The 109,722-nt window shown below is 41.7% G+C and overlaps 1 protein-coding gene across 1 annotated transcript; it reads right to left on the bottom strand.

The window, feature by feature from the left end:
• Positions 1–22,728: 22,728 nt before the first annotated feature.
• Positions 22,729–90,067, bottom strand: fam171a1 (family with sequence similarity 171 member A1). Its single transcript, XM_002939022.5, has 8 exons — positions 89,747–90,067; positions 51,454–51,681; positions 49,792–49,884; positions 45,230–45,388; positions 43,378–43,554; positions 28,214–28,330; positions 26,372–26,486; positions 22,729–25,460 (listed from the first exon to the last, which is right to left on the bottom strand). The coding sequence occupies exons 1-8, from the start codon at positions 89,847–89,849 to the stop codon at positions 23,873–23,875; spliced, it is 2,580 nt and encodes an 859-aa protein (XP_002939068.1). The 5' UTR covers positions 89,850–90,067; the 3' UTR covers positions 22,729–23,872.
• Between the last annotated feature and the right edge of the window lie 19,655 nt (positions 90,068–109,722).

The raw sequence follows: 109,722 nt of genomic DNA, 5'->3' as shown, positions 1-109,722 counted from the left end.
GATTTGATTCATCCCAAATTGTAGCCACAAGCCACAAGGAAAGCCACAGACTGTGCCCAGTCTTGTAACTCGGACCTCCAGCTGCTTCATTCACAGTGAATCACCATCCTTATAAATGACATACCTGACTGCCGCCTTAGTGGAGCCAATGAGATTACAGAATACACTAAATTAGCTGCTGCAATGAGCGGGTGTAATTCCGTAATACATGCATTATGAACTTGCAGAAACAGTTGAATTTAAAGGGCATGTATTGCCACCAAGAGGATTTGATCACCGGAGCTACAGACTGATACAGCCTGCAATTCAGGTGCAACAGACCATATTTGTACTGACAGTCGTGCAACCACTTTATCTTGTGGCCTGTTGTGAGCTGCCATAGCTCCCTTTGCACATGTGCATTGCCCCCCCCATAGGATAGGAGGACTAAGCTATTTGCTATAACTGTGCACACTGGATATATAACTGTGCAAACTGGATATATCAATGGCAACTCACTGTGGGTCTTTCATTGCTGGCAATAAGTAAACTCTTGGAGACCCTCATAAGACAGACTGTGGCATTGATGATTGTGTCCTGGGACATCAAAGTTCCTTTGGAAGGTGGCATTAAACTTAATGACAAGAGAATCAGCTCACTCTCAGAGAGGAGAGGCCCAGGCGAGAGCCTTCCCAAAAAGTAAAGCAATGACATAAGCAACCACCGGGGGCGTTTCTGCCCCTAGTGCCACCATGAGGCAGCGTAGAGCACATAGCAACCGGTCCTTGGTGCTAAAAAGGTTGGGGACCCCTGGCCTAGAGTATGCTGTCCCACTTTTTTTGCATTGGACGGGGTCGGGGGGAGGGGCGCATCACTAGTGCATAGAGCACAGCAACAATTTAAAAAAAGAAAATTTAAGCATTTGCAGTTACAAGAAGTGGCTTTTTGCCACAACCTGGACACACACTGGGGCTAGGCACTAATGCACCCAAACTCTGCTCTCCAATCTGCCCAAATCCTGTCTCTTTCATGGATAACCCTGTCCCTTCCGTGGCTATGGGCGCCTTGTACCATCAGGTCCCCTGACAGCAGTCCTGCCTGTCCCCCTCCATGTCAGTGCTGGGGCTAGGTATCCTGCTTAGAGGTGGCTGTAAGATTTCAGTAGGGACATTAATTTCTAATTATGTACATTATCTGTAGAAGACCATTGCTGACGACATTTTCTTATTGTTACTGTTTTCCTGTTTGAAATTCAGAAAAAAGAATGTCCCATGATAAACTCACATCTCCCTCTTTAGATCATATCTGTTTCCTGAGTAACATCCCAAATCATTTCTAGTAAAATTGTCTAATTATTTATTGTTTTTGCTCCAAAACAAACAGCCCTACAGGGCCAGACAGAACCCGGGAGTATGAGGCTTCGGAGGGCTGTTGACTTTAGACAGGGGTGGTATCTGGGCGCGTTGGTCACATCCCGGCAATATTTGGATACTGAGTAAATTCTTGTTGCTGAATGTGCCACATATGAGAGACCAAGGTGATCCCTTCTCAATGGGGGGATGAAACTCTGCAATTTATCTCAACTTTCCCAGAACTTTCAAAGAAGGAGTCACACATGTTTACAGAAGATTCTGTTTTCTTAGTAAACCTTACTGGTAAATGCTTTATATGGTTTTGCTTTCTTTTAATTGTGTTTATTTAATCTCTTCTGTGAAAACAGGGACAGATCTATGCAGATTGGTGACTTAAATGCATCAGGCTTTACATTTCTTTTGAAGGTGTTTTCACTGGCCACCCACTACACACAGGCTACACACAGGCTTCATGGGGAATATTCCTTGTACAGTGTATTCCCGGTAAAAGGTCAGTGTAATAAACTTAGGGAGCTTTACAGAAGCTTAGCATACACAGCACTTTATAGCATTACAAGGCATTTAGACTGACAGAGTAGAAATAATATCTATGAGAGAATTAGGCCTTTGAGTAGTAGGCACCCATGGAACACAGTAGGGCACAGGCGGAACCAGCACAGGTGCTTCTGTGTCTTCTCAAACATCTAGGGGCACATTCATGAAATCACAAGTTCAAATCCCAAATGGGAAAAATTCGCATTGGATAAGATAATTTCTTAAGATCGCAAATATCACGACAATCATATTAGTCACAATAATATCGTATTGGCGATCCGAAATTTTCATCCCAAATGATTGTAAACAGCGGGAAAACCTTTCCGACTTTGATCTTTCAGTCCATGATTTTGGAAGCCTCCCATAGGAATCAATGGGAAAGTCACGATACCGAAGCTTGAATGAATCTGAAACTTTCGTACTCGGCGCGACAAATTTTGATGCAAAGTACGAAAAGGTCGCACAAGTGACAAAAAAGTAAGAAAAGCAGAATTTACGCACGGAGCGTTCAAGGATTAGTAAATGTCCCCCCTAGTGTAGAAGCTGTGTTGCATCTAGAATTTCTATTTCTATCCTTCTTACAATAGAATTGTTGTAGCTCCCACCCTTTCCAGCCACAGTCAGGTGATCCCATTGGGCCAATAAAAGTGCAACCATTTGAGGGTTTTACCCTTGAAAACAAACAAGTTGCAGGTAAAACGTAGTCTCTTTGTTAAATGCATATTGAAGCAGTAGAATTCTTAATGAATCAGATGAAAGTCAGTGTAGGACTGGCCAGAAGGGATGACTTTGATGTAGTTGGCCAGCTTGAATATATTGCAATATATGGACAAACAATCCCTGTTTTGCTTAAAAAGGGAGGGCAATTCTTAGTAGCTTAATGCACAGAATGTCTTAATGTCCTATATATATTGGTAATGGGTGAGTGGAGAGGACCTTTTGTCTTTGTATGAATTTTGTGGTCACAGCCTCATTGCAGCCCCGCCTAAAGGTTTAAAATTTAGTTGTAAGCATAACTTTCCCTTTTTTTTGCTATAGTATCTATCTATCTAGCTATCATCTATCTATCTCTTACTCTATCTATCTATCTATCTATCTATCATCTATCTATCTATCTATCATCTATCTATATATCTATCTATTATCTATCTATCTATCATCTATCTCTTACTCTATCTATCTATCTATTTATCTATCTATCTATCATCTATCTATCTCTTACTCTATCTATCTATCTATCTATCTATCTATCTATCTATCTATCATCTATCTATCTATCTATCATCTATCTATATATCTATCTATTATCTATCTATCTATCTATCTATCTATCTATCTATCTATCTATCATCTATCTCTTACTCTATCTATCTATCTATTTATCTATCTATCTATCTTCTATCTATCTCTTACTCTATCTATCTATCTATCATCTATCTATCTATCTATCTATCTATCTATCTATCTATCATCTATCTATATATCTATCTATTATCTATCTATCTATCTATCTATCTATCTATCTATCTATCTATCTATCTATCATCTATCTCTTACTCTATCTATCTATCTATCTTCTATCTATCTCTTACTCTATCTATCTATCTATCATCTATCTATCTATCTATCTATCTATCTATCTATCTATCTATCTATCATCTATCTATCTATCTATCATCTATCTATCTCTTACTCTATCTATCTATCTAGCTGTATATATTTTTTTTGTTTTGTTTTTTAGGGTTCATTTACAGATGAGTTGCAAAAAACACATCTTTACCCAAAACACATCCAAACACTAAACACCAGAACGGGCTCTCCATGAGTGAATCACATTGTCGGGTTGCCTTGTGCCTTATATAATATATTGTATAATATTCTAGGCCAGGGAGAATAAGAAAATAAGCATGAATACCTAATGGTTCAGAACCATGCAAATGGGTTACTAACTGTAAATCGGCAGTGGGATGGCATACACGGCTCCGTGATTTGCCGAAGTCACCGAAGTTTCCGTTCAAGGCAACTTCGGCAAATTGCGGCGCTGCATATGCCATCCCACAGGCGATTTACATTCTAGTGTCACTGCACTAAGGTTAAAATAATGCAGTGTGTGTTCCCCTAAAGTGTGCCCAGTGCCGCTCTTTGGAACAACACATGTGATTTTACTTTGCGTTTAGGCATGCAGAATTGCAGATGGTTCTTCAAGATGAGGGCAGTGAGGTTGCGGCATGCCCTGCCGGGTGGTGTTGCATTACTAAGCACTCCCAATGGAAACTGGCAGAGAGAATAGAATGTTATTCTATTAACCAGAGCTAACGTTTATATAAAAAAAAAAGTTGGAAAGAGGCCTGAGTGGGACAGGAGAGGCAGAAAGGAAGGTCCGGTAATGTCCATGATCTGGCAAATACTCCTTAGAATATTTATACAATTTTTCTGCAATAAATTCCAAAGCGCTTCAGATACCTCGGTTCATTACTAATAACTGCTACACTGTATGATGTTTTAGCAACATAGAAAAGGATTATTTTAAAAACAGACAGTTATGTAAATCTTGTTTCCTTTAGCACATGACAGCACTAAATCACCCCTAATGATACAGTACAACGACCCACAGGGTCTGATTTATTATAATACATGACGGCTGCCATCGTTACATTAATCACCAAGACATGACGTTATTTCCATAGCATTCCTGCAGGCAGAAGTCTTCTGGAAATTGTCTCATAATTCCCAAAGCTTACAGTGAGAGGAACCTTTTGGTAGTGGCACGTGAAGTTAAGAATGCTAATGGATCAGGCTTGCACTCCAAACAAGAACATGAGCCGCAACAGGGATTATGTAGCAGTAACACTGGCCAACTTTGCCTTACTTGCAACCAATGGATCCCTGCAGTATCACACAGCCCTATAAAGAGTGAATCCCATGGGCTGTTTGCTGGTTTGCTTTTATATTGTAACATCGGGTTCAAGGGCCAGGAAGGTAGAAACTGTATTATTTGGGTAAGGGGAAGAGAGACTGTACTTGGCACACAATACACTTCTTGACTCACTGCTTAAAGCCTTGGGGTTTTCCATGGCCAGCCTTAGGTCAACTGGGCCAAATTGGGCCCTGCATAGTGGCATTACAGTTACATCTCACTGGGTCCCACTCCACATTTGTCCAGTGCTTGGGGTGGGAGCTGTCACTGTGTCATAAAATGCTTGGGGGCCACAGTGTGTTATGAAATGCTTGGAGGCCACAATGTGTTATGAAATGATTGGGGGCCACAGTGTGTCATAAAATGCTTGGAGGCCACAGTGTCTTAAGAAATACTTGGGGCCACAGTGTCTTATGAAATACTTGGGGCTAATGGAACAAGGAAGAGAGCTGCATTACAATGGCATCCAGCAGGAGAGAAGGACAAGCAGACACCATTTATCCATCCAATCCAAGAGTCGCTATGGTCTGCTCAGTCTAGTGGGCCCCATCAAAATAGTCCAAATTGGGCCCTGCCAATTCCGCACACTGGAATTGTTGCCCTCTAATATCTGCTTATTGACCCTACATTGGCCCACGGAATGAGAAACGGATACCGGAGGGGAAGAGCTTTATGATAACAATCAGGCATGCTTGGCACCATACAAATAAATAGAGACAAGAAGCCCAGCACAAACATGGCACACAGTTATTCTGTTTATTGTGCTTACTCCGGCAAAGTCTTTCTTCTTGCACAAGTCCCTAATACGATTACCAGCTGATAAAAATCTGCTATTATTTATGGAGTCTCTGTGCTCCTAAGCTGAGCATTTCTCTCTCGTTTCTAATTTCCTGCCTGTTGGAATGAATAATGCTGAATGCACGATCAGGGCAAAGGAACAAAGATGGGAATGGGAGAGAGGGAGCCTGTGGCAAGCTCATGACAATCCTCATGTCTTTAGTTAACAGCACAAAGCCGCACTCATTACGCACTGGGATAGTTGCCCTGTGAGTATTTGCATTAAACGTGCTAAAGCATTCCAGGCAGTATAGTGTTAGTGGCCACAGTACTAGCCAACAGCAATTCAAATATTCTTTGAAAACAATAATAAAAGGATTTTCTACAATGGCATATAACAGTTATCATATAATGAGCAGTTGCTCCAAAATATTCCAAAAACAGGTCCATACATGTTAGCACTCACATTGTACCTTTACCCTTACAGAGATGAAATAAGTGGGATTCTCGGCCATGTCACCTGTCTAGTCTTGGGCTACTCATGGCATACCTATAACATACTTGCCCCCATACTTAAATATAAAATGCACTAGCAACCAATAAGATGTTTGCTTTTAAACAGGTGACCAGTAAATGCTACCTGCTAATTGGTTGCTATGGGTTACTGCTCCTGGGCAAATTTAGTGCCTTTCATTACATAACCCCTCTCAACAAAATGTTTTTAGGGCCAGACCTTACCATCTTTAAGCAAGATGATCTGTTTTACATATTGAAACTGCCAAATGCCAAACCCAATAGGTGCCTCTATTTTCCTGAGCCTCCCAGTAGCCATGTCTGCTGTTTCTATTGGTTTTCCCTAGCTGGCTCACAGTTGCATATCCACCTGTTATTAGGCACTAAGGAATGCCCCCACCAAGATGATCTGGTGGCCCTCAACCCTCGGTAGCCCAAGAATTCTTCTCTGTTAGGGCCTTCTATATAGCCTTCTATATAGCCTCCATGGGCCTTATTAACTATTAGCAGGAGCAGCACCCTGTACAAGTTGCCAAAGCGCAAAACATAGGGGCATATTTATTAAGCTGTGTAAAACAAATTCGCTGAAAAAATGTTGTTAAAAGCTGTGTAAAATACGGAGAAGATTGCTGTCCGAACGCCAGATTTTACACCCCATAGAGTACTTGTGCCTATGTTTTGCTTGGGCCAAATGCCAATGAGTCCATTGTGTCCACTGAAACTGAGGTGTAGGGATGCTGGGTACTTTACAGCTGCTATTGTGCATAGAAATTAGTACAATTAAGAGGGTATAATGTATATACTGCTGTATATACTGCCTTGTTGGGGTTGCACTACACTGATGGGCCCCCAAAAAAAGAACTCATCAGAAATGGTGGGAGGAGAAGACCAGCATGGCCGTGTTGGGTCTAAGGTTCCAGCTAGGGTTTCTAGTTCTATGGGTTAGATTAGAAATGATTTACCCTGTTACAGTACTTAGTGGCACATTCTGGACAGGGCAGAGAGTACAGTACTATGGTATATTTACTATATATTTAATTGATATGTGCATGGGAGTTTCCCTTAATTTATTTCATTAATGGTGTTCTCTGAATACAGGGAGCGACTAATCTATAATGAGGCAAAAAAGGAAGATACTAAAAACTCAGAGAGCAATGTAATCCTATTAGCACAATTAGCTCCAGGTGGCTTCACTTGCCTTCCAACTAGGGTCAAGGAAATCTGAAGATAAAACTGAACTTGGCCAGCTGGATGGATTTGTTATGGGAAATGAAATGTGCTCTGAAGATTCATTTGTCTTAGAGTCACTAAACAGAGAAATGCAGTGAAACTAATGAAAAAAAGGGTCTCTACTAACATCCTTGGAAAATGGCATTGCTGTAAAGGCTCAAAACAACAACAAAGTCCTCGTACAAGCATCAGTTTTTTTAGAAAAAAAACACTATATTTTGGAGCAGTTTTTGGGCAATGATCTATAGGGCAATTTTGTGCCCTTTTGAATCAAATTGCCAAAAATTGATCCCTCAGTTACCAGCTGAAATAATCTGTAGAAAGAGCTAAAGGAGAAGGAAAGTCATTTTGGCATTTTACTGCCAATAGATTAGTCATTAGTGCCACCTAGAACACTATATTTATTCTGCAGAAAGCTTTACTATACCTGAGTAAAGAGCCCTAGAAGCTCCCTCTGTTTGTTTAAGACAGCAGCTGCCATTTTAGCTTAGTCTCTGTAGCTTCCTGCTGCAGCTCTAGCTGTTACACAGCACAGTTGGGAGGGGGAGCAAATTCTGATGGGAGGTGGAACAGGATAAGGGAGTGAGGAGCAAACTGAGCAGGCTTGTGTAGATGCCCTGAAGGATTTTTCTGAGAGTAGAAAGTCTGACACTGAAGAACATGTGTACGCAAAAGAAGACAAGAAATCCTGTGTTTCTTTTGATCCATTAGGGTGAGGGCTATATTGACTCCTTAGGTTGGCAATCAAGCAGGCCTTTCCCCAATATGCCCAGTTATGGGGGCTGAAAAAAAGAGAACCTACACATTGTGTCCACAGATAGGGGGGTAGGTAGGTTACAGCCTAGAGTTTAGAAGTTTTGCCTTTGAGTTAAAAAAAACACTTTTCCACCAGCGGTGAAGAGAAGAGTCAAAGAGCATAGGGCAGACCTTCAAACAGCAATTGGGGGCGAGCCAGGGCAGAACAACAGCTGATCACTTTACCAGCTATTGGCAACCCAGTATGCAGGAGGGGCAAGTAAACTGTCAAATTCTTGAACTATTGCATGACTTGTCCTTTACATTTCAATACGTAGAAGACAGTAGTATTCGGAAGCCATTTTCCATTAGACAGGTATGGGACCTATTATCCAGAATGTTCGGGACCTGGGGCTTTCCGGATAAGGGATCTTTCCATAATTTGGATCTCCATAACTTAAGTCTGCTAAAAATCATTTAAATATTGAATAAACCCAATAGGATTGTTTTGCCCCAATAAGGATTAATTATATCTTGGTTGGGATCAAGAACAAGGTACTGTTTTATTATTACAGAGAAAAAAGAAATCATTTTTACAAATCAAAATTATTTGCTTATAATGGAGTCTATGGGAGATGGCTATTCCGTAATTTGGATCCCATACCTGTACTGACTAATATTTTTTTACTTTCATTATTCATTTGTCTTGCTCTGACTGCACTATTTTGGCATTTCAATTGCTAAATGGATCAGGTATAGTGATGGGCGAAATGTTTTGGCAGGCATGGATTTGCGGCAAACTTCCACGTTTCGCCAATGGCGGATTGTTTCGCGAAATGAATGAAAAAATTTGGCGCGCATCCAAAAATTGTCACGGGCAACAAAACAATAGCCACGGGCGACAAAACAATAGTTCGCGAATTTTTCACCGTTTCGCGTATCTTTTGAAAGATTCGCGAATTTTTCGGCGAAGTGAAACAGGACAGATTCGCTCATCACTAATCAGGTAGCTTCTGCAGTCAGAACCAACAGTGCCAGTAGAGAAAGTAAACAGACTTTAATTACATGTATTAATAACTTTAAAACCATTGGGCATTTTTAATTTGTGTATGTTGGAAAGCAGAGGCGTTTAGCAGCATGCGTTGTGCATCAGTACTGCGCTCCCTCCGCGGCTGACAGCATGACAGGAGCAGCGTTACACATACCAGGCGCATGGATTCAGAGTACACTGACATGCTGTAACCATGGGATTCTCACTGTAGGAGTAAAGGCCGCTGCATCTGGAAAAGAATCTCTGCCTGACACACAAAGGGATGATGGAAATGCACTTGGGCCCCTGCTTGGCAATGGCTTACTTACACTTACAGCCACAGAGATGGCAGGATTTCTCCTAAAGCAGTTAAATGAAGGCTGAAGCGGCCTCTCTTTGGTTTCACCTTTGGATGCAGTTCTGCGAATGCGACGTTTTATTGCGCTCCCCCCTGACAGAAAGACACCGAGCTGTTTATATTCTAATTGAGTGTTACTGAGGCCTTTTTGGAAATCAGACCTTGCATGGGATTTTCCTGTTTGGCGGCACCACGCTAACAAGTTCAAGATGTCGCCATCGCACTGGGCCCAAACAGGACACTGTATCAGGAAAAGAGCCTGGAAATTTTACAGGGAAGTAGTACTAATATGAAAAATGAATTAAAGCTTCAGCTCATAAAAATACAAGGAATTTTCTGTAACAATTCTTCAGTAGCCAAGTTACTCTTCCCTCTCCCCCTTTCAGTGATCTCTCTACATGCAGCTTTGGGTCAGAGTCAGTTATTGCAAAGGACAGTTAGCTGTAATACATTTCATGTTATTTACCAAATGCAGGGCAGGGTGCAAAGTACAAAATATGGGTGCAATCAGCACTTAACTTTCTTCTCTCCAATACATTGCTAATAGTCACTGGCTGCATTCAGCAATTCTGTATTCATGAGAGGCGGGTATCTGGAAGCCTGGATTACATACCAACTGGCAATGCAATTGTTCTGCCACTAGCCTGCCCACTTAAGACCTAATCTGCCCTACTCCCATTTTAGGAATTTTACCCATTCTCTGCCCATGTCTTCCTAATCTCCTCCCAATAGCCCACCCATCCATGCCACCATGTCCTTATATCATCGCCACCCCCTCCCATGCCATCACCATGCCCTCTTACATCACTGCCCTCATCCCATTGTGTCACTACCCTGCCCCATTGCTTCTGGGTGGTATTTTTTAACAGGTGGCAGACATATAGTAGCCATAGAGATTCTACTGTGCACTTAGTCATATATAAAAAACAGTAACATTTCCAGGGACAGTAAAAACCAGGGACAGTCCCTTAAAATTAGCCAGCAACAATGTTTTCACATATTTATATATATATATATATATATATATATATGCAAAAAATAGAAGCCGCACTCGCAGGTCTTAGTGTGAAACAAAATAAAGTAAATTTATTATAGCATACAGTTACTTCTATATATATATATATATATATATATATATATAAATATATATAAATAAAATATAAATATAACCCCTTCCATATCTTACATGTTTTCCATCCCAGTATTTCCAGCCTTTGTTTTTACATTGTGGCCGAGGGCTGAACGCTTCCCCTAATCCCCTCTTGTCTGTTCAGTCTAATAAATGTATAATGGGGTGCGAATCCTAATCTGATGGCATCAGTATGACAGCTCCCGCTACTCAGCTGCCGGACACATCCCAGGGATGGCCATAGCCACAAGCTTGGTTCCACGCACCGCCTGCAAGCAATCATGCCGCACGTTCTGCTTTAAATAAATATCTGTTCCACCGGATTAGGTTTCCTCGGGTATTTTGGTACAAAAAACCAAAGGTCACAAAACTAGTTAAAAGTATGACATTTCCTGATAAATTCATTGCAGGGCCTTGTAAAAATAGAACTTAAAAAAAAAACATTGTGAATTGAAAACACTGGAATCGTGGAGGTTATTGTTCTGCGTATGTGAACTTTCAACAAGAATATTAACATTTCAAAGAAAAAAAAGGTGTCACTGAGCTCATGTAATAAAAGTCATTTGTTAGATTTTGTTTTCTTAGATCTCACACTGCACTCTAGTGTTTCCTACGGGCATTGCAGCCTGGGATGGAGCTTCTGTTATTATTATTATCTTCATGTAAAAGGTGGAAGGTGCAGCCTAGACTGGCAATCTGTGGATTTGGGCAAATGCCAGAGGGGCTTCTGTAAAGTGCCATAGAGCAGGGACCCCAAACCTTTTTTACTCGTGAGCCACACTCAGATGTAAAACGTGTTAGTGAGCCACACAAGCATGAAAAAGTGCTTTGGAGATGGCAAATAAAGACTGGGATTGGCTATTTGGTAGCCCAATATGAATTTCTGGCCTGCAGGCAGTGCCAGATTTCTTATCCGGGCACCCCGAGGCCACCCCCATTCGCTGCCCCCCCTCCCAGCACATGCACATGCACATTCGCGGCCCCAAAATTTTGGTGCGATGGGGCCCCTAAGTTTTTGCCTCCAAGCCAGAAATGTAAGAATGGGCACCTACTTTGAGGTCACTGGTTGGGGATCACTGACAGAATTTGATTATCACATCTATATACATAAATATAAAAAAGGTGGGATTTTTCTTTATGCATTCAGACACAATACGAGCAAATATAATGAAACTTTTTAGGGCCTTTCCTTTCATGCACTGGGATAGCCTGCCACCATGTCAAGGTAGACTCTTTAAGAAGATCTTTGATTTTTCTATATTCCTTTTTTTTTAATTGTTTATTGATTTTTCAACTTACATTATCCATGTAACATAGCTTTGCATTAGTAATGAGTGATATAGAGGATCATATTTCTCTCATTTCACAATGAAAATGGAACAATGAACATTTGGGCCTCCACAGTATGTTTAAATATACAGCCTGAGCATCCTCTCTTCCATGTACGTCTGCTGTATAGGGTTAACCACTCAAGTGGATTGTGGAGAAGGTTATGGCTAACGCGTATTAAAAAAAGAAAAACTGTGCAAGTGTTAGGGCGGGGAAGGTGGGGAAGGATTGGAGGGGGGATAAATCATCTGGCTCCCAACCCCCTTTGGGAGAGAGTCCATGAGGGTCCCAACTTTCTCTCTAACTCCATCCAGGGGAGCCACAGCAACTCATAATTGTAGCTTTTCCCTTGATTTTTCTGCATTTCTAATGTACAAATAAGAGCCATTTGGTTTAACCCCTTGGTCAAAAAATAACCAGGGCAAAGGAAGATGGAAATTTGTCTTATGCTGAAAATCTGGACTACTGGTGGGCAGCAAACCTACTTGGGCAGGGCCTCCTACAATTAATTAAAAAAAAAAAAAAGACATTGGTGGCCAGGGACCCCTATAAGTTAAAATTACAAACCCAATGGTGGCCAGGAGATACATAATGGGAACATTGATGGCCAGGGGTTTAAGTACATTGGTGCTCAGTGGAATCTACCTTTAAAGTTCACTGGGGGGTTTATTCCTCCTGAGCATGTGTTCTTCATTATCCTCCGGTGGTGTTGTCCAAGTCCACAGTGAAGTTCTTTTCCAATGCCTCCTCACTTCCATCTGCATGTGGCAGTCCACTCTTATAAGGTTGCACCCCGCATTGACATCATTCAAAGCCCTTCACTCCTCTGCTCCTCACTACATTTGTTCACTGGTCTCCCTGCATGTTCCTGGTCGTCTCCTCCGCTCCTCTCAGAGCCTCCGTCTTTTTACACCATCCACACCCACTGCGCTCTCTCGTCTTAAACCTTTCTATCTCGCTGCTCCTTCCCTCTGGAACTCTATCCCTGAATCCCTCTGTAGGGAACACTCACTAACTCTGGAGCACTAAAACACTATTTTGCCCAGTCCTGCGCTTAAGGGCAAATGCCCATACCTGGTGCACTCTTACCTTCCAATTTGTGCCTGTATGTTACCCAACCACTTAGATTGTAAGCTCTACGGGGCAGGGACCTCCTTCCTACTGTGTCTCATACCACATGGCACTTCCTCCCTGTGTATTTATACTTATTTATTGTATTTATTATAACACTTGTCCTCCCTGTGTGTAATTGTGTATTCTGTAAGACTGTACAGCGCTGCGTACTCTTGTGGCACTTTATAAATAAAGTTATACATACATACATATTCATGGGATGCAACCAACTGGATTAGCCACTGTCCACCAATGAATTTCAAACTGGCAAGGAGAGAAGGACAGGGCCCCTATTGGATTAGGTAAAATAGGGCCCGGCTAATCAGGAAAGTGCAGTACAACTAGGCCCCTTTAAAACTATAAATCCTCCAGACCCAGGACCACTGTCCTCCCTATGCCCCCCTGATGGAGACCCTGGTGACCCCCGTTTGAAAGCTGGAAAGAGTCAGAAGTAGAAGGCAAAGTCAAGTAGTAAAAAATTCTATAGAAAAAAGTTGTGTTTTAACTCATTTCACTTATTTCTGTTTGCATACACCCACAATATGGAGTGCTGTTATCTTTTGTCTTAGATTCTAATAGGCACTCTGATAACACATTGTTTTTTTGCTGTTTTGACAGTAGATGGCGCCGTTTTCTTGCTTCATTTTTTTGACAAGCAGAACAAATACCCATCTCTTGTCACTGTGGATGGCACGAGGATCCACATCTTTAATTATTATTATTAACATTTATTTATAAAGCGCCAACATATCCCGCAGCGCTGTACAATAAGTGGGTTTCATACATTGGACATACAGAGTAACATATAAAGCAATCAATAACCGATACAAGAGGTGAAGAGAGCCCTGCCCAAAAGAGCTTACAATCTACAATTATAACATTTTGCTTACATTGTACCACACATATCCATGAATACCAATCTATATTTGGATCAGGTTGCAGTTTCTCTTAGCAGGGAAGATCTGTGCCCCCAAAGATGCCCCAGTAGCCCCCCATCTGCTTTTCTGCTGATTCCCTGCACATACTCTGTGCTGCTGTCACTTACCTGAGCTTAGGGACCCACTCACAATATACTGTATATACAGAATATAAATGTCACAATATAAGGCTGATTAGTAATAATACAGATAGTTATACATACAGTAAATTATACTGATAATACTACATGGCAACACTGACACCAGTGCAATTAACATCAGAAATTATTAAGCAGCCCTTTAGGATATGACAGACAAACCTCATTTTCTGCTTGATAATTAGTGACAACCCCTAAGCTCAGCTTCCCAACAGCTGCCCAGAGCACACTGAGCCCACTGAGCACGTGTCACTACAAAATCCAAGATGGTCCAAATGGATGGCAGCCCAAGCACCTAGAGTACCTACTAGAATATCATTGGCCAATAACGTTTATTCCTTGAATAAGCTTACTTTTGAAGCCCAAGGATGCCCAGGTAAATTTGATTTTTTGCCACTCAGCTTTGGGCTGCCCTGACAAAGCGAGAGAGTAGAACAGTGGGTTTGGTTGGCTGCCATGTCTTTCTTCCTTACACATGCCCTCCAGTGTTGCACAACATGCCAACTAGAAATCAGGGCCTGTGTTGCACAAGATGCCAACAGCCGTGATGTTGCTAGACATGGTGGCCGCCAACCCTGCTGCCCTACTAATTTTGCTGGCAAGACATGGAACAAGAGAACAACACTTGCAGAAATGTTAAATACTTTCGAGAGGGAACCCTATGCAGAGGGGCTAATTTTTAAAAAAAAGGATTGTTGGGGGTTTCATTCGCTTTAAGATGTATAAGATCTCAGCTATATTTATTCCTTGTCTCCATCAATCCACCATCCTGTACAGCCTGCAATCCTTCTGCCTGATAGTGCAACTAAAACGTGAATGGAATGGATACCCCTTGTCGGAGGACATTCAATTATGCCTTTTATGCTCAAGGCTCCATCAACAAAATGCAGATAATTTTCATTACAAGGGACTCTGGAGAAGGTAACATGCTTAATCAGTTCTTTTTTTGTGCCTACGGCAGAGAAGTCAGAGTTTCAGCCCCCGCTATATACATGGCTCACCTCAAGCAAGCTGTCTGACACAGGACATGGTACTTATCCGTGCAAACACAGTTATTGTGAGCAGTGCCCTGAGGCCTGATGGGATACACCCTCAAGTACTTCAAGTTACTTAGTTCAGTGTAAGCCAGGCCACTTTTTCTTATTTGTTCAGACCCCCTTTCCCGTACCAAAGGATTTGAGGAAAAATTATTTCTTTTCAATATTTATAAGGGGATTATGTTCTCAACCAGACAATTATAGAACTGTAGCAAAGGACTCAAGAAAAATATATACCATTCCAATATTTATAAAGGGATTATGTTCTCAGCCAGTTATAGAGCTGTAAGTTTGACATCTGTGAGTTTTGTTGGAGGATGGTACGGTATTTTGCATAACTTTCTGTGCTCCATGTTCCTGTATATACAGTGGAGGAAATAATTATTTGACCCCTCACTGATTTTGTAAGTTTGTCGAATGACAAAGAAATGAAAAGTCTCAGAACAGTATCATTTCAATGGTAGGTTTATTTTAACAGTGGCAGATAGCACATCAAAAGGAAAATCGAAAAAATAACTTTAAATAAAAGATAGCAACTGATTTGCATTTCATTGAGTGAAATAAGTTTTTGAACCCTCTAACAAAAAAAGACTTAATACTTAGTGGAAAAACCCTTGTTTGCAAGCACAGAGGTCAAACGTTTCTTGTAATTGATGACCAAGTTTGCGCACATTTTAGGAGGAATGTTGGTCCCACTCCTCTTTGCAGATCATCTCTAAATCCCTAAGGTTTCGAGGCTGTCTCTGTGCAACTCTGAGCTTGAGCTCCCTCCATAGGTTTTCTATTGGATTAAGGTCCGGAGACTGACTAGGCCACTCCATGACCTTAATGTGCTTCTTCTTGAGTCACTCCTTTGTTGCCTTTGCTGTATGTTTTGGGTCATTGTCGTGCTGGAACACCCATCCACGACCCATTTTCAGTTTCCTGGCAGAGGGAAGGAGGTTGTCGTTCAGGATTTCACGATACATGGCTCCGTCCATTTTCCCGTTAATGCGAATAAGTTGTCCTGTGCCCTTAGCAGAAAAACACCCCCAAAGCAAAATGTTTCCACCCCCATGCTTGACGGTGGGGACGGTGTTTTGGGGGTCATAGGCAGCATTTTTCTTCCTCCAAACACAGCGAGTTGAGTTAATGCCAAAGAGCTCTATTTTGGTCTCATCAGACCACAGCACCTTCTCCCAGTCACTCACAGAATCTTATTTCACTCAATGAAATGCAAATCAGTTGCTATCTTTTATTTAAAGTAATTTTTTCGATTTTCCTTTTGATGTGCTATCTGCCACTGTTAAAATAAACCTACCATTGAAATGATACTGTTCTGAGACTTTTCATTTCTTTGTCATTGGACAAACTTACAAAATCAGTGAGGGGTCAAATAATTATTTCCTCCACTGTATAGGTTTTAAACCCCCTCCCCTAATGTACCATTTCTACTTTCCCCCATTGAGGGCTTACACCAGGGATCCCCAACCTTTCATACCTGTGAGCCACATTCAAATGGAAAAGAATTTGGTGAGCAACACAAGTATGAAAAAAGGTTCTGGGGGTGCAAATAAGAGCTATAATTGGCTATTTGGTAGCACCTATGTGGACTGGCAGCCTATAGAAGGCTCTCTTTGGCAATTACACTGGGTTTTATGCAACCAAAACTTGCCTCCAAGCCAGGAATTCAAAAATAAGCACCTGCTTTAAGGCCCCTGGGAGCAACATCCAAGGGGTTGGTGAGCAACATGTTGCTCACGATCCACTGGTTGGGGATCACTGGCTTACACTAAGCACACTCCGTACATTCAGTATGTGAGACTTTGCAATTGTTGGGGTATATTGGCTGCGAGTGCCTGCGCCGGGGCAGATTCAAAGCTTCTGGGTACAGGCACATGTAGAAGATTTTTCAAGAGTAGCGGCGGATTCTCACCAATTGTTTTTCCACTTGCCGGGAATACACTACATGTGGCATCAGCCTAAATGCAGGAGCTCAAGGACCACCAAATGTGGTTTAATTCAGAAGTAAAGCAGTTAATAAGCATTTAAAAATCAGGGGGGACAGAAGCTGCATTAGATAAATATAAACACTATAACAAATGTTCTAAAACATTAACAAATGTTGTAAACTGCAAAGGCAAAGACAGAAAATAAGGAACGCATTGCAGCACACACTAAAGGGGAAATTTATTAAAACACGAACGCTCCAAGCGTATTTTCGTGATTATTTCACACTTTTTCATACGCCCGTGTGACCTTTTCGTACACTTGCGCGAAAAATTCATAAAGGTTTTGCCGCTGTTTACAATTGTTCAGGACAAAAATTTTGTGACTTTCGGGTCACCAATACGATATTATCGTGACTAATACGATTTTTTCGTAAGCATTTCCGTGATATTTGCGATCTTCAGAAATGATCGTATCCAATCGTGATTTTTAATTATATATCAAAAGTAAAAAAAATGCAGGTTGAGAGTATGGCTCCATCAAATAATGGAAATAATGTGGATATAACAGATACAAAGAAAGGCAAATGTGCTAAATCTGTTCTTTTCTTAAGTGTATACAGGTGTCAGAGTTTCCAGGCCCACCTTATAGGGGTACAGATTGGTCAACCCAATCTAGTCAGTGGCTGACAGGATATGTTGCATAAAGGTTTATACAAGATCAATGTGACGAAGGCACCAGGGCCACATGGAATACACCCTCGGGTACTGAGAGAGCTAGGGTCAGTTTTAGCCAAACCCTATTTCTGATTTTGTCAGATTCAGTTTCATTAGGTATGGTACCAATGGATTTGGAGAAAGTTGAGGAAATTCCAATATTTAAAAAGGATAACAATATTAGAATGGCAGTAGAATTCTTAATAAATCGTCAGTGTAGGACTGGCCATAAGGGATGACTTTGACGTAGTTGGCTAGCTTGAAGTATATTACAATATATGGACAAACAATCCCTGTTTTACCTAAAGCGGAGGGCATTTCTTAGTAGCTTAATGCACAGAATGTCTTAATGTTCTATATATCTATCCCCTCCCATATAGATTGTAAGCTCTACGGGGGCAGGGACCTCCTTCATCTTGTGTTTCTGACTCTTATTGCAACTGCACCTTGTATTTATTGTATTTATTGTTGTACTTTGTATTTATCCATTATCTTTTGTATTTATCCATTATCTTTAACCCCCTGTCTGTATTAATGAATTCTACTGTACAGCGTTGCGTACATAAGTAGCGCTTTATAAATAAAGATATACATACATACATACATATATATTGATAATGGGTGAGTGCTGAGGATCTCTTGTTGTTTTCTATATGTATTTTGTGGTCACAACCTCATTGCACCTAATAGTTTAAAATGTAGTGGTTGAGCACAACTTTCCCTTTTTAGGCCAGTAAGTTTGACATCTTTGATGAGAGAGTTATCACAAAATGATGTTCTGGAGAATGGCATTATGAACAGTAACGCAGCATAGGTCACGCCAGACAAATTTGATTGTGTTTTGGGGTTCAGTTTCACCATTTGCACGAACCCATCAATCTGACAGTGAGTGCTCCTACAACTTCAGTCTATTAAATCTAAAATGAGCTGCATAGACAGAGAATAAAAACTTTATATTTACTTTATATATATATTCATATATACAGTAATTTGAAATTCTCCAATGGAAAGATTTACAATCTAGTGCTGCAGCTCTTGCAGAAAGGTTGCGGTATAATCATCTGATCACTGTGTGGCTAAATCATTCAGCCCAACTGCTCCCACTCTTCATGCAGCCATGCCTTTCCTAATACTGACCACCAGATGGCAGATTAGGCCAAAGAAAACTCAATTTCAGCTTTTTCTTTTCTGCACATTTGCTCCATTTCAATTCAAGTGCAGTAGAACCAGGTGTTGCCGAGTGCCAAACTGCCTTTAAACAAGTACATATTTCAGTTGGGGGGCACAACATGGCAACTTGAGTTCCCTGAGCCACCTACCACAAACACACAGGCGTCCCTGCACTAGTGACCCAATTACATGTGTGTGGGGGAGAACAGAATGAGGGATTAAAGGATACAATTAGTAGTAGGAAGTAAGTTCCAAATACCAAGTTTTTGTAGGTCCCTTGTCCACTGGGTCTGCCCCATACAACAGAGTCACTGTAGTGTACACACCAGAGCCCACTCCCAAAGTGTGTGTTGTGTACAACATTGAACTAACATTTCCCTGCACGTAACTAAGCTGCTGCCCAATCCTTATAATACCAATAGTCAGTAAAAATTAATGGCGATGAAAGCTAAACATATACGATGGCCGGTGTATTTATTTTTTATCAGAGAAAGTAGCAACCCTACTCTTAGAGCCAGATACTCACAGCACTGAAAACAATTTTCTACCGGATTCTGCTCCACTTAAAGATGTAGAAGGCCTGGGCCAATGCAGTTTTTTGCTAAACACCAACACGAGGCATCAGGTAAGTAGATCTTGTCACTGGGGGGTGCCTAACATTTAGCAATCCCTGTGATTTTAACTTTCCTTCACCTTTATAAGTAGCTCCATTCTCTTTTTGTTTTGGGAACACGAAGGAAATCAAAAAATGATACCACTGATTTGTTTTCAGCCAAAAAATGCAGATTCTCTATGCAGGTAACCTCTCCTCATGTCTGGCTCCCCAGGACAAATAGGATATTCCAGACTGTGATCTAGGAAAATCCAGAAAGCCGTAAGCAAACGCCTGGAAGCAGGCATGCAATACGATAGGAAACTAGAACCCTGGGGACAAAGAAAGTTCTGACAATGCTAAGATAAACACTCTGCCTTCTTGCCCAGTCGACTTTTCCCTTTACTGTATAATACTAAACTGATATGATTAAATAACCCAACACTAATATACACTGATATTATCTGGAAAACCCCCATCCCTGACATTCTCTCTAACAGATCCCGTAACAGTATAATCCTAGTATAATCATACATCATTGAGAAATTACCCAAATACCTAATTTTTGTATAAAAATGGAAGAGAATATGGGCAGGTTTAGGTTTCTCCGTGCAAAAGATTTTGAGGTATAAGAATAGAATTTCTATTGTCACTACTTCTGTAGCTTTTGAATTTTATCCCATGGTTCAGGTGCCTGGAATCTGCACCTCTGTCTACCAGCTTTTTTTTTTCCTCTTTTTACCCAGCATGACTGAAACCTTGGGAAATACAAACCACATTTTTGCGCTGCTTTCTTTGCTTCCAATGCCCTATGGGGTGCAGGTGTTGATAGAAATTACAAGCAGAAAAGTGTTTACACCTGTTGTAGCAGGCCGGCCCAGGTATATAAGTAACAGCACGCAGGGCCTGACGGGGAATGGGTTGGAATAAGACCAGTTTGGGTCCGTTGTGGGTTGACTTTTTATTGATGCGCCCGTCACTACTGTGCAGCCCCAGTGTGTCCTATGCAAGTGAACGGAAACTGCCAGAGGTGATTACAGACCGGATATAATATGTGATGCTGGAAAACAACATGTGTTCCATCCCTCTACGGCAGTGACTTCCAAATGTGGCCCTGGTCCCCCCCCCCTAGGAGAGCTCAGAGTCTTGGTTGCTGACCCGACTTGAAGGCCCATTAAAGGAAATTATGCCCCCAGAATACTTAATGAATAGATATCATATTAAGTGGCTCATTAAAAAGGTCTGGGGTAAACGCCTCCTTGATGTGCTAGATATTCATGAAACTATTGCTGAATGCCCAGTTTAATGATGATTTCATATGTTTACATATGGCCAGATGCTGGGCCTCAGTTTGACCCATATAAGCCTAGCACACACTTTCAATAACATTAGGTAATCAATACCAGGGGAGCACAGGAAATTCTTCTATGCAGTTGGTCAGTTTTAAAAACCAGGGCTAGAGAGTACAACCTAGTGACTGTCCCAGGACGTTAGAGACAATTGGTAACTATGCTGCCTAAGGCTGGCCATATACTGAAAAATCTGCTTGTTTGGAGAGGTCACTAAATGCACGGATCTTTTTCTGATATTCCAACAATATCAGATTGATCCGAGCGTTTGGCCCAAGGGTCAAATGATCTGACCACATTGATTGGATCAGGGCCATCGGGGCAAGAACCTGCTGCTAGCGGGCCAATAAACTGGCAAGGTGGCCTGTCTGCAGCTTTTATCGGCCCATATAAACGGGTTGTTCACCTTCAATATCCAAATCTTATTGAACTACCTATGCGCTCAGCTTGTCAGAAAATCAATTTTCCATAAAAAAGTAAAAAGGCCACTGTAAAAGCTTTTTTTTTTTTATACAGGTATGAGACCCGTTATCCAGAATGCTTGGGCCCTGGGGTTTTCTGTATAAGGGGTCTTTCAGTAATTTCGGATCTCCTACCTTAAGTCTACTAAATAAATATGTCTATGAAGATTCTCATTCATCCAGGTCATGATATACAGTATCTAGTAGAATTAAGTCTAAAACAACTGGACTTTTTCTGAGTTTTTCTTGAAAACGTTTCACCACTCATCCGAGTGGCTTCTTCAGTTCAAATGACTGGTAGGGAATTCCCCGGTATTTAAACTCTTGATGGTAGTAGAGTCACAGACATCCAATCACAATGGTTCCATTGAACTTGTTCAGTTAGGTGTTAGCTGAAACTGACAGGTGTAAGAAGGTATGATCCAAACGTTTTCAAGAAAAACTCAGAAAAAGTCCAGTTGTTTTAGACTTAATTCTACTAGATACTAAATAAATAATTTAAACAGTAATTAAACCCAATAGAATTGTTTTGGCCCCACTAAGGATTAATCATATCTTAGTTGGGATATAATTACAGAGTAAAAGGAAACCATTTTTAAAAATGTGAATTATTTGATTACAGTGGAGTCTATGGGAGATGGCCTTTCTGTAATTTGGAACTTTATGGTTAATGGGTTTCCATATAAGGGGTCTGATACCTGATCAGTATTCTGTAGGGATGGGAGTGGCCTATTTTGAACCTGACACACTGAGAAATTCCTATATGCTGACATCATCATGTCCAGACTTTGCCCTTTCTTTTTTCCTATTGGACCAATTCATTGGTTTCTTGTGCACCCTATCCAGCTGCATAAATTAACAGGTCATTGGTTAATTTCTCCCTTGAAATGGCACAGGCAAACAGACTCGGCATATAACAATTATAACATACTGTTATGTGTGCAGCATTACAACTGTAGTGTTTATAGGGGTCACCGACCCCCCCCCCCCCCCAAGCAGAGGGTCTGTGCAGAAGTGAAGGATCAGCAGAGGGATAATTCTGTTAACTATGTATTTGGCAAAGATTGTCTATTAATGTAAACTGTTAGATTTGTGAATGTTGTAGGTGAACCTTAAAATTAACTTTTAGTTTGTTACATGACGTCCTGTACTTAGCAACCTTTAAATCTGTCTTTTTTTCAATTATTGATTTATTTGCCTTCCTTTTCTCCCATTACCCAACATTCCTATGAGAATCACTGACCCCGGCAGTGACAAATCTGTTGTTCTGTTAGGCTACAATTTGACTGTTTCTTTTTATTACTTCTCATTCTATTCGGGTCACAGAATGCTGCTGCAAATCCTTTATTTGTTATTTAAACGATGTCAAAAAAGAAAAGCAATATTTTTTAAAGATTTTATTTCAATTATATTTCTTGTATAACCAAGCAGTTCTTTAAATAGAATGCACAGAAAAGTCATTCTAGCAATTTAGAATGGTATATAATGTTAAGGTTTTCACTTACTCCGACCACCTGGTCAGTCTGCCGTGGATAAAGCGAGCAGTTTAATCGAGTCCCGAAGCAATAGAAACCGTATTTACATCGCAGAGGCTTATATTACATAGCGGCCTGTATTCAAGATTCTCACCTAAACAGAATGTGCAGTACACAAGGAAAGAAATGCCATAGGGAAGCGAGAGCTGCAAAGCCAAAATGGAGCCCCCCTCCGAGTGCATGCACGCAACAAACTGAAATGGAAACTAGTAAAACCGAGTTTAATGCATTAGCAAAAAGAGAGCTATTAAAACAGTAAAAAAAAGGCACTTGAAGGATAGGGACCAGATTCTGTCGACAAAAAAAAAAAAAAAAGCAGACGTTAAAAGTTTGGCTTTTAGAAATATGGAAATCAAACCCTTCTAAACAAAAAGATTTGCTACTCACAGCTTTCTTGTAGAAATACATTAGAAAAACTGGGAATAAAGCAAAAAAAAAAAAAATAAAACCAATAAAAGCAGATTACAATAAAAAAGGTAAGTTTGTACAGCCACATAATTAAAAAAAAAAAAAGAAATTCTAACCTATAAAGCAATGCCTAGGCAGAATGCCACTTCGGGTGAAAGCAGCAATGCATAGCCTTTCTGTTATGTGTACTTCATGACACATGGTGTGAGCTCCTCGTATATAGCATTATGTCACTTACAGTAAACATTACCATCGTACAATCAGTTCCCGTAACTAAGTCTCACATGCTCCCAACACTGGGAGGGTAGTGGTCAGGACCCTGCAGGAATTGTCCTATAGGGCATAAAATCACTTGGTGGCATGTCCCTTTACTGGTAAAAACAAAACAAGAGAAAAAAAAACACAGTCCAGAAGATTCCTTGCAGGTTTCCTTCCTATGCTCCAAAACATTCGCTGACGAAAAGGGTCCAAATTGAATGCAGATTAATTTCTTGGCAGAAATGTGGATCCTAAAGGTAAGCGTTTCCAAGAAAAGAATATTTGGCAAATTTTTTTCCGCTCCATTGCGAGGTGAGAGTACAACTCATTCCATGTTGAAGGCCAAAAGCGGCCTCTCTTCTCTTTTTTGCCAAGGGCTTTTTTTGTTTTCTCCTTGGTCTTCGCCACTGTCATCGTTTATGCTAAACTCATGCTCCGGGCTACTTAATGGCACTGGTGAGGATTCCGCGGTTAGCTTAATAGTCTCTTCCTGAAGGCTGGGTAGTTGGCTACCGCTCTTTTTTGCAGGTGCCTCAATGAATGGTCTACTGTCCTCAGGGCTACAGACAGCTGTACCACATTCACTGGGACTTTGGTCCATGTCGTCCAGGTAAACAAGCTGCGTGTAAGCGGTACTGTCTGAAACATTCACTTGGTTCAGCTGCTGGTGCTCCTGTAAAGTTGGATGCTGCACAGATGGGTGATGCTGCAGCAGGGAAAATTTTTCTCCTCTCCCTTTTCTTCCAGATTTTGGTTCATTCATGTCCACGCCTGAATCTAAGCTGGCATCATTACTTCCATTTTTACCAGCTCTTTGAAGATCAATGTATGAATGACGAATGTGCGCATTTGATCGGCCGTCCAAAGACACAAACCAGGCTCGAGGATGGGGCATAGGCCTTCCTCCACCGAGCTCCAACAAGGCTTTCTCTGTCAGGAGCTGCACCTCACCATTCATCTGGGCAATAGCGGCATCATTTAGCGAAGCTGGAATAGAGACAGATTCGGACATCATTGTGTTTTGTGCAGTCCATTCAACACCCTCTCCATCTTGCAGGTGTTGTTGTGATATCGCTTGAGCACTTAATGGTGGCTGCTGCATCTGCTGGGCGTGGGAAAGTTCTGCCTGAAGTCTTTCTATTTCAAACTGTTGCTCAGCAGAGACAATCAACTGCTGGCTGACAAAGGGATGTTCTCCAGGCAAATTCACATAGTGAGCTGGAATAACTAAGGTGGGCAGAACATTTCTGTAAACGCTATCATTAACCTGGTCAACGGAATTGTAACAAATGAGCTGACCAGGTCTAGAAAAAGAGGTTGGCCTTTCAAGGTGATCTACTGACCTTGACATCATACATTCATTAGACCGTCGGTCTATCAACTGCTCTGGTTCAGGAGCAGAAGGCACTGGGTGCATTTGTTCCTGAATATTTGGCTTACTTCCTGCTGTAATGTGGTTGGTAGATGACAAAAGGTCTTTGTCCTTGCTTTCGAATAAAGGCTGACAGATGACTGAATTGTAACTCCTCCGGTACTCATCTTTCATGGTAGACGTATATTCATCTGATATTTCTGCTGACTTCCTTGATTTCATGAGGATATGGTCCAAAGATTTATTGTACACCTGTCTCAACGTTCCTCTTGGAGTCAGATTATCCAAAGACGTTCTGCTCTTGTCTTCTTGATGAGAAAGCAGCTCTTCTCTTGAGCCAAAATCCTGTGAGGTATTGTATGAAGGCTTTAGCATTGGGGTATGAATATCGACTTCACCACTAGAAGACATCATCTCCAAATGGATGGGACTAATTAAATTAATGTGGGACATAGACGTGGCCTGATCCTTTTTGGAACAATCCAGTGCTGTGGACAGCTGAAGCTTCCTGTGATGCTGACGTGGCTTCAGACATTTCCTCCTAATAAAATAAAACAGGGGTCATTAGATATGGTGAACGCCCTAAAAAAATCAATGAAAACACCACCTGTTATTTGTACAACCTTATGTTTCGAAAACATGTTGTTCTATGTATACCCAAAACACCTGCTTTCAACAGCACTGAATTCATGAGGGCCAGTCTGGGGTGGCACATTCAAATACACAACCTAGGGAGTGCCAATGTGTTCATGAGGGCCAGTCTGGGGTGGCACATTCAGACACACAACCTAGGGAGTGCCAATGTGTTCATGAGGGCCAGTCTGGGGTGGCACATTCAGACACACAACCTAGGGAGTGCCAATGTGTTCATGAAGGCCAGTCTGGGGTGGCACATTCAGACACACAACCTAGGGAGTGCCAATTTATTCAAGAGGACCAGGTTGTGGATGACACATTCAGACATGTGACCTAGAAAGTGCCAAAAGGTGCAAGATGCAGTGGGGCCTTGTACTTATCATCTGCCTACAGCACGTGTGTTGCACCCACACCTTGTGATTTGCACAATGCTCCAGATTCAGCAAAAAGTTTCAAAGAGCAGAGATACAGAAATCCCATGGGTGAAAATGCTCCAAGGATGGGCCTTAAGTGGTGCAATTTTGTACCACTAAGGGCTGTGACACACGGGGAGATTAGTCGCCCGCGACAAATCTCCCTTGTCGTGGCGACTAATCTCCCCTCTCAAGGCAACTTCCGCGATTTCGGGCAGGGCACATGTCTTGCCTGGTCTTTTCCTCAAGTTGGCCAGGCTATAAAGTTGCATGGATTTGGTTTGGATTGAATTCTAAGGATTCAGATGCAAGTGCTTGGTGATCCCACTCTTCCTGTCTAGAGAGGCATAATGTACAAAATGCAGTGGTCAAATAAAAGAAAAAGGAAGAACATGGGGCTTACCTGCAGTAATAGAGCAAGAGGCACAGGAGGACCAGCAGTATAAAGGCAATGCCTCCTAATATTGCCAAAAGGAACATAGTGTGATAGCTAGTGATGTCCTGCGTCACCACTGGATCTGCAAATGGGAACAGTAGAACAAGCATTACTGTATGTATTCAGGATATTTCTTCCAGCAATGTGAGGATTTGATTACACTCGTTATTATACTTTATTAAATTATTAGGTTATATTATACACTTTATTTCCTCACCACAGACAGACCCACAAGTCAATAACATCACAAGCCACTAAAAGGCATACCTCATGATGGTAACAACTGTTTTGCGGTGTAACATAGCGAACTTTGGGAAAATAAAAGTTCTGCACAATTTCTGAAAAGTTACTGCCACTTTCCTGGCTACTGCTTTCTGGCAAACAACAACAATGCTGCCTTGCTTTATGGCAGGGATTCCACATACATAATGCATAATGATAAGGGTGTGTCCAAAAGCAGCTGGGAGGGAGAGGGGTATCAGCTGCAGTTGACAGCAGTGTAAGTGCATATCTGAAGGGCTACGTAGAACAATGCTTCTGCAGAAGTAGGTTAGAAAGTGGTGATGGAAGGAGACCAGCAAATGGACTATAGTAATGCATTCCAGAGCTGTGAGACAATCAGGGAGAAAGCAAGCAGAGCAGAGAGGTCTCTCCCTGTGAGTGGAGAAATGTGACAGCACCACAGCTGTTGTAGAACTGCATCTCAGCACAGGCTGTGGTTTGACTGGACACTAAGGAAAAATAAGCAATGAATAGTGACACAGGGCTGCACCCATTAAACAATGATAATTGGATAGATGGGTCAAACTCACCATAAACATAATCGCAGCAAAATATTATTATACTATAACTGATCCCAAGAGTGATCTCACTAAACCAAGGGCCTTATTTATAAAGTTCACTTTCCACAAAGGGCGAGGTGTTTGCACTCCAGAATGGGAAAAATAATAGGGTAGCCTTGAAATCAGTGCAAGGGGCAGAACGCTGAAATGCCCTGAATGCCTGTGCTTATTACATAAGCCCCAGGGGGTGCAATTTTGCACTGTAATCAATGACCGCTCAAGTCTAAACCAAAGTCTGACCAAACTAGATTAAGGTCATACCCAAAATGCTAATTTACAAAACGTAATTGCATACCACCCCTAAAAGACAGTATACCCCCTTTTTAAATATTTGAGTCATGAACTTGCACTGAACACACATACCTTCTGCCCCACATAAAGAAATATGTGTTATTTATTGCACTAAACAGGACTGAAAAGGACTGAATCTGAAAGCAAAATCCCATTCTACTTTATGTTCTTAAAAGCACAACAAACACAAATCAGCAGCCCTCTATAATAAGCTGTTCCTTATCCTACAACCTAACAGGCTACAGCTGGGGAAAGGAGGGGGTTGTTTTTATAGAGGTGACTTGTTTTTTGTTTTGAGTGTGCTTAGAAGAACCAGAAAGTAGAATGTTACTTTGTATTAATTTGAGGGAAAAAAAAAAACTTTCAGAAACATAGATCTTTCCTAATTAAGCAATAGGCAAAAACAGTGGTGTACTGTTCGGGAGCTGGGAACCTGCCAAAAGTATTTATGAGCCCTCTGCAAGCCACTACTGGGCCCACAACCCACTCCACTGCATTAGGTGGGCAGGCTTGAGGTCAGTGGCAGCAGTGGATAGGCTTGCACTCCACAGTAGCAGTGGGTGGGCAGGTAGACCATATAGCAGACCCCACTACCACCCGGGGCTCCTGTGGCCACTGGGTCTGCTGCATGGTAGTTACATCCTGGACAAATAAAACAAAACTGTACATGGCTTACCTGGGTTCGACGGAGACATGGCTGCAACCCAGTAGCCCATCTGTGGTGCAATGTATGTCCAGGTAAGCTGGCTGCCCTCTTGCTGGATGATGCCAATACTGCTCTTCAGCCAGGTTCCTGTTGAGTAATCAATGGGAGTTTAATCAGTATAAAGGCACATCAAAATTCAAATAAAATTTACAATTTAATATGCAAGTTCCTAATCTTTCCATTTGTACATCTCTCTCTGAGAGGGAATCAATTATATGACACATGACCTCAGTTATGTATAACCAGGAATAATAAATATTTAAAATATAAAAGACTCATGCATTCTGCCAGGTGTTGAACTACAGCTCCCAGCATCCTCTTACAGCTAATCACTGCTCAAGTATGGCATTACTCTTGTATCTCATAGTGTATGAACCCCCCACTTACTATTACTAAGGAATTAAAAAATGAATATCCTGTACCCACTGTTAAAGTGCATCTTACAGCTTTTTAAGAAGGTAAAAGGCTGCAAGAGACTGTAGGCTAAACATCCCCTAAATGGAGTCACCAATTAGGAGCATGGGCAGCTTAACTATAAATCATATAGGCTTCAAGTGCGCAGTCAGAAAGCCAGAGATGGCATTTAAATGGTTATTAATTGCAGTAAAATGATTGTAATACAACACAGTACAACACATACATATCTTACGGTATCTTATCTATTATATATGGTATGGCTAAATATGAAAAGTACAGAGGAACTCTACATTAAAGAGACAGAGAGAGCTTATTGCTAAGGGGAGGGGGAGCCATTAGCATTGAGAATTACTAGTCAGGATCGTTTGTACCAACTGTAAGGGATCAAGCTGTAAGCAGCTGCCCCTGCAGTGCGTTATTTTATACAACCCATTATCTGAGAGTGAGTCCCAGTTACTCATTACACTTATGTGTTTTATAAACAGGTTTAATAAGAGCTTATACAGTTGAATACACATAAAGTCGCTTCTCGTTATAATCCACATTAAGTACATCATGAAAAACTAGGAGAATGACATTATTTAAGACATCATGGTGCTTCCCAGGAATGACTCCCAGGCAGGAGTAACTGATGTGCATCGCTGTTTATAGTCTGCAGAAACCACTATAAAGACATGTCTGCAAGTCAAGCATGGGGGACCCAGGTTACACATAAATAATCTTTAATGGTGTCCTAAGCAGCTAGCCATATTTTAAGTAAACTATCCGTGGAAACAGATTCTCTTCAATGGAGAAGAAAAGTACTGCTGATTAAATACATTAATACATAACTAGCCATGCTGCTTCTGAGCACCATCCTGGACCTGCTTCACCATAAAAAAACAAGATACTTGGCTTTCTATTAGCAGATAATATTCTAGTGATGCTGGGCAGGACAGTGTCATCAATGCACATAAATCCTTTGACTGCTACACTGACTTCTCAGTTAATGATGCCTCCAACTCCAAGTACCCAAAATTGCTTCTGAATCAAACTCCACAACTTTGACTCCACAGCTCTGGGCTGTGGAGTTGGTATATAAATCCTTTGGCTCTTGACTACCCGGTTTATAATAGCTCTGACTCCATGTACCCAAAATCGCTTCCACGGTTCTGTATTTAAGGCACTGCATTTTACACATGCACACACTCTGCTCCAAGCCCATGGAAGGGAAGGATGGGCAAGAGGATTAATAGGGTGGGGGAAAACATCACCCATGTAAGGAAAATAGCATTGGTGGAGTTTATATTTGGTGACACATTTTAGTGTCATCAAGAAATAGTATTTTGCTATTAAGCTGGCCAGAATCTTAACCATAAAGCATGGCAGAACTGCTGCTTTGTGAGGAAGTGAAAAAAGATCTTTCTATAATGCCCCTTTATTTACAGTTTTCAGTGTACGGCTAGTTCATTAAACTTAACCTAATTGGCCAACGAGAGCACAGGGACTGTGCTCTTAAAAACAAGGCTGGAAAAGGATTGTTTTGGGGGTCTGAAGTCATCCTCTACTGATGGGATTTTTTGGCCTCCCTCATCATGTATTTGCAATTGCCTTGGCGCCATACATGGGCGAATAAGCTGCCAAATCATTCAAGAGTAGCAGGGGTGGCAGCCAAAAGTGGTCTGTCTATGGTCAGCTTTAGTCTATGTATTTATAATGCCAACATATTCCGCAGAACAAAATAATACAAGAGGTAAAGAGGGCCCCACGCAAACAATCAGAAAATTATCATTTGTCTGAGCTTTTGTTGGGCTTATAGGACTATATAGGAGAGAAAATATTTTTTTCAACTCTCACCTTAACTATACAGGACCCCCAGCCAGTAAGGGCAACTGTGCTATACTAATGCTACCTGCTCACAATGCCATTCAAAAATGACATTTAGTTCTAATTCTAACCATTAGGGGGAGCTGTTACACTTCAGAATAGTGGCGTTTTGTTCAATAAGTTAACTGAATAAGCTGAATAATAACTTATTAGATTCAACTTTACTGTAATAACATCACAAATAAACCAACTCCATACATTTTTGAAGGCCAAAGACCAAACATATAAATTCTGCAATCTCTAATTAGCACATGAAGGTCTGGCCCATTGTCAGCCAATGTTTTTTTTTTCATTTTGACTGATCAGAATGGTAATAGCGCCTGGCTTTGCCCAGTTTATAGAGATGTACATACACAGACACACACACAGACACACAATCCGCCCTCTCCCAGTAAATCACAATTTGCTTTGAAATCAACCAAACCGAGTTACTCTGAAATGTCTGTGTTAAGTCGCTGCCTTTGTTTAGCAGGACCGAAGTCGACAGAATATTTATTTAAGGAATAGTTCACCTTTACATTAAATGTTAGGATGTAGGTAATTACATTACATTAAATGTTAGGGTGTGAGTAAGAATAGGACATTCTATAACATATTTAAGTAAAAGTTGACCTACCCCTTAAAGCACCAACAGATATTTTGCTTTATTTATGTTATAAACAGACTGCATGTTGCTCCACATTTGATCAAGGGATGGGGAGATTAGCAGGCCTAGGGAATAAATATTTCAGGCCTTGAGGCGCATCTGCTGAGGTATACATACTTTGTTAGGACTCTCCTAGGGCAGCATTAATATTAGAGCCTAAAAGGCCCATTCCCTATAAGCGCATGGTTGAGTGACCTGCCCTGGAGCAGCCGCAGCACTTACATGTAGCAAACAATAGAGATTTGGGCAATTCTAATGAGGAGGAGCACAATGGCAGCAGCGGAAGCCTTTATACAGCACCTGCTCCTGACCAATTCAGACAGGCCCCATGCTTCTGTATCTGCATTGCATTGTGGGTATGACCCGTGCAGAACAACCCTACCCAGGAATGTGCTCTTCTCATCACACTGATCTCATCTGGGGATTCTCTGCCCAACAATGTTTCAAAATTGCTAATACCCCAAGGCTTATGTGCCGAGGCAAGTGTTTGTTGGTAGGGGTGGCGTGCTGCGCTTTGCCATCTGACAGCCCCTACATTATTCTTCTGATCTCCGTTTAGCAAGTGTCAGATGGGATAAATGGTGGATTCCATGCCATGGAGTGTCACTTGCACGTCTCCACACACACAAATGGCAGGGACCCTAATTAGAAGGAGACGGTGCAGAAGCGCGCACGCCACATGTCTGCAGGTTTCCCAGGGAGCTGAGCGCTTTATTGTGTAAATGCAGAAACAGTCAAGGAAAATGACATCTCCCAGCATTCTTCCACATATAAGTAAGCAGGGTGTAGCAGTGTGGCAACAAGGGCTTCATAATTAACCATGGGCCTAAGCTTCTGGGTTAGCAAGGCTCTCACGCTTAGGGGCCCTCCAATCATTAGCTCATCAGTCGCCTGGCCCCCTGGCCAATAGGCCCTGCCAACAAGTAAGATGCTAACCCTTCAAAAATAGTAATCACAACTACGATCAACAACTTCCCTGCAAGCCCCAGTCACTGTATACCATGGAAGCCAAGCAACGCTCAGTGAATACAATTCAATAACTGTGTGCCCAGGGTACTTTTGCTGAGGGTGGGGAGGGGGGCGCCAATTAAACAGGCAGCATATGAAGTGTAAACAGGGCCAGGGTAAGCTGTATTGTTTGCAAAAAGAAAGACATTTAAAAAATACAACAACAAAAAGGAAATTATCAAACAGAAAGAACAGTCAACATATTCTGGGTCACAAACAACTGTTCCATTTACATTACATTGTCATATATCCCTTAAGGCTCGTATACAGACAGGGTATATACAGTACCAGCCTCTTTCCCAAGGAGGGGGTTCACAGTAGGTTTTTTCTAGTATCTACATTAGTGATCTATACTAGGACAGATCATCCAGATCGCACAATGGACCCAAACCTTGTTGAATTTAGTTAGTTAGCACAAAGGTACCAATCTGCTAATGAATTGTTTACTGTGGGTGGTGTTGTGCTCATCCAGTGCATAGCTATCGTTTTCTTAGCTTAGAAAAGTAATACATTGTAGTTAAGAGTGTTTTCAATGTCATCCAACACACCCAAATAGGGCCACCATCAGAGGGAGACAGCGAGGATAGTTGTCCCAGGCCCAGTGGGTTTTGGGTTGTAAGGGGGGTCCGGCCATGCTGTACTCACACAGATTCCCTGACCATATTAAGGTGCTCTAGAATGAGAAAGGTAAGCAGAGAGGAGAGCTTGGAATGCATGTCTCAACTGTAAGTACTTATTAAAGGGGGAATTATTGTTTCTGGGTCTTCCCCCAGATATGTGAATATGTTGGGAATGCTGAAGCAGTATGGTTACGTTCTCCAAAAATGTGCCATTAATTTTAATGGAGCATAACTCTGACCAGGCAAGCCATATGGCAGTGCCCACTTAAGGATAAATGCAAATATGCAGTAAAGGGATTTTCTGTACTTACAATGAGCATTGCTTCTATAGCTTATTTTATTCTCTACCTATGGAAAATAAGAAAAGGGAATCCCGGAATCCCTTTTAATTGGAGAGTTCTCCACTCAGAATTAATATCACCATGTGTTAAATATGACCAAATATATTATATATACAAAGAATCTGAACATTATGTTAGGTGTCTGCATTATAGATGGAAAAAGTAAGGCAGCCACCAGTCACTGCTTGTCGTCTCCTCATTTAAACATACCCCCCAGGAATGAAAGCATATGGCAAGCCTGGAGAGGAGGCTTCCAGGGCTCTTTGTGATCAGTGCAAAACAGGCAGAGGTGCCAGCTCTGTATAGGGACACATCATAGGTGTCACCTCTTGTATTTGTTTCCCCAAAACACCTACTTTGCTCTGCCTCTGGTATAGTAGGGAAAGGTGGTGCCTATAGTAGCAGTGGGATAATAGCCTCTGGGAAGGGACTGTGGCTGTGGGATAGCAGGTATAGTAGGGAGTGACGGTGCCTATAGTAGCAGTGGGATAATAGCCTCTGGGAAGGGACTGTGGCTGTGGGATAGCAGGTATAGTAGGGAGAGATGGTGCCTATAGTAGCAGTGGGGGGATAATAGCCTCTGGGAAGGGACTGTGGCTGTGGGATAGCAGGTATAGTAGGGAGAGATGGTGCCTATAGTAGCAGTGGGGGATAATAGCCCCTGGGAAGGGACTGTGGCTGTGGGATAGCAGGTATAGTAGGGAGAGATGGTGCCTATAGTAGCAGTGGGGGATAATAGCCCCTGGGAAGGGACTGTGGCTGTGGGATAGCAGGTATAGTAGGGAGAGATGGTGCCTATAGTAGCAGTGGGGGGATAATAGCCCCTGGGAAAGGACTGTGGCTGTGGGATAGCAGGTATAGTAGGGAGAGATGGTGCCTATAGTAGCAGTGGGATAATAGCCTCTGGGAAGGGACTGGGGCTGTGGGATAGCAGGTATAGTAGGGAGAGATGGTGCCTATAGTAGCAGTGGGGGGATAATAGCCTGTAGGAAGGAGCTGGTGACTGTGGGATAACAGGTATAGTAGGGAGATTAGGGCTGGAGGATAGCAGGTACAGCAGGGCAGTATGGCACCACTAAATTTATATCAGTTTTAAACACACTGGCTCTACTTGGCTGGCCATATACATTGAGCACTGTGAGGGTCCATTGGAAGCCCATGTTGACTGTCTATGTTCCTGTGCTTCATTTAACTGATTGTTTTAATTATATTAACCCAGTGCATGTATGAATAGCAAGCCCAGTGATGCCCCTGAAAGCACTTATGCCTAAGGGTATATTGGCCAGAAGAATCAGCTGAAACCCAGTGGGAAGGTCGGCTCTGATGCTGATAAAACATTCTTTGTACTCACTAGAGAAAGAACTAAAAGTTTCCGTGCTTTTCATGCTGAATGGGGGAAAAGGTCAGCTAAGACAGATCTATAGAAAACAAAAAGATCTGTTAAGGGACAGTGTGATACCTTGAAAATACTGGTAACAATATTTTAAATAACAAGACAGTATTACTATCAAAAGGGGAGGCAACAGAACAGCTGGCCATACAGGAGCCGATATTAGCTGCCGATGTAGCATCTCCACACCAGGTTTGTTGGCCTTAATTTGATGCCCACCCAAACAATATCTATCCAGAAAAAGCCAGACGCCTGTCAGGAAGGTTAATAGATCACATTGGGTGAGGCCTGCCTTAGCGCACTGACACAGCACTCTCCTTATGTTCCCCAAGGGAACTGAACTGGTCACTTGCAGCTCAAGGTACCTCAGAGGGTGATTAACTGTGCAGTGAGCAAGTGTATAAATGACATTTTGTAATGAAATGTAGAACACTTCCACACAACTGTGTTTTAGGATTTTCATGGACTACGATACCTATACTAATACTGCCATGATGCCCTATGCCAGCAGGGCATAAAAAAAGTTTGAATTCTGTTACAAATGTATAGAATATTTTTGCTCCCTTGTTGTCTTCAAGAATTTGCAATTAATTTATAGTCGTTGTGGTCGGGATTTGCTGGACCATGCAAACCTTCTCCCTTCTATTCAGGTCCAATATTGCCATGTCTGCTGATGTTTCCATTGCCTGAGTGCAAAGCAGAATTTGTGTGGCAAAAATGCAGGGAACGCATAAGAAACAGGACAAATGCTCTTTTTATGCTGTTCTGTACCCTTTGGGCAAACTGCATTCTGCTCTATTGGGACCTTAATAGCTCAGTCACAGGACTAAATCTAATATACGTTGCCTGGTAACTTGCACACACAAGTGGCATTTGTAGGGCAGTGGGCCCTCTGTCTGAAGCTCTTAGCTTGTTTATCTCTGAAATACACATGACCTAACATCAATCAGCAAGAACCGGTGCTGCTAGCTTTCTTCTGCCAGATGCACAGCTCTATATATGCTGGGCATCACTGGCATTTACTACCTGCATTGCTGGCCAATATTTAATTATCAGGGGTAGTTCACCCTTAATTTAACTTTTAGTATGATATAGACAATTATATTCTAAAACAAATTGCAACTGGTTTCATTTTTTATTATTTCTAGTTTTTCAGTTTAACTTTTTGCTCAGCAGCTCTCCTGTTTGGAACTTTAGCAGCTATCTGGTTGCTAGGGTCTTAGCAACCAGGCAGTGGTTTGAATTACAGACTAGAATATCAACAGGAGGGGTCCTGGATAGAAATATAAGGAATAAAAAGGAACAATAATAATACTATTCAAAGCTCACAGAGCAATATGTCTATGAAGATTTTCAACCATCCAGGTCATGGTATATCTAGTATAAATAAATTTAAAGCAACTGGACTTGTTTGGTAATGACAGTCACAGAGCAATAGTTTTTTAGCGGAAGAGCCAGTGACCCCCATTTGAAAGCTGAAAAGATGTTGAAGAGGACGGCAAATAATTCAAAAACATAATAGGGCTGTTACACACGGGGAGATTAGTCGCGAGCTACAAATCTCCCCGAAATGCCATCCCACCGGCGATTTACATCCCGGTTGGATGGCATATGCGGCGGCGCAATTTCCTGAAAACGTGGACGTTTTCTCTCAAGGCAACTTCATCGATTTTGGGAAATCACGGCGCCACGTATGCCATCCCACCGGAGATTTACATGGCATTTCGGGGAGATTAGTTGCCCCCATGTGCCACAACCCTTAAAAGTTTACAAAGGTAAAGCACTCATTTAATGTTACCACAGAGACAGCTATTCTTTGGCTTCCCTTGGAGTTTAAGGGCTCTGGCACACGGGGAGATTAGTCGCTCGCGACAAATCTCCTGTGTCTCAGGCGACTAATCTACCCGAGTTGCCATCACCTGCCATCCCACCGGCGAAAGTGAAAGTCGCCGGTGGGATGGCACATGCCTCAAGGGGAAACTTGCGCGATCTCACTGAAATCGCGCCGCCGCGTATGCCATCCCACTGGCGATTTACATTTTCGCCGGTGGGATGGCAATCCGGGGAGATTAGTCACGGGCGACTAATCTCCCCGTGTGCCAGAGCCCTAATGCCACAAAAGCAATAAGTGAAGCACTTATCAATGATCAATACACAGATAAGGTGTTTGAAGGGGACAGTTAAGAATTAAGTATAGTTAACTCAAAATCCATTACACCATCAAAATCATCCTTGCAGCAATAGGCTTTGCTTTCCCTTTAAAGGAACTCTGGGGAACATTTGGCCAAGAGAAGGGAATAAAACAAAAGGAAACTTATTCCAGTCAGCAATCCAAAGCGGTGTCCCAATCTGATTACTGAAACAGCAGCATGAAGCAACGTATCCTTCATTTCCTTCTAGATAGCGACCGTCTGCCAAGGCTCCATAACAACAGGGGGTGGCTAGCCTCCAAACACGGTATTAGCCAAGGGTCACTTCTGCTAGGCTTGCAAATAAGCACTGACTGCCTTTACTTTCAGAAGGCTGAAGTATAAATAACTCTTATAACACTCAAAAAGCTTTAAACGAAACCAATCTAATGTTTTCCACTGTAACAGAACAGAATCTTAAAGTTATAGTGAAATAAGAAATTAGGATAATACACTACTGCTTCTTATAGACCAGTGATCCCCGACCAGTGGCTCAGGGGCAACATGTTGCTCACAGTGGCCTCAAAGTAGGTGCCATTTTTACATTTCTGGCTTGGAGGCAAGTTTTGGAAGCACAGAGACCCAGTTTTTCTCCAAGCAGAGCCTCCTGCAGGCCAGCAGCCCACATGGGGCTACCAAATAGCCAATCCCAGTCCTTATTTTGCAACCCCAAAGAATGTTTTTTATGTGTGTGGCTCAACACTTTTTACATCTGAGTGAGGGTCATGAGTAAAAATACATTGAGGATCCCTGTTATAGAGAAAGGTCATATTATGGAAATTTGTTTCATGGTTTTATTGAGCTCAGGGAAACTTATTTTCAGCTGAATAAATGCCTAATTGGAAGGGATCAGTGAATCGCTGTTGCTTAAATGTACAGTATCCCTAATTTTTTTATTTTGAATGTGGATTTGAGTGAGTGAAATGTTAGAATCTCAATCACTTGTGGTCAAGGGAGTGTGATTTGACATGTGGATATAGAGTGTGGCCAGATGAGGAGGGTTTTAAATGGTGCTTTACATAACAGGTACAGGTATAGCACCCGTTATCCAGAATGCTCGGGATAATTGCTTTGCATCCAATAAGGATTTCGGAGCTTTCTGGATAACGGGTTTCCAGATAAGGGATCCCATACCTGTATAACACCCTGGGTTTTGTTATACGCTGTACACAGAGAAACCCCTTTGGTAACACTCCAAAAACAAGAAGGTTCATTTTTAGCTTATAAAGTTGATTACCTAACTTAGTGATTAAAATCACTGCGGGTGCAGCCTAACTTTTTGCCCCTATTGGTATTTATAAAAATACATCGCATAAAAGACCTCATAAAGTAAAACCCTGTTTCATACAAATATACCATTTTCATACATATATTTTTTTTGTAGTATGTGCCATTGTATAATACTAAATAGAAAACTGCCATTTTAAGTATTAAGGGCCATCCCCTGGGATCAAAGGCCCAAGGTACCAAGGGCAGCATGTTGTGTTCCACCTGCCTTCGGCGCTTACATGCGCCTTTGTTAGTGCAGCCCCATAGGAAAGAATGGGATGCACTTCTTCCTGCTTTCCTATTTGGTGAAGAGCAGGAGAACGCAGCCACAGGGAAGCACAGGAAGAATCGCTTGTCTGTATGAGCCCTTACAGTCAGGTAAAGGTTAGGGATTTATATAGGTACAGAGAACACAAAATGAGTGCTATTGTGAGAGGATTGCTTTTGAGTAATAATCAACCTGAACCATGGAGAACAGAATGTCAACCCCCTTTTAATTATTAATAGAGGCTTACAATAGTTCCAGCTTGAGTCCTAAACATACACGCAACAGTTACAATCTTTCCCACGACCACTGGTTCTACGAATGTTAAGAGCTGAATCGTCAGATATGCAGGTAAAAATAAAGGAATTCTTTACCCCATCTGGTGATTCAGCATTACCTGGCCAATCAAAATTTTCAGTTCTGTCCAATTAATGAGACAACCGATATCCAAGACTTTTACAGATATTGGTTGCCTCGTTTCCGACCATACATGCACCGATTATCATACAAAACTTTGTTTCGTACAATAATATCAGTGCGTGTATGGCCTCCTTAACACCAGGGCCGCCATCATGGGGGGGGCAGTGGGGACAACTGTCCTGGACCCAGAGGGTTTTTAGGATCTTAGGGGTGCCCGGCCACCCTGCACTTTCACAGAGCTAGAGACTTGGGAAAGGAGGGATGGAGCTCGGGTGCCTGCATGGGAAATTCAAACTACACACACCCAATCCCTGTGCAGCTTTAGCAGGACTAAAACTTCAGCAACAAATGAGCAGTAAGGAAGGCTGTGTAGCGCAAAGAACCTGCAGGCACCAGAGCTCCCACCCTCCCTTCCCAAGTCTGCAGCTCACCAACAGCTAATCCACATAGGACCCCCCAGCTAATCCACATATGTGCAGCGCTGCACTGCCTTTCTCCTAGTTGTCCTGGTCCTTCTACCATTCTCCCAATTCTAATGTGCCAATCCCTCCTCCATACCCCCCACCATCCCCATAGTGCCATGTACAGCAGCGTCAGGTTTTTTTCTCTCCTCCCTCACTCCTGTGTGCAAGTCTGAGTGCCATTCCCTCTCTCTTTGTATATGCCATTCTCTCCCCCACTTTTAGGGGGTAGAAGTCCCAGACCTTTAACCTCTTTCCCCATGTGTCATTCTCTTCAACCCCAAGTGGCAATAGCAACCCCGCCTCTCTCTCAGATACACCATTATCTCATGCCCAGTGCGCCAGTCTCAGTAGGTTTCCTCTCTCCCTGTGTGCCACCTTCGCCACCTATTTGCAGATTTTAGCTCTTTTTCTCCTCTCTCTATATGTCACTCTCATCCAACCACCATGCCCTTTTCATGATTCCATTTGCCAATTTCATTTCTTAATTCCACCTTCTCTCCTGTCCCAATATATGCCTGTAACAGCTCCTTCTGTTCTTGCCCATATGCCAGTGTCTGTCTCGTCCACCCCCCCCCCATGTAATGCCAGTATATCAGGCTTTCAGCCACGTGCCATTCCCCATGCGTCACCCACGGCCCAGTGCAATAATTGGGGTCACTTCACTGAGTTCCCATCAGGGAGGCGAGAGGGTAGTGTTGTGCCGGGCCCGGGAAAATCTTCTTCCGTAAGGGCAGGGGCAAACTCCAATTACACCCAATGTACGGACTGTTAATTAGCACATGAATCAATGAACTGCTTATTATAGATTAACATGAGCTGGTTATGTTGCACACAAAAGGGGGCAAAAAATTGAACTGCGCACTTGTGTTCATAGGAGGCACTATATAAATAACTTGTATGGGGCCCCAAACTTCCAGATAGCAGCCCTGCTTAACACTGTCTGTCACGGACCTATTGTGTCTGGCAAGGTCATTCAACAGAACCTTATCAACAGTACCTCATGGGGACCATATTAAAGAGTTTGTTTACTTTTTGTATGATGCAGAGAGTGATATTCTGAGACAGTTTGTAATTGGTTTTAATTTTCTTTTTATTACTTGCTGTTTTAGAATTATTTTACTTTTTTGTTCAGTAGCTCTTCATTTTGGAATTACAGAAGCTACCTGGTTGTTAAGGGTCCAGTTTAACCTAGCAACCAGGCAGTGGTTTGAAAGAGAGACAGGAATATGAATAGAGGAGGGGCTTAATCGAAAGCTAACTAATAAAAAGTAACAACAACTATAAAACTGTAGCCTCACAGAGCAGCAGTTTCCCTGGGTGCCAAGGTCAGTGACCCCCCTATTTAAATGTGGGAAAGTGTCATAAAAAGAAGGCAAATAATTTAGAAAAATATAAAAAATAAATAGAAACATTCTATAACATACTAAAAGTTAACAGAAAACTGAACCACTCCTGAGTCTCATCTTCTGCCAAAAAATAGGAAACAGAATTTGAAGGAAAAAAATACAGAGCAATTTTGAAGTTTAAGCTTGCAGGAAGCTTGCCTTACATTAGTGCTATCCAACTTGTTCCATATAGCAGGCCAATTATCCACTAGATATTCCACAGACATCCACTAGAATTCCACATGCTCATGATGGTAAAACTATGCCATGCAAGCAATCAGCATAGGGTCTACAACGGGGGGCCATAAGGGTCTACAAGAGTCTGTGAGTGATACTTTGAGACAATCTGGCAATTGCCTCTACATTATCATTAGTACTGATTGTGTAACCTGCAGCACAACTTCTCACCCGCTATGCCTATTATATTATTGTTCTTGTAATACAAAATATTTGATTGAAGGCCCCTCAGAGAAGCAGACCCATCATTGCAGCCGTTTTACATTAAATACTCAGGGAGTTGTCACCCTGCTAATGCCATGCCTTTGAAATGTCATTAGTGTAATCCAGCTCCGATCAATGCCCAACATTTCATCAACCCCTCCTTGGCTCATAACAATATGACGCACATAAACACACATCAGAACTTTGCTATTTCAGACACAATTCCATTAGTATCTGGGACAGAAAATTAGGTATTTCCTGCAAATTTTACCAGCTTATCAGCCTATGTTTGTGTGGGAGGGGGGCCCTGATTGGCTGCCCAACTGATATAGGGCCAAAATAAAAAAGCTTGCAGTATGATCTGATCCTTGGCCCCAGGCAAATGAACACAACAGGTGGGACATGGAACAGCACATGGGTAGAAAAACTGACTAAAAAAAAATTTTTTTGTATGGCTGAGAGCAACCAAATGCCCAGGGCCTCTCAAACCACCCAAAGCCATAGGTTGGAGAACTGTGGGAGTTGATAAGGTAGGCTTTAACTAGCGACACAATATGACAGCACATAACAAAATAGTACAATGCACAGGTCCTGGACATTTTATCAAAAATGCTTGGGACCTGGGTTTTTCCAGATAAGGGATCTTTCCATAATTTGGAACTCCATACTTTAATTCAACTAAAAATGTATTTACATTTAAACCCAACAGGATTGTTTTGCTTCTAATAAGAATCTATTATATCTTAGTTGAGATCAAGTACAAGGTACCATTTTATTACTACAGGGAAATCATTTTTAAAAATTGGATTTATTTTATTAAAATTGTGTCTATGGGAAATGGACTTCCTGTACTTCAGAGCTTTCTGGATAACAGAACCCATACCTGTACCAATAATTTCACAGGAAAAAGTAAGTAGAATCATAAGTAAAATAACCGCACAATTTCACTTGAATACAAAAACACAAAAGCAGAACAAAAAGTGAAGATATCAAACAATCCAACAAATATATATTCTGATTTCCCTGCTTAATACCCCAATACAAGGTGCCTGTTTATGAGAATGTTTAAGACAGCCAAATGCCAAAAACCACACACTGAATTAGAAGAGCTCTTGGTGACTGAGCTAAATGTGACAATAACAGGACAATAATAAGTGCAAGAGCCGCTGGGGTTTGAGCTAATGTGAAGGAAACAGACAGGAAAGATGTGGGATGTAAGAATAATGGCTGGGAAATACAATCTGCTTAGAAAAACACAAATAAATGAAATTCAGAAGAAACCTTTTAATAGATGCAACTGACCTTGTGTTATTGTGATCTTAAACAAAACCAGCCTGAAACAACACCATCGGCCAGGTCACTGCCAACACAAGGAGACTTTCCCCACAGAGAATAAACAATCTTTCAGTTCTGTTTCCAACACACGCCTTTAAGAGAATAACATCCAATTCTAGCACTTTAAATAGAAGAAAATACATTAATAAATGAGGCTTGCCGTCCCGCTGCACCTCCAGTGGAGGCTGAACCACAGTCGCTAACAGAAAGGAAGCGAGAGGCTGCTTGAAGTTGTAGTGCAACCCTGCAATAACTTTACAGGGCAGTTACTGTGCAATGATTCTTCTTCACAAGGCGATCTCTTACACAGACAATGATTCTGTTCTGCCTTGCAGCTATAGAGAACTGTATTTTGTCTGAGCCCCTCACAATGCCCAGGGACACCACTGGGGTGAATCCAATGCAACCCAGCCTGGTCAACTTCTATCATGAATAATTCAGTCTTTCAAGCTATATTCCTCTACATTACAGTTCATACTCCTTCCTATACACTAAAATTGCTGCCATTTGGAGCACTCTACCCACTGTCCTAACATACATTATTTCCAATATTAATGTATACCCTCGGCTGAACTACAAATCTCAGTAAGCAGAGAAGCATAAAGATGACTAAAATATACCAAATACTTCCCTTGAAATAACCTCTATATTCCAGCAAAATTGTGCTCAGTACAGAAAACACCTATGCTGATAATGTCTATGGGCACACTTAAAGGATTGTCCCTACCTTAGCTATGCCCATTGCATTCTTTAATAATCTCTATGCCTATTGCTTTCCATTATAATGCTTATGCCTATTGCTTTCCGTTATCACCCCTTTCCATTATCTGACATTCATGACACAGTGACATCAGACTATTATTGCAGTTCCAGTAAGGGGATTATAGCATTGGAAGATGGCTAGGGGAAAGAACAGAGGGAAAAGAATAATGAAGTCTGATGCAAGTCTGAAACTTGAAGCTATAACAGGAAAAACAAAACAGGAGAAAAACTTCTATATAACAGAATAACAGAAACATGACTAAAAAGTGTCCCTGTAAGGGAAAGATAGAAAATGCGAGGACTGTGGGTTTCTTACCATGCTTTTGATCAAACCTCCATGCCGGGACGTGTGCATTGTGTTTCAGGCTGCTGTGCATAGGCAGAGGGACTGTCACATAAATAGGTCCATTCACAGGGATGTCCGCCCCATCACTGTTGAGCAAATGGAAGCTGACAGCAGTAACTGGGGTGAGGTCAAACCTGCTGTTATTTCCTGGAATACAGAAAGAATGGCAATGAGTACACGGGGCACAGGAAATCACCAGGGAACAAATAAACCAAGTTGGGTGAACTCTAATTCTCTTGCAAGTTCCTCAACTGTAAAAAGTATTTAAAAGGGTCACTCATCTAATGTTAAGGATGAGCAACAGATCAGCACAATCCCCCACAATGTAGTATTTTTGCCCCAGAATTCCTGCACCTATCATGGATATGAGAAACTGCATGCACCACAAGGTGCAAACTATACTACAATGCAGCCTACAAGGAGTGCTTTTTTTGTGTATTTTTAAAAGATTTCACCCGAGTTGCACTTATGCCACATTCATATACTCACACACCCCCTAACTGCGGGGAAAAATGTTTGTGTTGTATATGTAATTTTTTGGGTTTTGTAGTCCCCCTCTGGCAATCTATATACATAATGAGCAGATTGCCAAGACTCCATAGCTAGATGATCAACCGGTAGAGGTACTCTGGGACTGCTTAGAGGATCGTGCAGTATAATTCTATCATTAGCCCCGCATTATACTGTTCCTAATAAAGTAGAGACCTACTGTTAGTCTGCACTTTGTTATCTACTTTGTTATCTAAATTTTGTACAGCAATGAATCCAGCTCAAGTAGCCACATTGGCAGTTTTTATTTTCCTATTCTGAAAACAAAATACCTACAGCGTATACTTCCTATTTTAATTCACTAAAAACATTGATTTTACATTAGCTATCTGGCAGTCTTACATGGCTGCTTACATAACAGATCAATAAGCCTTCCAGAGGTTTTATTTCTCTACTTTATTTTTATACCTCAGTCCAGATATTTATATTATGCTCAGATTTGTGTTGTAATGCTGTAAAATATTCATAAAAAGCCTTTGAAGGGCCTCATCCAGCCAGCAGGCCTCCAGTTAGACAGCTCTGCTATAGAGTAAAAGAAATCAGGAGCCATGCTTACTTTTCTTTTAAAATGAAAGTTAAAGTCAATTTAAAGTCATTAACTATAATGCACTGTACAACACCCTCTTTCTAGCACAAAAAAAAAAATTATATTTAAATATATAAAATACAAGGTTTCATAGGAATTACTGGGACAACAAACAGCTCAAATGAACAATATTTGTAAATGTATGGTTAATACAGCAATAACAATCATACAACTGCACAAAGGTGAAGCCTAGTAAGAGACTGGGATGCCAGGGGCCCTCCAGAAAACCTTGGACCATGGGCCCACTCTCCAAACCTGTATTCCTCTTCTCCTTTCTAAACCTTTTTATTAACCTAGTTGCTTTTCTCTACATACTATACTATATTCATCCATCTATTAAGCCACTTTGTTCAAATACAGAAAGAGGCAATGACATGAAATAGGCCAAAAGTTAGGAGAAGAAGGTCGACCAAGAGTTTTTCTGATATCTCAGCTGGCCAGTCCAACAAAATAGGTGCAGTCCGAAACTTCAAACAGATAAAATGGGGGCAAAGTATCAGAATCCTGCTCATACCAAACCACTCTTTCACCAGATGCATCTCCCAGGTTCCTGCCTTTTAAAAACTAACTTAAAATATGGGAGCCGCAGGGCCCCAAAAAAAAAAATCGACCACCCTCTTGCAAAAGTGCACACTCAAAATAAATGAATCCTGCAAGCCTGCGAAGGGATTGTGCTTAAGGAAGTACCTGTAGAGTTGCCATCTGATCCTTGCAGATAAGGAAAGCTGTCAATTTCCCAGGGTGCACTAGCAGCTGTAAGGAAAGCAGTAAGGTCCTTATAAGTGGCATTTCCTGGCAGGTTCAGTGCCCTTCTCTGAAAGTGAACTCGAGGCTGTAACCTTGATCCTACAAAAAGCAAACAAATACAAAATATAAATATGTATTTCTGCAGGTAAGTATTCAGACGTGCAGTCTGCAGAGCCAACATATTCCAAAACGCTGTACAATAGGTTGTACCCATTACATTCTTTGAGGCTTACAGATAACAATATATTGTAAATTGAATAATGTACAGTTGAAATATCTTTCCGTAACACCGATATTAATTTAGGTGCAGTGTACAATACAAAATTAACTAGTAATTAGTAAATTATTTGTATTGTACATTGCAAAACACACACAGTGCCTATAAATGTTTGATAAAACATAATAATTACATACAAATACTGACCGATGCAGAAGTTAAAATGACAGGGGCTACGTAGTACTTTTAATTCATGGAAAATAGAATCATCATCTAGTGCTGCAGTTATTATAATGTATAGGCTCAACCCTTAGGTCCCCAATGGCACTAGTAAACCACCCCCCAACTATAAACCATATGTTGGCCACTCTAATGATTCATATTTTTCTTCCTAGAGTACATAAGGACAATGGAAAACTCTAAGCTGAAGGCTATTAGCGCTGATTGAATCACAATGCCAGAGTCTGACATCTTGCCCTAAAGCCTTTGTACCTGTTGTGGGAGTGCATTACAGGGTTACCCTGAAACAAAAGCAGTGCACTTCTATAGCCAGGTTACAAACAGATCCTGTACATAAAAAAAGATATATAATAAAATTAATCTTCACTACAGACGGCCCCTCCCTGTGCATGAAATGGCACAATCAATAATTCAGGGTCTCGAGGGCAGATGCAAAAGTCATCACATGAGGGGGGTAGGGAAGACAGAACACAATGTTTTCATAAATTATACAGGGCCTGGTTTGCGACTGCCTACATTCCGGGCTTTGCTCACCATTGTTAGAGCGGCATAACCTGCTGTCACCCCTTGAAAGGGAAGTGAGACTGCTAACCCATGATTTATGGCCAACTTATTCACAGGAGAGCCATTCTAGCACTGATGGAGCAAATGAGCCTATACAGTAATGCCACATATCTGCACATCCTGTTTTACAATCACACATGGCGCATTTGATCATAAATTGCCTTTGTATTTCTTAAAGAATTCCACAGTATGACTGGGGCTACATCCATTAGAGATTCCATTTGCTTATCAACACTTGCACACAAGGGTGATTCCTGGGCAGTATCATGTGTGCCATTCCTCTTGGGGATTTAAAAGCATGGATATAGGTCTGCTTCAACAAAGGAGACTGAAACCAGGGAACAACTGATAAATCATAACCAGAAAATATTATAAAATTAAATGATACAGAGATGAATTCTTATCCAGAAAGCTCAGAATTACAGGAAGGCCATTTCAGATAGATTGCATTTTAATCAAATAATTCAAATTTACAAAAATAATTTCCTTTTCTGTAATAATAAAACAGTACCTTGTACTTGATCCCAACTTATGGGGCAAAGACACATGAAGCAACTAATCGGAGCAGCAGATCCACACAGGCAATTAGTCAGTGTCTTATACTCTAATCTATGGCAGGAACTTCCCTGCAGATTTGTTGACGCAATAGACTTTTTAAAAAGCTGCAGCGACTAATCACCACGTGTGTTCGCCCTATTGGTGTCTGAACAATCCTATTGGTTTTATTTTAAGTTTAAATTATTTTTTAGCAGACAAAGAATGAAGATCCAGACTACAGAAAGACCCCTCGTCCAGAAAACCCCTGGTCCTGAGCATATTGTACTATAGGCCACATAGGGCATATATTTAAGTGAAGGCCAAGAGAGGGAGGATTTTCAATGCAGTCAGTCTAGTAAGTTAAAGGAGAAGGAAAAGCTAAGTCACTTGGGCACCCCCAAGTGACTTTAATCGCTTACCTTTTACCCCAGGCTGGTGCCCCTGTTAGGAGAAACCTGCACCCACCCGGGGTAGCTGCGAGCGTCTCCTCTTCCTTTTTTGCAGGCTTGCGCATGCGCAGTAGAGTGAAAAGTCGAACTTTAACAAAAAAGTCAGCTTTTCACTCTACTGCGCATGTGCCGGCCCAGGGATTTTGCAGACAGAGGGAACAAGAAGCAGGAGACGCTCGCTGCAGCTACCCCGGGCTGGTGCAGGTTTTCTCCTAACAGGGGCACCAGCCCAGGGTACAAGGTAAGTGATTAAAGTCACTTGGGGTGCCTAACATTTAGTCTTTCCTTCTCCTTTAAATACAAAAGCCCCTTCACTGAACCAATAGAAATGGTTATGCTGTTTAGTGGGAATGTTATTATGTCTTCTAAACAATCATTAATGGGTAATGGCCCTAAAATAAATAAATAATTTGGCTGTATAAATCTTACAAGCTACAGAGCTGATTCTTCGAGCACAGGGCAGTTTTTTAAGTGTGCAGTGATTTACAAGTAGAGGATTTTAAACGAATGGCTATTTCACACGTACGTCAAGATAAAGCATTTCTTGTTGCCTCTCAAGACAATTTGCTTAATAAAGTGTTTTAGAAAACTACAACTTAATTATGTCCTGAAAAGTCCTGAAAAGAGGACCAGACACAGGCTGGAGGAGGGGTTCCTGACCAATAAGCCTGTGGGCCAAATATTCTAGGACAAGGCATTCATATGAGTATGGATCCGCTGCTACAGCTGATGACCCAAACAAGCGGATCTAAATAATAGCAGATAGGGTTAGACAGTTAGATCCTGATACTTTCTTCTACTACCGCCTACAAAACACATAGAAGATCAGATTATACATCAAGGCAGACAGAATGATCAGACTGGATGGCAGGCATGGGATTTGTTATACAAAAACCCATTATCCAGAAAGCTCTGAATTACGGGATGGCCATCACAGATAGACTGCATTTTAATCAAACAATTTACACTTATAAAAAAAAAAAAAAAAGTCTGAATTGCCTCCAAAGTTTCCGACACCACCACTGAACATTAGGAAGTATTAATATTGCTGCCACATTTTTATGGTATTATCTGTTAAAATCAGCAATGTGGCCAAGCTCTAAAAGTAATTAGAGCTAGCATTTTAATTGCATATAATTCTCCCCCAGAGGGCAAACGGAATGCCCGTGTGCCATTAAACCAGATTCCCAACTGCTTTTGGCACTGGGCACCCTTACATGTCCAACAGGCCTATGATAGTTAAAGGAATACTGTCATGGGAAAACATGTTTGTTTTTCAAAACACATCAGTTAATAGAGCTTCTCCAGCACAATCCTGCATTGAAATCCATTTTTCAAAAAGACAGAATATTTAATTTTGAAATTTCACATGGGGCTAGCCATATTCTTCAATTCCCAGGGTGCCACAGCCATGTGACCTGTGCTCTGATAAACTTCAGTCACACTTTACTGCTGTGCGGCAAGTTGGAGTGATATCCCCCCTTCCCCTCCCAGCAGCCGATCAGCAGAACAGTGGGAAGGGAGCAAGATAGCAGCTCCCAGTAGGTATCAGAATAGCACTCAATAGTAAGAAATCCAAGTCCGGCTTGGGACTCCTCCAGTTACATGAAAGCAGTTCTATTCTGTAGCGCTGGCTCCTTCTGAAAGCTCAGACTCAGACACAATGCACTGAGAGGGCACCTACACACCAATATTACAACTAAAAAAAAAAAAAAAACTACATTTGTTGGTTCAAGAATACAATTTTAAATGTAAATTATTTGCTATGTAAATAGTGTAATTTAGAAATAAAAAGTACTCCATAAAAATCATGACAGAATCCCTTATATGACCATCTAATCACCCACATTTGTTGTGAAGTTGTAAGCAGCTACTTTGGAAGAGCAGACAAACCTAAAAAACACAATAAAGTGAAGTACAGGTATGGGATTCCCTTATATGGAAACCAGTTATCCAGAAAGCTCCGAATTACAAAAAGCCTGTCTCCCATAGACTCCATTCTAATCAAATAATTCAGAATTTTAAAACTAATTTCCTTTTTCTCTGTAGTAATAAAAGAGTACCTTGTAATTGATCCCAACTAAGATATAAATAATCCTTATTGGATGCAAAACAATCCTATTGGGTTTAATTAATGTTTTATTGATTTTTTAGTAGACGTAAGGTATGGAGATCCAAATTATGGAAAGACCCCTTATCCGGAACACCCTTGGTCCTGAGCATTCTCGATAATGGGTCCTATACCTGTATATGAAACAATTGTTGATGATGCTATCCCTTCAGATGTTTCTAGCACGGATGTTTATACTGTAGTGCTAGCTGTTAACCCTTCCAACAGAGATGGATTTTGGGAATTATTATTTAGCAATAGTGAGGGTCTACAAGTTAGACATCCCAGGCTAATGTGTATTGCTGCAACATACCAGTCTGTGCAACAAAAATAAATTACAGAATTCCAATAAAGATAGGGTAAATGAAAGACAAAATACACAAACCTTGAAATCCTGAGACTATCTGCACAATATCATCGTATACCATGAGCGTGGCAGAGCGCTCCGGCAATAAACCAAGGCTTAGTGAGGAAAAAACTGCAAGGAAAGAAAAATGTGTATCAGTCACCCCAACATGCAAACATTATCTGTATTACAATGTGCAAAAAGCAGTTGCAAATATATTACATATTCCAGGGATGGCAGAATGAGCCAGTGCTTCTGGGCTGGTTCACATACAGGGCTGAATGCCCCTATACTGGCTTTAGCATTTCCCCTGTGCCTGAACCCGAAACCATTGTATTGGCCTGGGTGCAGGCACATGGAGTGGATTCGTTGCAGAGAATCTGCCCAGTGTGGCATTAGCCCTAGAATCACCCAAAAGAACAAAGGGGTATTCCTCTATATCTCACCGTAACTGGCCCTTACGCTGGACCCTTTACAAAAAGTGCACTTAAAGCCTTCACAAAGAAATATAATAAAACTGTAGCTAAAAACAATTTTCGGCGTTATTTAAGCCCAATTAAAAAATACTGTATAACTGCCCCTTAACCCAGAATGGCAACTGGAAATTTTTGAAACTGATTAGGTCAAACAAACAGATTTCAAGGCAAATAAGTAGACAATGAATGCATCACACCTTGAAGGACGAAGGTCTCACATAGCACAAATACTGAGTGCAGCCCATTTGCTAGAGGAGATTCATGACTGAACAAAAGCTGAAAGGCTCTAGGCTGCTTATCCTACTTATAAATCCCCCATTCACATACAGATTAAATAAAACTGATCTGAAACCACTAGATCGAAATCAATGGAATCAGAGACAGCTGCTGGCGAACTAAGCATTGTGCTCCTGCGGCAAGTATGGAATTTAATCCACATATTTATAACAATTTATAAATAAAACAATCAAGATCAGAGCCAACCCTTGAAGAGTCTGACCACGTGCACCATTTAGCAATAATGGGAAAATGATTTTCCCATAGGAACCTTTCCGGAATCTCCTGCTGCTGACATTTACTCAGCAGACACCATCATCAGATAAACTGAACTTTAGGAGGGAAGGTTATTTTTCCCTTAACAACAGAATAACAAACAAAATAGGCTTTAATTTACATGAAATGATGCAGGGCTATTCCTGGGCCTCCCTTGTTATATAGCAAGGCAACATTTAGCCTATACATGAGACCTCCAGGAAGAAACCTTAAAGGTTTCTGCAATTATTAACATTCCAAACAGACTGAGGTATTGTAAGCATGTTATCTTGGTTATATAATATATCACCAAAGATAGATAGAACCACAAAAAAGGAAGCAAAAATGTATCTATGGTGGGTAGCTGCTGAGTAATGGCTTCATAATAGCAGGCAGGGTTGTGGGTAATTAAGACCTGGGTCTTTTCTCCCACCCTTTTTTGTCTTCTTCTTTTCTTAACAGTGCCACATTGTGTAACTATTGGTTAATTGTGTGTGTGGAATAGTTAATCAACAATGCCTCATTTTAACATTCTATCAACATGTGTGTCATTTTTCATTTCCTAGTAACATAGACCAATGAATTCTGGATATAAAGTGAGTCTCTGTATCTCAGATGCATGCTGTATCCTGTGTATACTCCACTAATGAAATGGCTAGTTTGTGGCACTATAAAAACCACACACACTGCTTACCAGGCAATCTCAGAGGTCTCCAAGGCGCAGAATTTGGCACATAGGCTTGTTTGGTTGCTGTGACAATAAGCTGGCTGCCCAGTTTATACTGCAGCTTGACTAATGCTGTCCCATCAGCTCCTGTGGTTCCAGATGCAGCAGATACCTGATTGGCGAATATCTCTATGACAGCATCAGCAATGGGCTGGTGAGTACTGACATCACTCACTTGTACTTTCAGGGTCACCTCTGTGAAGGCAAGAGAGAAAAATCTGTTCAGATCACTAGCCAATGCATTCTGAGGAGTTAATATCTTAGGGCGGCCATACATGGATAACCCAGTTGTTTGGCGAGACCCCTGAATACATTTTTATTTGAATTTAAAAGAATGTGTACAGACTAATTCATTTATCGACAAAGTATAAGAGTATAATTTGGTATCTTGTTGGTTTAAAATCCTTATGGATTCAGCTGTATTCAGCTACAGCAGAGTAGTCCCCAACCTTTTGTACCCATGAACATACTTAAAGGTATTCAGTCATGATTTTTATGGTGTACTTTTTATTTCTAAATTACACAGTTTACACAGCACCCTGGAAAATGAAGAATATGGCTAGTCTCATGTGAAATTTCAAAATTAAATATTGAAAAAAATCTGTTTGTGCTTTAAATAAAATGGATTTTAATGGTGGATTCTGCTGGAGAAGCTCTATTACCAGATGCGTTTTGAAAAAAACATGTTTTGCAATGACAGTATTCTTTTAATTAAAGAAATACTTGGGGAGCTTTACCAGTGTGAAAAAAAGTTCCATTCCATAAATAAAAACTATGATTGTATGTCTTTTTAGCCCCCTGTTGACTGCCATACTAAAGCAATCTGCGTTTGGCAGTTTCGCACATGGGGACTGCCAAGGTTACGGAGATTCCACTGAATTCCAAGATTTTAACAATTATTATTCGGGGCAAGAACCAGCTCTTTAGAAAAGCACTTTTTCTGGTGTTTAGTCAGCTTTAGAAGGGGGCTTGGGGGGAAAAAAAAACTGTGCTGATCCAAAAGGAAAAAAAAAAAGTTTTCTAAAAATTTAACCTCAAGGAGAATAAAAACTACTCCGCTATCAAACCAGCTAATCCTTTTCTCCAGGTGAGGGCCATCAGGTGTCAGTGGGATACTGGGAATTGTAGTCTAACAGCATCTGATGGGCCGTATGCCGTTCCTGTCTATGATACAATCACCTTAATGTTATGAACAGATCAGAGACTGTGTGAATGGCCTTGGCAGTGTTGGAATAATTGCTTTCTGTGACCACACGCAGAGTCAGGGATTGTTGTAGGAAATGCCTGGAGAGTCTGGAAAAGCAGCCAGCAGCTGTCCCCGGAGTGGCTCCCAGATGGCATTCCCGTTTAATGCACTTTGCATATTTCATGACAAGTAGCCAGGGAAAGGCATAGCAAGCCAAATGGCAGCCCTGTCACTATGTGCTACATGATTCCCCCCCCACCCTCCACCTTAGAATGACTTGGATATCCGAGAAACCACAAAATATTAATTGAGAATATGCAGTGCAGTCATACACTATAGCTATAAAACCTTATTAATTATGTATGCCCGAAAATGAAAAAATGAAAAAGTGAAATAATTCTTGTGGAAAAACACAATATAGTCAAGATAACCATGGCAATAAACAAACTGCTGTGCCCTTCTAAACCAATTTGACCTGTGATCTTATAAACAACCTCTTGAATGAATTAAATCACCCATTCCACAATGCTTTCTTGGTGCAGTTATGACTACCACATGCCTCCCCAGTGTGCACAATGAGTGCTAACCAAACTAGCCTTTAATTGCTGAAAGGCAAAAAGCTAGCTCTGGAATTTACAAGCCTCATGCTAGGGTCACTAAAAAGATCCAGATACCTGTGTGCACAAACCAGTTTATACTTGCTCATGTGGAATTGGTGCATAACGAGTGAGTTCACCATAACCAAGATAACAATAAACAACTGAAATTATATATATTTCCTAAATTATATAGGATTCTTAGACACCCACATTGACTTGATACATTAAATCAGGGATCCCCAACCTTTTATACTCGTGAGCCAAATTTAAATGGAAAATGTGTGTAGCCCCTATGTGGACTGGGAGCCTATAGAAGGCTCAGTTTGGCTTCACACTGGATTTAATGCAACCAAAACTTTCCTCCAAACCAGAAACTCAAAAATAAGCACCTGCTTTGAGGCCACTGGGAGCAACATCCAAGGGGTTGGGGAGCAACATGTTGCTTGCGAGCCACTGGTTGGGGATCACTGCATTAAATGGTTCAACTGGAGGAGTATATATTGACTTTTATAGTTTATAATGGACCAGCAAACGAAAAACCGAGAGAAAGTAAAGAAAGAATAAATGATTGCACACCATTATTACTAGGACTTTTGACACCTTGCTATAACTCATTTTGCAAATGTTTGCTGTCTGGGCAGAGTGTAACCTTTCCTCAAAGATCTGGTGTTTACTGAAATACAAACACCACTGCTAGCACCCATGACAACAGGTTACAGTTTTGCTTGTGCCAGGAGATGGTCTGGCAGTCAGTCCACACTCATTTCTAATACCGTAACAGGCTAAAAACGACCGCACTTGGCTGATTTCGACCTTACAGTCTGACCAGCTGGTTGTTTAGAAAGATCAACTTCATCAAACCAGCTTGCAGTCCTGCTATGTCACAGTCATTCTGTTTAAACTAAAACACTAATGTGCCAATCCTGTGCCTAGCAGGTGGATGGGACATCGGCAGATACAGAAGTCTTAAGGTGGCCATAGACAGGGACGCCAAGCGAGTGGATTTTCTCCTCATATCGGGCTAATTTGGTCGTTTGGCCCTGGGGACAAACGATCAAACTAGAACGGTCGGTATAGGCGTCCGCCAGTTTGGGGAGCGCATCAACGAAGCGATATGGTCCCCAATCCAGCGATAACTCAAACCTGCCCGATCGAGATCTGCCCAATTTCAGGCCAAATGTCGGTCAGGCAGGCCCATCGTTACTGCCCATACATGAGCAGATAATGCCAGTGTATACTTCTCTAAAGATAGAAGGAATGTTCTGAGAAAGTAGTGTTTGGGGTTGATATATATTGAAAACTTTCTCCAAAACCCTGCTCTTCCCGCCATCCGTTCCACTGCCTGTTGCCTCCTTTCCCAGGCTGTGCAGGGGAGTGGGCAGCACTCAGCACACTACATTGTAGGGTAGGAACAAATCAGCAGCTAGGCTGACTTGATAGGAAACGGACACAAGTCTCTACTCGACTGCAGGGCTGTGATAATAGTAATTCTACCTCCTTCTGCCGATTCAGCCCTGAACGTAGATTTTGCTCTGGCGCCTTCAATGGCACCCGATCAAAATCTTATAACCTGGCCGATCAGCGAGTTGATATCCGCAGCCTTTTGCGATATCGGTGGCCTCGTTGAGCCGCCATACATGAACCGAATATCTCACAAAACGAGGTTTCGTACGATATCATCAGTGCATGTATGGCCAGCTTTACTGTGTTTCTGGCAGGGACCATTAGGACACACCCACCCCTCATTTGAAACAGGAGAGGGACCTGGGAGGAACTATAGGGAGTTCCAATAAAGTTGTCTTCTTCAAAGGGTCATATTTGGCACAAAGTACCATATATTATTCATTATTGCCTACAAGATATTGGGGTTTTTAATTATGCTATATGTCTCCTTTAAACCCAAAATGAGCAAATCACTAGTATTCCAACCATCAGACACTGGCAAATATACTGAAAAACTCCCTTTAAACCAAGAATGCTTCATTATTAATAATTTACATTAGGAAAAAACCTAGTGTAAATTGAACCAGTCCATGTTGGTAGCATAACAACTCTATTGTATTTTTGTATGTTTACATGTCTTTTATTGTCCTTAGGGCAGAGACTTTTAACTAAGGAAAGATCTCTTACCCAGAAAACCCCAAATCCAGTCATTTAGAATAATTTATCCCATACCTAATCACCACAATTTGGATATAAGATACCTCGAACAACAAAAAGGTTATTCTGTAAATACTCTTTAAATACAGGAATATATAAATACCCACAGAGCTAACGGAGAACAGATGTCCTAGATTTAGAGCAGATTTCCTACTCCTTCCCACAAGCACAGCAATACATTGCCATTGTTACTCTCTATTCAGCCTTTTTTTTAACTTTTATAAGAAATGTCTCCAAGGATCAGTAATCATTTCCGCTTTATGACTCTTTCTAGAAGTTGTAATAAGAAAGTGCAAGTAACGAGATATTTTGACTAGACCGTTGCAATTTCATATTTAGCTTTTCAGAGTTTTAATATTATATTCACTCTTTATTTACTCAAAGTTATAATATGTGTACATAGGGTATAAATAAATGTGTAATAATTCACTAACACACTTTTAAAGCAGACGTGCCAGGAAGTAGCAGCAGTATAAACTTTATGGGGGTCGTTTTTTGAGACCTGGAAGTCTGGCTGCGATCCCCTTACCCATACGAGTTGTAAGAGGGCGTGGAATAGGAGTCAAATCTCAATGCCTTTCACATTTAGGAGCCGATTCACTAAAGGTTGATAAAATGAGCGCTATTTATTGCATGCATTAAAAATTTTATCACTCCTTATTTTTTGCGACTTAATGCTCGATTCACTAAAAGGATAAGCGCCATAATTAAGAAGCGATGTTCTTTGCATTATTTAACTCTCAATGAGCAATTTTCTTGCATTTTCTGCCACATGCGTTATTTCCTGTCGCGCACAATATATTTCGCTGCGTGCGATATTTAGCACACGATATTACGCACGTAACCATTACTTTCTGAGAACTACTGTTCTGAAAATGACCATTTCCCTGAAAACTGGAGGATACATCACTCTAGGGCCAACACAGACTTGAAAAAACCCAACTGTTGTGTTGCCAAAAGCTCAGGAACCACAATTTTCTTAAAGTACCGCCTGCCCCAAGTAGGTGTTAATATTCGCACAGACTAATGCGATCTTTTGCGCGTTTAACGCTTCATATGTGTTTGTGAATCATGTGTTAGTACTATTTCTATTCGCTAATTAACGCAATGTGTTAGAAATAATGCTTAACGCTGATGCGTTTTTTTGCGCATGCAAATTGACTTTGATGAATCAGTACTTATTTATCGCATTCTTTTTAACACAAAAAAGCACGCAATAAGCGTTATTGACCTTTAGTGAATCGGCCCCATAGGCTTATGCTATTTTGGTAGATGCAATATAATGCGTTACGTGTGTAGAAGGCCCAGAGCAGGTTTTAAAGAAGCCGGGGGCCGTGACAAATTTGCTTGCTCCATCTAAAATACAGGGGGGGGGGGGGGGGGGTTTAAGCAGGCTAAAGGCTTGGGTCCCAAGGGCACTTTTTAACGTTTGGCCAAAGATGCACAATTAGCCCTTATATTTTAACTAACCTACATAAGTTTGGTAAACTACTGGAAGCAATTGTTTTTATTAATTGACACTGTATTTTATATCCTCATATGGCCATGCAACAAATGTTATGTTGGCAGAACGAATTGTATCAGTTGGGACTAGAGCTGCAGAACACATTAGAAACTTTAGGGCTGGCAAAATGAATCAAATAAAAATGCTGAGGGGCTTACTTTATGTGGGATTAGAGCAGACCCCACAAAGTTATCAAGGGGGTAACTTATTATACTGAAACCTATTGGGGATTTCAAATACACAGCATACAAGCAGATAGACTCAACATTCACTTGAATCTGAGTTCCAATGATCATCATTTGTACTTTCTTTAGCTATTTTCTGTACCACCAGGGGGAAGGGGGGAGGGGGGGCAAAATGGGAGCTTCAATCAATTATATGCAGAACTCAATATACAACACTTGAACATTACAACGAGGAGCACCAATGAAACTTTTCTTGTTTTATATATAGTCAGCACCCCCTGTCTTCCAACACTAACATGCCACTTCCACTGCCAATCCCTCATGAATATATAACTGCAAAACACAGGCAGCACTGTTTTCAGAAGGTGAGTGCAGGTATCTAGGCATTAAAAGAACATATAAACCTTTTAAAATAAAGTGACAGTCCCCTTCAGGTAGTAAATTGTCCCTCATGTCACAACCAGAATCCCAGACAACTGGAGATGGAGACACAGACTGGGTCATTTGAAATAGAAAGATACCTATGGGAATTTCAAATGAATAGCATCCTTGTCATTCAATTTAAATGTCTTCTATGGTAATAGATGTAGCTATGACAGACCCGGTTCACTCATCTACTGCCTACTTGTGTATATTGTTACTTTCCCAGAACCATGTTGGACTGAAACGCTCCCATGAAAATTTCTATTTTGAACTGTGGGGTCATGACCTACATGTTTGGACTGCTTGTTGGAAACTTCCGGTTATGTAGATAAAATATGGCAACAATGGGAAAGGATAAGGAAAATGCTGATGCTTAAAAGGAGAGGAAGAGAAACTTGACTTTATTGCCATATCACCATTTGAATTTCTAATCAAACAGTCCATAAAACAGAAGCAACCACAGTATGCATGCAGGGGACTAAAAGCAAAACAAAATTTGATGAATTTTGAAAATTATTTTTTTTTTCCACATTAATTTTTCCTAGGACTATAATGACAAACCTTATTAAAATTAGAAAACTATCATTAGACAGAGATGTCTAATGTAATACATATCACATAAACCTTAGTGTTCTGCCCCAGCGGTTCTTCTTCCCTTACCCATATACTCACAGGTTAATGTCCCTAATGTCAGTTTTCCTATATTCTGTTCCACTGTTGGTTGTCAATCCTCCTCCATTTGTAATTAACCCCCGTTGCCAATTAATCCCCTTAGCCCTATCCTTATTCTATCTCAGTAGTTCTAATTTAAGGGCAAGGAGGGGTGAGCCCTGTGATTGAAAAAGGACAGGCAACTCATGAAGGAGGGCTAACAGCCAATGGAGAAATTTGGGAGGGAACTGATTAAGAGTTTTAGATTGTGCATGTAAGGTGTAGTTTTGGTAGAATACCCTAAAATGTATACAAAACAAATGATATACCTAGGTCAACTGAAATAAATCTGTAAAACACACACCAAATAAAATTAACAATTATCTATAAATAAATGGCACACTACTTGTGTTGCTATAGGTTACTGCCCAGGTGCAAATTTGCTCACTGCTGATAAATAGGTCCCAGTGTTGCTCTGAGACAATTCCCCACTGGTTAATGGAGAGATGCCAACAAAGGCAGGATGAGATATAAGTAGAGAATGTCACAAAAGGTGCCCTCTGTGCACACCCAGCAAAGCAGAAGAGTGACCAAAATGGAAACTATATGTGTTCAACTTCGAAGATAGATTCGCCATACCTTGGAACATTTTTAGGAGTTTATGATAGAATTTCAGGTGCACCACTTGGAGTAGACAAGATTTTGTGCACCTTTATCATAGTATATTTAAGCCAATTTCTATTTATCATAAGTGCAACCTAATAAAACTGGCGGATATTAACTTTGTTATTAACAAATAATTTCATTTGCTTTATGTGCACACCAGGACCCAGATCCCAAAACACCCATTGGTTGTGTAACATCCATATCTCACCCCAAATGTGGAAAGAAAACTCCCAGAGGAGTACTGTACTTCAGCCCAAACCCACGCAAAGTAAGCACCTCATTTTCTCATACTGATCCATCACAAGGTTAAATTGCAGTTCTGCCCAACACTTTCCATACTGTCAGTCAATTATGCAACATGCCCAATATTAACAGACCAGTTTATATTAATATGTTTATGCAAAACAACAAAGAGGGCATCTTGGACTATACAAACTCCCCCCACTGTGCCCCGTTCTGGCAGAGCTGCACTGAATGGGTTATTAATAACTAATAGATTCATGTAAGCTTTATGTAATCTGTGCAAGTCTGTGTGGTTTTTTTTTATTTCATTTTTTATCTGTATAAATTGGCATCTCTCATTAAAAAAAAATCTGATATTTTAAGGATATCAGGCTGCAACTGTTATAAAGCTCCCAAATGTGTGTAAGTAGGATGTTGGGAAGTCAACTAAGCATTTTTCCTAATTTATGTATGTTTTTCCTCTAAGTTGGAGGCCCCTCTGGGACAAAAGACACAGTTTTTTATCTTAGAAATTATATTATGATTGACACATTTTTCTTTATCCCATCTGCCAGATTTCATTATAAGGTTTGGTCAAACAGCGGCTATAATAGGAATCTAGTTAGACTAGTTACTGTCAATTATGCTAATGCTGTATGTGACTGATCATCCTATAACGCTAACCCTGCTGGGGCCTGCTCAAGCAAAATGGTTTATTAAATAATACCACTGAGGGATTTCTTATTGTATCGCATCAATATCTGGGTGTACATTTTGATCTACATTTTGACAACTAGAGCAGTCAGGTTTGGCCTACACTCCCTTAATGATCATAGGATAATTGCCAGGCTTTATCCACAGATTCCTGAAAACCACTAGCATTATGTATAGAGGGAAACTGCTTATAAAGTTGTGTACAACCACCCTCGCCAAAACAAAAATGGTAGGTGCATATATATATGCTGCATTTTACTATTTGAAGAACCTTCTTTCAATTCTAAACAGGTATAGGATCTGTTACAGATTGAAAATTTGTTTTCTATCATTTGAAGCACTGAGCCTAATATCTACTAAAACATTTAAAAACCAAACAAAAATGGGTTAGTTATAATAAATAAGAGCACTGTCTTATTACAAGAACACAAAGGATCTGGCACAAATGAAGAATTATGAAGTGCAAGGTTTGATGGGGCTTTGGTGCATTCTAGATAAAGGGTTCCTAGATAACAGATCCCTGTAACTTTAGTTGTACAGTAAAGGGCTATTCTTACTTCTTTCTCCCGCTTGGACAACTCACTGCTAAGGGCCTAACTTAACCATACAGTATGGCTGGATATTGCTATAATGACATTAAGGTAAAAAAATCAATCTTCTTGTTCTTATGTAGGTTAAGGAGACTTGCCTATTCAGCTGAGCCTTGGGGGCAGATTTATTAAAGTACGATCGGTCCGAATCAGACTTTTTCATACATTGCGTATTTTCCCCAATTTTTTCACTAATTTGCGCAACTTTTTCGTACTGTGCGTCAAAAATTACGCAACAAAATCATATTGCTGCGCAGAGTACGAAAGTTTCGGATTCATTCAAGCTTTGATATCGTGACTTTCCTTGGGCCAGGTTGGAGCTGCAGAGGGCCATTGAGCCTTATGGGAGGCTTTCCTTGGGCTGGGTTGGAGCTGCAGAGTGCCATTGAGCCCTATGGGAGGCTTTCCTTGGGCCGGGTTGGAGCTGCAGAGGGCCATTGAGTCCTATGGGAGGCTTTCCTTGGGCCGGGTTGGAGCTGCAGAGTGCCATTGAGCCCTATGGGAGACTTTCCTTGGGCCGGGTTGGAGCTGCAGAGTGCCATTGAGTCCTATGGGAGACTTTCCTTGGGCCGGGTTGGAGCTGCAGAGTGCCATTGAGCCCTATGGGAGGCTTTCCTTGGGCCGGGTTGGAGCTGCAGAGTGCCATTGAGCCCTATGGGAGACTTTCCTTGGGCCAGGTTGGAGCTGCAGAGTGCCATTGAGCCCTATGGGAGACTTTCCTCGGGCCAGGTTGGAGCTGCAGAGTGCCATTGAGCCCTATGGGAGACTTTCCTTGGGCCAGGTTGGAGCTGCAGAGTGCCATTGAGCCCTATGGGAGACTTTCCTCGGGCCAGGTTGGAGCTGCAGAGGGCCATTGAGTCCTATGGGAGGCTTCCAAAATCATGCACAGAAGCATTAAAAAGTCAGAAAGGTTTTCCTGCCATTTACGATCGTTTGGGTACGAAAATTTCATGACTTTTGGATCGCCAATACGATATTATCGTGACTAATACGATTTTTTTCATAAGCATTTTCGTGATATTTGTGATCATCAGAAATTATCGTATCCAATCCGAATTTTACCCATTTCGGGATTCAAACTCGTACTTTGATGAATGTGCCCCTTAGTGTCCCTTCTGGGCAGTGTTTCACCATTATTAAAATGTTAAAGTGCTGTATTTGCCGTAAGATTGCTATACTTGTGTCGCACTAATGTCACAATGGAAGTGTCATGGCAGGAGTGTATCTAAACCCACACAAAAAGCCAGCTGTTTCTCTTTCTCAACCCCCCCCTTGTAATTCACATGTCCAGTGCACAGAAATACTCAGCTGCTCTGCACATGTTGCCAATTAACATGTTTGGAGACTTATTTTCCATTATAAGGGAATTAATAAAAGGATGGCTACATTCAGAAATTTGTTTATGAAATGTTATTAATAAATCATGAATGATGGTATTTCCCCTCCCCGAGTGAGGAAATAACACTGCATATTAGAAACAGGTGACCAGCCGTGTACAGTAACGTTTTTAAAGCTGTGCAAACAGCAGCACAAAAATGCACTTTTCTGCACCATTTCTTGCCATGCCAAAGTCAGCATATTCAGAATGCACCGAAAGGGCTGCACACCATATTAATTAGATTAATCTGGGTCTATGAAAAAAAAATGTGCATAAACATGATCTGAACTGCCACACAGACCTGATCCCAAATATTGAAAGGAAACCGTGACAGTTTGTCTCTGTTCTGGGCAGGGCTGTGGAGTCGGAGTCGAGGAGTCAGAGGCAATTTTGGGTACCTGGAGCAAAAAATGAACCGACTCCGACTCCTACTAAATTTAAACGGGAATAAATAAATAAAGCAAGTTTATATGTCCCAATTCACAAACAGTCATAATTAATTACTTCTCTGCTATAAGAATAAAGCCCAATGCACTCAGTGCATAAACGAACACGTTGAGTGACCATGAAGCATGCTTTTCATTGACTGTATGCTTCACTACATGGGATGTAACGCACAATTAAGGTGCGGCAGCTCCACTGCGTCGTGTTCCTCTGTTACAGGGAACACAATGCCCACTGTGAACCTAGCCTAACTCTCACTGATAACTAATTAAGTATTTTGCTTTAATTGGGCAATACAGTAGAGTGTTGGCTTCCTAGCCAGTGGTTCTGTGGTTAAATGACATGTATGTCTCCTTCCTTTCCTTCAATGAATGTATAAAATACATTAGCATATTAAAAACAGAGGAGTCAGAGTCGGAAGTATCAGAAACTGAGGAGTCAGAGTCGAAGTCAGAGAATTTATCTACCGACTCCACAGCCCTGGTTCTAAGGTTCCCCGACAGGCCTCCTAGATCAATATCTGGTCAAAAAATGGACAGGTGTCGATTGGCAGGTTTGATTTTCCTGTTGGATCAGGGACTGCATCAGCTCATTGATGTGGTGCTCAGTCCGGCTGCACCTATGCCCGTTGTTGTAATTCCTAAGGCAAAACTATTAAATTAGCCCGAGATCACCCACCTTAGGTGGGCATATCAGGAGAAGATCCGTTTGCTTGGGGACCTTGTCAAATGAATGCATCCCAACATGTATGGCCACCTTAATGGGGAGTGCAGAATTGGTCGCTAAAATACTTACATACTATCCTGGTTTCCTTTCTATGCCAACTTGGACCCCTTGAAAGTTGGCAGCTTATTGACCTGTGTATGGGGTGGGGGGGGCTTGAGTGAGGACTGCCATGTTGGGTCTAGCCCAACATGTACCTTTAGGCCTGTTGTATGGTCAGATCAGTGAACCACAGTCCAGAGATCAGATCAGCGTGATTTGGACACATGGCCAACTTGCCAAATAAGCAGATCTGTAAGTGTATTGTTAGCTTGAGGAAAATAGTCAATTGTGTGCTCTTAATAAAATATACCTTTCAACAATAAGGACATTTTCCCTTTAGAGAAGAAGTTTACAACAATATATATATATATATATATATATATTTTTTTTTTTTTTTTTTTTAAACCGTATGCATGCTGCCTTATGTAGCAAAACTGCAAAAGAGCAATTTAGATTTTGTTACCAAATGCCGATATCCAGTAGATCCCCCTTACCTTATGTTCAAGGAATATTTAACATGCTGGTAGAAATAAGCAGGCTAATATGTAGCTGGGATGAAATTGGCTAGAAATAAATACAATACTTCTAAAAATTATTCTATCCATCTGGAGCATTTTAAATAATTTCAGACAGATGAAAACAATAGTGCATTTGCAAACATATGCATAGACCTTTGAAAGCACTATATTTTATTTAAGTATACCTATAGTTTTCTGTTAGGGAATTTGGGAGCAGTTCACAAATATGTATCAAGCTGGCAAAGTCACCAATTGGTGAGCCAAATCAGGCTAATTCGATCCTTTGGCCTCCAGGTCAATGATCAAAGCACACTAGAGGCCTCTAAGGAACAGACTGCATCAACACCCCAAAAGGTTCTCACTGACAAGATTCTCAAACCTACCCAATAGGTATTTGGCCTTTGTTGCCAAGCCAAGTTTTTAAAAAAAAAAAAAAAAAAAACAAGAAAATGATGAACAAGAAGAACTAGGGAATGTGGCACAGACAATAAGACAGCAAATCCAGCAGTCAATCCAGAAATATCTCATACATCCTAATTTGTTAATGTAAATAAGAACAAACAGAATGTCAGTTGGATGGATCCCCCTAATGCCTGCGAAATGCATCCACTCTGCATATATAAATATGCTACCTGCCAAAGCATGATAGCTCAGTCTGAGTTCAGAGTCACTGGGAATTCTGGAATTTCCTGACCTACTATGTAGGCATGTCAAGAAGCCCGTGCATATACAGTGTGTGCATATTCCAAAAGTAGTGCTCCACAGCTGTCCCATCTCTCATTGAGAGATTAGAAGGGTCACTGATATCCCTACTCCATCCCCACTCTTCAATGAAAGGCAAGTGGACAACCCATATCCACCAAGGCTGGGAACAACCTATCCAGAGTGCACTATGACCAGGCAGTCTGTACATTAATGTCCAGTTGTAAGAGGACAAAAATGGTGAACTTGCTGGCACCGCTGACCTTCTAACAGCAAAGCTCCAAAAAAGGAAAAGGTGCAAGGAGGCAGAGCAAGCATAAAGAAAACCTTACACCAGAATTGGGCTTCAGGAGGGATCTTCACCAGAGGAGGGGAGACAGGAGCCCCCAGAAATGTATATAAATGGTTGCAATGTACTGGCCACACGTTTGTTTGTGGCCCTGTGGGCCAGTACCTTTCCACACCACAGTGGGGGAATTATGCATTCCTTATTACAATATAGTTTGGTCTCCTGAGCAAGAATATGTTTAAAACATATGCAAAGAAAATGACACAAGCAAAAAAAAAAAAAAAACTTAGCTAAGCACATTTGACATCGTTATAAAATCTCATAATATAAATACAACAGGAACAAAGGCTCTGAATTTGTACCTTGTTGGTAAGTAGTTGCAATATCTTTAGGCACTGTGTTTGCCAAGAACTGTACATTTTTAGATGTGGTTGTTGCAGTCCACACAAGGGATAAGGGAGCATCTCTCATCTGTGTATAAATTGCAGGTAAGCAGAATGCTGAGCTATCTTTAGCCAAATCACTCGTATCAGCTATACATAATGCACTCATGTAATGGACCTTGTAAACCATTATTTATGATAAACTATCAGCATATTGCATAAAACATAAATATTTCATGAAACAAGCAGTACTAAGGATTTTAGATTGTCACTGCTATGTTAGGCTCACTGAAAACAACTTAAAAAGTGTTAAAATAAAGAAACATTATTCTGCCCAAGTTGGGTTAGTGGGGGAATTCCATGCCAAGTAGTTTTCTTTCTGTGTAATACAATGGTAATGCCTGTCCCATGACTAAAGTATAGGGCGCTCTTAATTAGGATTGCAAATTGCCGATCGACATGTCATAGCCTCACCAGCAAAGTCATGGCCCTGCCTCTTCCCCACCAATGTGACATCACTGCACCACCTCATCCCCGCCCCTGCAACATCACAGCCGGCCCCCTGCCCGTCGACAATCGCCATCAGAGGTGGCCTACCCTACTCCAGAGAATGGAAGAACTGGCCTTAGAGTGATCAATAAGAACTTGTTTAGTAAGCAAGCACCATAGAGCAAGTATGCTTCCCTGCAAAAGCACCAGGGTATTCTGGAAGTCATGCAATAACCAGTAATGGTCAAGTCAATGCATAGAACAGAGGTGCTCAAAAACGTAGATTGCAGTCTAACAGATGATCACTTTAAAGTTTCTGGTAGACCTCGAGGTGGAATGCAGTGGGATGACATCCCGCCACTGCTTTTTCCCCCCAGCAAACTGGAGCTTTTGAGTGCGGCTGCTCAAGCCATCCGTCTTTGTAGTTTCATCCCAGTATAGAAGATTGTCCCCACCGGGCCACAGTATATATTTGTTCCTAGTTAATATATGTTTCTGTGTGCAGACTACAAAGTGGTCCATGCAGAAGGAAAGTAAAAACTACTACAATCCTTTCACATTAAACTTGAAGTTGGTACTTGAATAATGTTATGTGGGCATTAAATGTGAATTTGGCACTGCATTTATATATTGCTATGTGTATTTGTTAAACATAGATTGACGCCAAATGATAGACGTCACACTATTTAAACTGTGGTAGATTTCATGACGGAGGCCAGGTGGCAAGAGTAGGTCACACTGGGCACCCCTAGCATTACACTTCTTAGGTTTGAGATGCTTTTTCTTTAAATAAAACGCGTTTTAACTGCATCACGTTATTTTCAATGGTCCAGTTTTTTGTGCCAGCCTTTTTCATTCAAGTGATTCATTTGAAATTATTTCCCTTTAAGCTGAAGGTTTGAAGCATGTACACCTGGGCACCTTTGGCGAGTTCACCCCTATTGAGTTTTTGGGCTGTCTGAGGGATTTCTGCAGACTCTGCACACAAGACCACAATATTGGTCACTTAATAATAAAATAAAGCACTTGCACATACTTACTGAAGCTTTATTCAAACACACCCAATGAGAAAAAAGAGAGAGATACATGCGAGAGAAAGAGTAAATATACATATTGTTTAGTATATTTATTATACATAAGTACTAAAAATATTGCAATCTGTTGAATGCAAGTATGTACTGTCATGCATGCCCCATCTAGTCCCAAAGGACAACAAAGCAAGGAAGAGGAAACCAAAGAAACATATGAAGGACTCACTAGAAAACAGGAAATAGCGCTTATTCCTCTACAGGTCCCACAAGTGGTAATTTCCACAGTATTTACGGCTGAAGGGGAAAGCTAGGTCATGGCCACATGGTCAGTTAAGAGTGCCCCATCTGATGAAGCTAGCTAGGAAAGCCTTGCTTTGAATTGCAGACCAAAACCAGCAATACAACAAGAAAGAAGTTGGTAACATAATGACAAAGTAGCTTGCCTAGCCGCAACCTCTCCATAGATTAGAAGCTCAAGTATTACTGCCAGACAAAGTTTGCTTCTCTGCAGTAACCTATAGTAACCAATACTACTGTCTAATGGTCTTAGAAAATGATCCCTGCTGTGTTTAACAAATTAAGAAGGTTGCAGATAATCTCATACCTTGTTGTGAATTAGGCAGCAGAGCACAAAGAGGCACTGGGTCATGCTAAGATGTGCTCTGTGGGCAGAAATCTGCAGCTACAGTCAGCCAGAATGCACCAACCGCAGGGAGGAACAGGGACCCTATAATAAACTGCCTGAGGGCAAATTTCATTTTACACAGCATAATAAATAGGCCCCTATGTGGGCAAGTTAATAAACAATTCCCAACCAGTTTCTCTGTTTAGTAACTTGCCTGCCAAGCTGTAATAGGGGAGCAGTTACAAAATGGCCTCTCAACCTTAGCATCCTTACAAGCCAGAGACATGAAGACTCTTATGATTACAAATCGTCCTGTATTTTCCCACTATGCGAAGTTTTCTCCCAGAATTCCAGTGCAATAGTAGGTTTCTGCAGCATTGTGTGTGCAGGCAGGTGTTAATTCCATGTTTCCCTTGCAATAATGCACTGTGTACTTTGCACCTAGCATGCAACAGAACGCAATTCATTAGGGCAGGCTGCCGTGGTGCACTGGCGCTACACACAACATGCATAGGCATAATAGCACCGGATTTTAAGTCTGAGTTCATAACGGAGCCTAATGATGTCTAAATTCTGGTGTACCCATGTCAGCTAGGCAAGCCACTACTGAAAAAGTTTCCAGATTTTTGGGGTTCAGCTTCCCGTTTGCTGTTGAACATTTAATCAAGTATAACGAGGTTATACAAGGATACGCAAAAACATGGTTGCAACAGTGCCAGGGCCCACCAGACAAGTTAATATCCAGGGTCCAGTGCTAAATGGTTTAGGTGTTATATAGGGCTTATAATGGAAATAAGGAAGGGCAGTTTGGAGTTACCTTAGGGTGGGAGCCATCTGGACCAAGGTGGGAGATCCTCTTGCACTGTGATAGGCCAGTCTGGTAGACTTTGGTAGTTTGTACTGCTGCATTGCAGGGCATGGTTCCTAATTCTGACTCCGTCTTGGGAACTACCTGAAAGGTCTTTGTTAACTGGCTCCTGATAAAACTGGCCCGTGTGTGGGTTTTTCGATTAATCACGAGGGCCTTACGGGCGCCATAGAAGCCGTCTGACCAAAATTCTCCCTTCAGAGCTGAATCGGCAGAAGGAAGTAGAAATCCTATTGTTTCTACCTCCTTACCTGCCGATTCAGCCCTGAATGGTGTGTGGCGGACCGATGGTCGTACGAAACATCGTCAGATCGCCACGTGTATGGCCACCTTTAGACTGGTGTAAATGTTGAACAAGCTTTGTAAACTGCTGCTTAAACCTATCAGCGCTATATAAATTAATTGTAATAAATAAACACTTTATTACAAACGAAAAGCTTGTATTGGCAATGGGAGCGCAGGCAGAGTTCCTGTCAGAGGAAATCCAGCATTTTACAAACCATTATTAAATTCTTCCCAGCGGGGAGGATTAATTAATGATACAAACCCAGCATCATCTGGATTGAAGAGAAACTTGCACCCGGTGCAAATAAATGGAATACAGTTAAAAGAATTATCCACTTGCCAGTTTAAATAAGCAGACAATAAGCTGCGTAATGGTAAATAAAGAATTAACTTTGTTTGACTGTTGGCATAAGAAAAGGGAATGGTATTAAGTTCAAATAATGTATAATTGTAAAAGCACACACCGGAGACAGGGAAACTCCTTAGTTTTAACTGGCTAGGATATTGCAGCAAAATATTTCAGATACATAATTCCCTTACTAAGATACACTTATCTACTCATATCTGCTATACCACAGCCACAGTCCCTTCCCAGAGGCTATTATCCCCCACTGCTACTATAGGCACCATCTCTCCCTACTATACCTGCTATCCCACAACCACAGTCCCTTCCCAGAGGCTATTATCCCCCCACTGCTACTATAGGCACCATCTCTCCCTACTATACCTGCTATCCCACAACCACAGTCCCTTCCTATAGGCTATTATCCCCCTACTGCTACTATAGGCACCATCTCTCCCTACTATACCTGCTATCCCACAACCACAGTCCCTTCCCAGAGGCTATTATCCTCCCACTGCTACTATAGGCACAATCTCTCCCTACTATACCTGCTATCCCACAACCACAGTCCCTTCCCAGAGGCTATTATCCCCCCACTGCTACTATAGGCACCATCTCTCCCTACTATACCTGCTATCCTACAGCCGCAGTCCCTTCCCAGAGGCTATTATCCCCCCACTGCTACTATAGGCACCATCTCTTCCTACTATACCTGCTATCCCACAACCACAGTCCCTTCCCAGAGGCTATTATCCCCCCACTGCTACTACAGGCACCATCTCTCCCTACTATACCTGCTATCCCACAGCCACAGTCCCTTCCCAGAGGCTATTATCCCACTGCTACTATAGGCACAATCTCTCCCTACTATACCTGCTATCCACCAGCCACAGTCCCTTCCAGAGGCTATTATCCCACTGCTTACTATAGGCACCATCTCTCCCTACTATACCTGCTATCCCACAGCCACAGTCCCTTCCCAGAGGCTATTATCCCACTGCTACTATAGGCACCATCTCTCCCTACTATACCTGCTATCCCACAGCCACAGTCCCTTCCCAGAGGCCATTATCCCCCCACTGCTACTATAGGCACCATCTCTCCCTACTATACCTGCTATCCCACAGCCCCAGTCCCTTCCCAGAGGCCATTATCCCCCCACTGCTACTATAGGCACCATCTCTCCCTACTATACCTGCTATCCCACAGCCCCAGTACCTTCCCAGAGGCTATTATAATAGTGCAGGACTGTGTGAGTAGGATTATGGAGGAGAGTTTAAGCTTTCTGAATAGCAAGAGAATTCCGAAAAAATTTTGGGATAATGCTTGGCTATCCTTTCACGGGAAGCTATTTGTAAGGGGAAACCTTAAGTATCGGAGTGTTGATAATAGGGCATGTCCTTGGGGTTGTGGGACGGAGGAGTCACAGGAGCATTTTCTTATTGAGTGTCCTGTCTCACAATCTCTGAGATGTCTACTGGCGAGACTGTTACACCTAGGGGCTGATTTACTAAGACACGAATTCGAATCCAAATTGGAAAAATTCCGATTGGAAAACGAACATTTTGCGACTTTTTCGTATTTTTTGCGATTTTTTCTGCGTCTTTACGACTTTTCGGAAATTATTGCGACTTTTTCGTTACCAATACGACTTGCGCGAAAAAACGTGAGTTTTTCATAGCCATTACGACTTGCGCGAAAAAACGCGAGTTTTTCGTAGCCATTACGACTTGCGTGAAAAAACGCGAGTTTTTCGTAGCCATTCTGAAAGTTGCGCAAAATCTGGCGATTTTTTCGTAGCGATAAAACTTGCGCCTTTTTCGTAGCGTTAAAACTTAAAAGGCGCAACGTTTCGCGCAAGTTTTAACTCTACGAAAAAATCGCGACTTTTCACGCAAGTTTTAACGCTACGAAAAAATCGCCAGATTTTGCGCAACTTTCGGAATGGCTACGAAAAACTTGCGTTTTTTCGCAAAAATCGTATTGGTAACGAAAAAGTCCCGATAATTTCCGAAAAAATCGCAAAATACCGATCATTACGAAAAAAACGCAATCGGACGCATTCGGCCCGTTTTTAATAAAATTCTCTCCCTACTATACCTGCTATCCCACAGTCCTTTCCTACAGACTATTATCTGCTTTCTGAGGTGGCTGCACAGACCTAACTTTTAGTATGATGTAGAGAGTAATATTTTAAGACAACATGCAATTGATCTTTATTTTTTATTTGTAGTTTTTAAATTATTTTACATTTTGTTCAGCAGCTTTCTAGTTTGGAATGTCAGCAGTTATCTTGTTGCTAGGGTCCAAATTACCTTAGCTACCAAGGAGTGGTTTGACTGACAGATTGCTATATTAATAGGAGAGGACCTGCACATAAAAATAAGTTATAAAAAGTAACAATCAGTTTGGCCGTCCTTTGAATAAGGGTGGTGCTTTTCACAAAATTTTGCTTTGTAAGCTACAAAGCTGACAAATATTTCTGCTGTCACTTAAAGGAAGTGTGATAGGATACCGATAACCACATTTGGTAGAAACTTGGCATGTGTCTCTGTTTATTGAGTTTATTCAGTAGGAGCAGATGAACTACCAATGGAATGTGTGGACTGCCAGTTTTCCTTCAAGTGCCAATATTCTTTTTAATAATAATGTTTCCTTTTGTGAACCTTATCTTTGATGATGTTGCACTTGTATCGACAGGGAAACACTTTTTTTTTTCTTTTTACCACATCCTTAAGGCTGTAAGCCGCCCGCGATAGATCTCTGCTATCATGGGTGACTGCTCCAAAATGCCTTTCCACTGGCAACAACGGTGCCAGCTATAATGGTGAGTATCTCACTTCGTGTGCCATCAGCCTAAGGGCCTCCGGCACACGGGGAGATTAATTGCCCGTGACAAGACTCCCCCGATTGCCATCCCACCGGCGAAAATGTAAATCGCCGGTGGGATGGCATACGCAGCGGCATGATTTCAGTGAAACCGCCGCATATGCCATCCCACCGGTGACTAATCTTTCCGTGTGCCAGAGCCCTAAAGACTGGGACATCTTTACTATAGTATCATAAACTTTATTACTGATTAGAATAAATTGTCCCTTGGTGACATAACGTAGAGGCGATAGATATGGTTTGGTAGCCATAGATCACTGCCAGACAGAGCAGGTGTTCTAGGTTAAATAGCAGATGCCAGGCCCACCGTTTGATAAAATACTACTTCATGGTAGGATATATGCTTAAAATCCATTCTACTTTAAAGTGGGACAGCACTGTTATAACGGAACTTTCCAGCGCTCTTAGATACCTTCCAGCACTATTAACCCACAAACAAGCAATATACAATTCCAATTGATATGGCTTCTGATGCTCCTTCTCCTATTACACCCCCAGGGCTGGCACAGTGGCCCAACAACATTACATCCTGTACCAATGAAAACACCTTCCTTATGGCTGCTTTCACTTGTATAAATCCTATTTGACAAGCAAAATGAAAAATTTTGACAACAAAAATAAATCTTAACAGTAAAACATTTTAGAAATACAATACTGATCTGACACTAAACAATCCTAACTTTGTTAGATGTGTAAAGGGTAACAGGAGCTAAACATACGGTGGCTACCAGAGAGTTCGCCAAAAGGCATGGTTCTCATGTCTGGCCTGCATTTCCTGCACAGGATGTTCAACTGATTGCAGCAGCTAAATTATGTCTCTGGGGATTTATCTAGCATAGCTTTATTTCTACCCAAGCCTACAGGTTACATACTGAATAGCACACGGCTTAGTAAAACCCAATTTTAAAAAAGGGTATTGTTTTATTACTTTATTAAAGGGGAACTCTGGCTTCCGAACCAAAATTTGTTAATAAGCCCTACACAACACAAAACCCCCTAATTTACATCACTGTAATCTGTTCCTTCAAAAAGTATGAATAAATCCCATTTTTATATACTGACATCCAGTTGCAAAACAGTTTTTCTATTTCTGCATCATTTGAAATCCTGGGAGGAGAGACTAAAACAATGATGTTACAAATTGTCACAACCTCTCCTCCACAGCTTACAGACAGCATGCAGGAACAACATAACCCACAATGCATTGTACTGTGATGTTCCTTATTGACATCCTGCATGCAGGGTATTGAGGGATCTGGAGGATACAGTCAACTACGGTCTAGTCTCAAAGTAGTCAGCCAGATCAGCAGGAGAACAGGGAGAGGGGCTTAGGTAACTGTTTCAAACCATACTATTACATTAAAAAATCATAAAAACGCTGTATATTTTTTAATTTGCTTGATATGTTTACTTTTCAAAATGTTGTGTTTGGGTTGAGTTCCCCTTTAATAGTACCTGTGGTTATTTGGCTAGATTTCACAAGTCAAACAATTTATAAGTTAGCAAAGCTATCGCGTTGCCATCAAAAATTGCTTGTTAATAGGAGCACACTAAAGGTGACCATACACTGGTGTCTTACATGACATGGAAGCCAAAAAGACCAATGACATAGGAGTTACGTGAATGGCCACCTACTATAGTTCCATTCATACAGGTTGACAGCCTGAACAGTATTAACTTTAGGAAATGAAGAGGAGCCACATGCCAGCAAAATCATTTCAACTTTTAAACATAAATCTGGGATCTGATAGGATCATATATTGTCTGTTAAAACTCATGCCCAACTTGGCATACATGCAATGCCAATGATTAAAAGGCCACATTGTAGCACCCAAGTCAAGAACATTAGTCACTCACCTACCAATTGTCCAATCCTGCTCACCCACCAGCTCTCTTGCTACCTCACTGTCCCTCTACCACTTGCACCCTAGGCACAGAATCAGCAGAAAAGAAGATGGGGAGCTACTGGGAGCACAGATCTTCCCTGCTAAAGGGCTGTGGGTGCCTTGGGTTGGTACAGAAACCCAAAACATGAGCAACATTTCTAGCCTACTTCTTAGGCTTTAGTTCTCCTAAGAATCTTGCCCATGTGCAATGCTTGCAGGCAATTCAATATAACCTCAATACCCACTGATTATAAAGAAAAGATAAAAGTTAGAGGCAAACCAGAAACAAACTATTATGGTTAGGAGTGCTGACATATTAGCCAAAGAGTTGAATTGCAGCGAACTGTTTCCTGCTATTTAACTATTCAGAGGCATAACAATGAGCATGGGAAATGTGTGGCTTCCAACAGCTTAGGGGGCCACATCTCCTAGGGTTCCACGTGGGATGTAATTTATAGCAGCTGCAAACTTTGAGATCACTGATCCAATAGATACCATTCTGTGTGGGTTTCTGCTGTGAGCCTATTATTATATGTACAATTATATACTCTACAAAGCCAAGAGCAAAATGTTATTTCCTCTCTACATCTGGAAAGGAAAGCATCCCTTAAAAACTTCTTCTTGCAAAAAATCTCAGATTAAATGTGAAAGTTTAACGTAAACTGCCCCTCCAGTTATCAGATTATTTTTGCCCCTTGGCCCAAGCCCCTCACCTCGTGCCAGAGACTGCCTGTTCCCCAGGGCTCAGGGCTGTCTCACTCTCTTTGCCTGCAATGCCTGGATGGCTCCTTTTTATTTCTCTTGACACAAGGATGTGCAGCTGCAGAACTGCGCATAGAACACACATTGCTGGGTGCTAAGGAGTGCTGCTATTTATAGTTTAATATTTTTGGGTCAAAAACACATGTTAAAAGGGAATATATATAGGAACAAAATATACAATCCTACCATATCAATCAAACAAGCAACACCATGGAATGTGCATATGTTGCATTTGAATGCCCTGCTAATCACATGACACCTGATTCAAGTGCAAGAGCATTTAAGGTGGCTCTTCATATTCAAATTACTCATTTGGCAAAGTCACCAAACGAGCAGGCTTTACTTCTCCTAAAGTGAGCAATATTGGGACAAACAATCAAATAACAACGTCGAGTATAGGTGCCATCAAAATGATGACTGCATCGATGAGCCTATGCGGTCCCTAATCTGACGGGGAAACCAAACTTGCCAGACAGAGCAGCTTAAATCTGCCTATGTATGGCCACCTTAAGGGATGCACTTTTGCTCACTTCAAAGAAGTTTTGAAGACTCTTGTTACATAGAGGGGAGTCTTGGCCTGCAGGTAAATGCAGGCCGAGAATCCACCCCCAGGCTCCAAAAATCTGATTATTGTGCCTGCACCCAGAGCCACTGCACCAGAGCCACTGGGTGTGGGCACATGGAGCAGATTTCTGTGTGACACTTGGGAGAGGCATTTATCCACTGGTCAAGAATCCACCCTGTACAGCATCAGCTTTAGGACTGGCACTCCTTGGGGGGGACAGACAGAAAAGCAATTTGAGAAAGAACTAATAACTGTCCTATGAGGCTTTGTACCCTCCTGTTAACTTATACTGTTTTTATACTTCTGTATTACTGATCAGAGCAGAGACTTTACCAAATTTTGTATTGCAAAGAAGGGCTTGAACCCAAAAAGTTTAAAAACCTGTGAATAAAACCCACCAACATTCCCACAATATATTTTCTGCTGTGATTACCAGCAAGACACAAAGTTTAACTATAACCCCCCCCCCCGTCATGTTGCACCTTGCTCTCATTCATATCTCTTACTGTAAATTAACTAATAGTCTGCTGCACAATTAGTATGAATCCCATTTGCAGCAAAAATTTCAATTTAAAGCTAAAATACGTCCTTGCTCACATATCACAGCTAAGGACTCACCGCTAGCTTGTGTTTTGCTTGCATCTGCAGCCGTGCACTCTTGGGGCACATCAGATTTTCAAGTGGGAATGGTATTTGGCAGATGCCCAGCAGCTCCGCAGCAGATTTAATGAGTGAAATGAGAAAGGACAAAGAGTGCCGTGGAGTTCAGGAGGCAGAGCCTTTATTGTCCCAACTAATACAGCTCTGGGGTTTGTTCAGAAAGGTCTCATAGTTAATTATACCAACCAACAACTCGGGAATGAATAAATTCCCATCTAATAAAGAGATGAAAGAACTATTTTGATTTTTTTTTTTATAACTAACACTGGTGCCAAAGAGGTGTGCCTTCCATGTATAACATACCCACAGCATTGGTAATTATCAGTACAAAAACACTCAGTATAGCACCAATTCCATTGCTGCCATGCATTTCCCATTCAAGTGAATGGAAAGTGCAAGTGGCTTCTCCTATAGGGGATAGCAGCCAGCAGAAATACCATCAGCCTCAGTGTACCTGAAATAACCAGTGAATTTTTCATCAGAATGACTTTTATATATGTCATGGAATTATTAGGTGCCTAATACCTTATTTTAAATTAGATGTTATCGCTAATATTTCAAAGCTGGGTTATGCTGTGGGTGCTTATCCTCCAACAAACTTTAGCTTTTTTTTTATTCATAAACCTTAATATTTTAATAAGCTAAATGGATAAGAAAATAAACTGATTAATAAAAGAATTATTCTTTTACTCAGAGGGCTTTTGTTCTAGAAAGGTAACAAGCTTAACTGCAAGGTTAAAATCTTAATTGCATGCGTCTGGAGACAACAAAAGTAGACAAAGGTCAAGTGCTTTTGTTAAAAGGCAAACTGAAAAAGAGACAATTAGCATTGTGTAGTGGCAGACATGGCATCAGATCCTTGGCCAGGGACTGTCCAGTACTGCCCATATCTCGTGCCATTTAACGCAATTGCATCTGCTTTTCACTATGCACACAGGGTGCAATTCCACCCAAAAACATTTATGTAATGACATACCCAATCTGATGCCCCGCACCTTGTGTTCCAGCAGCAATGAAAGAAACAGCATTCACGGTCAGTGTCCAGGTTGCAGATTTTGGCCTTAAAATACACAGCTGCCAAAATCTGTGCCAAAATTCAGTGCCCACATGGCATGTAGCAGATTGGCTTTCTCTCAGAGAAAAAGGCAAATGTGACATTAGCCTCGAGTGTACATTTAGGTCCGAAATCTGCCCAGTGACAGGTAAAATCAATAGAAGGTAACAGCAGGAGATAGGAGTGGCAATATCTGGCAGACACTGGTGTTTTTCCACCAGTACCACTGGCTACCTGGCTGAACCAGGATCCATTGTGGAATACACTGAATGTGGCACAGCTACACAGAATAAAGGGACACATCGCCTTATAGATATAAATTACACTTAGCAAGGGGGGGGGGGGGAATATCTGTGGTTTTTATTGTATTTCTCTTTACAATCTGAGTAAACTGCCTTGACTGGCCATGACCTGCTTTTTTGTTGTTGTTATGCCCCTTGGCCACTCTACCTGCCCTTTTCTTAGGTCGACGACACTCAGAGCTACTTAGTAGCAGCTACTTGTCACAGTTACTAAAAGCCAGAAAATACCCTGCCACAGATAATACTGAGAATTACCTCTGCTAAAACATACGTAGAGACAAATATCAGTAAATGATCGGCTATTTTTGTAGCCGTGGCAAGTAGCTGCTACTAGTAGCTCCATTTGTCTTCACCCTTAGTGAATTATAAGACTGTGAGGAGCCCGTTGGGAGCTGATGAGAACAATTAATGCATTCTGATCAAGTTCTGTTTGGCACAATGCACTACGCTGCAGCAAGTTCGCCACTTAAGGTGGCCATACGTACCAATAACATTCGTTCCCTCCATTGACATTCAGGGCTGGGTCGTCAGATATGGTGGTTGAAACAATAGGGATTCTACCTCCACCCCTGACGATTCAGCCCTAAAAGCAGAATCAAAATCTTTAAAACTGTGGACAATTCGCCATACAAGCACTGAATATCGTACAAAACAAGGTTTCATACAATACTATCCTTGCATGTATGGCCAGTTTAAGCCGAGCTGATTGTAAGGTGTTTGCCATGTAGCATGGTAGCTGACCTCCTTCAATTAAATCAGATTGTGATGGGAACCTGATATAAACAATTGGCAAACAAACAGAACAAAGTGCCACAGAAGAGCAATATCACATAATGATGCTAACGAGATAATAAGTGCTCTTATCTACTCTAGACATCAAAAGGTGTTTGCATTACACAGCTAACATTTCAAGGCTGACACTGATAAATAGGCCTAATTTGATTACAACAAATTCACTTCAAACGGCTCAAGGGGAGAAGCCTGTCCAGACAGGGTTATTAGCCAGATGGGTCTATCTGCATTATTTAGAAAACTATACAAACAGGCAAGTTCTTAATGTGGCATAGATGCACTGATATTATCGTACGATACAAAGTGGAAATGTGGAGGTTCTCTGTGGTGAAGTTTGCTCCATGTGCACACACAAAGGGGCAAACAGGAGCAGATTGGCCTTTTCTTGGATGGCATATCTACACCAGCAGAGAAAACACTACGGGGCCTACTTATCACACTGTGTAAAAAAAAAAACGACCAAATACACCACACATCTCTGCCAGTAAGAAAAACACAAACAGAAGCCATAAGCCTCAAGCTTTGTTAGGATGCGATGTAGAGCATAACCGAGAAACTACAAGCGCCAGGTATTTGCTTTAAATGCAGATTACGTGTTGCAGCATTGGTGCCCAGCAGATGGTTTAGAACAGGGATCCCCAACCTTTTTTAATCGTGAGCCACAGTCAAAAGTAAAAAGACTTGGAGAGCAACACAAGCCTCATAAAAGTTCATGGAGGTGCCAAATAAGGGCTAAAGCTGGCCATACACACACCAATATTCGGTGTGTGTATGGTGACCAATGACCAATGGTGACAGGAAAGATTGTAAAGGCTACGTGTATGGCCACCTTTAGATTGGCTATTAGGCAGCCTCTATGCACACTATCAGCTTACAGGGGGCTTTATTTGGTAGGAAATCTGGTTTTATTCAACCAAAACTTGCCCCCAAGTCAGGAATTCAAAAATAACATGATTTGGGGGCACTGAGAGCAACATCCAAGGGGTTGGTGAGCAACATGTTGCTCACAGGTCACTGGTTGGGGATCACTGGTTAGAATGTGTAAAGCGGCTTAGGGTCCCATCATAATATGCAATGCCATTTTGTTCTTCATTTCCCAGAAAGAACAAGAGAGAAGAGCAACTGAATTAAATTTAGTTATGAAGACAGAGTTTGCCATACATAAATGCAATATGGCCATACACGTGGGTGGTGTACTGGATGTGCCCTGCAGCCTATGCCTTTCTATATGGGCCACTCATTTAATACACACACCAAATCTGGCTAGTTAACATTTTCTTTTACAGTTTGGCTTAAAAATGTCTTTTCTGTTTGCTAGGCCTTAATTCCCTAGCAACAAGACATTTTGTAAAGTCAGAAGATAGCAGAAGGTGTCAATAAAAACATAAGCAATAAAACAAAATAATTATACAAATATGGCCTCACAAACAGTTATTGGTTTATTTGGTTGCTAGGGTGAGTGACCTGGTGATGAGGTAAACTGAAAGCCTAACGGCTGTGGCACACAGGGAGATTAGTCGCCCGTGACAAATCTCCCTTGTTGCGGGCGACTAATCTCCCCGATATGCCATCCCACCCGCGAGTATGTAAATCGCTGGTGGGATGGCATATGCGGCGCGGCAATTTTCCGAAATCATCGAAGTTGCCTTGAGAGGATCGGGGCGCCACGTATGCCATCCCACCAGCGATTTACATTCTCGCCGGTGGGATGGCATACCGGGGAGATTAGTCACCTGCGACAAGGGAGATTTGAGAGTTGCAGAAGGCAAATAACTAATAAACAAATAAAGTACAGAAACAAACAATGTTCAGCATAGGTCAGTCTATATGCATTTGAAGGTGAGCAAGCCATGCTCCAAAGCAGTGATCGGATAGGCTCTCAAGGTTGGAGAGTATTAGTAGGAATACATCTCAATACATCTGATATCCACTGCAGGCCCTACTACCTGGATATCTAAATTCACTGGTGGCTTTTCCAGTCATACACTGAATATCCATTCCACTGCCCACCAGCATTGGTCTGTGCCGACAGCTGAGGGTTGGTGCTTCGTCCCTCCAGCCCAGCTCAGTCCTTTGTTGCATGTCTTCTCTATTTGAGTGCGTGTTACAGGTTTATCTCCAAATACGCTATACTTTACTACATGGTTTCAATGTTGGCTGCAAATCGGGAATTGCCCTTTAATTGCGGACATAAATATTAGCACAGTCCTTGTTCCTAATATGGGTGAAAGCCGATAGAACAGCCATTCGGAGCCATCAGATCCCTATACATCTAAACCTTTCTGTTCGTCACTCATGTCTAGGTATAGGGGGTGGCTTTAGGCCCTACCCATATGGGAATACTTTACACACAGAGTAAATATGAAAGTTTGACACCTATATTTTGACTTCAATCTATCCTTAAATACAGTAAAGCTGTAAAATAAAATTATATCTATAATCAGTACAAATAATAAAAAAAAACTGCTGAGCCATCAAGGGGCAACTCTGCATGCTACAGCAGAATCCCCTTTTACCAAAGCCCCTGTTACTAGAAGCTGAATGTTGCAAGTACAGCCTATGCCATACTAACCAAAGAAACATTCTGGCCAAAATGCATTTGCTGTATTGGGAGCACAGGGTATCCACATCTCGCAACCCCTGAAACATAAATATTAATAACCCCAGTAGCAGCATAATCACCTGTCAAGCTCTCAAAATAAATCAGCATTAGGGTGTCAGATGGCCGGCTACATTAAGTGCAATTAAGTAAAAGAGAGAAGTGGCGTTTTAATGGTTCTCTCTGCAATTAAACAAAAGGCTTGTGGAGTTTCCTAGCACACGGTAACAATGTGTAACCAGTAATCTGCGATCCACTATGGCTTTGGGTTCTTTTCTTTACTTTTATGTTTTTTAAAGGCACATAAATATGAGATAAAAGGGAAAATGAGAAGGATTTCAAGCTTGACTCTGCCATTACAGGCGCTCACCTTGCAGGGCTGTAGAATTACAAAGGAGCTGCAAGAGCAGCAAAAACCAGCAGTAAGTGCTGAGCTGCCAAAGGATCGCATTACCCAGCAGCCGACAAATAATAGAGGGCTACAGTACATTTTGTTAGGCTGAGGGAGGAACGTGCTTTATGGGCTGCAGATGCACAGGGGAGCAAAACAGATTCAACTTCCAAACCTGCAGAAACTGATGGCTGGTATTATAGAACTACTACAGGTATGGGACCTGTTACCCACAATGCTAGGGAAATGGGGTTTTGCAGATAAGGGATCTTCCTGTAATTTGGATCTCCATGCTTTAAGTCTACTAAAAAAATAAAAAATAAAAAAACATTTAAGCAATAATTAAACCCATATGAGGTATTTGGCCTCCAATAAGGATTCATTATACAGGTATGGGATACCTTATCCGTTATCCAGAAAGTTCCAAATTACGGAAAAGCCATCTCCCATAGACTCCATTATAAGCAAATAATTCTACTTTTAAAAAATTATTTCCTTTTTCTCTGTAATAATAAAACAGTATCTTGTACTTGATCCCAACTAAGATATAATTATTCCTTATTGGAGGCAGAACAGTCCAATTGGGTTTCATTAATGTTTAAATGATTTTTAGCAGATTTAAGTTATGGAGATCCAAATTACGGAAAGATCCCTTATCCGGAAAACCCCAGGTCCCGAGCATTCTGGATAACAGGTCCCATAATACCTGTACATGTATTACCCATTATCCAGAATGCTCGGGACCAAGGGTATTCCGGATAAGGGGTCTTTCCGTAATTTGGATCTCAATACCTTAAGTCTACTGAAAAATCAATAAAACATTAATTAAACCCAATAGGATTGTTTTGCATCCAATAAGGATTATTTATATCTTAATTGGGATCCATTACAAGGTACAGTTTTATTTCTACATAGAAAAAGTAAATCAGTTTTAAAATTCTGAATTATTTGCTTATAATGGAGTCTATGGGAGGCAGACTTTCCGTAATTTGGAGCTTTCTGGATAACGGGTTACCGGATAAGGGGTGCGATACCTGTACTAGACTTTCCTTGTTGGCAATCAGTACATGTAGTCATAGCGGCCAGTGATTTCAGACAGATGAGCACATGTGTATTCAGTTTGGGGCTGGAAGCCTAACGTTATATTGGCATATAGCTGCTGTGTGTAGGAACTTGTACAGCGTTGCTAGGAGTTACCTTGTGGGCTTAACTGCCATTGCAATCATCTGTAAAATACTGAACATGTTTATAGCTGTCAGTGTAACTATAATATATTTTACTAACACAATCTGTGGGACATTGGGAAACATTTCCTAACATTTTACCCTCTATGGCCAATAACACAGGGTGATTGCTAGTGTTGAAGGGAGTTTTTGGGCACTGAAAACAAACAATTGCAGGCAATTGTCCAGTGTGCCAGTTGCCTATCAGCCATAAGGACCATTCATTGTGATATTTCTGTGAGTATCTTCCCATGCTCCCACCAGCTTTTCCATTACTTGAGCTGTCCCACGCGGGTAAATAGAGAAAATAAATAAAAGAGTCAAATGCTAAAAGCATATCAGTGCAACAGCTCACAATGAACAAAGACATTTCAAAAAGTTGTGTATGTATAAATTCATTCTCTTCCACGATTAGTTAAACAAGTCTATCAAATGCCTTAGCGTAAACAGCCATGATAGGCCATAAAACCGCCCCCTGCATAACAGATAGCCGGACAATGAGATGATTATATCCTTGGAAATGCACATGTAAATATTACACACATTCAACTGTATCTGCAAAACATTTTGCATCCCATTGTGATCTCTAACCATTAGCCCTTCTCTGTGGCATTAATCATAGCTTTGTGGTGTGCCACAGACCACAGCTGGATACCAGCAAATTAACAATGCACTTTCTCTAATTAAGTGTACTTTTAGGCTAATGTCCCACAGGGAGATTTAATCGCTGCGATTTTTAAAAAGCGAGTTCCAGCCACAAGTCGCTCGTTTTGTCTCTACATAGAGAAGAATATAAATCGCCAGTACTTAACCAACTATACTACTTCAAATCACTTGGACGGGAAGTCGCTGCAATTTCCCTATTGCACTGAATGTAATTTCTAAGTGTGGGTGGCTCCAAAGCCGCGGAAGTTGCCTTGAGCGGAAACTTTGGCGACTTTGGCAAATCGCACCGCCGCGTATGCGATCCCACCGGCGATTTACATTCTAACCGGTGGGATTGCATTTTGGGGAGATTACTCTCCCCGTGTGTCACAGCCCTTAGGAAAAGATGAGCGACTTGTTGCTGGAACTCGCTTTTTAAAAAAATCGCACTAAATCTTCCTTTTGGACATTAGCCTAAGACTTACCACCACCACCACAAATGGCCCCCTTAATTATCACAATATTACATACAGTATGCAAACATTTGCCCAGACCCACTGGAAGTTGGTTAAAGTGGATTTTTTTGCACAGGCCATACTACTACAGCCTATGCTCCAAGCTACACCCAATCATTAATATGAGAAGTGATCAACAATATCTGGTTGCCAATTCCAGCTCAGTGGGCATCTCATGCATTTCTACAGCAATCACCTGCACCCGCCAGTTGCGGGTGCAGGTGCCAAAGGAATTAATATGGGGTGATTCAGAGCATTTTGTTGTCAGCCCGCTGAGCTTGTGCCCTTGTGCCAATATTCTTATCTGGTTCTCCCAGTGGTCGGTCACAAAAGTGCTAATCAGTTCCAATGGGACTACCCTATACAGAAAGGTGGCCTACACAGGCCAATAAAGGCTGCTCTTTCTGTCCAGACCAAGTCGATATCCTAAGGTGGGCAATATTGGGCTTATTAGATCAATAATCTGGCCCTCAGAGCTACAAACTGATCATATTGCCTCCTTGGGAGACCAGTCGGGAGAGGACCGCAACAACGATGAATATCTAGCCGGGAACTCTCAAGGGCCCCATACTTGGGCCTAAAAAAAAACCTGCCAACTTGGACTGGAGGGGCCTAGTTGGCAGTTTTATAAATCTGTGTATGGCCAGTTTAGGCCTGCCACCTTGGAGAAGATATAAAAAGACCAACTATAAATAAAATCATCAGGATGTTTTTTAGGGGAAGGGTACGTGCCTCTCACCCCCACTTCTCTTGGATAGAGCAATGCTTTATCCAAGGGACTATCTGGTCTCTGTGTGGCCACTCTGCAACAGATAAAGGCAGGGAGCAACGTGCAAAACAATTGCTGCACTTTTTTTTTGCACTTTGCACACTGCCTTCAGCAATGTAAATGACAAATCTTTAAAAGCTAATATATTTTAAAAAAATTATAAAATAGATTTGTTAGTAATATGTATTTATACCAACTTAGATATTAAGGTACTGTTTTATTATTGCATAGAAAAATTAAAAAAACATTTACAAAAAGCACAAAATGGATTTATATTAAAACCAAATACTGACCATAAAGTGGGTGAACGTGACCTTAGACTTTAAGCTCCCCTGGGGCAGGAAAGAGGAGAACAATGTATAAAAGTCTTGCAGAATAGGCTGACACTATCTAAATAAAGGACTTGTGTCTGTATCCCCCAGGCAAAGCCAGCAGTCCGGTAATGTTTTATGGGAGTGCATTTCTCACAGGGCTCTGCTGACCTTTGCTATCAGTATGTCATTAAGCTATTGTACTCATCTGATCAGGTCAGCCCAATCCATAGCATCTAATGACCCACCAACATTTCACTCACATTTTACTACATGCCAGCATGCAGTGCCATTGCAAGGCGCCTTGTCAGTTTGTTGGTTCCTGTAGAGGGCAGGTCAGCACAGCCATAAAAGTCTTTACTTTGTTAACTGAAAAATATTAGTACAGGTACAGGTGTAGGACCTGTTATCCAGAATGCTCAGGACCTGGGATTTTCTGGATAAGGGAGCTTTCTGTATTTTGGGTCACCATCCTTTAAGTCTGAGGGGGTCAAGTACAAGCTACTGTTTTATTATTACAGAGAAAAGGAAAATATATGTTTTTAAATGTTGATTTAAATTGAGTCTTTGGAAGATGATCTTCTTGTAACTTGGATCTTTCTAGCTTACAGGTATGGGATCCATTATCTGGAAACCTGTTTAGCTTATAATTGTGGTACACCCATTTAGGGTGAAGACACACAGGGCGGTTAGTCGTCACAACTTCTAATTAGGCCAGCGCAAACAAATCGCGATTAATTGCGGCAATCGCGTGGTAATCTACGGATGTAATTTGCCACGATCAAGTGTTTTAAAAGTCGCAGTGACTAATCGCTCTGTGTGTCTTCACCCTTAGGTTGAAGACACATGGAGCTACTAGCAGCAGCTACTTTTCACGGCCACTAAACTCCAGAAAATACCCTGCCATAGACAATACTGAGAATTGCCTCTGCTAAAACACACGTAGAGACAATTATCAGTAAATGATCAGCATTTTAGTAGCCACAATAAGTAGTTGCTACTAGTAGCTCTGTGTATCTTTACCCTAAGGTAAAGATAGTCAAGGTTGAGGTTGTTTTCTCTGGAAAAGAGGCGCTTGCGAGGGGACATGATTACTCTGTACAAGTACATTAGAGGGGATTATAGGCAGATGGGGGATGTTCTTTTTTCCCATAAAAACAATCAACGCACCAGAGGTCACCCCTATAGATTAGAGGAACGGAGCTTCCATTTGAAGCAGCGTAGGTGGTTTGTCACAGTGAGGTTGGGGAATGCCCTTCCTAGTGATGTGGTAATGGCAGATTCTGTTAATGCCTTTAAGAGGGGCCTAGATGAGTTCTTGAACAATCAAAATATCCAAGGCTATTGTGATACTAATATCTACAGTTAGTACTAGTGGTTGTATTTATAGTTTATGTATGTGAGTGTATAGATTGGTAGGTGTGGGTTAGGTGTGCTGGGTTTACTTGGATGGGTTGAACTTGATGGACACTGGTCTTTTTTCAACCCTATGTAACTATGTAACTAATGGCCGTGGCAGACGGGGAGATTAGTCACCCACGACAAATCTTCCTTGTCACGGGCGACTAATCTCCCCGTCTGCCCCAGCCCTTAAAGCTGACCAGCCTTGGACTGATAACAGCAGTCTATAAGGCACCACCAGACCAAGTTTCCAGCTTATCAGGTCATGTATGGCATCTGTCCGTTTGCCTGCTTGATTGAAAATTGGCCAGATATCGATTAGGCAGGTTTAAAAATGCAGTCAGACAAAGAATGAATCTGATCATCGATTCGTTCCTCTCCCGAATGATCACCAAATAACTGAATCAGCCCAAGGTGGCCCATATTCTATCAATGAATCGCCGAAGTTAATTTGCACCACATCAGCTGAAATTTCAACTGCTGGAGGTGTGCTGACAGGGTGTGTACAGATTGGGTAAACAATCAAATCCCTGGGAGAGGATCAGTTACTGTTCTGTGACTCACACTCAGTTATACACAGCTCATTGTTACCTGGAGTTTAGGAACATTTTAAGTTTATTACATAGAGGGCTTTTGAACAGGTTAGCTATAGAAAAAATAATTTGGTTTTTTTTTGTTTGTTTTTACCATATTTAATAACGTATAACCTCTCTGAGAGACTTGCCATGTTTTCAAGTGGCGCCCATTTCTGCACAGAGTATTATCATTCGTCTAATATATGCAAGAAACAGAACCATACAAACAACTCTTAAGGAGGCCATTTACAGGCCAGCCACCCACTGTATCTGACTGACCAGCCAGATATAACACAACATGGAAAGTACCTTGGCTGACTGACATGGAGCACTGGCAACAGGCCTCCAGGCAAAGGAGGCAGCACAATCTGTTAACAAATATTAAGGAGAGGACAATAGCATAGGGAGAGCCTGGAGAAAGTTGAGAGGACAATGGAAAAAGTGCAAAGGAAAGGATAGCTGGACCATCATTAAAATCCTTAGTAAAGAGAACACATTACCAGGAGGTGAAGAGGAATAGAACATAGAACAGTCCAAGTGAAATGTAAAGTAAACCTTGATTAGAATTATTATTGTAGGAATATTGTATTTGACATGGGTGTTAAAATGTACATTAGCAAAACCTGCCTTTCAGCTTTTGGACTGGTTAGTTATACAGAAAATCTCTCAAATGTATATATTTTTAGACAGAATAAAAGGTAAAATCACTAGGCAATCTCTGTTTGGGTTACAATACTAACCCAGGCCTTTTGCACCGGCCCAAAGTACTTTTTCTCCCTACATATGGGCCAATGGCCTGTCGATTCTGTCAAGAACGATTAATTTGCTTCAGAAGATCTGCCAATGTAGACTTCTCATTCTAACTGCTTTTAGCACTTTAGTTATCCTTTCTTAAAGGTGCATCTCAATACCACTAAAGGATAAGGGCAGGGTCACACTTGGGGGCATATTTATTATGCTGTGTAAAATTCACTACACATCGCCAGGCTTTGCCACATAAATTTTTTTTTTTCTTCCACCAGAACTTAATTAAAATAACAGCGTCAAATATGTGTTTGTACAGCAAAATTAGTCATTTACTTTACACAGCTTTTAACACCATTTTTCACGGCATAACAAATAGGCCCCTTGGTGTTTTGTGCTCCTGCTTATGCATACTTTTATGTTTTGGTGCCAAAATCTGCTCTGTGTGTGGCTGATCCTTTGCCTGTCAGTAAATACTCAAGAAAGTGCAGGCAGGAGCAGATTGGCCTTTTCTTCAGTTAAGTGACACTGCCCTAAATATCACATAAATACAAATTATTCTTTTCACAGCACCTGAAGTATTGATTTGAGGTTGATTTGTCACTTCTTACATGTAGAGCTGTACTTACAGGTACAGGTATCAGACCCCTTATCTGGAAACCCATTATCCAGAAAGTTCTGAATTACGGAAAGTCCATCTCCCATAGACTCCATTGTTATCAAATAATTCACATTTTTAAAAATGGTTTCCTTTTTCTCTGTAATAAAACTGTACCTTGTACTTGATCCCAACTAAGATATAATTACCCCTTATTAGAGGCAAAACAATCCTATTGGGTTTAATTACTGTTTAAATATTTTTTTTATTTAGTAGACTTAATGTAGGAGATCCGAATTATAGAAAGAATCCAGAAAACCCCAGATTCCAAACATTCTGGATAACGGGTCCCATACCTGTACTCCTGTATGTATCCAGCTATTTCCTTGCAGATAAGGCCATTCTAAAAAAAAAAATCACATTCTGCCTACTGGTGCAATATAAAATAAACATATGACTGGATAACTTGCTCAATTCTCTGGAGTGAATCCTTTCTTTAATCTGTGAAGAGTCTGGAGGAGTAGATGGTAGCTCAACTCCATTGAAGAACCTTTTTAATCTTTTCAAACATCACCTAAGTTGCATTAATACATTCTGCCTACTGCTCAGGACACTAATCACTCTCATGTATCCTTGTGCCATGAATCTAAAGGGTTAATGCAACGCAGCTTTATGGCAGCAAAGGAGTTACGTGAAAAAGGATCTAATGAAAGTGTTGAGGTTCTAGAAAATTTTACATAATGAGATTGTAAGGAATTCCATTACATATCGGGATGGATGCCAAAATAATAAAAAAAATCAGCGAAGGGGGGGGGGTTGAGATTTAAATAAAAACACGGTCAGGAGGAATCAGCCTGATAGCACTCTACTCAGAACTTTCCACCCAAGGCTCTTTCACCCTCCAGGCATTCATGTGATTTCAGTAATTCGGTCCAGCTATTTAGATGTGACACTGCCCCATACATGTCTGAGAACTGGGCACTCTATGTAACTGAAACTGCAATGAGCCTTACAATTGTATAGTTTAATCACACTATTAATCAACTAATGTATAATGTATTTTATATTTCACAGAGCTGTACAACAAAAGGGTATATACATCAGACATAAATATATTGACTGATACAGGAGGCACAGGCTTGAATTTACTCAGCACTTCCTCATGAGCTGATGCATCATGCCCCCGCTGACATGGCACACTGGCTCAGGAAATGTTTAAACTGGATACCCCATGAAAGATCTTATAGACTAAGGGTGGTCTGTCAGAATAAAGCTCCAATGTGACAGGTTGAGCTGTTGGTGTGAAATCAGACAAATGGCCCAACCAGATATGGACCCATCTACCTTAATGGCAGACAGGGCACAATCTGTAGTGTTTTGTCTCCCAGAAATGTTCTTGCACCATGGGAGGGAGACAAAACAGTAGAAATCACCCCTTTTTCAAAGGCAGCGGGAATCATATCGCCTGAAAACATGACTGCTTCTAGACAGGACCCAGTGATTAGCGGCAATTACCAATGATTTGCCCAATCTGCCATTAACCCTTAAAGACAGCAAGGCCTGGGAGAACCCAAAAGCTGTCAAAAATGGTTACCGTGAGTGGTAGCTGCCTACAAGGGGTCCATCTCATGCTCGGGGCCCAGGGCAAACATTTTTCTTCTCAAATCTAAAAGCAGCCCTGCCAGGCCGATAAGTTTTACTTACATATAGGCTTGCCACCTGGACAGTATTTTACAAGCCTGGTAAAAATGACAAAATATAAATATAGGTAAGCCTGTTTTACAAAATCCAGCAGCACTAGCTAAATTCCAAAACCAATATAAATTTATATAGTGAGACTGAGGCCCTAATGCATCTTAAAGAGGTTACACAGGCTGAACTAGCGGTGCCCACCTTTATTTAGAAAGGTGCCCGCAGATGTGTGGGCCAATGAGGGGCCAAAGCAGAGGCGCAGGGTTTGGGCTCCCAGACTGGATGGGACTGAGCTGGAAATAACACACACATATATAACAGGAATAATAAAGCACATCACACAGCATCAGTGCCTGGAATAGCTGCACCCTATAGCACTTTCCCACCATCCGGATCAAGTTTATCCCCCACCACCATCTAATTATTTTTTTTTGGGGGGGGGAGTGGAATTCTGGAAGGGTCAGACCCATAAAAATCTCCCCCCACAGTTTCCATTTTAGCGGTTTTCACATAAGGGGGAAAAAAAACCCCTCAGAGCAGCAGGTTCTCGGGTTTCCACTGCAGCAGCAGCACAAAGTTGCCTGAGAAATGACACGGAACAATGGGAGAGAAGCGCACAAATCACTGAGCCCCTTTCCCTCTCGGACGCAGACGATCAACCCCTGTCATTTAACCCTTTCCAGGGCAGCTGGGGGCGTAACCTTGGCACTGCACGGGGTAATGTTCCCAAACAGCACTAGTATGGATCCCAATGTACTGAGCGCCCCAGTATGCTTCCCAGTCAGGCATTCCCCAATGGGGAGATAGCACTTTCCCCCCTTTTTGTTAAGGGTACCCCAAGGCGTGACCTGCGCCCCATACACCGACCTTGAGCTGCTGCATTGTGCTCCTGCGAGGCTTTGCTTCCAGCTCCCCATACGCTGCAGCCCAGCACACAGAGGAGAAGCGCCACAGCCGTAGAGCCGATCATGTCCCCTCACTCTCCAGAACCGCTGGCAAGCACCCTCAGGTGCCCAAGAGCATGTAACCGGAGCTTGCACCCGGGCCAGGGTGATCCCAATGCTGCATCAGGGTCCGGCACAGACCTCCATGTTGCTTTGTGTTGCAGTGAGAGCTCGCTGTATTGTGTTCCCCTCCTCGCATCCCCCGCTCCCTCTTTCCTTCCCTCCTCCTCCCTCTCCCATTGCAAATGTTCTAGCAGCTTTAACTCTTCAGGGCAAGGGAGAGCGGCTAAGGAGCCATCTGCTGGCCTGGCTGGGCCAATTGCAGCCACAAGCCATCATTGCAGGTCCCTTCCTGCTGATCACTTATGGACAGGGCTGCCACATTTATTTTTCCAAACCAAGTCAATTCTAAAACCAGCCCAAAACTAGCCAAAAGTCACTTTGAGTAGTAGCCCAATAATAGCCCAATATGCACAATGACATTTAAAAAAAATAAATAAAAGTATATATGGGAAAACATGCCTTTTTAAAGAGTATAATCACTAGCCAAGCCCTGTGCCCCCTCTATAGTTACTGGGATGACTGATAATTCCCTGCCCTCTGTGTCCAGTCCATCTGGGAAGTATATCACTACAGAAATGGATTCAGAATGCTGAATTAACCCTAGACATATACATATGGGTGCGTTGAACTACAACTCTCTGAAGCCCCAAGAGATCCTGAGAATTATACCTTAAGGATCAACTGCAGAAAGTAACAAATGGCAGCCACCCCACATCCCAGTAGAAAGTAATGGTACAATCTCACACCATACAGAGCAGACAGGTTGAGCCTGAATAGAATAGAAATGGGAGCCTCTGGCTATACTGTCCAATTGCATGCTGGGTATTGTAGTTTTATATTAATCCTAGCTGTAGGCTAATTTTAGCTACAAACTACATAACCCAGCATGCAATGGGACAGGCATGTCAGGTTTACTAGGGGAAAAAACTTTAGCTAGTTTCCAAACTACAAACCTGCCAAGGCTCCAAAAAATAGCCCAAATCTGTACCTTGGCAGGTTTGTACTTTGGAAACCCGCCTGGGCTTTAAATTAGTAGCCCAATTTGGCTGAAAAACCACCAACCTGGCAACCCTGGTTATGGATCTACAACCTGTGGATATGCAGCTCTTATTGTACTACAAATCCCAGGAAGAAGTGACAGCTAAGAGTTATGCATTAGACACCCAAGTCATTCTAATTAGTAGAACTTGCAATGTATGTATGTATGTATAACTTTATTTATAAAGCGCCACAAGGGTACGCAGCACTGTACAATCTTACAGAATACAAAATTACACTCAGGGAGGATGAGTGATATAATAAATAAATACAATAAATACATATATGTATATATATATATATATATAAGTGCCATGTGGTATGAGACACAGTAGGAAGGAGGTCCCTGCCCCGTAGAGCTTACAATCTGAGTGGTTGGGTAACATACAGGCACAAATTGGAAGGTAAGAGTGCATCAGGTATGGGCATTTGCCCTTAAGCGCAGGACTGGGCAAAATAATGTCTTAGTGCTCCAGAAGATAACAGTTTTTTCTTAAAGAGAGTTAGTGAGTGTTCCCTACGGAGGGATTCAGGGATAGAGTTCCAGAGGTAAGGAGCAGCGAGATAGAAAGGCAATCTAATAGTTTGAATTAAAAGCGAAAAAAGGCATTTTATAGGCTTAACAATTGAGCTTTGTTCCTCATCAAATCATATTTGAAACGTGTGGGTAACTCTAATTAGCAAATGGACGACTCCTTGGTCCTTAAGACCCCTCTATTTCTTGCTCAGCTTGGACTCTTTTAACTCTTTTAGAGGATGCTTTAGGACTCTGGCACACGGGGAGATTAGTTGCCCACGGCAAAACTCCCTGTTCGCGGGCGACTAATCTCCCTGAGTTGCCTACCCCTGCCATCCCACCGGCGGACATGTAAGTCGCCGGCGGGATGGCAGACGCGGCTGCGCGATTTCGCGCAAATCGCGGAAAAAGACTCGCGAGTCCTACATGTTCGCCGGTGGGATGGCAGGGGAAGGCAACTCGGGGAGATTAGTCGCCCGCGAACAGGGAGTTTTGCCGCGGGCGACTAATCTCCCCCGTGTGCCAGAGCCCTTACATGGGACTCTCTATCAGGTGGCTCCTTGCTGTACTAGTGGAGGAAGGGTTAATCATGCTGAATTACACACACAGACTTGACCTTTCAGATAACCCGGCACCAGCAGTTCTAGCAACAAGCACTTACTACTTTATTTGATGGTGGTACTGCACACTTGGTACAATAATGAATCACTTCATCAATACTTCAGAAAGTTTCCAATTGATATCTGCTATTGCAGATTCTACCTAACTGAGTCCAATGCTGGAGGGCTGCACCAGGGGTACTAACCCTCCTGTTCTCCTCATTGTAGCTGACTAACTACTATGATCCAGTCTCTCATTTCTAGAGCAAGCTGTTACAGATCTTTTCTCACACTTATTCTCTTACTGAGGCCTCCACCTCAGGCCCTCCATTACCAATCACCCCCACCAACAAGTGGGGTTCAAGGAGACTAAGCACACAGTGACTTCTAGTAATATGCAGGTATTGCTGACACCTGTAGCACCTGGTGGTTGGGCAGGTTCAGATCACAAAGTGGGTTTGCTGGTGAGGGTTTGACAAGTGCATCTTAAAGAGGTTACACAGGCTGAACTAGCCGTGCCCACCTTTATTATGTAGAAAGGTGCCCGCAGATGTGTGGGCCAATGAGGAGCCAAAGCGGAGGCGTTTGGGCTCCCAGACTGGATGGGACTGAGCTGGAAATAACATACACATATGTAACAGGAATAATAAAGCACACCACCTGCCACCTTGAGCCCCTACGCGTTAACTTCTAGTGAGTTTTTTATGTTGATGAAGTCAGTGGCAGTCCCCTTCCCTTCTGTGACATAACAAGTTAGTTCTAATTCAGTTCAAGTAAAGGTCCCCATACAAGGGCCGATTCTAGCTGCCGATATCGGTCCCTTAGACCGATTCAGCAGCTAATCGCCCCGTGTATGGGCACTACCGACGGGCCTTATAGGTATATGCAGGAACAAACAACAGGCAGGCGCATCTGGTATCCAAAAAATGTGAATGAAGTCTAGAACAGCAGCTTGTAGTCTTAATAAAAATTAATGTTTTATTCAATCCATATAAAACAACAACAGCAGTAGCCTTACGCGTTTTGTACCGAGAGGGCACTTAGTCATAGGAGCCTATGGCCTGAAATCAGCCAGATCTCGATCGGACAGGTTAGAAAATCTAGTCGGATCGGGGACTGCATCGGCTCATTGATGCGGTCCCCGGACCGGCTTTTCCTATGCCCGTCGTTATAATTCGATCGTTTGGCCCCAGGGCCAAACTATCAAATTATGCTATATTCTCCCGATATCGCCCACCCGTAGGTGGATCGGCCCATGTATGGGGACCTTTAGAGTCCATCAGTCATTGTTTTTGTGGCCTTCGCATCACTAGTGACTTCCCTAAAGACTATGGAAACCTGACACTCTTGGCCAACTCTTGGCCAACTCCAGAACTGCCAGGGAAACCTCTAACTAGCAAAGGGAAGAATCAATCGCTCACTACTGCAAAACAGGCCCTTTACCCTACTACAGTGCTGTCCAACTGGCGGCCCGCGACCCCCCTCTGTGTGGCCCCCCACCTGTCTGGCTGCTTTGATGGCTTACTCTTGTGTAAGCTTTAAATGGTGATTAACTGCCCCCCCTGCATGGTTCTCACCTCAGATTCAGGCTGTAATCCCTCTGTATTGTTTAAATATGTAATCCCCTGTGTTGTTCACACCTTTTAATCTCTGCATTGTTCACCCCCTGCAGTGTTCACACCTCAGGCTCAGGCTGTAATCACCCCCATTGTTCCCCTGTTCACACCTCAGGAGCAGTAGAAACCCACAAATAATCCCTGCATACTACAAAAAGAACATATACTGAGGTGGTACTGCAATTAAAAAGTTTTTTTTAATATATAGTTATTGTGCAGACTGTAGGAGCAGTGCCAGCATTGTGTCACTGTAGGCTGCCTGTGTGTGCCATACACACAGGCAGCATAGGGCAAGCAGAGTATGGAACACACACGCAGGGTAGGGAAGGCAGAGTATGGCACACACAGGCCAAGTTTGGCACAAACCAGCCAAGAATGGCACACACAGTGAAAGTATGGCACATGCAGGAAGGGTAGGGCAGGCAGAGTATGGCACACAGGCAGGGTAGGGAAGGCAGAGTATGGCACACACAGGCAGGGTAGGGAAGGCAGAGTATGGCACACAGGCAGGGTAGGGCAGGCAGAGTATGGCAGGTTTTTGCTGTACTACAATCATTAATATGGGTATGGTCATGTGATAACATGGGTGTGGTTTCAAGTGGGTGCGGTTTCAAAAAGGGGAGTGGTCAAAACTGGCTTCCATTATTGGCCCTCCACCACGTAGGTCGGAAAAATTCTGGCCCTCGGTACAACAGAAGTTGGACAGCACTGCCCTACTACATGTAGTAGTATGTGTTTCTATGGTAAAAGCCAGGGCCATATTTAGCATATAAGCACTCAAGGGCCCATGCCTAGGGCAGCAGTTTTAAGTGCCTATATAATAAATTACAATGTGCAGAGTGGAAAGCTCCCCTGCTGCCACTAGATATTTGTGACTAAATTTGGTGGCAGACCTCAGGAGGGTTACTGGAACCTCAATAATTGGCGCATACGCAGTACAGAAGGACTTCCTGCGCACAACCAATCAAGGGCTGATGTCTGGTACGAAAATACAGCCCTGGTAAGAGCATATATACGCTTAAGTTTGGACCTGGTCTGTAACAAACAAGCCTGGGACTCAAAGAGGATGCTGCAATTTTGTCATTCCATCCAACATTACCCTTTTAAGGAAGCAGTAGGCATGGTGTGCTGGAATCTGTACGGGTCCTATTGTTTTTCTGCCTCTGCAGAACAGCCCTGTTCAGCCATCAACTGCCCTGAATGTGATCTTTATTGGCAGACAGAACTGGCATGTTCTCCATTTCTGACAAGGCCTAGCATGCATGGGGAGCTGTGAAGGAAAGCTCCGTAAAACAGCAAACTGCATCTCCTATAGTTGTAATGGGTGTAGTAGCCACTGGGAAGATGCAAATTGCAAAAGATAAGCACAAACTGTCATGTTTTTGCACACTTTGCACTTTTCCACTTGTGTTCTCGGTATTTGTACATGTTCTTTGTTGTGCCCTCTTTTACTAAGATACTTGCTGTAATGCTAATTCTAACCTACCAAAAGGTATTTTGGGTGTTTTTTCCAGCCATTGCCATTGGTTCCTCTCCTCCCACTCATTCGCTTAAGGGTTGGAATAAGGACTGCCTGTGTCCTGTGTATAGTTTGGAGCACAAGGACCCATTTTTGAATGCTTTCACCCAACTATAGAGAATCATTTCTAACAAATTCATTTTTTTCCTAGAATTGTGTCAAAAAGAAAAGAAAGTAAGAAAATAGTGACTGGTGAAACAAAGTTGATTAATTTGGGTCTATAAGTGCAGCCTTTCTATTCTTTCCAAACAACTGGAGCCAGGGATGCAAAAACAATTCTGCTTCTTAGTTCATTGAAAAAGGGAACACATCATTCCTATAGACTTTAATTGTCAGTGTATTACATCAAACTGGTCCACCAAAAGAAGGCTAATAAGACTCCACGTGTGGCATTGCCCCAGCACAGCGAATGGTTCTTTTTAGTTATTCATCAAATGTTTTTCCCTAGTAGTGCCTTACAAAACAATGATGTGATATTATGGGAAATCTAGCATTTTTGTGACCTCGAGTAGCCCATGGCATGTTTCCTGAAATTATTTCAGACCATGGGCATTTTGGAGCCTGCTGAGTATCACAGCAATTTAAACACAATGCATGGTAACATATAGCCCTAACAATGCAACTATGATAAAAATGGATTATATTTTTTATGAAAAAATTCAGGCAATTATTAAGTTCATTTCAGGAACTGAATAAAAAAATAATTTCATCCTTAGTTTTAGAGATGGTGATTCCAAATACATTTAAAGGGATACCATCATGATTTTTATTGGGGATACTGTGATGATTTTTATGGTATACATTTTATTTCTAAATTACACTGTTTACATAGAAAATAATTCACTCTACCATTAAAAATTTTACTCTTGAACCAACAAATGTATTTTTTTTAGTTGCAATATTGGTATGTAGGCGCCATATCAGTGCATTCTGCCTGAGTCTGAGCTTTCAGAAGGAGCCAGCGCTACACATTAGAACTGCTTTCAGGTAACCTATTGTTTCTCCTACTCCGATGTAACTGGAGGAGTCCCAAGCCGGACTTGGATTTCTTACTATTGAGTGCTATTCTTATATCTGCTGGGAGCTGCTATATTGCTCCCTTCCCATTGTTCTGCCGATTGGCTGCTGGGAGGGGGGGGGGGGGATATCACTCCAACTTGCAGCTTAGCAGTAAAGTGTAAACAAAGTAAGTTCATACACTCACGGTTCCTTGTAAACTCAGTCTGTTATCCACTGATGCAGATCTTCCTGATGCACCTGGCCAGGTGCCTATAGTAATGAGCACATACACTGTATGTACTTGCTAAATTACGCACATTGTAATTAATGCACGTGTTTTCTGCATGATATAGCGTATTACGTCAGACGCCAATACGGAGGTGGGGGGTGATGCCTATGGGTATGTAAGGGTGTTGGGCATCGCTATTGAATTGTGTGTACTTTTTCCACTGATGAAGAGAGCATGTAGCTCTTGAAATGTATGGTCTGTATGTGCACTCCACAATAAACAGGTTGGAGGTATTTTTTTTACACCAGCAATTTCTTTTGTGTTTCTTGTGCTCAGCAGTAAAGTGTGACTGAAGTTTATCAGAGCACAGGTCACATGGTTATGACACCCTGGGAAATGAAGAATATGGCTAGCCCCATGTGAAATTTCAAAATTAAATAACAAAAAAAATCTGTGTTTTTGAAAAATGGATTTCAATGCAGGATTTTGCTGGAGAAGCTCTATTAACTGATGGGTTTTGAATGTTTTCCCATGTCAGTATTCCTTTAATAATAAATATGACAGCACATAAGTGTGTGTGGGTGTCATTCTTAAGAAACAGCATACAGTTTATGTTTTACTATTGCTGTTAGGGCATCAAAAAGAAAGAGGGAAACAATGACTACACACCCAGGAATGAGTTTGGAGAGACCAGCATATGTGTTGTCTACTCAAAGCTGGATAAGTGTCATAAGTCCATATCCAAACTAAAGGATAAATAAAAAAAAGCCATGTATTGGGGAGGATGGCAATTTGCTCTTTCAGATACACCCAAAACCCCAGCTTGAAAGTCAGTAAGGGGTATATTTATCATGCTGTGTAAAAAGTAGAGTAAAACATTACCGGTGATGTTGCTCAAAGCAGGCAATCAGATGCTTTGCTTTGGTTTTCTGACTGTTGCAATCTGTGAGATTTGAAGTGAATATATATATATTCTTTAATAGATATTCTTGAAACTACACCCTGCTTCAAATTATTATGCAAATTATATTTTTCTCATTTACCAAAATAATTGATGTAAATAACAGTCAGCATAATTCTCATGTTATCAACTATTAAGAGTACAATTCAAATTTTAAAAAGTTGATGGAGCTATGAGATGAGATAATATCTTGCCATTCATGATAATTTAAAATAAGTACCAAGTCTGTACTCCAGTTATTTACTTATTCCAGTTATTCAATATGATGACTATAAAAAAGACAGAAAAAAGAAAACTAATAGAGCCTTTCATAATAGGATGTTGTTGTTCTACTGTTACGAATTGATATCAATATTGCTATACAGTAAAACAGAGCTTTTTCTAGGTCCTGGGACAAGAGCTCCAATGGGATGTCTCTTCCCCTGGACCAAGTTATCAAGTGAATTATTCTATATCAGGTATCTAAAAGGTACAAAATCAACCTGATCTCAATCAATGCGTTTATGGAGAGAAAAGTACTGATTTACTTCACATATATTTTCCCAATTTATTTGGTATCATGATTCAGTATAGTGCTGGCCTTTGAGTTTCAACCAAATTACTACCTTTATTGGGGTTTTGCAATATTCATAATGTATGCACAAAGAGAACCGAGTGCATAACGGCTACCCTTGCCTATAGCATTAAATAGATTAGTAATATGGTGAGTATGGGGCCTTGAATGACTACAAGAATTTATAGCCCATTGAATTTCTTCAGCAGTAATAGGTTGTGCCATAAATGATATCTGATCAGGGGTGAGAGAATAAAAAGCTGCATGTCATGGAGAATTAAGTCAGACTTATATATACAGTGGCTTGCAAAAGTATTCGGCCCCCTTGAACTTTTCCACATTTTGTCACATTACAGCCACAAACATGAATCAATTTTATTGGAATTCCACGTGAAAGACCAATACAAAGTGGTGTACACATGAGAAGTGGAACGAAAATCATACATGATTCCAAACATTTTTTAAAAATAAATAACTGCAAAGTGGAGTGTGCGTAATTATTCAGCCCCCTTTGGTCTGAGTGCAGTCAGTTACCCATAGACATTGCCTGATGAGTGCTAATGACTAAATAGAGTGCACCTGTGTGTAATCTAATATCAGTACAAATACAGCTGCTCTGTGACGGCCTCAGAGGTTGTCTAAGAGAATATTGGGAGCAACAACACCATGAAGTCCAAAGAACACACCAGACAGGTCAGGGATAAAGTTATTGAGAAATTTAAAGCAGGCTTAGGCTACAAAAAGATTTCCAAAGCCTTGAACATCCCACGGAGCCCTGTTCCACTGATCATTCAGAAATGGAAGGAGTATGGCACAACTGTAAACCTACCAAGACAAGGCCGTCCACCTAAACTCACAGGCCGAACAAGGAGAGCGCTGATCAGAAATGCAGCCAAGAGGCCCATGGTGACTCTGGACGAGCTGCAGAGATCTACAGCTCAGGTGGGGGAATCTGTCCATAGGACAACTATTAGTCGTGCACTGCACAAAGTTGGCCTTTATGGAAGAGTGGCAAGAAGAAAGCCATTGTTAACAGAAAACCATAAGAAGTCCCGTTTGCAGTTTGCCACAAGCCATGTGGGGGACACAGCAAACATGTGGAAGAAGGTGCTCTGGTCAGATGAGACCAAAATGGAACTTTTTGGCCAAAATGCAAAATGCTATGTGTGGCGGAAAACTAACACTGCACATCACTCTGAACACACCATCCCCACTGTCAGATATGGTGGTGGCAGCATCATGCTCTGGGGGTGCTTCTCTTCAGCAGGGACAGGGAAGCCGGTCAGAGTTGATGGGAAGATGGATGGAGCCAAATACAGGGCAATCTTGGAAGAAAACCTCTTGGAGTCTGCAAAAGACTTGAGACTGGGGCGGAGGTTCACCTTCCAGCAGGACAACAACCCTAAACATAAAGCCAGGGCAACAATGGAATGGTTTAACACAAAACATATCCATGTGTTAGAATGGCCCAGTCAAAGTCCAGATCTAAATCCAATCGAGAATCTGTGGCAAGATCTGAAAATTGCCAGACTGGCAATTTGTGGCTTCTGGCAAATGCCAGAGGGGCTGGTAAAGAAATACCATAGATAGTTGGGCCTGTGGGGGGGCAGGGCCTTTTTTGAATTCCAGTCCACACCTGCCAGTGGAGTAAAAGCTTCATTATAAATTTATTCACAGTATAAAATACATGGAGGACTTGACATTAACACTAAAGATCTGACAATTATTTAACTGTAGCAGCTTCAGAGAATAGCAGGGAATTGGTACCCTATAAGGAAACTAATTAAAGGAACCTATTATACATGACTAGGCTGACACCCAGTGGCTGGAATACTCACTCACCATTATAAATACGATATGGGAACCAAGATACAATTGTTTTAAAATAACAATGCTATTCAATATAGGCCATGCTTACATCTCACTGCTATTCAAGCTATTCAGAAATTTGATACTGTCTCCTTTTTTATTTATTCTCCTACTTTTATCTCTTTTGCTTGGCTAAATGTTCTATTTTCTTATTAGTGTGACCAGAGTATTGGTTGTAAGGTGACTGAATATTCAATGCACAGTGGCGTGAGACTACTTTTAGTTATAAAATATACAGGACTTGGAATGTATTGTTTTTTGTTTTTTTTAATAACCAATATTCATATTTTTAAAGCATCAGGAAGAACCTGAGAAGGAAATGTCGGAGGGTGAAGTAAGAAAATCAACATTATGGGGCCGATTCACTAAAGTGCGATAAAACGTGCGCTATTTATAGCGTGCGGTAAAAATTTTATCGCGTCTTAATTTTCGCGACTTTTCGCACGATTCACTATAAGCATACTTGCGCTATTTTACGCGCGGTATTTCATGCGATATTTTTGTCGCGATAAATAGCGTGCACGGTATTTTTCACATGCACGCTATTTATCGCATGCGCTAATTGTCGTGACATTACGCACGCGACAATCGGCAGCATAAAACTGACGACATTTTGCCCTGGGAGAGCACAGAGTGCTAGAGAGGTGCTGTATAAATGTTTATTTGGAAAAAAAAAAAACCAAAAACCAATAAAAATCTAAGTAAGAAAAAAAAAAAAAGTGCTAGAGATAATAAAATAGGGGGGGGGGGGCATTTAAGAATATTTAGCCAAATACTTAGGGGTCCGTTTGCTAAAGTGGCTTAAATTAAATGGGAGATTTTAGACACAGAATAAATGGCAAATATTTTATGGGCACTTTATTAAACGGGGACAAATATAATATTGCAATTATTCTGGCAACAAAACATTGGATTGGCAGTTATCACACTCGCCAGAAAATACGCTACGTACTAATTAACGCAAGTTTTACTATTCAGCAAAATGGGCTAAAGACTAAATTGCTGCCAGAATATTTGCAAACATTTAACCCATATAGCATATTGATGCTGTTACTGATAAATGTAAGAGTGTAGGGGAAACTACATGAAAGTATAGAATACCATATCAAGGAAGGATAAATAATGAGACATTACTCAGTTCAAAAGTAGAAAAATAAAAACTTTTAATTTAACAAAGAAAGGGGAAAAAATAGGGAAAATAAAACTTAGGGCTTGCTGCCCTTGAGTTCTCTAATGTCCCTCTTTAGTTCGTCCACTTCCCCCCGGAGCTGGGCCAGCTCAGCCTTGATGTTGGCCAGGTCCTCCTGCGCTGATGGTCCCTCGTGCGCAGGAGAACCTGGCGCCCAGCGCTTGGCCTGGGGGGAGAACTCAAGGGCCTGGGGGGAGAACTCAAGGGCCTGGGGGGAAACTGGGGGAGGAATCAAGGGGGGGGTGTCCGGGGCCTCGGGGGCGTATTCGGCCTCAGGGGCCGGTGGTTCTGGGGCCGGTGCTTGGGCCTCTGGGGCCGGTGGTGTGGCCTCGGGGGCCGGTGGAGGTCGGGCCTCGGGGGCCGCTGCTTGTGGGGCCGGTGGAGCCTGGTGGGCCACAGGAGCCTGGAGGGCCTGGGGTTGTGCCTGGGGATGAGGCGCCAGCTGAAGTTCTGTGAGATAGTATTGCAAGATGTTATTTTGTGTAATATATTATATATATATACATTCATACACCATCATAAATAACGGGGCCCCTCACAACAACATTTTTTGGGCCCCCCTCCTCCCACGCCCCCAATGGCCCCTCCCCCTGTGAACCCTCACATCAATACAAAGGACACACAGACATTGTTAGCCAGGGCCCCCTAAAACATTTGTGGCCCTTCCCCAAATGACTCACACTATGGGCCGCTCCTTGCTGCTTCCCCCCTGCTTTAAAATTATTTATGCATATGTATTTGAAAATAGATGTGTATATATATATATATATATACAATACGAAGTGCTGGGAAGCTGCACACCATAAGGAACAATAATACCTGGGTGCCTGTGGCAAAACAAAATCTAGACAGGCATGGGGTGACAGCACACACAGGATTTTCACAAGGAGTCACGAAGATGTGAAATAATATTCAGAGGTTTATTGTGACCAACGTTTCAGTTCCTCACTGGCATTATGGTTGAACGTGATGGACGTATGTCTTTTTTCAACCCAACTTACTATGTTACTATGTTACTTTCGTCATCCCTGACATTTCTTACATTTGTACCTTTAGTTCAAATTACTTGCTAAATCTTTTACTGAACGTATACTGTAAAAGCATAATAAAGTACAATAATTACCTTCCGCTATTTCAGCCACCAGGTCTGAATTCCTGCACTTCAGGTCAGACCATAGGCGCTGGAGCTGGCGGAGGTCCACATCAAGGGCAAACCCGGCGAGCAAACCTTCTCTAAGCTCGCGCAGGATCGCCCTCTTCCTCTCGTGGACCCCTAAGGGCCCCAGCGGCGGGTCGTCATATCCTGAGCGCAGGAGCATGGTGATAATATAGCGCCTCTCCCCTGGTAGCAGATAAGAAACCCCAGGCATGATCCTCTCTGTAGTGTGACTGCAGGCTCAATGACACAAAATGGCCCCAAGTCGCACATGTCACGAGATTACAAAATCGCTACAAAATGTCCGCAAGTCGCGAGATTACAAAGTCGCAACAAAAAAAATCGCCAAAATATACATAGTAATGTATTTTGTGCGACTAAATATTTACCGCTATAGTACTGTATATTAACGCAACTAAATATTTACCGCTATAGTACTGTATATTATCGCGACTAAATATTTACCGCTATAGTACTGTACATTATCGCGACTAAATATTTACTGCTATAGTACTGTATATTATCGCGACTAAATATTTATGCTATAGTACTGTATATTATCGTGACTAAATATTTACCGCTATAGTACTGTATATTATCGCGACTAAATATTTACGCTATAGCACTGTATATTATCGCGACTAAATATTTACCGCTATAGTACTGTATATTAGTAGCGAAATTCCATACATGCCAAGACTTTAGTAAAATTTAGTAAAAAAAACACATACTTGAATAAATAACACTGTAAGTCCATATTTTATTGCCAAAAACTCATTTACTGTACTTTTCTATAATTTTTCGCCTGCCTGTAGTAGGTGTTAATTTTCGCATAGAACAATGAGATATTTAGCGCGCCTAAGTGTTTGTGGATCATGCGATTGTATTCTTTTCAGTGCAAGAATTAACGCATGGGTTAAAACTAGCGCGAAAAATTCCGCATGCGAAAATGGAGTCTTAACGCACGGGATAATACTATGGTGAATCGCAGCACTTTGGGCCTTTATTCATAGAAATGTGATAGAGAACAATCCACAAAAGTGAATTTCTGTTTGAAACATAAAAATAAACCAAACAACTTACCAGTTGGATTTACTGGGGTGTTACTCGTATATTTGCTCCCGCCAGTGAATCAGATTTTCCTTGTACTTTTTAATGGCTGCATGGATCACAGTATAGTACACTGAGGGAGACAATCAATACAGCGGGGTTGGAGCACAGAATACTAAGGTTGCACTCTTTGTAGGGAAGCTTATCCTTCAAAAGAAATCATGGCTTTATCTCCTAGAGCAGTGATACCCTCCAAACTTCATGCTCAGAGAAACAGGCCCTCCTGTCATTAATGGGTGTATGGTGAACCAAATCCTATATTAGTACACAGTGCAGTCTAAGAGAGGGACACCAGTGTCACACTAAGGAAAAAAGGAATCAAAGGGAAGGACCGCAGAATACTATATTGGGGAATACAATGCTGAAGCAGCCTAGAATGTTTTACTGAATAAGGGGAGAACTGAATGGAACAATTGGTCACCAAATGCACATTGAGAAAGTGGGAAACAATAGATTATGAAAAATCAAATGTTACATTGCTGTCTTCCGTGGAGGGTAGAATGGCATGAAGATGACAGCAGTGTAGAACTTAGCTTCTGGCATGTGGAACAACTAGTGATTGCATGATCTATTGCAGGGGTTTACAGAGAACTGAATACTACATTGGGGTCAAAGGGGAACTAAATTGAGTAGCTTAGTAACCATGCTGTGGTTTGAATGAGATCCTGCAATTTATTTGGAGAAGCCCTGAATAGAAATATAAGTAATAAAAAGTACCAATGAAATTGTAGTCTCACAGAGCAATACATTTTTGACTGCTGGGGTCAATGAGATTCTGAAAGAAAGCTGAAGAGACAAAGAAAAAAAAAGGCAAATCATTTAAAATTAAAAAAATAAAAGATGGTTCAAAAGTTGTTAAGGCATTTTGCATACTAAACTAACTTAAAGGGGTTGCTTACCTTCAAGTTTACTTTATTATGTTTTAGCAACTTTGCAATTGGTTTTTCATTATTTATTTTTAGAAATATCTGCCTCCCTCTTCTGCCTCATTACAGCTTTCAAATGGGGGTCACTGACCCCAGCAACCAAAAACTATTGTCCTTTGTGGCTACAATTTTATTGTTTTTGTTAATTATTTTTTATTACTTATCTTCCTATGCAGGCCATCTCCTATTCATCTTATGGTCTCACGTTCAAACCTCTGCCTGGTTGCTAAATTAAATAAGACCCTAGCAACCAGAAATACCAAACTGGAAAGCTGCTGAACAAAAAACTAAACCAAATGAAGGACAATTGTTTTTTAACAACTGGCAATTGCCAATTGTCTCAAAATATCATATATATACTACTCCTTTAAAGGTGAACAACCATTTTTTAGGACTAGCTCAAAGGTGTACTACCCCTTTAGACCACTGTATACCTGTGCGCCCCCCCTTTCTGTGCCCTACTCTACTTCTAGTTCTGGCCCTGGTAGTGCTAAGATGTTTCTACTCATTTAGCATAAGTTTAATTTTGAGGCCAGTGCACACAATAAATTGTCAGCGCCGGATTTGTTATCCGGGCGCCCTGAGGCCACCCTATTTGCACCCCTCACCCCCCCACATCATACCCCCCAACATTTGAAAAATGAAAAGAGGGACAAAAAGATTTGGCCGGCTCAGCGGTGCAAATTTTAAACCATGCCCACTTTTGTGGCCACCCCCCATTTAAAACGCACGCATGCGCATTTGCGTGTCTTTTTTAAATCACATACGGAGCAGCGGTGAGTGGTCCCCAATTTGTGCTGCCCTAGGCCCGGGCCTTTGTGGCCTTGCCACAAATCCAGGACTGTAAATTGGAATTTTGTGTTAAAACAGACAATTTGTACTTTTACCAACCTGCTCGCGCAGTTTTTAAAGGTGTCACATACGCTTTTAAAAAAATATATATTTTGTGCTCACAGAAATTAGAAGGAATATTGCCTTCTACATGATATATTTGCAGGGGTGTATGGAGTACATTGGGGTGATGGGAAATGGTTAGGGTATGGGACAGAAGATGGGAGGACATTTAGGGAGGAATAAAAAAGGGATGGTGTATTTAATGGTACATTATGAAAGAGGAGAACTGAAAGGAGAAGGAGCACAGAATTGGAAATAGATAGAGAGTAGAATTACAAGCTATGTGGTATACAGGATGATATATTGCTGGAATGGAAGGAAAAAATAGGGAAGGAGCACAGATTGCCCTTTTTGCCATCTTAAAGAGATTCTGTCACAGGAAAACATGTTTTTTTTAAAAATGCATGCGTTAATAGCCCTCTTCCAGCAGAATCCTGCATTGATATCCATCAAAAGAGCATTGAGATTTTTTTTATATTTTCTGCATAGGCCTCTGTTTTGATCCAGTCATCAGCCTGGGGGCCAAAAAAAGGCAGTGAATAAATAATCCTTAGGCAAGGTGTTTAGGTGACTTAGTGTAAGTTGTACAAGTGAGAGAGAGTTAGTCACTGTGCAGTTTTGCACAAAAATCTGTTCGGCGTGAGCGATGAAAGGCAGATGCTATGTCTGTCCATGCTTCTGCAACATGGGGCGGATTAAAGTTTATAGGTGTATTTTTTCCCTTAGCAGGGGTGTAGGGGTGTCAAACTCAGTCACATAAGGGGGCTGAAATCTAAAACACAGGCTAAGTCGCTGGCCAAATTTTTTATTAAGATACTGTACAGTCAGGCACAGTCACAGTGCAGTCAGGCAGTTGGTGCAGCACGGTCAGGCACAGTCACCAGGGGCCACATAAAACAGCCAGTAGTGCTGTATTTGGCCCCCGGGCCTTGTGTTTGACACATGTGCCTTAGGGTAATGGCAGCAAAGGGCTTGGCGAAATGTACTTTTTGCCCATTGTTTAAATCACAACAAAAAGATTTGTGTTTTTTCTTGAGCCTAACATAGCAAACAGGGTACTAAAACTATTTTTATTTTGGTCCTTGCAAGGTAGATAATAAGAATCCCAAAATACAACCGCATAACTTGCCTCTTTGTGTGAGAAGGTGTTTATTATGCAGAGGCATTATCTGTGCACCTCATAAGGACCAAACATGGAGTAGCTTCAGTTTCCGTTTTCCGTGTTTAGCTCAAGAAATAGCAGAAAACATAGATTCTTTGCGATTAAAAAAGTGGCTTAACTACATATACAACAGTCCCCATGGTTGGAGGGGGCCTGGGGGACAGAGGGGCCTGGACCGCAGGGTCTGCGGCATCACAGTCCCCCCACCCCAGCCCCTCGCCTTGCTTGAACTTCGCCCAAGGCAATGAAGGGCCGCAAGCAGGCAGTGAGTGGGCTGAGAGGGGGATGTGGGGAGGAGGAATTGTTTGCAACAGGCCCCTCTGAAGATTTTTGGTGAGTTTCCTGGCGCTTCCAAAGTAAAATACTGATAAAAACCAATATGCACATAGTACATTCAGCTTAAGCCCTATTCATTCCACTCATATTGAACAAGATCTATCCTACGAATTTTTCACATTGACAATTTCTAACAAAGAAGATTTATGCAAAGACAGAAATGATCCTGCAACTAGAATTAAGGAAAAAACATCATATTATCGCATTAAATGCTGACAGGACATGTGAGGAACACATGGCCTGCCAACATTTATACTAATCACCATGGAGACAAGCAACCAGATACTTCTCATTTTCATTAGAGCTGTGTTTGGGAGTCTTGTCATTAACCCTTTTATTTGCATTTCCTAATTCCTTGTCTCAGGGGCCCTTGAAATTGGGTTTGCCTACTGTAGTCTGCAAGAGCAATCAGTTCAGTGTTTCTTTTAAACCGCCAGTTGCATTTGAGACATCACTAAACACTCAAACCTGATGCAGTTTGCAACAAAAGAGAGTTATTCTTAAAGTACCTTATTGAGAGTGTCATAGTTGTAAAGTTAGATCTCAGCCATGGTCTGGTGCTTCCAAGCAGGGTGAACTTTTCAGGTCAGGTCAGGTGCAATGGGCTTAGTGAAGATGTAGCTTCATGGCTGAACAAGGAAAGGTACTGGCAGGAGATAAAACAAAGCTTATACTAGGAGGCCTCTGAAAGTAGGGAAGTATGACTTTCTAGGTCCCACCTAAGAAGAACATACTGTAGATTAAAATGCTGGTTATGACTTGAGAAAAATTGAAACATCTCTGAAAGGGTCAAAATCACATTGGGTCTTTAGTGTTGTCATTAAAGGTTTATACTAGGATGTACAAATGGAGGTTCATGGGATGGATGTGGCCCTTAGTGGGTTTTTAATTTTTTTTTTATTTCCATGCTCATGTAACCAAAGGTCACCTGATTTTAAGAGTTCAGATTTGGTTTGGCCAGACACTTGGATTCGGCCAAATCCTGCTGAAAAAGGCCAAATCTTTGCTGAATAGCGAACCCAATCAAGGGTTCAGTGAATCCATAGTTTTTAATGGCCATTAGCCAGCCAGAGGGATCAGTAGGGAGTGACCCTTCGTGGGATTCTTTTTATAGTGTAGCATATACTGGATAGCTGGGCAACTACAAGGAAAAAGTTTTATTGGTACTGAGGGTTTAGCAGATTTAAAGCTAACTGAAACAGGGTGTGTCTTTTACAAAATAAGAATGCTCACTCTGAGGGGCCATCACCAAGATAATATATCCGCCACAGTATGACTGAAAATGTATATTGCAAAAGAACAGCTCAGTTAAATGTGGCAGTGGCAAGGCTCTAGCTGCACCACTGATAAGACTCCTAGGGGCACATTTACTAAGACACGAATCCGAATTGGAAAAATTCCGATTGGAAAACGAACATTTTGCGACTTTTTCGTATTTTTTGCGATTTTTTCGGCGCCTTTACGACTTTTCTGAAATTGACGCGACTTTTTCGTTACCAATACGATTTGCGCGAAAAAACGCGAGTTTTTCGTAGCCATTACGACTTGCGTGAAAAAAACACGAGTTTTTCATAGCCATTACAATTCGCTCGTATCTTGTCGCGACTTTTTCGTATTGAGCGCTCGTAAGCGGCGGGCGAAACTTTCAGACTTTGCATGATTTTGGAAGCCTCCCATAGGACTCAATGGCACCCTGCAGCTCCAACCTGGCCCAAGGAAAGTCTCCCATAGGACTCAATGGCACTCTGCAGCTCCAACCCGGCCCAAGGAAAGTCTCCCATAGGGCTCAATGGCACTCTGCAGCTCCAACCCGGCCCAAGGAAAGTCTCCCATAGGGCTCAATGGCACTCTGCAGCTCCAACCTGGCCCAGGGAAAGTCTCCCATAGGGCTCAATGGCACTCTGCAGCTCCAACCCGGCCCAAGGAAAGTCTCCCATAGGGCTCAATGGCACTCTGCAGCTCCAACCTGGCCCAAGGAAAGTCTCCCATAGGGCTCAATGGCACTCTGCAGCTCCAACCTGGCCCAAGGAAAGTCTCCCATAGGGCTCAATGGCACTCTGCAGCTCCAACCCGGCCCAAGGAAAGTCTCCCATAGGGCTCAATGGCACCCTGCAGCTCCAACCTGGCCCAAGAAAAGTCACCATACTGAAGCTTGAATGAATCCGAATGTTTCGTACTCGGCGCGAAAGCTGCGAAAAAGGCGCGACTGTTTAACGCTATGAAAAAATCGCAACATTTTGCGCAACTTTCGGAATGGCTACGAAAAAGGCGCAACTTTTTGCGCAAGTTTTAATGCTACGAAAAAATCACCAGATTTTGCGCAACTTTCGGAATGACTACGAAAAAGTTGCGTAAATTTTCCGAAAAATCGCAAAATACCGATCATTACGAAAAAAACGCGATCGGACGCATTCGGCCTGTTCGTGGGTAAGTAAATGTGCCCCCTAGTGAGTGTTTGTGATTAGGATTGTGGGACCGTGTGGTTCCCAGGGGCCAAATAACCATAATCATAAAAACATGAAATAGCCAAATTTAGCATAACTCTACATCAGTGCTGTCCAACTTCTACGGTGCCGAGGGCCGGAATTTCTCTAGCATACATGGTGGAGGGCCGCTAATGGAAGCCAGTTTTGACCACTCCCCTTTTTGAAACCACACCCACTTCAAACCACACCTATTTTATCACAATGGTGGTAGCACAGCAAAATCCCAAATGCTTGGTCCTTACTGTGGGGATATCAACCATCATTCATATGTGAAAGAATTATGTCATATTAAGATATACCCTTAAATTCCATATGCCTCCTCCTCCCCTGTGGATAGCAGAGCAACCCCCAGTACATAATTACACACCTTAGGGACCATTTAATGGCTATTTCCAACTGCTAACAAACTCCCACAACAAACCCCTGCCAGGTTCACCTCCCACAAGCAGCATAGGGCAAGCAGAGTATGGCACACACAGGCAGCACTCTGTCTGTCCTATGCTGTCTGTGTGTGCCATACTCTGCCTGCCCTACCCTGCCTGTGTGTGCCATACTCTGCCTGCCCTACCCTGCCTGTGTGCCATACTCTGCCTGCCCTACCCTGCCTGTGTGTGTCATACTCTGCCTGCCCTACCCTGCCTGTGTGTGCCATACTCTGCCTGCCCTACCCTGCCTGT

Source organism: Xenopus tropicalis, chromosome 6, assembly GCF_000004195.4.
Source record: "Xenopus tropicalis strain Nigerian chromosome 6, UCB_Xtro_10.0, whole genome shotgun sequence".
In the NCBI taxonomy this organism is placed as follows: domain Eukaryota; kingdom Metazoa; phylum Chordata; class Amphibia; order Anura; family Pipidae; genus Xenopus; species Xenopus tropicalis.
Note: the sequence above shows the minus strand (reverse complement) of the source record. Positions and strands in the feature narration are given on the sequence as shown.

Coding starts and splice junctions, on each gene's coding strand:
- fam171a1 (XM_002939022.5), bottom strand. CDS start 89,849: ATGATCGGCTCTACGGCTGTGGCGCTTCTCCTCTGTGTGCTGGGCTGC. Junction 49,885..51,453: donor GAGACCTCTGAGATTGCCTG/GTAAGCAGTGTG, acceptor CTTTCCTTGCAG/TTTTTTCCTCACTAAGCCTT. Junction 43,555..45,229: donor ATCAGATGGCAACTCTACAG/GTACTTCCTTAA, acceptor TCTGTATTCCAG/GAAATAACAGCAGGTTTGAC.